Below are 121288 nucleotides of genomic sequence, written 5' to 3'. Positions count from 1 at the left end.
AAATCTGTTTTTGTTTTAATTCTTTGTATCAAAGTAAATAATTCATCTCATAGCTGAAAATAGACAGGATATATTCCTCAATATTTCTCTCCTTGTGAAGCAGACCTTTTTTAATTCAATTTTTCTATTTTGTTTCCACCTTTCTGGAAATGACATGGAATATGGTTCTCTCTGCTCTGGCTCTGAGCCCTGGTATTTTCTCCATAACCCCCAGCAACTTCTTTCCTACATTCTCCCTACCCTTACTCTTTGATTGGTTGGACTAATTTGTCCTTGTGTTATTTTGTGCCATTTGTCGCAGCATTCTTTGGGACCTCTTTCTATGGTGAAGATGATATTTAAGTTTAAGATGCTCTTTTGATGACATGATAAGCCAGATACAATAATAATATATTCCTTTATTCGTCCCACACCTGGGAAATTTACAGTATTACAGCAGCAAAGTGGATAGCAAGAGAGCAAGAGATCATTCATTATAAATAAAAGATATATAAATTGTCATCAGTTTTCTGTGTGTTCTTAGCTGTTATTGTTGACTTGTCCGCTGGGAGCAGTGCTGGTTGTGCAGTCTCACAGCGGCGGGAAGGAAGGACCTCCTATATCTCTCCACGCACTTGGGGTGAAGGAGTCTGTCACTGAAGGAGCTACTCAGTGCAGTGACAGTGTCCTGCATGGGGTGGGAGTCGATGTCCAGCAGGGATGTTAACTTTGCCATCATCCTCCTCTCTCCCACCACCTGCACTGTCGAACGGGCAACCCAGGACAGAGCTGGCCTTCCTGACCAGCTTGTCTAGTCTCTTCCCTTCCGCCGCTGAGATGCTGCTGCTCCAGCAGACTACTCCATAGAAGATGGCTGATGCAACCACCGTGTTGTAGAAGGTCCTCAGGAGTGCCCCTGCACACGAAAGGACCTGAGTCTCCTTAGGATATAAAGTCTGCTCTGGCCCTTTCTGTATAGTGCATCGGTGTTTTCGATCCAGTCCAATTTATTATTGAGGTAGACACCCAGGTACTTATAAGAATCCACCCTCTCGATGTCCATTCCCTGCTGCAGAACTCACGAATCACTGTTCCTTGGGGTTTGTAATAACAAGGTACTGCAGATACTGGTTTATACCAGAGAAAGACACGTATGCCAGAATAATTCAACAGGTCAGGTAGCATCCCTGAAGAACGTGGATAGGCGACGTTTCGGGTTAGAACCCTTCTTCAAACTGATCTGAAGAAGGGTTCCGGCTCAAAATATCACCTGTCCAGGTTCTCCTGGGTTGCTGCCTGATCTGCTGAGTTACTCCAGCATTTTGTGTCTTTCCTTAGGGCTTAATGAAAAAGAGCTTACTTATATTTTACAGTTCCTTTTTCTTGTTTTGGTACCCAAACCAATTGCAGTGGCTTTGGTTACATTTCTAAAGATATTCCTGCAAAGCCTTGAAGGTTTTGAATATCTGTGGTGGAAGGATTTAAATCAACTCACTTAAATGCTGGAATTGGAAGACAATGGAGACAGGGAGTGTGGCCAGGCTGGATGAAGTTAAGGAGAAAAGGATGGCGAAGGGTTTGGCCTGACAAAATAATATAGCGGAATCACAGAGAAGGGGAGCAGTGAGAGAGGATATTGCTGAACTCTCGTCGGAGAGAGGAGGAGAACTTCTTCAAAGTAGACATACCTTGAGGAGATTTTGCAGTGGAACGGACAAAATGTGTAGGAAAGAAGTGCAGATGCTGGTTTAAATCGAAGGTAGACAAAATGCTGGAGTAACTCAGCGGGATGTATGTGTTGCGTGTGTTACGAGTGTACGCCGGAAGCTGCCTTGTACTCCAGAAGGCTTGAGCGACCCCCTGCCTCACGCCCTTTGACCTTATGACCTACTGTGCAAGGGCCCTATTGTTTGAGAATTAAGATGGATGTTTCTTTCATCTGAGTAAAAAAATGGAACATAATAACATAGAAGCAGGAAGAGGAGTGAGCCATATGATGCATTCAGCCTTTTTAGTCTTTTGATATTTTGGCTTAACTTTACCTTCCTGCTTAATTTCCATAACCTTTGTCTACCCTGTCAATTCCCTCCTAACCCGCTGAGTTTCTCCAGCGCCTTGTATTTTGTCTTCAATACTATGTTGTCTGGGTATGACACGCTTTACTGTTTCCTGATTATTGGAGCGGGGACAAAGACAGCTAATAATGTCTGGAAATAAAAAATCGATGGAAATGTGGAATAACAATTAAAAAACGCTGGGAATATTTTGTATGAAGGTCAGCTGCTCACAATATTTCCTCACTTCTGCAGGTGTTCCACGATGATGACAGTGAAGATGAAATGTCTCACTACTACGTCCACCAGGTGACAGTCGGCTCAGCCTGGCGGTGCGGATCGGTCCGGCTCACTCGAGTGCTGCTGTGTGATCACTTGGCGAAGGAAGGTGGCGGTGTGACGGTGCTTTGACCTGGAGATGGCAGCGTTGCAGACTCCAGGTCTGCCGGTGGCGATGTTGCAGGCGGCGGGGCCGACACCAAACAGCGGGATTGCGGGCTCCAGGTCTGCGGACTCCGGGCCTGTAGGCGGCGGTGCTGCAAACTCTGGGCCTTTCGGCGGTGGCGGTGCAGACCAAAGATAGATAGACCACTCGACCCTAAAAACCATAGTATGTCAAGGCGCCATTTTAGTAGGCAGAAGCTTGCAAAAACTTTTTAAAAGAAAAATAGCAAAAATCTGTGAGTTGATAGATGAGATATGTTCTGCATTTTTATGGTATCGTCACACATACTGTTCCCCCAAAACACTGATTACACTGCGAGAGGCATAACGGATGGCGGGTTTTGCCTACTAAAATGGCGGAAGTTACGCTCCTTTGCGTACTACACTTCAGTATACGCGATTTTAACGGAGTGGTCCATCTTGCTCCTCTAGTATCTTTGGTGCAGACTCCGGGCCTGTAGGCGGCGGCGCTGCAAACTCCGGGCCTGTAGGCGGCGGCGTTGTTGCGGGTTCCGTTGCGAAGGGCATGTGTGTTGCGCTCAGCCTGGTTTGCGGGGATGGCAGCGCACGTTGTGTGGAAATACCGGGAGAGCGCGGAGCAAGAGCCGGAGCAATGGGCCACCCTCGGTAGGGGCTAAGACGAGGAGAGGGAGATATTTATTCTCCATCAGAGCCGGGACTGTGACTATCGGAGCAATGGGAGGGGAGGACGGGCAAAGGAAGGGCGGCGGTCGGGCAGCAGAAGGAGAGGAGGCGGCGGGGAGTGAGAACGTTTATGTGCTCACAGTTAGTGTTGCAAAAGAGGGATCCGAGGTGAAGCTGTGGGGAGAGCAGCCTGAGACAAAGGCACGTTTTTATAGCGAGTTCCAAGGCCAGGGTATGTAGTTCAATCTAAAACTGAGGTCTTAAATCTAACTAAATGAAACAGAAGGTTTGAGAAAAGTTAATTTACAAGTCGAAATAAATGCAATATAAATGCAATGCTTGCATTTATTTCGAGAGGAATAGAATATAAAAACGGATGTAACGCTGAGGTTTTATAGGAACGTCTCCCATTCCTTCTCTCCTGAGATGCTGCCTGACCTGCTGAGTTACTCCAGCATTTTGTGAATAAATACCTTCGATTTGTACCAGTATCTGCAGTTATTGTCTTTTATTAGACACTGGTCAGAATGCATTTGGAGTATTGTGAGCAGTTGTGGGCTTGATGTCTGAAGAGGCATGTGCGAACACTGGAGAGGATCCAGAGGAGGTTTACATGAATGATCCCAAGAATGAGTGGGTTAACATATGATGAACATTTGACAGTGCTGGCCCTCTATTCGCTTGATTTTAAAAGGATGAGGAGGGAACTCATTGAAATTTACCGAATAGTGAAAGGGCTGGATAGAGTGGATGTGGAAAGGATGTTTCCACTAGTGGGAGTGTCTCGGACCAGCGGCCACAACGTCAGCATAAAAGGACGTACCTTTAGAAAGGAGATGAGGAGGAATCTTTAGTCAGGGAGTGAATCTATCATATCATATCATATATATACAGCCGGAAACAGGCCTTTTCGGCCCACCAAGTCCGTGCCGCCCAGCGATCCCCGTACATTAACACTATCCTACACCCACTAGGGACAATTTTTACATTTTACCCAGCCAATTAACCTACATACCTGTACGTCTTTGGAGTGTGGGAGGAAACCGAAGATCTCGGAGAAAACCCACGCAGGTCACGGGGAGAACGTACAAACTCCTTACAGTGCAGCACCCGTAGTCAGGATCGAACCCGAGTCTCCGGCACTGCATTCGCTGTAAAGCAGCAACTCTACCGCTGCGCTACCGTGCCGCCCTCTGTGAAAGTCTTTGCCACAGAAGGCTGTGGAGGCCAAGTCAATGGATATTTTTAATGCGGAGATTGATAGATTCTTGATTATTACGGGTTATGGAGAGAAGGCAGGAGAACAGGGTTGAAAGGAAAAGATAGATCAGCTATGATTAAATGGTGGAGTAAACTTGTTGGGCAAAATGGCCTAATTCTACTCCTATAGCTTATGAAATTGGTGGAATATTGGGTTTAGTTTGATCACCCTATTAAGGGAAAGTTGCCATTGAGTTGGAAAGAATGCAGAGAAAGTTTACAAAAATGTTGCGAGGATTCCATGGGAGAGGTTATAGGGAGAGGTTGGCCAGGCTAGGATTTCATTTATGGAACATAGAACTCTACTAGATTCAACATCCTTTGTACATTGGGGTGACCAGAACTGCACACAATACGCCAAATGTGGCTTAACCAAAGGTTAATAATGCTGCATCATGACTTCCAAATTCTTATACTCAATGACTCAACCAATGAAGATAAGCATATTATACATCATTACCATTTTATCTACTTATGTTGCCACTTTAAGGGAACTATGGACTTGGATCCCAAGATCCCTCGTCATCAACTGTATACATTCCCATTGCATTTGACCTCCCAAAATTCCCTTGTATTTGGCCTACAAAGTGCAATGCCTCACACTTGTTCAGATTAAACATCATCTGTCATTTCTCAACCGCTTTCGATAGGTGATCTATATCTGGCTGTATACTTAGCCTTCCTCATTGTCCACCACCCTCTCCTATACTTTGAGTGTAGGAGACTGAGGGTTTATCTTAAACAAGTGTATACAATCATAAGGGGAAATAGGATGAACACACATAGTCTTTCTCTTAGGATAGTGGAATTAAGCACTTTTTAAAAATGACTATTGTTTACAGAAATGTACAGTACCATGTACTCTTCAGTGCAGATTTAGCATTTGGGTCTCTAATTTATTTTCTATTTCTAAAATGTTATTTTTCTTGCAGTTCAGTTTTCCAATGGGAAGCTCACAAATTCAGAAAATGTAGAATTTCAGCTGCATAAAAATATACATAAAAATAACCCCAGGAAGAAGAATCAGCTAATCTTGGTAAGTTTAACGATGGTTGTGCTTTATAATGAATGACAATTAACACTTCTGCTTCCACGGAATGTTGTGTTATTAAAAATGGCATGGTTGATCATTCAGACTGTAATGTCTCAAAATTGTAAGCAGCATTAATACAGTTCTTGAAATTTGTCAAACTTATTTGTTCAGATGATTTATTTTTCATTCCCCTATAGTCTGCGGAAACAGATAGGCTGACATATGTTGGAAATAATTTTGGACCGAGTGCACTCAAGTGTAATTCACTATGCAAGTAAGTGTTTCATCTGATTCAGAATTAGTTGAACATTGTCATCCCAATCCAAAAAGTAGAGATGACTTTTGTACATAGCTACTATTAAAGGGCAGGGTGCGAAATATTAATTGTTTCTCTTTCCACTGATGCTGCCTGACCTGCTGTCTTTTCAGCATTTTTTGTTTAATTAACTAGAATGGTCTCTAATTTCCATTACCTATGTAAATTGGAGCTGAATTTACATCTTGTCTCTGGGTGAACTGAGAGTGTCAGTTTTTAGCTGCAAATGTGGAAATGGGGCTTCACAATAAGTAATGTGATTTTTTTAAATGGGCACTGAAATATTTCTGGTCCCCATAGTCTGTTTATCACTATCCCTCTTCTGCACATAGCTTTGACCCTGAGATTGCCTACTCTAATAAAATAATCTTAAAATTAATGGCAGTTTGTCATGTTTTTGAATGAGGATAATCACAATTTTATACGGAGGTTTGGCAATTGAATAATATTTTTAATTTTACATGGTATGTTTGTATTTTTGTTGTGTTTCCTTTTTGTGTTTCCATTCTCTAACAAACTGAAATATTCTGAGAAATGTGCATCCATGTCCTAGATGAGATATGCATATGTAAAACAGTAATGAGAAAGTGCCTCTCTGTCCCTCAACAGAGAGCCTGCCCACTTGTTCCAGTAAAGATTCAACTCATGTAATGCTAATTGTTCTCAATTGCTGTTCATTTCAAATTTCTGATATCTTTCCACTACTGTACCACAACTGATGGCATTTGAAAACTTGCATAAATAGTTACGTGCAAATTATGAATCCTTTTCTCATAGTTATACAGCTTAAAATGGGCCCCTTGGCCCGCTGCATCCATGCTGACCTTTATGCTCATCTACACTAACCCCATTTGCCTGTGTTAGGACTATATCTTTCTGTGCCATGTCTATTGTAGTATATATCTGACTAAATGTCTCTTAAACATAGTATTTCTGATTCCTTCATGTCTGCTTCCAGATATCAACCATGTGCTGTAATGAAAAAAACTTAAGAACTGCACCAAATGCCCCAGTGCAGCTTAATAAAAGTTATAATGTGATATCTCAGCTGTTATATTCTATGTTCTGAGCTATAAAGAGAAACATGCCATATGGCTTTTTCATCGCCCTATCCACCTGTGTTGTCATTTCAGGCTGTTCATTAACATTCCTTTGCTCCCCACCATTAGATGTAGTTATCCTACTCACATTTGACTTCCCAAAATTCATTACCTAACACTTATCAGGATTAAATCCCATTTGCCAAAACTCAATCCAAGTTTTCAATTGATTTACATCATGCATCATACATCAGCCTGAGACAACATTCAGACTATCCACAGCAGCACCAATTTTCGCATCATCACCAATCATTACTCCTACATTCACAACCAAGTCGCAAAATGAATGCATTATGAATTAGCCATATTGATGGATTCCACCTAATTGCCTGTTTTTTCTCCCTCTGCCATTTTCGCCTGAAAAATGTCAATGACTTGCTGACTTACGAATATTCATAATGGATGAGATTGAGCGATGAAGGTTATTTGACCATTGAGGAAAAGATGAGCATGTCTCAGGCATTATCTGACAACTAAGTGCATGTTTCAAACTCAGGTTGCTAGGGCACGTTACATTGAAGAGGTTCTGAGAGCATTTTTAAAAATTAAGACATGATTATGGCATTGACGGTGTTTATATTCATATACAATTTGCTAAACACCTTTCATTAAGTGCAATTTTTTGTTTCAGGTATTTTGTTGGAGTACTAAATGAAAATACGGGGAAAATGGAAGTGCACAATGCTCAACTGTTTAACATGCAGCCTTTCTTTCCTGGTAAGGTATCCAGTACAATTGTTTTGACCACACTGCGATCAAAATAATTTGTTACAAGATAATTTAAAAATATGGCGGAAATATTCTAGTCAGACAGTATCTTAGGGGGAAACAGTTAATCTTTCAGGTTGACAGTATTTATTCGGTGGGGAACCTTTCAGTTGATTTTGGAAAGGGATGGAGATGGAAAGATGTTGCATCTCCTGCAGTGGCAGGGGAAGGTGTCTGGGGAGGGGGTGGTTTGGGTGTGAAGGGATGAGTTAATCTGGGATCTGCGGAGGGTCAGTCTCTGCGGAAGGCAGAAAGGGGTGGAGATGGGAAGATGTAGCATCTCCTGCGGTTGCAGGGGAAGGTACCTAGGGAGGGGGTGGTTTGGGTGGGAAGGGATGATCTTCCCATCTTGTTTCCCTTCCCCCAGACTCTCAGTCTGAAGAAGGGTCTTGACCCAAAATGTCACCCATTTCTTCTCTCCAGAGATGCTGCCTGTCCCACTGAGTTACTCCAGGACTTTATGTCTATTTGAAAGATTGATGGTGATAGATTTTTCGATGTTCAGGGGATCAAGTGATTTGGGATTAATGTTTCAAAATCGCAGGTCCTGTATTTAAGACCAGGATGAAACGGCATTTTCTTGGATTGTGAGACTTTGGCATTCTCTTCCTTAAAGAGTGGTAGAAGTAAAGGTTTTGGATATTTTTAAGGCAGGGGTAGAACACTCATAAGACCTACTGCTTTCATTGCTTTTCTGCTTTGTGGAATAGCACGAAAGAGTGCAAAGGCGCAATGGATAATGATCCATTGGGATGGAAATGGGATTGGGAAGTGGTTAATGGGGAAAATAGTACCTCTGGCGAGAAATTGAATGTTACAATCAATGTATTGTGAGGGGGTAAAGTTGGAAGAAATGTAACTGGAACAGTTAGCAAAATGAATACATGAATTAAAAAAATGTTGGTTTATATGACTTCAATTGACATGATCATGGAACATCAATCTTTTTGTGGTGACGTGGTAGAAGTAATAAGTAGCAATGAGATTCTCTAAAATGACTAGCCTGTTTACTTATTTTTAAATAACATTAGATTATTGCTATGTTATTGTTCTCATTCTCGTTCCTGGGATCAAATGAGTTGGAGCTGTGCTCAGCTGGCCTGTCACTGAGGCTGCATCTGAAATATTCCTCCTAAAAACAAAACTCTTGATTAGTACATTCCTGATTTTGTTTTACTGCTAACTATTTGCTCTACAATAGCCAGTTGCAATGGTTGATCATGAGTACTTCAACCAATCTGTTGACTACATATGTACATTTTCAGCTTTGGTCAGAGGTGAACATTTGAAGAAGATGGAGATGAAGAGATTGAGGAGAGAAATCTAGGATAGATGATTGGTTGTTAATGTTACGGAAAAGGAGTTCTGGGTGAAGTGTGGGATGCCGAAGAAACCAGAGTTGGGGCGCTGTTAGGAATTTACAAATATTAGAAAAGGACATTGTATTGAGGGCATTTAAACACAGAAATAAGGATTTTAAATTTGAGGTGCTGAAGGATCAGGTGTTCATTGAAATGAGTAGGAATAGGCAAGGAATACAACAAATTTGGGATTTCTTACAATTGGAGCAAGTGACTATTTTATTTTTTGTTTTCTCTTTGCTTTTATTTTTTGTTTTCTCTTTGGCTGCATCCAAGGGTATTTTTTATTGTGGACTGACAAGAAACCAGAGCACGATTATGCCACCATTTGTGTGAATGTTTACTATTAGTCCTGCATTCTCCGTTGTGAAGATGTTCATTGAATCAGAATGACATATCAGTGCTGGTATTTTCTCCTCAGGTGACTCTGTGGCAGAAGGCGATACCAATGAAAAAGAAGCCTCGTATCGAGAGAAGGTAAGAATGTTACGCTTCATTTACAATGAAGGTACTAAGTTATCTGTATCTACGCACTGTACCCATTTGCCAAGGCTGCTTTACCGTCACGTCCCAAACTCATAAACCTCGCATTGCAGTGTTTCCAGGAGGCCTACCAACACATCCACCTCAATCAGTTTTATTAGTGTATAAATAAAATACGTTACTGAAATGTGAAATCCTATAAGTGACACTACATGAAAACTGACCTAACTATATTTAAATCCTTGATTCTCCACCAGCTTTCCTTTACTCTATTTCTCCCAGTCCCACACATTCAAGGACCACTGCATTTTGCCTGGTGAATTGAGAATAAATATTCCCTTCCCCAAGTACTGTACACTCACAGCTGCTATGGAGGGAAGCCACCTTACTGATATGCCCCCAATTTGTACTATGCCTGGACTGTCAATACTGAGCATGCAGAAGAACATTTGGATAAATTATCAGACTGCAGCATTACGACATCCAGTTGCAACCTTGCCTGAGAAGTTGTTCTAAGAGCCTACTGAAGCATTCTTCATAACATGGAATCCTGTCCACAGAATAGCATTACTGTAAAGCAGTCTTGCAATGTTTTGCCTTTTCATAATTAGCGATGATAATTTCAATACTCTCACTGTGAGGATTGACTAATTTTGCACAGATTAGAGATAAAACTATGAACTGTTTGCTACAGTGCCCATTGCATTTGTCAGGACTGGTCTTACTGTCAATCTTCAATTAATCTTACTTTGTAATAATTTGCAGTGCTCTCATGATTCGTTATGGATGAAACAACTGCTACAGCACTTCACAACTCCTACTCTGATCTGTCTTTAATATCTGGTTAGCTGCATTAGTAGTGCAGGCATACTTGACTGGTGATGCTTCGTCTGAATCTCTTAGTACCCTTCAGCTTGATGTGCAGGGTTTTCTCAATATCTTAATAATGCAGACGGCCGCCATAACATCAGGGGAATGTACAATGGCATTAAGAAGGCACTAGGACCAGTCCAGAGCAAGACAGCCCCCCTCAAATCCTCCACTGGGGAAGTAATCACAGACAAATGCCAGCAGATGGAGAGATGGGTGGAACACTACTCCGACCTCTTCGAGAGAGAGAGAGAACACTGTGTCCTCCTCAGCCCTTGACGCCATCGAGTGCCTGCCGACCATGGATGAGTTAGATGGAGAGCCGACGGTGGAAGAGCTCAGCAAGGCCATTGACAGCAAGGCCCCAGGCAGCGACGGGATTCCCCCTGACTTGATCAAGTACTCCAAGACTACCGTACTGCTTCCTTTGCATGATGTCCTCTGCCAGTGCTGGCAAGAAGGAGCTGTGCCGCAGGACATGAGGGATGCCACAATCATTACCTTCTACAAGAACAAGGGCGAGAGAAGCGACTGCACAACTACAGAGGCATCTCCCTCCTCAACATCGTCGGCAAGGTCTTTGCTCGGGTCATCTTGATCCGCCTGCAGAAGCTGGCAGAACGTGCCTACCCAGAGTCACAGTGCCGTTTCCGAGCTGGAAGGTCAACAGTAGACATGGTCTTCTCCCTTCGCCAGCTCCAGAAGAAGTGCAGAGAACAGCGGATGCCCCTGTATATTGCCTTCATTGACCTCACCAAGGCGATCGCAGAGATGGTCAGCAGAGATGGTCTATTCAAGGTTCTCCCTAAGATCGGCTGCCCACCAAAACTGCAGAGCATGATAAAATCCTTCCACATCAACACGAAGGGGACAGTGCAGTTCAATGGCAGTTTCTTGGAGCCCTTTGACATCCGCAGTGGCGTCAAACAAGGCTGCGTCCTCGCTCCCACACTCTTTGGGATTTTCTTCGCTCTGCTCCTGAAACATGCCTTCGGCACCGCAACAGAGGGGATCTACCTGCGTACTAGATCAGACAGCAGGCTCTTCAATCTCACCCCCTCTGAGCCAAGATAAAAGTACGTGAAGCTCTCATCAGAGACATGTTGTTCGCCAATGACGCAGCAGTTGTGTCCCACACCCAGCAGGAACTACAGTCACTGATGGACCGCTTCTATCGGGCTTGCAAGGACTTTGGGCTGACCATCAGCCTGAAGAAGACTAACGTCCTGGGACAGGATACACTGCCTGTCATCACCATCGACGACTATGAACTCGTTGCCTCCATCAGTTCACGTACCTCGGCTCCACTATCACCGACAACCTCTCCTTGGACACAGAGATTGACAAGAGGATCGGGAAGGCAGCTACAACTCTCGCTCGCCTCACAACTCGAGTGTGGACCAATCCAAAGCTGACAGTGAAGACAAAGATAGCAGTCTACATCGCCTGTGACAACAGCACCCTGCTGTACGGCAGTGAGACATGGACTACATATGCCAGACTGGAGAGAAGACTCAACACCTTCCACCGTAGAAGCATCCGCCCTATCCTGGGTATATCCTGGCAAGACAGTGTGTCCAACGCCGAGATTCTGTCTCGCGCTGGCCTTCTGAGTATGTACACGCTACTCAGGCTGCGGTGGCTGGGCCATGTCCACCGCATGGAGGATGGTCATATTCCAAAAGACATCTTCTATGGAGAGCTGACATCTAGGAGGAGAACCATCAGCCACCCCCAGCTACATTACAAGGATGTCTGCAAGAGAGATTTGAGGGCGCTCGACATCGATGTGGAGTCCTGGGAGAGCCTTGCAGCTGACCGTACGAGGTGGAGAGGTACCCTGAACCAACCTCAAAACGGGGGAAGAGAAACTGATTAATGCAGCGGCAGAAAAGCGGGCACGCAGAAAGGAGCGCAGCAACTTCAACAGACCAGAGTCCACACACAAATGTGACCTTTGCGACAGAGACTGTCACTCCCGCATTGGTCTCTTCAGCCACAAGCGACGCTGCTCTAGCCGAGGTGTGGAGCAAGCAGCCAATTAGGATGCATCACCCATGGTCAGCCATGACCGAGGGGGCCTAAGAAGAATAATGCATGAGGCAGTGATCAAGGGTGTTGATTTGCATTCACTTTTCTATTCCACATGGCATTCAATGTTCATGAGACAAGCAAGTGCAATGAAATTTCAACTAATGTAAACAAATGAGAGGAAGAGGAGGCTTGAAGCTTATGAAGCTTAAACAATTGGGAATTAAAATATTAAAATCATTCCATTTTAGTTAAGTTAGTCTATATAAGTCTGTAGTTAATTAGCAATGTTTTGCTATTAAAAGTATTTTAACTGCTTGCTGATTTCCAGGTGGACTCCCTCATTGAGGCCTTTGGTACCATCAAACAGAAACATGCTCTGAACTCTCGCAGGTTGAATCAGGTTGGGAATGAGACCTTGCAGGAAGCTGTGACTAAAGCAGCAGAAAATATCATTGATAAGAAAGGGATATCAGGTAAAGGAGTGAAATTATGTGGAAGTGTCTGCTTTGTAATCATGAAAAGTCTAAGCAGACTCCATGGAATTAAGTTTGCATTTCCAGCAACCTAAATTATTGATCAGAAAAAAAATCTAAAGGGCGGGGCATTGAAGTTTAATGACTATGTGTGGATAAATCGTGCACATATGCATTATAAAACAAATTACCGTGGCAATTTACCAGAGATAAGCTTTTATACTCCATTTGGCTCTGAATCAGCATCGGTGAATGAAGAAATATATTCACCCACTCGCCTTAGGAGGAGCCCTTAAGTGCACTAATGAATCTTTAACAGAGAATTGATATTATTGATCGCCACAGTTGTGGTGTATTATTACTTGTGACCAAATGTTTTTGTCAGGATGCGTCTAATGTAGTGTCCATGTTTTGTTCTTCATGTTCCTACTGAAACCATTCAAACCTCAGCTGATCCTATTATGAGGTCCTTTCAGAGATGTGGGTAGTAAATTAATCAAGCTTTAGATCTTTGTTCCTGAGAAAGGGAGGGTGGGGGGAATAACCTTTTTAAGGCTAGGATAATTGTTGTGAAGGGTGTGAAAAGAACTTGGCTTTAAATGAGATTAATCACCATAAAAAACTATATTAGGCAGCGATATCTTTTGAAACTATGGAATGTTCTGAATTCTACAATAGTCTTCTGTTCACAATTAACCCTTGATTGTCTATTCAATGTTTTGCTAGTTTTAAAGTCCCTGTTGGACTTAATGCAGTGTCTGGTTTTGGTCCCTATCCTGCAGATATGGGCATAAAATACAGTTTAATTGGTTGTCCATTGTAAGCTGGGGAGTAATGGCAGTGCATTAGGGAGGTGGGTGAGGTGTGAGCAGGAGGGGCGGGGTGCATGCGCAAGCAGGAGGGATGGGATGTGGGGGGCAGCTTGAGCTGGGGGGTGGTGTGGTGCACACGTGTTGGAGAGTTGGTGGGCATGTGCGCGAGAGCTGAAATGAAAGGGGGCGTCTCACAAGCTAGAAGGATTGGGAGGGGGTATGACAGCTGGAATGATGGGGAGGGAGATGGGAGTCACGCACGAGTTGGAGGGATGGGGTCACGGGTGTGAGCGCGAGAGCCGGAGGGGTGGAAGGGGAGGGGGGGGGGCAACAGAGGAGCTATCTAAAGTTAGAGAAGTGAATGTTCATACCCCGAGGGTGTAAGCTGCCCAAGCGAAATATGAGGTGCTGTTCCTCCAATTGGGAGTGGGAGGGGGAGTTGAAGTGCTGAGCCACCGGGAGATCGGGTTGGTTAAGGCTGACTGAGCGAAGGTGTTGAGCGAAACGATCGCCGATGTAGAGAAGTTCACATCTGGAACAGCAGATACAATAGATGAGGTTGGAGGAGGTGCAGGTGAACCTCTGCCTCACCTGGAAAGACTGTTTGGGTCCTTGGATGGAGTCGAGAGTCTATACTTATGGCATAGAGTTGTTTGTTATATCTGGTATTATAGAGCAGAAAAGAATGTGTAATCAATGTATGAATTGTGTTGAATAGTGAATTAATGAACAATATGATATTTGTAAGGTCAGTAGATTTTTATTTCATGAAATAATCATTGCGTAAATTTGGCTGCTCTGAAGAATAGTTGTGAGACTTTCTACTGCAGTTTTAATAGTGAATCTCTAAATAACCCAACATATTTTTTAATCTGTAGAAACAAAGAACTGCAGATGCTGGTTAATACACAAAAGGACACAAAGTGCTGGAATAACTCAGCTGGGCAGGCAGCAAGCAGCTCTGCAGAATATGGATAAGTGGTGTTTCGGCACGACCCGAAATATCACTTATACATGTTTTGCAGAGATGCTGCCTGACCAGCTGAGTTACTCCAGCACTTTGTGTCATTTTAAATGTGCGAAGTCCGGTTTTGTGATGTTTGCACTGTCTGCGTGTAGTGAGTATTTCATGTAATGTTCATTGAGCAATTGCACTGCAGCCATTCAGATATCGAAAAGTTGCCCTAGTGGAATTCATAAATCGCTACCAATAGAAATTTGAGATACAGAATTTAAATTTGCTCTTAAGGAATTTGTGTGAACAATAGAAATAAACACTGAACTGTATAAAGCGCACTGAACGAGTTTACCAAGGACAATGATTGCAGACTGCTCGTTCACAGTAAAAGACCAGCTATTTAAGGGATTTGAGGGATGTCCCTATTTAAGGGACAAGGCAATCTATTGATACATGTACAATGATACTTTATCTAACAATGCAACATTCATAGGCAGAAGCCCTTTCTCTCCTACCTATACTATAAACAGAATTCCCTTGCCTGTAGAATGCACATCTGTAGAGGCATCACTATTGAAAGAAAAACTTCCCATTGGAATGCATCTCCACTTACCACATGGGATTGAATGAGGAAAAAGGGATTTGTGTTATAGAAAATTGCAATTAGGACATTTTGTGAAGCCTGATCCAATGATTTGATCCTTTAAGGCCTGATAAGATTTTGAATTTATGAATAAGCAAATCACTGGTATTTCCCCATTTACAACTAATATCCGTCTGAGGTTGTTGTCCTAAAATTGCTATCTTGACTATGGCCTGTATAACATGCTCATGAAATACTTTGCAGAAGCATGAAAGTATGGAATTGTGCTCAACGGTCATTGAGTTACAGAACCCATTGTGGCAAGTAATGAGCTTAAATTCAAAAAAGTGTGGTTGCTATGGGGAATGTTCAAAATTAATCCAACTGGTTTACTAATTCTCAGCTGGGGTGATATTCAATCTGCTTTCCAATATATGTTTGTTTTGGAATAACCTCACCTCAGGGCTAATAGACACAATTGCCATCCAAACTATAGGTCCAAATTAAAGACTATTTTAGTCTTTGAAGGTTGAACTAAGCAAAAAACAATTACAGATTATTTTCATCCTACTGTCAATGGATATCTGTGAGGAAATAATTTCTAATTTTGGTAATTATGGAATGTAGTGGAGCATTGTTTTGATTGTGATATATTTCTGCCATTCTGTTTTCCAAAAGCTTTGGCCAGTGAGGCAACTCAGTTTGAGTCACAGTTTGAGTCGGCCTTCCTTCCACCCTGTCATGCTGATGCAGACAAGCCTGAGAATGTTTACAAGTTTGAGGACAGTATCCTTTACAAAAGTTGAATCTATTCTAAATAGTGCATTCCTCTACACGCATGTAATACAAGCTCAAAGAAATGGTTTAATTTCTCTTTAAGATCTGCAAAGTGTACAATTTTGTTTTATATAATATATTTACACAGAGACCAGATATATTGGCATCAATCCAAGTGTAGTTTAATGCAGATTTTATGTTAATTTCCCAGGTTTTCAATTTTGACCTTTAGAAATTAACATGTGCTTTGCTTTTAAAAAACGTTTTTTTTTACATTGTTGGGATAGCACGGGTGGTAAAGCGGTAGAGTTGCTGCCTTGCAGCACCAGAGACCTGGGTTTGATCCTGACTATGGGTGCTCCCACCTTTGTCTCAATGTGTCCTACAGTTCTGCTCTCACTCATGGTACAAGGATAGTTCCCTGGTCCACACCTGTCAGTCCACCGGCCTCTGGATCTAACCCATCATTCTCCAACATTTCCATCACTTTTATTGTGATCTCACCACCAGTCATATCTTCCCAACCCTTTCCATTTTCTGTAGACACTTGGTTCACTCATCCCTACCCACCCAGCTCACACCCATTCCTTCTTTCCCCACCCCACTCAACAGGAGATGCAACATCTGTCCCCAACATTTGCTTGCTCACTTGCAACTAGTAATCCCAGCATCTCCTGCACCTTTTCAAACCTCTACATTCTGACGCCATCTTGCAACTTTCATTTCTCAAGTCTGCAAATATTTTTGGACTATTGAATATTAGATGTTATAAATTTTCCAGTGAATCAGGTAACTTTACAGAAAGCTTGGGAAACAGTATTCTGGTGAGTTTTTTTAAGAGCATGTTGCATCCTGGGCTCTGGTGATTTTAAAGAGAGCATGGGGAAAGGGGGCCCAGTGGGTTTAAGGGGATGCGGGAAACAAACCTGATCAGTTTAAAGGAAGTGTGTGAAACAGCCCTAGTCAGTTTAAAGAGAGCATAAAAAATGGAGCCCTGGAGGGTGTGGAAATGGGTTAAAAGGAGCATGGGAAATGGAGTCCTTGGTCAGTTTAAAAAGAGAATTAGGCCCTGGTAGTTTAAAGGAAGCATGGGAAATGATTATCTTTAAAATCAGTTTAAAAAGAACACGGGCCCGGGTGTGTTTACATGGAATGTGGGAAACTGCAGCCAGTGAGCCAGACACTGAATGACTAGGATTTTCAAACAATCGTATAGCAAATTATTGGAGGTTTACTGTAATGTGCATACAATTGTACTGCCTTGGTATTGAAAAGTTAAACAGGTTAGATGATTCTAGTTTCTGTAAATTTCATGTGGTTCTCAATTTTCTTCGGTGAGTGGCTCCTTAATTTATGATAAGTCATTTCAACTACTGAGTATCAAGCAATCAAACCATGCTGTGAACCACTAAAGATTAGCACTGCAGAAGATATTTTCAAATTGGCAGAAACTGGCAAGTATGTTTCAATGGCATTCTGTTAGAATGAAGCAGGCAGCCAACTGCAATAGTTGATGTGTATTGTTTAATACTTTTAGCCTTAATTTCCCATTTGAGAAGTGGATTTTATATATTAAAAAAAACATAATCCAGTGTGTACATTCTGTTGTTCATTGGTCCCTAGCTCTTTTCTTTACATACAATAATTTTTTGAAACAAATTGGAGATTGAATTTTGGACTGATAAGATTAATAAGGTTTGCAACATGATACCAAAATAATATAAAGGTTTTATTCTTTGTTTTCAGCTATTCGACCTTTGTTCTGGAATCACTTAAATCAGCACCTCAAGATGAGAAAAGTCGTGATCATCAGATTAACTGCCTATTTTACCTTCAGATTCTGATCAAATTGCACAATTTAAAAAAACATGAATTCAAACACAAAGGTAACACTCTTGGTATCTCTTATTTGTCGACAGTGAACCTGAATATTGACATGTAGCTTTAATCAATGCATGGATTTAGATTTAGGGCTTTGAGAATTGTGCATAACGTCTCTGAAATCTGGGTAGACGCCCATTTCAGATTCAAGCACAGTATTCTTGTTGCTTGCATTGTATGGAAGTACACGTTGGGGATGAGCTGTAACCATTGCTAGAATGTGTGGTGATATGGACATGGTCAGGCTACAGATATAAAATCCCTCCATTCTATCTGTTTGAAATTTCAGAGAAACAGAATAAGCCAGATTGTGCTGACCAGTAAATACTGCGTGAGATTTAGGTCATTGACCTGAAATTTTACAATAGACAATAGACAATAGGTGCAGGAGTAGGCCATTCAGCCCTTCGAGCCAGCACCGCCATTCAATGCGATCATGGCTGATCACTCTCAATCAGTACCCCGTTCCTGCCTTCTCCCCATACCCCCTCACTCCGCTATCCTTAAGAGCTCTATCCAGCTCTCTCTTGAAAGCATCCAACGAACTGGCCGCCACTGCCTTCTGAGGCAGAGAATTCCACACCTTCACCACTCTCTGACTGAAAAAGTTCTTCCTCATCTCCGTTCTAAATGGCCTACCCCTTATTCTTAAACTGTGGCCCCTTGTTCTGGACTCCCCCAACATTGGGAACATGTTTCCTGCCTCTACTGTGTCCAATCCCCTAATTATCTTGTATGCTTCAATAAGATCCCCCCTCATCCTTCTAAAATCTCTTTCTTTCTAAAGGTGGTCTTCTGATTACTACCAGCATTTTCAGTTTTTATTTCTGATTTCTGATTGTTAAATATTCCCTAAAGTGTGTGCATTACCTCAACCCTTCTGCACTAATTTTGTGTATCAGCCTCCTTTGTGGCAAGTTTGTAAGTTACACAAAAATTCATGGTTTTGTAGATAGCTAGGAGGATTGCCTTAGGCTGTGTGTTGATGAACAAGGGGTCTTTGTGATAAAAGTCCATATATTCTTGAAAGTAGCAGTACGTGCAAAGCGGGTGATTAAGAAGACGCGTAGGCTGCCTTCTTCACTAGTGGCATAGAATTTGTGCAAAGTTGCCATGTTACATGAACCATTGGTTAGTCTGCAACTGAAATAGGTGTAGCTTTAGGTTTATTATTGTCACATGTACCAAGATACAGTGAAAAGCTTTGTTTTGTATGCTATCCAATCAGATCAAATATACCATACATGGGTACAATCAGTTCAAACTCAAGTACAATAGATAGAGCAAAGGGAATGAGATTGAGATGCAGAAAAGAGATTTAGAAGAGTAGAGCAATTGTATTGGCTGGTAGTAGATCTTTCTCTGGAAAAAGCACGCAAAGAGCCGCTATATTCCGGTGCTATCTTGCAGACTGGGTGCCATTGTGTGCAGTTCTGGTCGCCACACTGTAGGAAAGATGTGCAGAGGAGATTCACCAGGATATTGCCTTGATTGGACCATTTCAGATATAAGGAGAGATTGGATAGGCTTTGTTTGCTTTCCCTCAAGCAGAGGAGACTGAGAGATAACTTGGTAGAGGAACACAAAATTAGAATGGATCGATAGTGGATAGGAGGAATTTTCATCTCCTGGGGCTCTGTCCCCTGAGGTTCTGTCCCCTGGGACACAAGATGAGCGATTGAAGGTTGAGAGCGTATCTGAGGGGAATTTTTTTCCACCATGGTGTGGATGGAATCTGGAATGTGCTGCCTGAGGAGATGGTGGAGGCAGGGACTCTCACAGCATTTAAGAACCATCTAGACATGTACTTGAAATTGACATGGTATCGAAGGGTATGAATAAATAAGGGTAAAAAGGAATAGCATAGATAAGCACAATAGTTTGCATGGACATTGTGGGTCAAAGGGGTTGTTACCATGTTGTACAACTCTATAACTCAACTAATTGAAAACTTCACGAAAAACCCAAACCTTACCCAAAACCCAAACGCTCACTGATTTCCTCTTCTGCTACTTGAACCCTCAAAATAAATCTCCAATGGGCACATTAAACATGATTTTCCCTTAAAGCAATGTGCAGATTCTGCCTAATGTTATTGGGTTTTTTCCATGTACCATGCTTCTGCAATCCTAGTAATAGGTTATATCACTTTCTGTAACATTGATATCAAGCCAACAAATCTATAGTTGCCTGTGTTCTCTCACCTTTCTGAATCTATTAAGTTATGTTAGCTCCATTTTAATCCAAAAGGATTTTTCAGGAATCTGAGAATTCTGCAAGGTCAAAGCCAGTGTAAGTGCTATCTCTGTATTGCTGCAGCCTTTCTTTAAAAACTAGGATAGAGCCCAATGGGTGCAAGAGATTTCATTGTATTTTTGATTTTCCCCAAAGTGTGACCTAGCACGTCTATAGGGTGAACTATCTATTCCTGACTAAACTTCACATTCATCAATAATTTCAAAACTTTGTTTCAGGTTCCCTTGGGAGTGATGTTGCAGATGTTGTGAAAAACAGTTTGATGAAAAAATTTACAGTGTTAACTTACAACAATGGACGGTAAATATGCATTCAGTATAAAGTCATTCTGAAGGAGAGAGGCATAATTTGCTTTGCATGTAAAGAATGCTCAAGCATCACAAGCTTTTCTAACAGAAATATTGACAGAAATATTTAACGCATTTGTATTCATTTGATACGCTGTTAATTGATCTAAATGTCATCTGGCACATTGACTTTCATCAGTCAGAGTATTGAATATAGAAGTTGGAACGTCATGTTGACGTCATGTATAAGACGGTGGTTAGGCCGCATTTGGAGTAATATGTTCAGTTTTAGGCACCATGTTATAGGAAAAATGTTGAGCTGGAAAGGATACAGAGAAAATTTACAAGAATGTTTTGAGGGCTAGAGGATTTGAGCTATAGCGAGAGGTTGAGTAGTCTGAGTCTCTATTCTTGTATTACTCTGACTCCATCTAAAGTGAATACCATTGTTTTAGAATTGTACAGCATGGAAACAGGTCTTTCAGTCCTCTGTGTCCAATTTTACCTCAAATGCCCACAAACGCCTCCCCTGGTTCACCTGTGCCTTCTATACCAAGGGCAATAGCCAGTTAACCTACACCAGCACACCTTTGGTTAATGGGAGAAATCAAGAGCACTTGGGGGAACCCTTAAGGTCACAGGGAGAACACACAAACTCCACACAGATGACACCCAAGATCAGGATCGATCTAAGGTGTATGCAATTTGTGCAGCAATAGTACTAATTCAATGTTACTAATACTGTTTCATAGTTTTTGATTAAATGCCACATAAAAGAACTTTGAGCAAAATTTTAATGATGAAGTGGTAATAAGATTGATTAAGGGTCAGGAATCACTAGAGACCGAAAGTAAACATTGGTGTTCATCAGGGTCATCCATGCTTGGGTGATTAATCTGGATAGAAAAGATTTAGCTACATTGATAGGAAAGGTTTAGAGGGATATATGGGCCAAATACGGGCAGGTGGGACTAGCGAAGATGGGGCATTCTTGGTCGGCATGGACAGGTTAGGATGAAGGGTCTGTTTCCATGCTGCATGACTCATTGAATATGGCTGCTGTCAGGATTGTAACAAGCATTTGTTTTTTAAATCAATTTAATTCAGCATCAGATTCTGAAAAATTCTGAAAAATAACTGCCAAGAGTCTTTAAATCCTTGCCAGTCACTGCTAGATAACAGAATATTTTCTGTGATATTTATCACGATAAATCATTGCACTCATTTGCCTACATTTTAAATTAAGTATGTTAAACCAACTGCAGTCTCAGATTATTTGCAATTAAGCTACAATCTATTATTCAGCACTATAAAAACTCAGCATGTCGGACAGCATCCGTGGAAAGAGGATCAATTAATTCAGGCTGAAACATTGACTGTTTCACTTTCCACAGATGCTGACTGTCATAGAAAATAGGTGCATGAGGAGGCCATTTGGCCCTTCGAGCCAAATTCATTGTGATCATGGTTGATCATCCACAATCAGTAACCCGTGCCTGCCTTCTCCCCATACCCCTTGATTCCGCTAGCCCCAAGAGCTCTATCTAACTCATTTTTAAATTCATCCAGTGAATAAGCCTTCACTGCCTTCTGTGGCAGAGAATTTCACAAATTCATAACTCTCTGGGTGAAATTGGTTTTTTTTCTCATCTCAGTATTAAATGGCCTCTCCTTTATTCTTAGACTGTGGCCCCTGGTTCTGAACTCCCCCAACATTGGGAACATTTTTCCTGCATCTAGCTTGTCCAGTCCTTTTATAATTTTATGTTTCTATAAGATCTCCTCTCATCCTTCTAAATTCCAGTGAGTACAAGCCCAGTCTTTCCAATCTTTCCCCATATGACAGTCCCGCCATCCTGGGGATTAACCTTGTGAACCTACGCTGCACTCCCTCAATAGCAAGGATGTCCTTCCTCAAATTAGGAGACCAAAACTGCACACAATACTCCAGATGCGGTCTCACCAGGACCCTGTACAACCGCAGAAGGACCTCTTTACCTCTATACTCAAATCCTCTTGTTATGAAGGCTAACATGCCATTAGCTTTCTTCAACGCCTACTGTACCTGCATGTTTACTTTCAGTGACTAGTGTACAAGGACACCCAGGTCTCGTTGCACTTCCCTTTTTCCTAATCTGACACCATTGAGATAATAATCTGCCTCCTTGTTCCTGTCGCCAAAGTGAATAACCTCACATTTATCTACATTATACTACATCTGCCATGCATCTGCCCTCTCACTCAACCTGTCCAAGTCACCCTGCAACCACCTAGCATCCTCTTCACAGTTCACACTGCTACCCAGCTTTGTGTCATCCGCAAATCTGCTCGTGTTACTTTCAATTCCATCATCTAAATTGTTAATATATACAGTGCCTCCAGAATGTTTGTGACAAAGACCCATCATTTATTTATTTGCCTCTGTACTCCACAATTTGAGATTTGTAATAGAAAAAATTACATGTGGTTAAAGTGCATATTGTCAGATTTTATTAAAGGGTAATTTTTATACATTTTGGTTTCACCATGTAGAAATTACAGTTGTCACCCATTTCAGGGCACCATAATTTTTGTGACACAGCAATGTCATGTAAATGAAAGTAGTCATGTTTAGTATTTTGTTGCATCTCCTTTGCATGCAATGACTGCTTGAAGTCTGCGATTCATGAACATCATCAGTTGATGGGTGCCTTCTCTGGTGATGCTCTGCCTGTATTGCAGCCATCTTTAGTTTATTCTTGTTTTGGGGACTAGTCCCCTTCAGTTTCCTCTTCAGCATATAAAAGGCATGCTCAATTGGGTTCAGATTGGGTGATTGACTCAAGAATTGACCATTTTTTAGCTTTGAAAAACTCCTTTGGGATCATTGTCTTGCCGGTCAATGAGTTTTGAGGCATTTGTTTGAACTTGAGCAGATAGGATGTGTCTTTCCACTTCAGAATTCATTATGCTGCTACCATCAGCAGTTGTATCATCATTGAAGATAAGTGAACCAGTACCTTCAGCAGCCCAGACCATAACACCCCCACCACCGTGTTTCACAGATGAGGTGGTATGCTTTGGATCTTGGGCAGTTCCTTCTCTCCTCCATACTTTGCTCTTGCCATCACTCTGATATAAGTTAATCTTCATCTCATCTGTCCATAAGACCTTTTTCCAGAACTGTGGTTGCTCTTTTAAGTACTTCTTGGCAAACTGTAACCTGGCCACCCTATGTTTGCGGTTAACCAGTGGTTTGCATCTTGCAGTGTAGCCTCTGTATTTCTGTTCATGGAGTCTTCTGCGGACAGTGGTCATTGACAAATCCACACCTGACTCCTGAAGAGTGTTTCTAATTTGTCGGACAGGTGTTTGGGGACTTTTCTTTATTATAGAGAGAATTCTTCTGTCATCAGCTGTGGAGGTCTTCCTTGGCCTGGCAGTCCCTTTGCGATTAGTAATCTCACCAGTGCTCTCTTCTTAATGATTTTCCAAACAGTTTATTTTGGTAAGCCAAAGGTTTGGCTGATGTCTCTAACAGTTTTATTCTTGTTTCTCAGTCTCATAATGGCTGCTTTGACTTTCATTGGCACAACCTTGGTTTTATGTTGATAAACAGCAATAAAAGTTTCCAAAGGTGATGGAAAGACTGGAAGAAAGTCGAGGTGCTGAGAGCTCTCTTATACCTGCATTAAGGAGGCAATTAAACACACCTCAGCAATTACAAACACCTGTGAAGTGATGTGTCCCAAACATTATGGTGCCCTGAAATGGGGGGGGGGACTACGTATAAACACAGCTGTAATTTCTACATGGTGAAACCAAAATGTATAAAAATACCCTTTAATAAATTCTGACAATGTGCACTTTTACCACATGTGATTTTATTCAATTACAAATCTCAAATTGTGGAGTACAGAGGCAAATAAATAAATGATGGGTCTTTGTCCCAAACATTATGGAGGGCACTGTATTGTAAATAGTTGTGGCCCCAGCACCGAGACTGTCGTGCTAAATTTTTTCAATGTATTCCAATTTTAATTGTAACAAAGCCGTGATAGGAACGATAGGAAAATGCATCACCGAACCAAAAATATAAATAGATTGTGGAATGACTATTTAGTATTTAAGTGAATTTATACAAATAGACTAGGCACCATATGGCAAGAATTGAGTTTTCCTTTGTGTTGTAATTTCTGGATGAATTGTGGATTACATTGTGTTTTGGTTTGCATCATTTGTAAGATTATTTAGTTATAAATGAATGAGGTCACTGTTGCTGTTTTTGCTGAAGTGATTTTATTTGTTGAATTTTTAAAAAATTCAATCTCTGAAAATTATATCACTACTTAAAATAACATTGGGTTACCTCAAAAGTTTTGTTTAAAAATTGTTATGCTGCTCTTAAAATCCATATATTCAGTCTGAGAAATTTATAGATTGTTAGAGATGGGCACAGAATGTAATGAGCTGCTTAACATACAGCAGATTTGGTAGGTGGGCTTGCGGCAATAATTTTTTTAAAGAAAGTTGCTGCATTGTTTATGTGAAGTTCTGTCCTCAAATCTGAATCTAACTAACCCCTTATTGTCTTTCAGTGTACAAAATATCATACCAATCTCCATGAAAGCTAAGATAGTGGCGTACATTATTGCACTGGCTTTACACATAAACAATTTTCAAACTGACCTTACATATCTGCAGCAAGATTTGAAAATTAGTGAGAACAGGTAAGATTCTTTTCCTTTAAGGGCCTGTCCCACGGGCGATTTTAAGGAGACTGCCAGCAACTAGGCTGGCGCCGAACGTTCGCCGGGGTGTCGCGGGCATGATTGTGAGGAGTCTTCCAAAGATCGTAGTGGATTGTAGTGGTTCTCGGCGTGTCGCCGAGAAGTCAAACGGTTTGAAATCTCTTGGCGACAGCCGGCTTGTCGCCAGGCATTGTAGCTTATTGCGGTCGCTGTCGCCTGCTGTCCCCAGGTTTGATAGGTTCTCTTAAGATACATTTAGAAGCACGTAATATTAAAATAAGTATAGTCATTTCAAAATACCATAAAATGCTTGCGTTTAACCATTTTATTCATCGTCAGGACATTTGACAGGTAGATTGGAGGCGACAGTTTGACGGTCAGGTAAGCGTGGGAATTTTCGCGATGTTTATGGCCATCAGCCATTACATTTAAAGTGGGCTCCAAACCCAGATATTCAACCCAGAAACCAGATATGCATCTCCCTTACATTTACAAAGAATGCCCACACACTTTTCACAAAACTCCACTGAACCACTTTTTAAATTATTTTTTTAAATAGTTATTAGTAAACTGGAAGTAAATCCAGTTTATTCCTTGTTACACTGAAGCTTGGTTTTTAAGTAACCCATACAAGGTGTTATAGTGCAAAACTCTCAAGTACTTACCGACTTGACGCCGGAGAAGCATTGACAGCGTGGGAATTTTCGCGATGTTTCAGAAGACGCTGTGATCTCGACCTGACTCGGCATTGTCGTGGTCATTGTTGTCGGGTGAAAGAAAAGTTCGGCGATCTGCTACGACTTTGACAGTCGCCGGCAGTCGCCAAAAAGATCGCCTAAGTGGGACAGGCCCTTTACTTGTCTTTGTGGTTAATGTTATTTTCAATTTATTACCGTCAAGGGATCAGAGGTATGTGACCTAGGTACTGGTTATTTGGCAATCAGTTTGAAATGTAACCAGTGATAATTTGGCTTCCAGCTTCTCATTTTAACCTAACTAATGGTTAAGTCATAGGTGTGAAGTTGCTTCCATGGAGGCTACGAGCAGATCAGGGTCTGAATATCTTCCAATGAATTACTTGCTTTCTGATTTCCCAGACTTTTTCCACTGCCACTGCCTTAAGTAGTGATAGTATGTGATGGAATACTCTTCTGGGTGAAAATGGTACCACAAAGTTACTCCCTTGATCATGTCAATCACTTCCTTCATCATTGGTGCATTGTAGCAGGCGATTATACCATGAATGCAATGCATTACTGTAACTTGCCAAGGAAGCTTCCAAACATGCATCCTATACCAGACCAGCTTTATGTGCAACCCAGGACATTGGGAACATCACTCTGTTAAGTTCTGTCTGAACCACGCTTCTGATCTATCTGATAAACGTGAGTTTGATTTCTTCATCTTCGGATCAATGATCAACTGTCCAGCATTGAAATGTCTTCAATGCAAGGACTACAGTGGTTCAATAGGTAGTTCACCGTGGATGCTAAATGCTGTTGGAGCCAGTAATTCTGAGATCCTGTGAATGACTAGAAGTACTCCTGAATCAAAACTGTGTACACATCAAATTTTAGCCTTTAAGGTTCCATTATTTCTGTCCATGCAATGCATGAAAGCAAAAGCTCAGACTCTGTTCAGTCTAAATCAACTTGGGAATAGGCAGTCACCCCCTCAAACCTGTTTATTCACAAAATGCTGGAGTAACTCAGCAGGTCAGGCAGCATCTCGGGAGAAGGAATGGGTGACGTTACGGGTCGAGACCCTTCTTCAGACCTCAAACCTGTTTGTCCATTTAATTGGATTGTGGGTATACTGCATTTTCCCACATTTGCCTTTCTTGATGGACAAATGATTGCATTTATTCAATAATCACACAAACCTTTCTGATTAATACGTAGCAAAATAATGTATAAGTAAGCAATACCCTTATTTGTATCATCATGTTTATCACAATGTACAAAACATTTGTTTCTCAATACCTGTTTTGATACTTTACAGAATTTTGGACGTTGCAAGAGCGATGGGTTTAAAAGTTGCAAAGAAAAAAGTGAATATCCATGGTGGCATTGCAGAGAATCATAGAGTAGCTACTCTCTCATTACCACTGGTTGTTCAAAATAAAGTTCATGATAGGAAAAGGAAGAAAATGGCATAAATGGACAACATGATTCAGTTTGAATCTGATGTTGGCAATCTTCAACAAAAAATCTCTATTTTATATGGAAGAATCTAGGTCTTTTTAGTCCAACCGAGATGTACATGGTGAAATACATTGAGTTAACAGTTGACTGTTATGAAGTCCACGTTATTAAAATTACAAAATATATTTAAGCAAATCACATGGTGTTGTTTATTCATTCAGTTGATAAAGACTGGACTTTCTATAATTTGTCAAGAAATGCAACACCATATAAACATGATGTATAGTTCTGCAAAATATTACATTATATTTCTTTAACAATTTAGTCGTAGTTTAACATTAAGACTTTGTATTCAATTAAATTAGATGTTTCATTGACATAAGTTGAAACTTAATATTGTCACGCGTTATCTCACTTTAGAGGATTGAAGGGGTCATTTTGCAGAACTCTCTTGGAGTTTGGATATATTTTGCCAATTTGGGTGGTTGATATGAAAGGTATCACAAATAGAAACTATTATAGTATTTAAATAGAAACAGAAAAACAGGTGAAGGAGTAGGCCATTCAATATGATCATGGCTGATCATCTAAAATCAGTATCCGTTCCTGCTTTTTCTCCATATCCCTTGATTCCTTTAGCCCTAAGAGCTAAATCTAACTCTCTGGAGAAAACATCCAGTGAATTGGCCTCCACTGTCTTCTGTGGCAGAGGATACCAGGATCCAGGGCGTATAAATGATGTTCGGGTGCACAAGTACATCATTATTGTATGGTCTATCAGCTGCACGTTATCATATATAGATTTGTTTAACCTGAGATCATATTCGGCAAAGATGCTGTGGCCCAAAAGGCTTGTTCCTGTGCTGTACAGTCCTTGAAGGTCTCTGTACTGATTAATGACAGATCGATGAAATTATTTAGGTTCTATTCCAGTCTGAGCTTTCAAAAAACTGCTTTATGTGCATGGATATGTTTTGATTGTGACCTTGGGCATTCATTCTGTTTGAACCACATTGCTCTTTAGAATGAAGCAACATCAGAGTAAATGTGGGGGTAATGGCACATGGTACATCATGGATGTGCAAAGAGGAAAAATCAAGCATCAGATGGAAGTAGTGCCTGAAAGATTATTATTTTCCCCTTTGCTCTCAAGGGTGATCATGTACAGCTGAACTCACCAATTTCTATATTGAAGATTGTTGGGGTATTTTAACAGATGGACAATGTGCACAGGTGAGATTACTATGGGGGTGGCAGGGTGCGGTAAAAGTTGAAAGTTATTCTTTGGATATGATATCGGGAACAATTGGATATGATATCTTTCAGTGCAATTATTACATATCAAACTCAACTCTTACAACAGGCATTTTATTGGAAACTCGTAACAATTCCTCTAATGAAAGGTGCATCTCCCTCTGCTTATCAATCAGACGTTGTAATATGCCAATTGGTTCTTAAACAATGTTTAATACCTAATTAATTTTTCATTGAAGTTTAAGATATTGTTAAATATTTCACAAAATATACCAATCTATATTTCTATGATTTTAATGTTATAACAATTTTGTCCCTTTTCTAAACTCCAATAATTGAATGTTATGTATAATTTAGATTATACATGCATGTTTTCATAAGAAGCATTTGTATAACATTAGGTATTTAATAAGATAATTGTTTATTTCAGTTTTTAAAGTGAGTGTGAACAGAATGAGATTGAATATTCTGATTACATCTGTTTATTACCTTGAATTTGTATTCCAAATTAAAAGTGCATTACACTGAGGGAGCAGAAAATATTTTCATTTCAAAATGATGTGTTAGTTTGATTTTGAAGTTGACTAACCATTAGGAGAAGAAACATTTTTGATAATGTATAATCATCTTAGACACAAGACCACAGACTACTACAATCTGGGTTTGCAAGTGAGAAAGCTGGAGTCTGGCCTTATTCTAGTGTGGCACATCATAATGAAAAGCAGATTTTAAATATTTCATGGAGACAAGAAACTGCAGGAATCAGGAATAAAAAACAATCCGCTAGAGGAACACAGCAAGTCAGGTAGCATCTGCAAAGAGGAATAGACAGTCTGAAGAAAGGACTCAACCCAAAAAATCACCTATCCATGTTCTTCAGAGATGCTGCCTGACCTGCTGAGTTACCTCAGCACTCTGTGTCGTTTTGCGTATTAGCCAGCATCTGCCATTCTGTTTCTACAATAGACAATGTTTTGGATCAGGACCACTCATCATACTGAGAGTAGAGAGATAATGCTGGTAGAGGTGAGGGGAAAGGGGTGAAGTAGCAAGTGATTCCCTTTACCTTACATCTATTCCAGTCTGAAAACCCTAAATGTCCATTTCCCTTCACAGATTTGTGGTTTTTAAAAGGTTTTGATTTGATTGGATTTACCCAATGATAGTCTTTGACTCCTGCAGGGCTGACCTTATATAGAACTACAATTAACAATATCCCCCCCTCTGCTTCCAGCATCCTAATTGACCATTTGCTTTGGGAGTACACAGTGGACAATTTGGAAAATTCATTATTTGTTCACTAACTCTTCTTTCAATAGACAATAGGTGCAGGAGTAGGCCATTCAGCCCTTCGAGCCAGCACCGCCATTCAATGCGATCATGTCTGATCACTCTCAATCAGTACCCCGTTCCTGCCTTCTCCCCATACCCCCTCACTCCGCTATCCTTAAGAGCTCTATCCAGCTCTCTCTTGAAAGCATCCAACGAACTGGCCTCCACTGCCTTCTGAGGCAGAGAATTCCACACCTTCACCACTCTCTGACTGAAAAAGTTCTTCCTCATCTCCGTTCTAAATGGCCTACCCCTTATTCTTAAACTGTGGCCCCTTGTTCTGGACTCCCCCAACATTGGGAACATGTTTCCTGCCTCTAATGTGTCCAATCCCCTAATTATCTTATATGTTTCAATAAGATCCCCCCTCATCCTTCTAAATTCCAGTGTATACAAGCCTAATTGCTCCAGCCTTTCAACATACGACAGTCCCGCCATTCCGGGAATTAACCTAGTGAACCCACGCTGCACGCCCTCAATAGCAAGAATATCCTTCCTCAAATTTGGAGACCAAAACTGCACACAGTACTCCAGGTGCGGTCTCACCAGGGCCCGGTACAACTGTAGAAGGACCTCTTTGCTCCTATACTCAACTCCTCTTGTTATGAAGGCCAACTTTCCATTGGCTTTCTTCACTGCCTGCTGTACCTGCATGCTTCCTTTCAGTGACTGATGCACTAGGACACCCAGATCTCGTTGAACATCCCCTCTTCCTAACTTGACACCATTCAGATAATAATCTGCCTTTCTATTCTTACTTCCAAAGTGAATAACCTCACACTTATCTACATTAAACTGCATCTGCCATGCAAAGGCCAACCTTAACGAAATAATGCATAAGTGGCAAAAAAAAAATCCATTGCTGACAGGAGAAATTAAAGATTGTACTGAATTCAGGAAGAGGTTTATAATGTCAAAAATAATGGTAAGCCCAGAGTTTTGGTGCACTTTAGATCTCTCTAAGGAAATAGGAAATAAGAGTAAACTGGCAAGATATATAGAAATTAACTGGTAGAGTTTATATGTATGTAAAAAGGAAAAGATCTACAAGGGCAAATATGATTCCCTGCAAACGGAGATGGGATCTTTTTAGGGCAGAGTGAAAGGAAACAATGAAGGATTAAACAAATGCTTTGTATCTGTGCTGGAGGAACTCAGCAATACAGGCAGCATCTGTGGAGGGAAATGGACAGACATTGTTTCCCGTCGGCGAAGGGTGCCTGGATTGCTTAGTTCCTCCAGCGTGCTGAGTTTCTTGCCCAAGATTAAGATTCCATTATCTGCAGTATCGTCTCCCTCTGCTATGTGTCTTCGCAAAAGATGACAAAACAAACCCTGCGTGATCTTGTAAGTATGAGAAATTGGAAAAGGGTACTAGCTTAATTTTTAGAAAAATTGTGAGCATAAGCGCCAATAATTTCCAACAACACAATGAGCAGGAAAAATGATGAAATCTGTAATGAAAAATATGACAAAATATCTCAAAGAGATTGGATTTTTAAAAATGGAAGATAATTGACTAATCAATGAGGATATGACCAGTAGAATAGATAAGACACCAGTGGGTGTTTGGATCTTAAGATCGTACATGGAAGATTAATCAACAGTGTTAGAGCAAGTTGAGATGTGGTAATATTTTAACAGTGGGTTACTGGACAGAAGGTAAAGAGTAGCAATAAACTGACCTTTCTCAAGTTGATTCTCATTGACTCAGATGGTACATAGAAAATAGAACAGTACAGCACAAGAACTGGCCCTTCAGCCCACAATGCCTGTATTGAACATGATGCCCAAAATCCTCTCTTATCTACTGGTGCATAATCCTTATCCCTCCATATCCATATGCCTTCTAAATGCCACTATCATATCTGCCTCAACCACCAACCCCCCATTTTACTGTATGGAGATGAGAAACTGCAGATGCTGGAATCTGGAGTAAACAATCAGCTGCAGAAACTCGGCAGGTCAGGCAGCATCTGTCAAGGGAAATAGAGTCTGAAGAAGAGTCCTGGCCCGAGATGTCACCTATCGATGTTACTCCAGCACAAAGTTCTTCACTTTGGGTCCTCCAAATAAGAAATGGATGACCAATGATCAATAAAGGACTGTGGACAAGAGACAGATGCTGAAATCTATAGCAAAAGAAAATGCGACAACAACTCGCAGTAAGAACAAGCAGTATCTGTGGGGGCAAAGCAATGTCCCAGATCGAGACACTGCATCAACGGAGTGCAGAGGGAAGGAAACATTACTGGTATAAGGTTTTTATTGCCTACTAAAGCTTGATTTGCGTGATGGACTGTGCTGCATCCTCAATTCTCTGCAATTCCCTGCGGTCTTGGGCACAGCAATTGCCAAACCAAGTTGTGATGCATCCCGATAAGATGCTTTCAACGGTGCTTCAGTTGAAATTGTTAAATCATTGGAGACATGCTGAATTTTCTCCGCCTGTGGTGGAATTAGAGTCAATGTGATTAGACCTGGATAAATTGTTGGTGATATTTAGGCTTAGAACCTTAAAGCTCTCAATCATCTTCATTTCAATGCCGTTGATGCAGATTAGCATATGTCCACCAGTTCACCTCCTTCATTTTGCTGACATCAAGGGAGAGATTGTTAGTTTAACACCATATTACTAAGCTTGCTCCATTCTGTGCTCGGTCACAATTTTGTTCGAGATCCGTCCCATACTATGGTGTCATCTGCAAACTTCGGTATGGAGTTTGGCCATACACAAGTCTACAGATAGTTTAATAAGGGGCTGAGAAAAGAGCCTTGGAGGGCTCCAGTGAGGGAAATTATCGTGGACCATGCAGATTGCAATGCATGGGTCAGGAAACTGAAGATCCAGTTGCAGAATGCCGAGTCCTAGGTCCAGGAGTTTGGTTGGAATTCTGATGCATAGAAATGAAAGGGAGGGGTGAGACAGTCTAGAAGATGATAGGAAGAACTAGATTGGGGGAGGGCAGAGGAAATGATGGACAAGTGTAGCAGGGAGTGCCACGGGCTGGTAGGTGATCTCCATAGCCCACAAACGTCTCCTCCCAATCTGATTTGACCCATCACCCACCTGCTTCTGTCTCACTCCTCGTTCTCTCTTCTATATCCTGGCTATGTTCCCTCTACACTCAGTCCTGATCTGTAACATTGACCATTCCTTTGCCTCCACAGATGTTGCTCGTCCTGTTGTGTTCGTTGCAGCTTATTTTTTGCACTGGTAAAAACTGGCTTTACCTCCTCCTAAATGGCAGAGGCAACCTATGGGGGTGGGGGCGGCTGAGGTGAGTGTTTCCACCAGGAGTTACTTTGGTTAAAAAAAGCCACAATTACACCAGAAAAGCAGCTCAGTCACTGCATACAAAAATAATTCGTGTGAAAACCTTGACTTTAGTCTGTAACCTTTACAATTCGGGAATTCTTTGCAGTAAAAGACTGTTGTAAAAAAATGTTGCACATTTTCAACACGTTAGAAATATTCAGGACACAAAGTGATGGAGTAACTCAGCGGGGTCAGGCAGCATCTCTGGAGAACATGAATAGGTGTTGTTTTGGGTGGGGACCCTTCTTCAGACCGATGGGGGTGGGGGGGTGGATAAGAGAAAGCTGGGAGAGGCCAAAGCGTGGCAGGTAATAGGTGGACAGAAGTGAGAGGGGTTTTGATAGATGATTGGAACAAAGGTCTTAGATTAAAGCAGTAGGTGTGAGACAGGATTGAAGAGTTGCCAACGTGAAGCCTGAGAAGGAAGGAATTCATTGCCACAGAAGGCTGTGGAGGACGTCTGAATATTTTTAAGGCATGGTTTCTTGATTAGTATAGGTGTCAGAGGTTATAGGGAGAAGGCTGGAGAATTGGGTTAGAAGGGAGAGATAGATCAGCCATGATTGAATGGCAGAGTAGACTTGATGGGCGAATAGCCCAATTCTACTCCTACTCCTTTGTGTTTAATAGTATGTGTTAAATGTATGTTTTTAGTGTTCCTTAGCGTGTTTAGAGGGGGTTGGGGGAAACTTTTTCTAATCTCTTACCTCGACAGAGATGCGATTTTTTTTCCGTATTGTATCTCTGTCGGCACTGCGGCCTAACATCGAGGAGTTGGCGGCCTGTGCTGGAGATTGACGAGATCGCCCCTGCGGGGACTTTAACACCGCGGAGCCCGCGATCCCTTTGCCAGGGATCGACCTCGGAGCTCTAACCACGGGTGCTTCTGGACTTTCACATCACGGAGTCCGCGGTCTCTGGTTAGAGACCGACATTGGGAACTCCAATCCGCGGGAGTTTCGACCGCCCTGACGTGGGAGTTCCATCGCCCCAACGTGGGAGCTTTGGTCGCCCGATGCGGAGGCTTCGACCACCGGCTGCGGGAGCTTCGATCGCCCCGACCGATGGTTCGACTGCCCTGACTGCAGGAGAATAAGAGGAAGAAGTTTGGACTTTTTGCCTTCATCACAGTGAGGAATGTGGGAAATCCGCTGTGTAATTGTGTGTCTTGTTGCTTTTTTTCCGCATGGTTGTATGGTAATTCGTACATCATTAATTGGTACATGTGACAATAGTAGTCCTTTTGAATCCTTTCTTTAAAGAAGGAGGGGAAGGGGAGAAATAGGTGTGTCCAGGTGAGATGTGGGAGAGTGTGAGGGGAGAAAGGAGAGGGAGGAGTTGTTAGAGGTTATCTAAAATTGGAAAATTCAATGTTCACACCGTTGAATTGTAAACTATCCAAGCTAAATATGAGGTGCTGTTCCTCCAGTTTGCATGTGGTCTCACTTTAGCAAAGGAGGAAGCCCAGGACAGAAAGGTAAGTATGGGAAGGGGAGTAAGGAAGGATAGCCACGTTTACTAGAGAAAGAGGACATCTTGAGTGTCCTAGAATGGAAAGTCACATCTTAGGAGCAGATGAGGTGGAGATGGAGGGATTGAGAGTAGGGGACAGCATCTTTGCAAGAGGCAGGATTGGAGGAAGTGTAGTCCAGATAACTGGGAGTTGATAAATTAGTGGTAGATGTCAGTCAATCGTCTCTATCTTATGAAGAAGGCAGATCACAAAAGGGGAGAGGGGTGTCAGGGATAGTATCTGATTTGTACCAAAGTTGATTTTAAATCATTAAAGAGATATTCATATCTGGGCTCATGCCAAAGTGCTTATAATTTATCTGCCTGGAATCTAAATGCAAAGATTAAAGTGGCAGCTATGACGACACAAATTGTGCTATAAAATCATAACTTTAATAAAGTTAAATTTATGTTGGAGGGTTGCTCCAAATTAAGTTTAAAGTCAAGTCATGCTTTTTGTTCATTTGATTCTATTATATCCATGAAAAGCTGTGAAGTAGAGAATTAACAAAAAGGAGAGCCACAAATTTGTTCATTACTGAAAATACATTTGATTCAGACCAAGGCTTATTTTGAACCAAAGTTGATTTTAAATTATTAAAGAATAGAACAGAAGATGCTTCCATTGTCATGGCAGCCTCTTTCAACTCTTGCAGCTATTCGAGTTGTCATGGATGCAACTCGTTGATTGGTCTGGGCCATGGAGAGGGGTCGAGTTGATCCATCGACATGCGGCCTTGAAGGGGGGTTGTCCAACTTCCAGACTATGCCTGATCTGCAAGAACTAAGAAAAATACATTCTATTATGGATTTGAATAATAAATATTGTTTACAAGTCACTTATGTCATAGTACATAACTGATATTAAATTCACAATCATTACACCAGCTGCAGAGAAACTGTAATACATCTTAAGGCCTTAATTTCAGAAGCTATTGGTTTGTTTAGCTCCACTGGACAAGGAAGAAACCGTGGCCAGAACCAAATAGAGCACAAATCAGTTTAAAAAAATTGCCTCCCAGCCCAAAATCATAGATGGTAGGAATAAAATTCTGATGCAAGCTTTTCACAAAGCTAAAGCTCTGAAAAGAAGATGCTACCTAATACAACCCAACCAAAAATAATAAACAGATGGGGAATACAACTATACAAATGGAGCCATCTGACCCATCAAAAATGTACCCAAATGAATTTTATGTATGTTAAAAATATAAACAGCTTACCTTTTGCTGCATGTTAAAATTTCATTACTCTGGACAGTACATTCCTCCAAGTTCGCAGATTTTTCTAAAATGGTCTTTCCTATTTTCCCTCTGAAGATCTGATTTTCTTGCACTGATCCTTTAGCTTGGTCCAAGATTGCAATCCCATAGTCGTGAAGAGATTGGATTCTATTCTTTGTCACCTGCAGCAAAGTATATTGAAGTGTTATTTCACACACTTCCCGACCCGAACAAACCATCCCTCTTCTAATCAACCACAAACCCCAGCTACATTTACAAATCTCCCTTGCTCAGTCAATGGCTCTAAATCAATGGCTTCATTCAAGAGTCAAGAGTTTTATTGTCCCGAAATGGAATAATGAAATGCGTACTTGCTGCAGCACAACAGATATGTAAATGGTAAATAGATAAAAAAGTAAATAGACAATATTAATGCAATGTCAAAAATCATGCCTTCAAGTCTATATAGTTCAGAGCCTATTTAGAGGTAGAAATGTTTGGAGGCAGCCTGGTGGTTGTAGAGAAGAGGCTGCTCCTGCTCCTGTATGTTTTCAGGCTCCTATACCTTCCTTCCGATGGCGGGAGTGAAATGAGACCATGGGCAGGGTGGTGTGGGTATAAATCAAATTATGTTTAATCAAACTTAAATTGAGCAAAAACAGTCCCTTTGCACATTTATTTCAAGTATTTATGTTTTGATCCAAGAGCAATTTTACATGAATACAGGTTTGCTGCAATTCAGTTGATGACTTAAGAGCTGTAGAGCCATTCAGCACAGAAACAGACCCCACAACCAAACTCGTCATGCCGCCCAAGATGCTCCATCTAAGCTAGTTCCATTTTTCTGTGTTTGGCCTATATTATTCTAAACCTTTTCTAACCATGTACCTGTCTATATATTTTTAAATGCTGTGATGCACCCTGCTTCAACTACCACCTCTGGCAAATTGTTCTACATACCCACCACCTTAAAAGTTGCCTCTCAGGTTCCTATTACACCCTTCCCCTCTCATGTTAAACCTATGTTCTCCAGTTCTCATTCTCTACCCTGGGTAAAAGACTCTGTACATTCACCTTCTCTATTCCCCTTGATTTTGAACACCAATATAAGATCACGCTTTAGCTTCCTGCACTCCAAAGAATGAAGTCCTAGCTTGCCCAACTTCTCCCTATAGCTTAGGCCCTCGAGTCCAGGCAACATCCTCGTATATCTTCTCCGCATCCTTTCCAACTTAATGACATCCTATAGCAGAACGACAAAAATTGAATACAATACAGGTGCTCCTCAACTTGCAATGGGGTTACATTCCGATAAACCCATCACAAACCAAAAATATCGTATGTCGAAATGCATTTAATACTGACCACATGGCCGGAAGCGAGCTGCCTTTGCCCAGCGTTTGCACCATTGTAAAGTCGAAATATCGTAAGTCGAAGCATCTGTACTCCAAATGCAGCCTCAACAATGCCTTGTACAACTGTAACATAACATCCCAACTTCTATAAATAAAAGATACAAGCACTCTGGCACTTTATATCCTTTTATGTACTCTAAGGATGCTGCCGAACTACTGAGTTACTCCAGCACTTTATGTCCTTTTTTTCAAAAAGACACAAAGTGCTGGAATAACTCAGTGGTTCAGGAAGCATCTGCCTACCTGACCTGCTGAGTTACTAAATGGCCTGTCCCACTTATTTTTTAGGGGACTACAGGCGACTAGGCTGTCGCCACATGGTCGCCGGGGTGTCGCCTGTATGGTCGTGAGTAGTCTCCAAAGAGCCGTAGTGTCTTTCTGGTCGCTGCTGGATTTTCAGAATGTTGAAAATATATCAGCGACAGTGGGTTTGATGCCAATGAGCGTAGCTTGACGTATCCTGACGTAGGTGCTGTCGTAGGTTGTCGCCAGGTGACGTAGGTTGTCGCCGGTGCTGACTTCGGTGAATTCCAAGTGTGGACTTGATCTGATCACCCATCAGTGTAATGTGTCCATAAATTATGTTAGGTTTTGTATGTTTTTGCACTTGTATTCTGTTTAAAGTTTGAATTTTAAAATTTGAAGTTTATTGAGATTTATTGAAGTTTATTACAATATTTTTGTATGCACTGTTGTTTGTTCTTATCAACCCTTAAAAAAAATTTGTTTCAATATCAATAAAGAAAATTCTTGACATTTTGACGGAAAATTGATGTATGAAGTTATTGCCTTTCAGAGTAGTTTCTCATGGCATCACTTTCAAATAGTCATGATGCAGAATGATTGGAAACCTATAGGGAAACTGGGTGAAACGTGAATTGTCTTCAGTTGTCTTCAGTCTTCAGGGTCGTAGCTTGTTGCGGGTGGACATAGGTTGACTTCGGTTGTCGCCTCTGTGGTAGGTTGTCGTAGGTGTCGTTGTAGGTTGTCATAGGTGCGGTCGTGGGTGGACGTTCTACTCGCGACGATTGGGTTGCCAGTTGTTGGTAGCTTGCCGTAGCTTGTCGTCGACCAGGTGGTAGGTTGTTGTAGCTTGCGTAGACATTATCGTAGGGGGGTCCAGTTGCCGTTTTTTCGGCGACCTGATACGACTATGGCAGTCGCCTAAAAACTCGCCTAAGTGGGACAGGCCCTTCAGGCACTTTGTCTCTTTTTTTTGTAAACCAGCCTCTGCAGTTCCTTCTGTCTAGGTACTATACTATACTCAATACCCTGACTGATGAAGTCCAATGTACAAAAAGCCATCTTTACCACTCTTAAGGGCCTGTCCCACTTTAGGCGATTTTAAGGCGACTGCCAGCGACTAGGCTGTCGTCGACATTTCGCCGGGTGTCGCGGGCATGATCGTCAGGAGTCTTCCAAGAATCGTAGTGGATCTCAGCGCGTCGCTGAGAAATCATCCGGAGTGAAATTTCTCGGCGACAGCTGACTTGTCGCCAGGTATCGTTGCTTATTGCGGGCGCTGTCGCCTGCTGTCCCCATGTTTGCTAGGTTCTCTTAGATGCATTTAGAAGCACATTATATTAAAATAAGTAAAGTCATTTCAAAATACCATAAAATGCTTGTGTTTAACCAATTTATTTACCGTCAGGACATTTGACAGGTAGATTGGAGGCGACAGTTTGACAGTCAGGTAAGCGTGGGAATTTCGCGATGTTTATGGCCATCAGCCATTACATTTAAAGTGGGCTCCCAACCCAAATATGCAACCCAGAAACCAGATATGCATCTCCCGTACATTTTCAAAGAATGCCCACACACCTTTCACAAAAATCCACTTAATCACTTTTAAAAGTATTTTTTTTAACACAGCTATTAGTAAACTGGAAGTAAATCCAGTTTATGCCTTGTTAGTGATGATTGTTTTTAAAGTAACCCATACAAGATGTTATAGTTCAAAACTCTCAAGTACTTACCGACTTGTCAGTGATTTCAGCGAAAATTAGGATGCCGGAGAAGCATTGACAGCGTGGGAATTTCACGATGTATCCGAAGACGCTGTAATCTCGACCTGACTTGGCATTGTCCTGGTCATTGTCGTCGGGTAAAAGAAAAGTTTGGCGATCTGCTACGACTTTGACAGTCGCCGACAGTCGCCTTAAAATCTCCTAAAGTGGGACAGGCCGTTTATTTACCTGCAACACCACTTTTAGGAAACTATGTACCTGTACTCCTAGATTCCTCTGTTGTTTAAACATTCTCCAGGACCCAGCCCTGGTTTGACTTCCGAAAGAAAAACTTTGCATATATCTGCATTAAACTCCATTAGCTATTCCATCATTCACTTGCCCAGCTGATCACCATCCTGCCATAATTTTTGATGACCATTTTCACTGTCTATGATACTACATAAAGGATTGTTAAAAAGAAGAATCTGGAGTCTGGGTTGATAGCAAAGAAAAACATCTCCTCTAGCTTAACAATTTCACCCGCTCCTCTCAGGTTTATGGCCATCAGCCATTACATTTAAAGTGGGCTCCCAACCCAAATATGCAACCCAGAAACCAGATATGCATCTCCCGTACATTTTCAAAGAATGCCCACACACCTTTCACAAAAATCCACTTAACCACTTTTAAAAGTATTTTTTTTAACACAGCTATTAGTAAACTGGAAGTAAATCCGGGAGCAGAGCAAGGACGCCCGTTGGCTGAGAAGAAAAGTAAGTGCTAATTTAAGTGAGAAGTCAGGTAAATTGGACAATCAGGCAATTTAATTGGTGATATAAGCAAGACTTGCAAAAGGGTGCAGCCCTGTTCAGGTGCAGCCCAGTGAGAAAAGTGCGAGTCTTTGGCTGCGAGTCTTCGGCGAGGAGGCTGAGGTGAGGAGGATACAATTGTTTAAGCCAGAGCTGGTTATAGGCACAAGGTGATGGCGGAAAAGTTGGCGCAGTGTGTTTCCTGCAGGATGTGGGAAGACAGGGACGTCGCTGGAGCTTCTGGGAGCTACACCTGCAAGAACTGTGTCCAGGTGCAGCTCCTGAAGGGACGTGTGGTGGAGTTGGAGAGGCAGTTGGATGACCTCAGGGCCATCCGGGAATGCGAGAGTTTCCTCGACAGGACCTATTGTGAGGCTGTCACGCCAAGGGTCCAGGTCGAGCGAAGGTGGGAGACTGTTTCAGGGGGGAGTGGACGTGGACGTGGACTACAGGAGACCCCAGTGGCTGTGCCTATTGCAAATAGGTATACCCTCTTGGGAACTGTCGGGGCAGAAGACGTTTCCAGTCCGAGTGGCGGACCTGTTGGCAAGGATACTCGACAGGGGAGACCGAAGTCTGGAAGAGCCGTAGTGGTCGGTGACTCCATAGTCCGAGGGACGGACAGAAGATTCTGTGGCAGCAGGAGGGACTTGAGGATGGTCTGTTGCCTCCCTGGTGCCAGGGTTCAACACATCACGAACCGGCTTCAGAAAATCCTGGTGAGGGAAGGCGATCAACCTGAAGTCGTTGTGCACGTGGGCACGAATGACGTCGGGCGGAAGAGGAAGGAGGTGCTACAGCGGGAGTTTAGAGAGTTGGGAAAAACACTGAGAAGTAGGACGTCGAAGGTGGTTATCTCTGGACTGCTACCGGTACCTCGTGCTGGTGAGGCCAGGAACAGAGAGATAGAGGGTATGAATTTATGGCTGAGGGACTGGTGCAGAGAGCAGGGATTTAGATTTCTGGACCACTGGGATCTCTTCTGGGCTAGGGGTGACTTGTACAAAAGGGACGGGTTGCATCTTAACAGCAGGGGGACAAACATTCTGGCAGGCAGGTTTGCTAGTGTGACACCTGTGGCTTTAAACTAAGTAGTGGGGGGGAGGGGTTAACAAATTGTGAATATGAAGATGAGGTAAAAGGGAATACAGGAGATATTGCAAAAGACTCTCGGAAGAATGGGAACAGAAGTTCTAGAGGGGAAAAGAAATTAAGGGCAGGGCCAATTGTGAACGATGTGAGAGGGGAGGTAAATACAGAAGTTAAAGTGTTGTACTTAAATGCGCGTAGTATAAAAAATAAAGTGGATGAGCTTGAGGCTCAGTTAGTCATGGGCAAGTATGATGTTGTAGGGATCACTGAGACATGGCTACAAGAGGACCAGGGCTGGGAACTGAATATTCAGGGGTACACAACGTATAGAAAAGACAGACAGGCGGGCAGAGGGGGTGGGGTTGCTCTGATGGTAAGGAATGATATTCATTCCCTTGCAAGGGGTGACATAGAATCAGGAGATGTTGAATCAGTATGGATGGAAATGAGAAATTGTAAGGGTAAAAAGACCCTAATGGGAGTTATCTATAGGCCCCCAAACAGTAGCCTCGACATAGGGTGCAAGTTGAATCAGGAGATAAAATTGGCGTGTCAAAAATGTAATGCTACGGTGGTTATGGGAGATTTCAACATGCAGGTAGACTGGGAAAATCAGGTTGGAAATGGACCCCAGGAAAGAGAGTTTGTAGAGTGCCTTCGAGATGGATTCTTAGAACAGCTTGTACTGGAGCCTACCAGGGAGAAGGCAATTCTGGATTTAGTGTTGTGTAATGATCCTGATCTGATAAGGGGACTAGAGGTAAAAGAGCCATTAGGAGGCAGTGATCACAACATGATAAGTTTTACTCTGCAAATGGAAAGGCAGAAGGGAAAATCGGAAGTGTCGGTATTACAGTATAGCAAAGGGGATTACAGAGGCATGAGGCAGGAGCTGGCCAAAATTGATTGGAAGGAGGCCCTAGCAGGGAAGACGGTAGAACAGCAATGGCAGGTATTCCTGGGAATAATGCAGAGGTTGCAGGATCAATTTATTCCAAAGAGGTGGAAAGACTCTAAGGGGAGTAAGAGACACCTGTGGCTGACGAGGGAAGTCAGGGACAGCATAAAAATTAAGGAGAGGAAGTATAACATAGCAAAGAAGAGTGGGAAGACAGAGGATTGGGACTCTTTTAAAGAGCAACAAAAGTTAACTAAAAAGGCAATACGGGGAGAAAAGATGAGGTACGAGGGTAAACTAGCCAATAATATAAAGGAGGATAGCAAAAGTTTTTTTAGGTACGTGAAGAGGAAAAAAATAGTCAAGGCAAATGTGGGTCCCTTGAAGACAGAAGCAGGGGAATTTATTATGGGGAACAAAGAAATGGCAGACGAGTTAAACCGTTACTTTGGATCTGTCTTCACTGAGGAAGATACACACAATCTCCCAAATGTTCTAGGGGCCGGAGAACCTAGGGTGATGGAGGAACTGAAGGAAATCCACATTAGGCAGGAAATGGTTTTGGGTAGACTGATGGGACTGAAGGCTGATAAATCCCCAGGGCCTGATGGTCTGCATCCCAGAGTACTTAAGGAGGTGGCTCTAGAAATAGTGGAAGCATTGGAGATCATTTTTCAATGTTCTATAGATTCAGGATCAGTTCCTGTGGATTGGAGGATAGCAAATGTTATCCCACTTTTTAAGAAAGGAGGGAGAGAGAAAACGGGTAATTATAGACCAGTTAGTCTGACATCAGTGGTGGGGAAGATGCTGGAGTCAATTATAAAAGACGAAATTGCTGAGCATTTGGATAGCAGTAACGGGATCATTCCGAGTCAGCATGGATTTATGAAGGGGAAATCATGCTTGACAAATCTACTGGAATTTTTTGAGGATGTAACTAGGAAAATTGACAAGGGAGAGTCAGTGGATGTGGTGTACCTCGACTTTCAGAAAGCCTTCGACAAGGTCCCACATAGGAGATTAGTGGGCAAAATTAGGGCACATGGTATTGGGGGTAGGGTACTGACATGGATAGAAAATTGGTTGACAGACAGAAAGCAAAGAGTGGGGATAAATGGGTCCCTTTCGGAATGGCAGGCAGTGACCAGTGGGGTACCGCAAGGTTCGGTGCTGGGACCCCAGCTATTTACGATATACATTAATGACTTAGACGAAGGGATTAAAAGTACCATTAGCAAATTTGCAGATGATACTAAGTTGGGGGGTAGTGTGAATTGTGAGGAAGATGCAATAAGGCTGCAGGGTGACTTGGACAGGTTGTGTGAGTGGGCGGATACATGGCAGATGCAGTTTAATGTAGATAAGTGTGAGGTTATTCACTTTGGAAGCAAGAATAGAAAGGCAGATTATTATCTGAATGGTGTCAAGTTAGGAGGAGGGGGAGTTCAACGAGATCTGGGTGTCCTAGTGCATCAGTCAATGAAAGGAAGCATGCAGGTACAGCAGGCAGTGAAGAAAGCCAATGGAATGTTGGCCTTCGTAACAAGAGGAGTTGAGTATAGGAGCAAAGAGGTCCTTCTACAGTTGTACCGGGCCCTGGTGAGACCACACCTGGAGTACTGTGTGCAGTTTTGGTCTCCAAATTTGAGGAAGGATGTTCTTGCTATGGAGGGCGTGCAGCGTAGGTTCACTAGGTTAATTCCCGGAATGGCGGGACTGTCGTATGTTGAAAGGCTGGAGCGATTGGGCTTGTATACACTGGAATTTAGAAGGATGAGGGGGGATCTTATTGAAACATATAAGATAATTAGGGGATTGGACACATTAGAGGCAGATAACATGTTCCCAATGTTGGGGGAGTCCAGAACAAGGGGCCACAGTTTAAGAATAAGGGGTAGGCCATTTAGAACGGAGATGAGGAAGAACTTTTTCAGTCAGAGGGTGGTGAAGGTGTGGAATTCTCTGCCTCAGAAGGCAGTGGAGGCCAGTTCGTTGGATGCTTTCAAGAGAGAGCTGGATAGAGCTCTTAAGGATAGCGGAGTTAGGGGGTATGGGGAGAAGGCAGGAACGGGGTACTGATTGAGAGTGATCAGCCATGATCGCATTGAATGGCGGTGCTGGCTCGAAGGGCTGAATGGCCTACTCCTGCACCTATTGTCTATTGTCTATTGTCTATTGTCATAGCTCAAATCCCATTCCAAGGACGTGCACTTGTTAATCTGACAGCATAGTCAAAAGTATGGATGCGACGTTAAATCGATGGTCTACGTGAAACCATTAAAAAATGAACAGCCAGGTCTCCTGGGTCCTACTGTTCCCTCGGCTAACATTAAAAAATCTGATTCTCTTCATTGATCTATGTGGCTGTTATCTATTTACTACATACTATACTAACTAGACTTCATTAAATACTGTCGATCAGGTTCCAGCATAATTTTCCTTCATTCTGCATCACCAATATTGTTAGCAGCTAGGCTTAATCTCAGATCACTGCAGTTAAAAAAGATACATAGATGACTGTGACTTAAAAACAGTTTTTATTCATGAAAAGGCTTGTTTGTTGTTATTACAAGACTAAAGGCACTGCAATATCCTTTTAATGTACAATACTTCTCAAACCATCCCAAACGCTGGTGTTAGAAAATGTGATATAAAGGACCGTTATGATTGACTTGGGTAAAGTCCCTTGACGTGATCTCCTGGTTACAGCCTTCATTACAGATAAACAAATCACTGGTTGGACCTCTACAATAGCATTTGGAGTCTACCCTGCAGATTGTTAAGCAAGAGGCGTTTCTTTGTTTCAGTCCCCATCTCTGCTCCAAGAATCCAGTCATCTCAATACTCTCAAAATCCATCAGCAGGTGTATGTTTCACAACTTCCCCTCTTGCATATCTTACACAAAATTGCATTTCAGGATACTGCCAATTTCCACAGTGCACTGTTCTTTCCGGATGTGAGGATTTACTCAGTGAGCGATGGTGGGGTCAGGGAAGGGAAGGATTTTGAAAGCTGCTGCCAGTTTTAAAGGACAGCTGTGGCCTTTAGTTTTGCTGTTTATAGCAGCTGTTGCGGTGAGGGCTATTTTCCTTCAGGATGGATGAATCCACTCAACAACACAATGTAGCACGAGAAATACAAGAGACTGCAAATGCTGGAATCTGGAGCAAAGAACAAGTTATTCAGCAGAAGATAGACACAAAATGCTGGAGGAACTCAGCAGGTCAGGCAGCAACTCTGGAGAAAAGGAATAGGTGACGTTTTGGGTCGAGACGCTTCTTCAGACTGAGTCAGGAGAGGGCAACTGTATGAAAAGGTACAGAACAAATCAGAGCAAGCACCGATGACTCAGGAAAGGTGGAGCCATAACGGTCCATTTGTGGCTGTGGAAGAGGTGAGATCAGGGATCGATCCCAACTACGGGTGCTGTCCATATGGAGTTTGTACGTTCTCCCCATGACCTGCATGGTTTTTCTCCAAGATCTTCGGTTTCCACCCACACTCCAAAGACGTACAGTTCTGTGGGTTAATTAGCTTGTTAAATGTAAAAGTTGTCCCTAGTGTGTGTAGGATCATGTTAATATGCAGGGATCACTGGTCGGCACGGACCCGGTGGGCCGAAGGGCCTGTTTCCGTGCTGTATCACTAAACTAAACATCAGTCATGATTGAATGGCACTTGATGGACCGAATGGCCTAATTCTACTCCTATAACTTGTGAACATAATAACAAAGGGATACGAACAGTGAAACCAGCAAGATGACTGGAGGGTGAGGGAGGGACAGAGAGAGGGAATGCAAGGGTTACTTGAAATTATAGAAAAATCAATTTTCATACCGGCTCCAATTTATTCTGTACCTTTTCATACCTCTATTTTCCCTCTCCCCTGACAGTCTGAAGAAGGGTCTTGGAATGTCACATATTCCTTTTCTCCAGAGATGCCGCCTGACCCCTTGCGTTACTGCAGCATTTTGTGTCTTTCTTCAGTATAAACCAGCAACTGAAGTTCTTTCCTACACAAGTTATTCAGCAGGTCAGGCAGTATCTGTAAAGGCAGGGGGATTCAGTGATTCAGGATAGAAAGTGGAGATAATCAGCACAAAGAGATGAGGAAGAGGAATACAGAAGCTGGTGAAACCAGACGAGGAGGGCAGATGGAACCAGGTAGAGGGAGGACAGACTGAAAGTAGTCAGAGCTGAAAGGTGATATGTGGAGACAACAAGGGGTTGTAGTTCCTGGAATCTTATAAGTAAGGAAGGTGACATGGAACCAGATAAGGGCAATAGAACGAGAGTCAGAAGGGATATACAACATGGTGCTCTATGTTGAGGCAGTCTATAATCAGGGTTGGTGAATCTTTCCACTTCAGCCTCCACAAAAATAGACAGTGCAGTGTTCCTCTCACACGCTTGCATTTCATGATGGGATGATTAGATTCCTCATTTTACTAGCAGCACCTAGTAACATCCAGTCAGGTTCTGACCATCAGTTTGTTCCAGAACTTGAAAGTTCATTAACTAGGCTGACACAATGCAGCTCTGAGATTTGCTTCCTGACAGAGGTGTCACCTTTAAAATGCAATGTTAAACATTGTCTGCCACTTCAAGTAAATGAAAAGGATTTGGTGGCACTGTTGGAAACAAATGAGTTCTCCCAGAACATTCTGGCCAATGTTTAATAATTATTACTAAAAGCTGATCCCATGGTCATGCTGCTAGTGAAAATTGGGTTCCTCATTTGGATAAGGCAAAGGAGAAACCCAAGATTCTGTAACTATATATTAAGAGCAAGAGGGCAATTATGGAAAGAACAGCATATATTAACATCAATGTGGTCATCTACATGTGGATCCACAGTAGAGGGGAAGGCCTTAAATGAATACTTCGTGTATGTATTTACCATGGAGAAGGTCATGGAAGCTAGGGAATTCAGGGAAGAGAATAGTGATGCCTTGAAACACATCCACATTGGAAAAATATGCTGGCAGCCATAAAGCGCATACAAGATGAATAGAACCTCAGGATCTGATCAAGTGTATCCTCGAACATTGTGCTAACACAGGGAAGAAATTTCTGGGGACACAAGAAACTGCAGATGCTGAAATCTTGACCAAAACACAAAGTGTTGGAAGAACTCAGCAGTTAGCAGCATCTGTGGGAGGAATGGACAGATGACGTTTTGGGTTGGAACCATTTTTCAGACTGATTGGGGTAGGGGGAGGTCAAAGCCTGGCGAGTGATAGTGGATACAGTTGAGGGGGGTTTGATTGGCAGATGGGTGGAGTATGTGACAGACTAGAGGTGACAAGGAGACAAAGGGATGACGGACAAAGAGAAGAGGAGGAGCAAGATGCAAAGCCAGAGGTATGAATTTGGGTGGATGGAGATGTGGGAAGGAGCTAAAAGGGAAATTGGGGACCCGAGGATGGGAGAAAAACGTACGGAGGAGAAAGGAGCAGGGTGACTGGGGGTGTTGGGAGCATTTATTTTTCCCTCAAATCCCTCTGGTCCTTTCCCCATCTTCGTATACTCATCTCCCATTTCCAAGTTTCCCATTTCCCTTTTATCCCCCCCTCTTTCCCTTTCTCTGGTCCCCCTCCATCTGTCCCTTTACATTTCACTCCTCTCCTTATCTGATACTTCTTTTGCCTCTAGGCTTTGTTACTTACTCCACCCATCTACCAACCAAACCCCCTCACCTACATCTACCGATCATTTGGTAGGCTTTGTCCCACCCTCACCTTTCTCTTAAGCTTTCTCACTGCACTCCAATCAGTCCAAACATGATTTCAGACCTGAAACGCCGCCTGTCCATTCGCTCCACAGATGCTGTCTGACCTACTCAGTTCCTCCAACATCTTATTTTTCTCTCAAGATTTGCTGGGCCTTGTAGAGATGCTTGTTTCATCATTTGCTATAGTTGAGGTACTTGAAGATTGAAGAGAGACAAATCTGTTCCTTTTTTTGTGAAGAAGGATTGGAAGAATAAGCCAGGGAACTACAGGCGAGTCAGCCTAACATCAATGTTAGGAAAGTTACTAGTGGGAATTCTGAGAGACTGGATCTACCTGCCTTTGGAAAGGCAACAATTAATTAGGGTTCGTTAAACTGGAAAAGGTGCAGAAAAGATACACAAAGGTGTAATCTAGGACTGGAGGGTACGAGTTAGAAAGAGAGATCTAGATAAGCTGGGGCATTTTGCCTGGAGTGCGGGAGGTTAAGGGGTGATCTTGTGGAGTTATATAAAATGATGTGAGATATAGATAATGTGAATGGTCACAGTCTTTTCCCCATTGTAGGCGGAGAGTATTAAACAAGGCCATAGGTTTAAGATGAGATGGGAAAGATTTAAAGGTGACCTGTGGGTACATGTGGGTCTTCTCCAGGTGCTCTGATTTCCTCCCACATTCCAAAGATGTGCAGGCTTGTAGGTTAATTGGCTTCTGTAAATTCCCCCTGGTGTGTAGGATGTGTAAATGGGATGACATAGAGCTAGTGTATGGGTGATCATTGGTGGGACTTGGTGGGCTGAAGAGCCTGTTTCCACGCTGTATCTCCAAATGAAACCTTTCCCACATAGAGGGACAACGTTGAGTGTCTCACTGCTATTTTTAAACTGATTTTTATGTAGAGACCAGCAGCTGATGTGAAAAAGAAGTGTGGCAGAAATGTGAAATGAGCTGCCAAAGTGGTAGGGGTAGGTATAACATTTAAGACATTTGGAAAGCACAGAATAGGAATAACTTAGAGGGATCTGGGCCAAACCCAGGCAAATGGGACTAGTTCAGGTAAGCAATTTATTTGGCATTGACTATTTGGATCAAGGGACCTGTTTCTAGATAATATAAGTCTGCATTTCAGAAGTAATTTATGCACCAAAATTTCAAGTATGAGCCAAAATTTTATGTTTGAGTTATGGCATTGTGCAAAATTGATATACTGCAGTCAAAAAAGTTGTGGCTCTTCAAACACAAACATACAATGCAACCAAAGTAAAAAAGCATTAAAAAACAAAAAGATATTCTTGATAACATTGAAGACCAAAAATTACATCTGTACGTATAATATACAATCCATAGAAATGTAATTTCATATGTGCAGCTGGAAATTTTAGAACAGAAAATAATGATTGTGCCCTAATGTAGCAATAAAGATAGTTTGAAGTACAATGGAGCACTCACCTTCATATCTGCATTCTCGAGTAGCTGTAACCCATAGCCATGGTTTCCCAGAATGTCATTCTCCAATACAGATCCTTCTCCCTTTGAGGTGACACCATGGCTGTTGTTGTCATAGATACCATTGCCCCGAAGTTCAACTTTACATCCTGCTTCTACAAGAACTCCACCTACACTGTTGCAGGTGATGCTGTTGTTTGTGATGTGGGTGAATTTACTGCTCTGATAAACTGCAATCCCATTGTCGTGGTTGGCATGGACTACATTGGCTGTAATGTTGAGTGTCTCACTGCTCTTTATGTAGAGACCAGCAGCTGATGTGAAAAAAAGGACAAGAGTCCGCATGTAGAACTGTGTTATATACAAAAAAGAGCAAACACTGAAAATACACAACAGGTTTGCAGCATTTGTAGTTTTTTTCTTTATGAAGCTATATTAGTTACAAGAACAGACTGAAACAGCAAAGAATAACTATAAACACAAGACACTGGAAATGTTGAAACCTTGACCAAAGAACAAAGTACTTAAGGAACTCAGCAGGTCAGAAAATTTGTGGAAGGAAATGAACACACAACCTTTCAGGTCTGGAACCTTCTTCAGATTGATGGTGTAGGTGGAAAAAAAAACCTGGAAAAGCCTGGCAAGTGATAGGTGGATACAGGTGAGCCAGGGGGAGAAGGGGTGGGCCAATGTGTGATGGTGACTACAGCTGGAGGTGAAATGGAAACAAAATGGAGTCAGATAGGAAAAGGGGAGAAGTGAAATATAAATCCAGAGGGACAGATATGGGTGGAAAGGGTCAGAGGAAAAGAATAACTGGACATGCAACTGGTAATTTGTGGGTGTGCCATTTCCAAACGAATTGTTCAAGAAGGCCCACCACTATATTAAAGTGGCAACTGGGGCTTGCTGTTACATTTGGAGTAATCACAAAGGACCAGGAGTATGGTATTAAGACATTTGAGCCCAATCTGTTATTTGGTTAGCCTCAATTCCATTTACTTGCCCTTATATAAATCACTTGCCATCCTCAATCAACAACATTTTACCAATTTCTATAAATTCAATATTTATAGCTCATTGGTAAATTAGTCTGGATTGCTATTTCATTTTTCATTAGAATGACCTGATAATAAAACAAAAGCCCAAAGAACATACTTTTGTTACAAATTAATGGTTGGAGATGTTATTATTCCACAGCAATAAAAAGTGAAATTAATCACGACCTTTGATGTGGGCTACTCACAAACAGTGGCTCAGACAACAATCCATGTCCATAAACACATTATTGAATATGAAGATAGACATAAAAAGTTGGAGTAACTCAGCGGGTCAGGCAGCATCTATGGTGAAAAGGAATAGGTGATGCTGTCCACTACCTGCCTCACCCAAGGATAACTGGATGTTGGACAGCAATCCTTGGCAACTGCTCTGCACCACAACAAAAATGGAAATTAAACCGTAATCCTTTAAATTTCACGTGTGCAATTTTCCATTGCTAACTTGAACACATTTCCTACACTGGGCAATATTCACAAGTAATTAAGGAAGGGGGCAGATGTAGGAGCTTAGAATGCCGTGAGCTCATATCAAAATGAAAATATTGGGGGAAACCAGAACCAGGGGCCACAGTCTAAGAATAAAGGGGAGGCCATTTAAAACTGAGGCGAGAAGAAACGTTTTCACCCAGAGAGTTGTGAATTTGTGGAATTCTCTGCCACAGAAGGCAGTGGAGGCCAATTCACTGGATGAATTTAAAAGGGAGTTGAATAGAGCTCTAGGGGCTAGTGGAATCAAGGGATATGGGGAGAAGGCAGGCACAGGTTACTGATTGTGGATGATCAGCCATGATCACAATGAATGGCGGTGCTGGCTCGAAGGGCCTAATGGTCTCCTCCTGCACATATTTTCTATGTTTCTATGTAAAATAATGGAAACAAAAATTGAGAAAATAAAATAGGTGACTGAGGCAATAAACTCTTTTACACCAAGGGCAGAATTATCCACCACCATTCTGAGGACCATGAGCAGATGATCTTGATTCAGAACTGATTTTTATGAATGGATGAAAATTATTTGGCGTATATTATACAAATTGGTATCCTGGCCCATGCGATGTCATCTTCAAATAAACAATGAGCAAAATGTGTCAATTTTTATCATTACAAAGACATCTCTTCAAATAAAAGGCAAAAAAACATTGAGCTGAGGTTTAATTCTGTATGAGATTGTGCACAAAATTACATAGTTAGAATTTAGGAACATGAGCAGGTTATTTAGGCTAATATCCATGTCCATATTCATGCTGCTGTCAAGCTTTCTCCAACCTAATTTCAAATATCTTTGCATTCCCATCTCTCGTACTCTGTATTTATTTATCCTACTCTTAAAGCCATCTAATGCATTTTCCCTCAACTTTATATACTGAGGCTTTCCAGAGTCTAACACTGTTTCTTGTAATAAAACCATGCAAGCAACATATTTAGATATTTAGATTGTTCCTCTGTCCCTCCCGTCCCCTCCTCATTCCCAGATCTCCCTCTATCTTCCTGTCTCCACCTATATCCTTCCTTTGTCCCGCCCCCCTGACATCAGTCTGAAGAAGGGTCTCGACCCGAAACGTCACCCATTCCTTCTCTCCCGAGATGCTGCCTGACCTGCTGAGTTACTCCAGCATTTTGTGAATAAATACAAGCAAAATATTTGATGATTTCGAATTGTTATTTCGTTTAATTTACATGATATGTGCTCAATCAGCTAAAATGTGATACAATTTTAAAAATCAAACCATCCCACCTAATTCTATGATGTCCAATATTCAAACGTCAAAACCAGTTGATCATAGATCTCTCTAGGAACTATTTGCACAGGTCATCCACTTACCGCCATTGTGATTGATGTTGTTAAATTCAATGAGTGCGACAGTGATTGGCTTGTGTGATGTGTATCGCTCCTCATCACTGTCAAAGTCATTCTCCCAATTGACGATCTCCCATTCATCATTGAAATTCTCATTGCCTCCCTGGTTGTTGAGGTAGTCGTTGGTGTCATCTTTACGACAGAATACGGCCACTCCATAGATGTTGTTGCGGCTGATCTGGTTATTGGCAATATGAGGGAGACTAGAGGACATAACCCACACACCACAGCCTTTGTTACCTGTAGGGATGTACAAGAATTAAATTAAATTCTTATCAGGCAAAGAAAATACAGAATGACTTTGTTCAAAATGCTGTAAAATTTGGATTTTATGCCCACTTTTCTGTCTCCTCCAGGAATTCTTTTTTTCCTGTGTTTCATCTGGCAGTGAATAAGTTTGCAGAGACAGACCTGAATGGTGGCCGATTAGGAGAAGGGGAGATGCAACGAGACCTGGGTGTCGTGGTGCACCAGTCATTGAAAGTAGGCATGCAGGTGCAGCAGGCAGTGAAGAAAGCGAATGGTATGTTGGCATTCATAGCGAGGGGATTTGAGTATAGGAGCAGGGAGGTTCTGCTGCAGTTGTACAGGGCATTGGTGAGACAACGCCTGGAGTATTGCGTACAGTTTTGGTCTCCTAATCTGAGGAAATACATTCTTGCCATAGAGGGAGTACAGAGAAGGTTCACCAGATTGATTCCTGGGATGGCAGGACTTTCATATGAAGAAAGACTGGATAGACTCGGCTTGTACTCGCTGGAATTTAGAAGATTGAGGGGGGATCTTATAGAAACTTACAAAATTCTTAAGGGGTTGGACAGGCTAGATGCAGGAAGATTGTTCCCGATGTTGGGGAAGTCCAGAACAGGGGGTCACAGTTTAAGGATAAGGGGGAAGTCTTTTAGGACCGAGATGAGTAAGTTTTCTTTCACACAGAGTGGTGAATCTGTGGAATTCTCTGCCACAGAAGGTAGTTGAGGCCAGTTCATTGGCTATATTTAAGAGGGAGTTAGATGTGGCCCTTGTGGCTAAAGGGATCAAGGGGTATGGAGAGAAGGCAGGTACGGGATACTGAGTTGGATGATCAGCCATGATCATATTGAATGGCGGTGCAGGCTCGAAGGGCCGAATGGCCTACTCTTGCACCTATTTTCTATGTTTCTATGTAGACCTCACTTGCATCCGCACAAACCTTCCCAACTGCCCTTCTACTGCATCAGCTGCCTTGATACTAACAGGGGGTAAACACATGACGATTCTGGTAGCTGTCATGGAGTGGGGCGAAGGGATTTTAACCCTAACAATTTATTTTAAGTATACCAGCAACTTTACAGGACAACTGAAGTCTGACAGGATGACCGGACATTAAAGGAGACACAGAATTTTGATGACATTAATGATACTGAATCATACAGAGTGCGTATTAAAATTATGGACTAAAAGCATTGCCGTAATGGGTAGATTATTCTGCCACATTAATCTGCAGAATAAACAGATATGAACAAAAATCACGTTCAATGATTGCACTTGCTGATCAAACAGAATTTAGATATACTAGCTTAAACATGTTCAGGTTTAATCCACTATGATTCTCTGAACAAAATCTTTGCTGATCATTGAGATTGATTTCCAACTCTGATCTTGTCCTGGTGCAAAGAAGTTGGTAAGAGAATTGACTCAGAAACCAGGCGTTGCATTTGCGATGCAGGTATGGATTTTGAGCTGAACGCACTGGCTTGTTACATTAAATTGCTGGGATTAATTACATTTATTGAATTTCAGTACATAAAGCAGTGTAATGGCAGAAGATGATGTGATAAGATGGCAATTTCAATTTCACATTAAGTCAGTAAAGCAGCCCATTCATTTGTAAAGAGATTAAAAAACACAAGATTATCTTGAAACACAAGAAACTGCAGTCCTGAGCAAAAAATAATTTTTCTGGAGGAACTCAGCAGGATTTGGGTCTGAATAAGGACCCAACCCGAAACATCACCTGTCCATTCCCTCCACAGATGCTGCCTGACTGAGATTCTCCACTAGTTTATTTTTTGCTCTAGTTTATTTTATTTATTTTAGAGATGCAGGATGGAAACAGGCCCTTCGGCCCAACAAATCCACACTGACCATTGATCATCAGTTCGCACTAGGTTTGCGTTATGCGACTTTCTCATTCATTGACTGCACACCAGGGGCAGGTTTAGAGAAGCCAATTAACCGACAAACCCGCATTTCTGGGATGTGGGAGGAATCCAGAGCACCCAGAGGAAACCTATGCAGTCACAAGAGAAACATGCAAACTCCACACAGACAGCACCTGAGGTCAGGATCGAACCTAGGTCCCTGGTGCCGTGAAACAGCAGCTCCACCAGCTGCTGCATCAAGTTGTTCTTGAACTAGCTGTTGATGTTACCAAATAGGAGACAGGAAAGAAAATGCACTTTGCCCATCTCAGGGCAATAGCTGGAATATCCCCCATGTAACAAAATCTTACAACAACGAAGGTGCATGGTGGAGCAGCGGTAAAGTTGCTGCCTTACAGCGCTAGAGACCTGGGTTCAATCCTGACTACGGAGTTGTCTGTCTGTACGGAGTTTGTATGTTCTCCCCGTGACCTGCGTGGGTTTTCTCCGGGATCTCTGGTTTCCTCCCACACTCTAAAGACATACAGATTCGTAAGCTAATTGGCTTGGTAAAATTGCATTGTTAATGTTCAGGGATCGCTGGTCGGTGCACTCAGTAGGCTGATGGGCCTGTTTCTGTGCTGTATCTCTGAGCTAATCTAAAAGAAGGTATTTAACCTCCTTAGCTCTTTAGAAAATGCAGCACAGAAACAGGTCCTTCGGCCTACCATATCTGTGCTGAACAAAATGCCAAGATAAATTAATTTAATCTGATCTGCCTACACATGATCCATGCTCCTGTACTCCAAGCATATCCATGCAGTATGGAAGAAAAATTACTCTGGGAGAACACAATTACTTAGTGGGTCATGGGCTTGGTCTGTGAGTCAAACTTGATGGGCAATGTTACTTCCCTCTACATTGTAAGAATGTACAGATGGCTCTTGTAAGGAACATTGACACATAACCTATTTGAGCCAAGATGACTGTTTCTGAAAAGAGCTCTGCTTTGCATTCCGTAAACTTGGCTGGTAACCAAAGCTTGATCAGAGACAGAGATTGCAGGAGCAGCTTACAGAAAGTAGATAGAAGGGTTAGGGAAAGAACATCATAGCTTTGAGCCTTTGATATATCATTAATTAAACAGGACATCTCATTTCAATAAAATTTTAAAACTAACAATAAAACCAGTGTAAACCTAGTTTACGGTCAATTGTACAGGCTACAAAAAATTCATGAGATGAAATACAACCCTATACATTCCTTACCATAAATGTTGTTTCCTTCTATCAATCCTTTCCCTCGTTCACCCACGACAACGCCATCTGAATAACCATAGCAGATGAGATTGTTTCTCAGAATGGGATCTGCTCCTCGTCGTATATCTGCACCTCCCCAATGATTTTCACGTATAATATTTTCTAAAATTGAAGTGAAATACATAAAATTACAAGAACTATAAGACTGGTTGAAATAAATGATAAACCATTCTTCAGAAATCATTGTTTGGTAATGGACAATAAGCATTAACTATTTACATCCATCTCTAGCTGTAGGGATTGAGTCTCAGCATTAATTAGTATTGCATTAGCAAATTTAACTGCATATAAAAACAATTTAGGGATGGGATGATACTCAAGATGTATATCAAAATGCAAAGGACGAAACTGCAGTTGCTGGCAACACAGCAAAGATAGACACAAAGTGCTGGAGTAACACAGTGAGACAGGCAGCATCTCTGGAGAGAAGGAATGGGTGACATTTCGCATCGAGACCCTTCTTCAGTGTGAAGAAGAATCTCGACCCGAAACGTCACCCATTCCTTCTCTCCAGAGATGTTGCCAGTACTCCAGCACAGCTCCAGAGATGCTGCCTGTACTCCAGCACAGCTCCAGAGATGCTGCCTGTACTCCAGCACAGCTCCAGAGATGCTGCCTGTCCTCCAGCACAGCTCCAGAGATGCTGCCTGAACTCCAGCACAGCTCCAGAGATGCTGCCTGTACTCTAGCACAGCTCCAGTTACTCCAGCACTTTGTGTCTATCTTCGGAATACCATAATGTATACGGTTGGACTGCATCATTTAAACACCCAAGGTCACATGAGTAACTTTCTGTGGTTCCCAAACTTTCTCTGGTCTTTTCCTGGAGACTGTGACCACTGCGTGGACATGCTTCCATGAGGCCACGGGCATTCTCCCAGAATTCGCAAACTTGGCAGTTTTTAATTGTACACTTTAAAGATGATACCTTAATTTATATGAGTTTTTCAGTATCACTTTGCTCCTTGGATTCTAACTACTTGCATCCTACTAATTTTATGTGATCCATCACTAGTAGCTGAACTTTAAATTACCTTCACCCTAGACCTTGGAAGTCATTCCCAAATTCCCTTCTATCAGTAACCAAGCTTCTCGTTGAATACTACAACTGCATGTATGCCACTGCCATTCCTAACAGTACATTCCATTCACATGTGAAACATGTTTTTTCCTCACTTTTACCAATCATTGTCCTTCTATAACCCTCAACCCTTGACTTCTTCACCAATGGAAATAATTTCTCTCCATCTGCCATTAAAACATTTATGATTTTAAATACCCTTCTAAGATCCCTCACAACATTCTCTGTTACAAGCGTAAAAAACCAAAACCACTTTTAAGAATGGAAAGTATGGAGAGCTGGAAGAAGCCTGGGTAAGCAAACACAGTCCTAATGAATAGGGACTGCAGATGCTGGTTTACACTGAAGATAGACACAAAATGCTGGAGTAACTCAGAGGCAGCATCTCTGGATAGAAGGAATGAGTGACGTTTTGGGTCAAGACAGAAGGATATCGACCCGAAACGTCACTCATTCCTTCTCCAGAGATGCTGTCTGTCTCGCTGAGTTATTCCAGCATTGTGTGTCTATCTACAGCCCTAATGAAATTGGCTTCTGAAAAATGTCTAAACTTTAAATGAAAATAGCTTAAATGAGAATATATTTAATTTCAATATAGTACATTGATTTAGGAATGAATATCGAGTTGTAAGCCACGTTAATCTCTCAGTTTCATATAATGCCAGTAGTACCTGGTTCATTGCAGTAAAAATAGCAAAAGAACCATAATTTCAGGATGCATTATTTAAATATTTACATCTGGTTAAAATGCCCAGTATTTTTTAAGTTGTTTAGCTCCATCTATATACTAAAACTCTCGTTTGTTTGTTTGTTCCTGAACTACAGCCAAAACTGTACAAGATAACGCGACAATTTTAGGCCCACCTTACTCACCGTCGTCCCTTCGATGCTAATGGAAGAAGTTTAATTGAAATCAGTGTTATATTTTTAAAGTTATTCACATTTTAAAGTTTAAAAAACCGCACATGCGCAGTTGGGGCTCCGTTGATCTGGTACTTACGTAAGATGGCTGCCGCATCTGCGCTTGCGCAGAACAAACGCGTCTGCACCTGCGCAGTTGGGGCCCATTGAGCAAGGCTCGGCCGCCTGTCTCTTGGGGGCGGGAGAGCCAGGCCTGGTGCCGGGGGAAACAGCTGGAGCCTGGGCCTGGACGTGACCGGGTAATCACGAGTCTGATGTGGGCCAAGGGGAAAGTCGGCAGCAGCAGCAGCGGCAGTGAGGCCGGGTGGAGGTGGAGGCCGAGGCCTGGTGCTGAGCCTGCCCTCGGTCCCCCCTCCTCTCCCCGACGGCTCAGTGCCTTCCCCACGCCGCCGGGCCGGGAAGTGGGGGGGGGAAAGAGTCCAGCGGCATCGACCCGAGGGCTGTCAGTGGGAGAGGCGCCGCTGTCTACCCACCGCGCTGAACATCCCCACACCAGGACAGGAGGGGGGAGAGGGAGGGGGGGGTTGGGGGGGAGAGGGAGGAGGGGAGAGGGTGGAGGGGAGAGGGAGGAGGGGAGAGGGAGGAGGAGGGGAGGGAGGAGGCGGGGAGGGAGGAGGAGGGGAGAGGGAGGAGGAGGGGAGAGGGAGGAGGAGGGGAGAGGGAGGAGGAGGGGAGAGGGAGGAGGAGGGGAGAGGGAGGGGGAGGGAGGAGGAGAGGGTGCTGCACCAATGCAGGAGAGGTTTGGGCCCAACAGGTCCACTTGGTCTAGTACTGACCTAATATTTGGCCCCTTCCATTTTCATTCACTGCAACACCTGCAGCAAGTCCTTGATAGATGTGATTTCCACTGTAAAGAGAGACATGATCAACGCAGGATTAGGACGTTGCAGAGAGTTTGTGGATGTAGTCTAGCCCATCACACAGACCCCTCTCCACACCACTGAACACATCTACACTATATGCTGCCTTGGAAATGCAGCCAGCATAATCAAAGACTTGTCCCACCCTGGCCATTTCTTCTTCCAGCTCCTGTCAGCCAGAAGTTACAGAAGCTTGAAAGTGCTCACTGCCAGACGCAGGAATAGCTTATTTCTCTATTATTGGGCCTCTGAATGATCCTTCCATGAGCTAAGGTATTGTCCAATTCATCTCTACCTTATTACAGACACTGCACTTTGTCTTTGGAACTGGCGCGCTGTAATGCTGAGAACTATATTCTGCATTCTGTATCTTTCCCTTTGCTCTAACTATTGTACTTTAATTTAATTTGATTGTATTTATGTATAATATTAACTGATTTGATTGGAAAGCATGAAAAGCAAAGCTTTTCACTGTACCTTAGTACACGTGACAATACTACACACAAGTCAAAACCCAAGTGTTACTTTATTTGTTGGTGGAAATGAAAGAGGGAATTATTTTACCTTACCTGCACAATGACCACTGATATATCCCTGGATTCCAGCATTAGACCCTTCTACTCACTCCTTTAGATGTTTGTCCTTTGGTCTTTCTCCTAGACATTTACTCATGCATTTGAAAGACACTGAGCGAGTGACTGAGTGAAGAAATATGCTTCCATTTATAGATCCTTCCCAAAGTCAGAATGCCTCACAGACAATGAAGTACTTCATCCCCAACCCCAAGCGCTGGAAATATGGACTCAACAAATATATTATCTGCTTGAATTTCCAGAATACAGTCACTATCTTCTTCACATTACCTCTCCTGAGGGAGATTCCTTATGACTTAGAATTCAAGGTTATCATCAATATGGCAATTAGTAATGTGTTATTAGCTCAAGTAGTAATTAAATGTTAACTGTTGAAAATATTTTAAATACTCAGTATCTAGGTCAGAACTCAGCTTGGAAAATTCCACTGCATCTTTTCCAAAATACAGCAATGCTTTAAAACACATTTCAGCAAAATTCATTGGAATAGCTGACATCAAGACTTGCAGACTGTGCCACAGGTCTAAATGCACAATGTTTCTTTATTCTCACTGACACTTGAACAGTAGATGGAAAGAAAACAAGAACACATCCTGTGCAGATTACATTTAACTATTCATGATATATGGAAAACAGAGGTAATGCAACTTGCGATCTGTTGGTTCAGTAATTATTCACAAGGAAACATGGCTTTGCTTAAGTGTACACCAGGTCCTAAGCAACAAGATAATATTTGCAAATACCATAAAATTGCTTAAAAGACCAGATCAAACAAGTATCTGTAACACTTACTCAGATGTTACACAGACCAAGAAATCACACCAATGTCCAAGAGACAAGAATAAAAATAAAAGAAGCTGCATAAGAGATACTTTGTTGGAATACTTACCTTACCACTGGGTTTCCATTATATAAAATGTAGATCCCAGCCTCTTTATTTCCATAAATACGATTACTACGAATGATGCCTTTTCCATTCCCAAGCACGACAATCCCAGACCGATGACCACTATGTATCTGGTTGCACTGGACAGCAAATCAAAAAAGGGAGAAAACACCATGATTAGCGTTACTTGAAAAGCATCACTTCTATCTCATTGTGTTGTTTCTTCTAGAAATGCAGACTCCATTTTAGGCTTTGCAAAATATATCTGATGAGGGTAGACACAAAATGCTGGAGTAACTCAGCGGGACAGGGAGCATCTCTGGAGAGAAGGAATGGGTGACGTTTCGGGTCGAGACCCTTCTTCCTTCTCTCCAGAGATGCCGCCTGTCCCGCTGAGTTACTCTAGCATCTTGTGTCTACCTTTGATTTAAACCAGCATCTGCAGTTCTTTCCTACACATATATCTGATGAGGGTCTCCAATAACTTGATGATTAAATGTTCATGCATAATCATTGAAAGTCCTGCTGTCATTATGAGAATGGAGCACATTTCAGACATGTATCAGACAAACAATAATGGAACCATCAAAGGAGGCTCTGCCTCAAAAAGGCAGCCAGCTTCAAAGCCCCACAGCATCCTGGCCACATTAGCATTTCCCTTCTAACAACAGAAAGAAGGTATAGGAGTCTGAAAACATGACCACCAAGTTCACGATTAGGTTGTTCCCAACAACCATCAGGCTCTTGAACATGACACAATGCTAACCTTAACTTTGAACTATGGGCTGTCTTTGGTTGCACTAAGCTCTTCTGTTCTTTTGCACTAGTATTGGGATTATTAATTTACTGTTTTTTATAAATTATATATATTATCTATGTGTATTGTGTTTATAGGCCTGTAATACTGCTGCAAGAATTTCATAGTTCTGTTGTCAGTACATATGACCATTAAATACTCTTGACTCTTGAGAATGGATCTACCTGGACTGTATATTCGATATCCAAAGCAAGCAAATGTTTTTCACATTAGTTGTAAAAGGGTGCCTCAAGACCTTTAAGGTCTATAAGCCTTAATATCCAGGAATTCTTCCAAATATTCTTCAAAATTCAGTTATAGAATTGGATATGCCTGCAATCCAATGTCATCCAACTTTCTGTTTAAGATCAAACACTATTAAAATTGATTCAAGTAAAAAAAATGGTGGAACCAAACAGTCACGCAAAACAAAGCGTTTATTACCAATATCAAAGGGTTGGCCCCTTTTCGGATATCAATGCCAGCCTCTGAATTGGAATGGATATTGTTGTCTGCAATTAATCCTCCTGCCTCCAGTCGTAAAAAGATTCCTGATGCTTTGCATTGACTAATTTCATTCTTTATCATTATAATCTAAGGGTAAAAAGCAGGATTATTAGCTAACCACCGATCTGAACACATTTGACTAATTATACACACAAATTATAACTTTAACAAGCTATTCTGCACTCTGATTAATCTATTAAATTTATGAAAATGTAGCACAAATGGTCAAACTTGGCTATATACCATTCTCACTGTTAAGTCAAAAGACTGGTTTTGTGTGTCAGTGATCAGTGTCTGATTGTGCTGCACTACGGAAAGTGCCATCTTTATCATGAAATATCCAAACCATTTTCAGCCTATGAGAACTCCTGTTCCTCCTATTCCAACATCCTAAACTCTTCCTTCGTAATTTGGGCAGCTGCATCTTCCACTGTCATCTCTTAAGCTCTCACATTCTCTTCCTCCAAACTTGCAACCTCCAAGATCCTCCTCAAAGCCATCTCTCCAGCCAAGCCTTCAGCTACCTATCATAAGTATATATTTGGCTTTGTGGTAGCTTTTATCTGATTATATTCCTGTCAAAAACTTAGAAATGTTTGGGACATTTTGACAATGTTTGGTGCCTTTCATATTCAAACTTGCCAGAAACCCTTCTATGACACTAATTGTGCCATCTACCATTGCCCCATAGCAAACGATATAACCATAGATAAGACACAAAGAGTTCTCCTTTAACACTTAGGCATTTTTCCAACTGCAATACTTGAGCTGCAGAAAGTGACAGTTTAGTGGTGGGACTGGTTCGAGATGCCAAACATAAGAAAAGTACATTGAGTAACAATAAAAGTATATATGACACGAAGGGAAGTTCAAATCAGCTTCAAAAATGCCTCTCCAACCAGGATTATATTTATGTATAATTTTTATATTGAGGGTAATTTTTATCTTTATTGTGCCATGCAAATGTGCTATGGTGCCCTAAAATGAACATCAATGAACAGTAAAAGGCTCTTTTAATGCACACTAATGAGTTAGACACTAATGAGTTAGAGTGCTGAGCACAGTGAATTTTTTTTTACAGCTGATATAAAACTTCAAAATGTGGTCACGGTGAGGCAGATGGTAAATATAGGTTAACAACATTCCAGAGGAGGTAAACATACAAAATGATTATCTGAAGTTACAAGACATTTTGCAGCATTACTGGAAATCTGGAATAAAAAATGATGGCATCCAATTATTTGAAATTATTAAACTATGTTGAGTCTAGCAAGCTGTCAAACAGGCCAAGACATATTGACGGATTAAGCAAACATATGGTATAAAGAAACGCAGCACCGGATAGCGTGAGGTGATGAGTATCAAGACTAATATATTAAAAATATATTATTAAGCAGAGACAATACAAAGAGATAGTACATTTATAAATTGGCACAAGACCAGAGAAGCACTCAAGGACAATTATGCTGAATATTTGGCAGTGGACATGCTAACGAAGTAGCTAATAAAACATATGGAATGCAAGACTTTGACTATAAAAGGTAGGATGTTACGCTAAATCTACATAAGACCCTACATTTAAAAGCCTGCCAAAGCTCTCATGCCTAATCCTATTTTCCAACACCAGTACCAGAGGCACGCAGGTTGTTGCTTTTGAATTACACATTCAAATCTTGCTTAAATGAGAGCAAAAAAAAAACTGCTGGAGGAACTTGGGGAACGATCTCTGCAGAAAGTCATTGCATACAGCACATTTTTCTCCGATATTTTCGCCACCTCCAACGGGATCCCACCATTAGTCACATCTTGCCATCTCCACCCTTTTCTGTTTTCTGCAGACTGTTCCTTCCACATCTCCCTGGTTCACTCATCCCTTCCCACCCAAACCACCCCCTCCCCAGGTACTTTCCCCTGCAACCACAGTCGTCTTGCTAGTTTCACTGTTTGTATCCCTTCATATCACCTCATCCACCGGTAACAATAGAAACATAGAAAATAGGTGCAGGAGTAGGCCATTCGGCCCTTTGAGCCAGCACCGCCATTCAATATGATCATGGCTGATCATCCAAAATCAGTATCCCGTTCTGGCTTTTTCCCCATATCCCTTGATTCCTTTAGCCCTAAGAGCTAATTCTAACTCTCTCTTGAAACCATCCAGTGAATTGGCCTCACTGCCTTCGGTGGCAGAGAATTCCACAGATTCACAACTCTCTGGGTGAAAATGTTTTTCCTCATCTCAGTCCTAAATGGCCTCCCCCTTATTCTTAAACTGTGACCCCTGGTTCTGGACTCCCCCAACATTGGGAACATTTTTTTTGTATCTACCCTGTTCAATCCTCTAAGGATTTTATATGTTTGTAAGTTCCCCTCTCATCCTTCTAAATGAGAAAAGGGTGGAGGCAGTACCAAAGGGTAGAAGTGATAAGTGGAGAAGACAAAAATGTGCAAATGGTGGAATCTGATAAGAAAGGAAAGCAGGGAGTGAAATGTAGAAACCGAGGGAAATATGATGGGTAGAAGGGAATGTGTGGGGGGGAGGGAGGAATCTAGAAGAAAAATGGGGGACCCAGAATAAGGAGAAATGGGTGATGAGTAAATGAGAGTGGGGGGCAAGATGTACCTCAAATTGGAGAATTCAAAGTTCATGCCATTATATTATAGGCCACCCAAGTGGAATATGAGGTGCTGTTCTTTTGTTACCAGTTAACATCAGAATTTTTGGCAGGACATTAAGGGAACACAACTGACCTTCACATAATGTTGGACATTTTCCATCCACCTGATGGAAACTTTGTTAAGATCTCATCTGGAAGAGAGCACCTCCTAAAATGCAGTGTTCATTACTGACAGTAACCCGAGACCACATCCAACTCTTGAGTCAAGCTCACTACCAAGACACATTCTTATTTTATAAATACCCACGTACCTGTTCAATCTAATTCAATGGAAACTGCTGGATGTTAGACATCTTTCTCTTCCTGCTGTAAGATTTTTTAAATCTCTTTATCTGTGTTTCCACATTAAATGAAGGTTTTTTTTTAGTTGCATTCTTGACACTGTATGTTCAGAGAAACCTACTCATTAGATACAGTAAATCTTTCCCAATTGAATTTCAACCTATTCTCAACAACACACAATGTAACAAAAACAATTAGAAGCAAGCACCTAATGGCATGTCTAAATTTTTTCTCTGCAGTATTTTGTGCACAGCCCTGCAAATGAAATCCTTGCTTTAGCATTATTCAAATTTCAATAATTGTAGACCAGGCTTCCCCTCTCATCTACCAAGCTTACCACCCCACCCCCCTCCTCCCCCACACTTTTACTTTCCACTCCTGTTGATATCACCAATGCTGCTGTGAATCTGATTTTCACTATACATCATCTCATCAAAACAAACTCTAGAAACATGTGATCTTCTGGCCTCAATTACAGAAGTACAATAGTACAATCTAAACAAAAGTTAAAGATACTTAAAGGACACTGGCACAATTCAATATGAAAAATTCTTCACTTGCTATTTTTTCAACATTATTCAATTTTTTACCCAGCCAGCTCACATTTGTTTTTCCTTTTGTACACTCATACTATGCAAACTAAAGTTAACCAGTACAACACACTGCCTCCAACATGTTTTCTGTGTCCAATTGTGCAACTGTTTGTTGGGGTTTAAAACAGAAAGGAAATATTAAACAACCATTAACAATAATTAAACAGAGAATATTTATTCAGAGCATGCAATTTTCCCCAGGAATAAAATAGAAGCTAAATTTATGCAGTATATTTTACACTTCAATGCTGTACTGAGGATATGGCACCATATCAATGGCTAATTTTCCAGATATAATGACAAATACAACACGCCTCTTAAGGTGACGTAAACAATCCCAGGGCACTATTCATGGTTCTCAGCAGGATTTAGTGGTAGGATGTTCCCAAACCGGAAACCCTGGATGAACAAGGAGGTACAGAACCTGCTGAGGGCACGCAACATTGCCTTTAAATCTGGTGACACTTCAGCATACAGTGTTGCCAGATCACACCTGAACAAAGGTATTAAAAGGGCCAAAGACACCCATAGGCAACGGGTGGAAGACCACTTCAACACCACGGACACCAGAAGCATGTGGCAGGGTGTCAGGGACATCACTGGCTACAAGAGCAGCCCTGCCTGCCCCCACAGCGATATGGCACTGACCAACGAGCTTAACACCTTCTTTGCCCGCTTTGAAACTGGCAAAACCACCTTGAGTGAAAGAACCCCAGCCGAGGCGGTGGGACAGGTCTTGCAACTGAGCACACAGGAGGTACAACGCGCTCTGCAAAGGGTCAACCCACGCAAGGCTGCAGGACCGGATGGAGTTCAAGGAAGGGTACTGAAGGACTGTGCTGAACAGCTGGCTGAGGTATTCACCAGGATCTTTAACCTGTCATTATCTCTAGCTACGGTCGGTCCCCAAGTGCCTGAAGTCGGCTATCATAGTTCCGGTGCCGAAAAAAGCAAAGATCTCCAACCTGAACGACTACCGCCCGGTTGCCCTAACGCCGATAGTCATGAAGTGCTTTGAGAGGCTGGTCCTCTCACACATCAAATCCAGCATCCCTGACTCACTGGACCCACATCAATTTGCATACAGGGCAAATAGATCCACAGAGGACGCCATCTCTCTGGCTCTTCACACTGTCCTGACTCACCTAGAGAGACAGGGCACGTACGTGAGGATGCTATTCATAGACTATAGCTCCGCCTTCAACACGGTCATCCCCACCAAGCTCATCACCAAACTCCACCAGCTAGGCCTCAGCTCGTCATTATGTGACTGGATCCTGGACTTCCTGCTGGAACGACCGCAGGCAGTGAGAATGGGCCCGCACCTGTCCTCCACTATCACCCTGAGTACCGGCACACCACAGGGCTGTGTTCTGAGCCCCATGCTCTACTCCCTCTTCACACACGACTGTGTTCCTGCATTCGACACCAACACCATTGTCAAGTTTGCAGATGACACAACGGTGATCGGGCTGATCACCAACGGGGATGAAACAAACTATAGAGCGGAGGTGCAGAACCTGGCGGACTGGTGCTCGGATAACAACCTGTCCCTAAATACCACCAAGACCAAGGAGCTGATCATCAACTTCCGTAGGTCACATAACGGGGAATATGCCCCGATCTCTATCAACGGGGACAGTGTGGAGAGAGTGTCCAGCTTCAAGTTTCTGGGCACTCACATTTCGGAGGACCTAACATGGTTCAATAACACTGCTGCGCTGGTCAAGAAGGCACAACAAAGACTGTTCTACTTAAGAACACTGAAAAAGTCTGGTCTACCCCAACAGCTGCTGACGACCTTCTACCGCTGCACCATCGAGAGCATCCTAACGCATGGCATCCCTGTGTGGTACCTCAGCTGCACGGCGGCAGAAAGGAAAGCTCTACAGCGGGTAGTCCATAGAGCTCAGAGGGCCATCGGAACACAGCTACCAGACTTAGAGGGCATCTACAACACACGATGCCTCAAAAAAGCCACCAGCATCCACAAAGATTCTTCACACCCCTGCAACAGTCTGTTCGAACTCCTTCCATCGGGCAGACAATACAAGGCCTTCTACGCCCGCACCTCCAGACTCAGGAACAGCTTCATCCCCAGGGCCATAGCTGCTATGAACCAGTCCTGCTGAGCCGGATGGCCACAACGCATAGATCAACTTGCACTTTACCCTGTCCAAAACTGTTACAACTGTTTCGTTTCGTTGGGTTGCTGCTGTCTAAATTACTTAAATTATTGCATCGTATGGGAGGCGCATTCCCAATCTCGTTGTACCCCTGGGTAAAATGACAATAAAGATATATTGTATTGTATTGTATTGTATTGTATCTATCCTATGGTGCTTCTGGGACATTGGTAGGTAAAAACATGCTGCACACTTATTACCTTACTACAGTCACCACACTTCAACAACAGTATTTTATTGAGCAAAGTGCTTTGGGACACCATGAGGGCAAGAAAGTTTAATCAGTTCTTTTAATTTTTATTTAATCTGTTCATTTAATGTCATTGTAATTGACTATTTTCTCTCTAGAAACTTCCCCCTCCTTAATGAAATCCTGTCCCTCGGTTTTAAATGGCTCTATTATATCAACACTCAACCTGTTCTAAGAAAACCAGTCCTAGCATCTCCTGTTATACAGAACAGAAAGGGTCCTTTGGCTCACCATGTCCACACTGACTCTCTTGTACATTTACACTAATCCCATTTGCCTGCATTAGTCCATATCCTTCCATGCCTTACCTAATCAAGTGCTTGTCTAAAGACCACATCTTCAAGCTGCATGTTCCAGATATCAACCAATCTGTACAAAACAAAACTTACCCTTTAGATCCCCTTTAAAGTTCCTTTCACCTTAAATCCTCTTGATACCCCCAATATGGCTGGGGCATTATGTTTGATCCTCCTACCATATGAAAATGATTTTCACAATCTACTGTAAATATGCCTCATAATTTAATATGCATCTATCATGCCTCCCCCCAGTCTCCTTCACTTCAGAGAAAACAAACCCAGGCTATCCAACTCATAACTAAAGATCTCCAATCCAGGCAACATTATGGTACACTGCACCTTCTCCAGTATATCCACATCCTTTCTATAGCATGGTGACCAGACAGCACACAATATTCCTAGTGAGGTCTAACTAGCGTTTTATAAAATTGCAACATAACACCCCAACCTATGAAGGCAAACATGCCACATGCCTCTTCACACCTCTATCTACCAATGTTGCCACTTTCAGAGAACCATGGACTTGGACCCCCAAGCTCCCTCTGTTCAGCAACATTCTTTAAACATGAGCCATTGACAGTATTTGTATCCCCATTCGACTTCCCAAAATGTATGATCTCACACTTGTCGAGATTAAATTCCATCTGCCAATTTTTTGCCCAACTTTCCAACTGTCCATGTCCTGCTGCGGCCTTCAACAACCTTCACTGTCATCAACACCACTATTTTTTTTATCATCTGTAAGCATACTCATCATTCCCCTTGCATTCACTCCCAAATTGTTAAGATATAACAAACAACATGGATCGCACCACCAATCCCTGCTGCACACCTCTGGTCACAGACTTCCAATCAGAAATGCCCTGTTACCACTACCCTCTGCCTATCACCAATCCAACATTGGATCCAATTTGTTAGCTCACCTTGGATTCCATCTGCCTTAACCTTCTGAATCAGCCTACCATGCAGGAACTTGTCAAAAGCTTTACAGTTGTCTGTTCTGCTTTCATCCATTTCCTTTGCTACGTCCTCAAAAGATGAAATCAGAAAAAAGATGTCCCATGTGAACTATTCCTCATCAGCCCCTCCATTGCCAAATGTACATGAATCCCATCCCTTAGAATGTTCTCCAATAATTTATCTACCATTTATCTACCATCGAAGATAGGCTCACCAGCCTGTAATTAACCTGCTGCCCTTCAAAAATAAAAGCCCCAATTTAGGTGTTTCTAGTCTTCTGTGCCTTGTCAATGGCTAAGAAAGAAGCAAAGATCTCCTCCCTTGCCTCCCCTAACATCCAAGGACAGATCTCATCTGGTCCTGCATACTCATCAACTCTTATGTGTTCCTTGAAAGTTAACACATCCCCTTCTTAACACTGACCTGCTCCAGACTACTAATGTATCCCTCTCTTATCTTACTATGTTTCATGTTCTCCTTGGTGAATATAAATGAGAAGTATTCATTTACTACCTTTTCCACATCCCCAGGCTCCACAAATAGATTGCCCTCTTTGGTTACTAAGGCGATCCACTTTTTCCCTGGCTATGCCCCTACTCCTGATATATTTACAGAATGAGCTTGATTTTCCTTAATCTAACTTGCTAAGGATATTTCATGACCCCTCTTTGCTCCCCTTATTTGTTTCTAAGTTCTCACCAACCCTCTATATACCTCAAGAGACTCGTATGATTCCTGCTGCCTATATCTGTTATGTGCTTAGAGACACTGCAGATGCTGGAATCTTGTTGTACAACGCAAAGTGCTGGAGTAACTCAGTGCGTAAGGCTGCATCTCTGGAGGAGATGGATAAACAACATTTCGAGCTGAGACTATTCTTCAGATTTCCACCCCATCCCTGAAGGGGTGGCACAGTGGCGCAGCTGCTATCTCAGCATGCCTGAGATCCAGGTTCGATCCTGACCTTGGGTACTATGTGTGTCTGTAGTTTACACTTTCTCCCTGTGATCACGTAGGTTTCCTCTGGGTGCTCCAGTTTCCTCCCACATCCCAAAGGTGTGAAGGTTTGCAGGTTAATTGGCATCTGGTGTGTAGGGGGTGGATGTGAAAGTGAGATGACATAGAATTAGTATGAACAGGTGATCGATGTTCAGCATGGACTCAGTGGGCCGAATAATCTGTTTCCATGTTAGATCTTTCAATCAATCGATTGCTAGAACTACCTATATATTGTCTCAAAAAAACTATTGAGTGCCTTTAACAAATTCTGCCCCATCTAAGCCTCTTGCACTAAAGTAACTCCATTCATTATTGGAATAAGTTAAATTCACCACTACATCTCTACTGCTCTCACTCGCATGTTTTCCCTCATTACATAACTCAAGCTGATCTTCCCTAACAATGTTCAACTAAATCCTTGTGGCACTTTTCTAAATGTTTTTAAATACCCTGTATAATTTCCTTGAAGATGTTACTTTAGATTTACACACCCTTATATTGGCCTTATCCATGGCTCTATTAACACAGTTAAGCATTCAATATGATTTTCTTTTGAAACATGTAGCCTGCCATGCTCAAACATTTAAACATCAAACATTAAAATTGGGTTATTTAATTCATATTGTTGATAGAGTGCTTTCTCTTTTCCCCACTGTCCAAGTTTCTTGTATTATTTGTGTACAATTTATCATTAACTGATACTTATACATTCTTATTTTGCACTTATCAATGCAAATGCAGCTTCATCATGTCAAAAGTATCAACATCTTCTCCTGGATCTCCGGGGTATAATATTGCTTACCTACCTGCAGTTCTAACACCAGTAGAAAACCGTGTGTCTTTGTTGTATTACAAACACTTACCAGCCTTATATTCTATCTCTTCCCAGTATAGGCTTAAAGGCTCTGTGTACCTATATTCCTATCTGAAAGGGACAAAATGTTTTAAATGACTTTAGACCAACAGTCTATCAGCCAGGCTGTTAAATTTCTAAACTAATAGATTCATGTGCAGGAGTATCCATGATGTTATACACTGCAAACTTGCCCAGCAGCACCTAAACTCTTCACCCTCAGTTATACCTTTGCATTCTGGATGCCCCGCACAGCATAGCTGAGGTTTCTGAAGACATTGCATTCCAGTCTAGCTTGCCCTTGACTACAAATAAACACACCACCCTTTCCATCCCGAAAAAGGCACTTTTGAATTAAACAGCCCTGCAGGGTGCTGGCAAGAATCTGAGCCTCTTTATCCTTTTGCAATTCCTTCTGCAGAGTGTTTAACTCCAAATCCATTGGCAGAAGGTCAGTTCCCTTCTTCTGAAGTCTAAGTGGATTAGTCCTTGACAACAAGCGACTCAGGCCGTGGGATTGGTAAGAAAGTTTATACACAGATTGCTCATCATCCTCATTCTCACTACTTGTGCTCATTTCAGTGTCACTGTAATCCGTGTCCAATGTTACTCTCTCTCCCTCACAAGGCTTTCTTTTCAGAACATATCCTTCTCTGTTGCAATGGTCATCTTTTGTGTGGGACACCTGGAAGTTTGGAGTGAAGCCAGAGGTTTGCCGTGCACCAGTCATGTTCTCATTCGATTCAAATGCTCCAAACTTGCTCAGTGAACTCTGGCAATGATTTCTGGAGTTGCAAGTACTTGAAAGAGCTTGGCCTGATAAATTCAAAACAGATTTGGATTTGGCAGCCACAGCCAGGTGTTTGCAGGCCCAATTTCTGTCCGTCAGGCCAGAGCCTGCCACGCTCACTGATGTACCCTCACTCCCGACAAACTCTGAGTTTTCAATTAGGCTGAGGGTTACGTTCTGGAAATTGATGCTGGACTGGTTGAAGGTACAAAACTTCACCTGGCAGGTCCCCGGCGCGTGGATATGTACCTGCCCATTCTCCACGTTGCAGTTATCAAGCTGGATATGTCCGGAAAATGTCTGTTGATTAAAAAATGACAAAGTGAGTGTGTGCTTATCAATCTGTTCACATTGAATTACTAAAGTTGCTCTTCTCATTTTTTTTCTGTTCTCAGGATGAGGCAACACAAGGCATTCATTATTGCCCATTTCTGGCTATCCTGAATTAACCACATTAGAAGGTGCTGAAGCCACACTAACAAGTGAAAGGAGTGACATTCTGCCCTTCCAGAAGGGAAACCACTTCTGTTTTGTAGACCAACTGCCACCTTTCATAGTCATTTTCATGGCTTACACACACAAATGACAATGTTTATTGGTGGTATTTGAACTCACCACAGCCACTAAGCTAATAAATCCAGTGCACATACCAACAGAGCCTCAGTTATATTTTATAATTTCCTCAATCACAGCAGTGAACTGCATGTGACAGGAACACCTGTTAGGAATTAGAACATAGAACAGTACAATTCAGAAACAGAGGCTTCAGCCCACACTGTCTGTGCCGAACATGATGCCAAGTTAATATCCTCTGCCTGCATGTGATCCATTCCCTGCATATTCATGTCTCTATCCAAAATACTCTTAACGTCACCATCATATCCACCTCCACCCCTGCCAGAGCATTCCAAACAACTACCAATCTGTGTAAAAATGTTACCCAGTGCCTCTCATTAAGATAGGCGGGACAGTGGTGCAGCAGTAGAGCTGCTGCCTCACAGTACCAAACTCCTCACTTCGATCCTGACCTTGAATGCTGTCTCTATGAAGTTTGCACATTCTCCCCATGAACGCATGGGTTTCCTCCGTGTGCTTCAGTTTCCTTTCACATTCCAAAGATGTGCAGGTTTGTAGGTGAATTAGCCTCTGTAAATTGCCCCTAGTGTGTAGTGGGATAACTAGTGTGAACGTGGTCAGCGTGGACTCGGTGGGCCGAAGGGCCTGTTTGCATGCTGTATCTTTAAACTAAGACTTTCCCCCTCTAACTTTAAAGCTATACCCTCTGGTCTTTCCTGCATCATCTGACTGCAAGCATAACATCTCTCCTTTATCCTTAAGTGGTCCAATCTTCTCCCCAGTTACTCTCTTGTTTTTAATGTGGGTATAAAAAGCCTTGGGGTTTTCTATATGATTTGCCGATGCCATTTCAGCAATTAGGGAAGATATTTTAAAAGTAAAATTCAGTCAATTAATTAATAATCATTAACACTATACATCAAACAAATTCATTACCAATGCATTGCACGGTATTTTGCCTTTTAAGTCGTTACTTCAGATTGTAATATCTACACATATGGTTTGGGGGAAAATTGTCCATTTCTGACCCACGCACTTTACAGATAGTTCGCAGGAGCAGAAGCCTTACTTTTATTTGTTTAAAATTTTCAAAATAGTTTATTCTTGAATATTAATTTCCCCTCAGACAAGATGTTGGGTCTGGACCTGAAATATTAACTTGTACCCTTTGCCTTCACAGATAAGTTCATAAGTTGTAAGAGCAGAATTATCTTTCCCACTCAACCCCATTCTCCTGCCTTCTTCCCATAACCCCCGACACCCGTACTGATCAATAAAAACATGCAAGACTACTTTTGCACAATATGGCATATTATTAATTCAGGCTATGTGAGTTAAGACCATGCCATTGACGCATCCTTCTTTTAATTAGACATAGTGGTTGTAATAGGACCATAGACCATTCAAGCCTTTTCCAACATTAAACATATCAATGATCTAATATCGTAACTCCCTTTGATGCATATCTAAAAATGTAATCAATCCCAGTCTTGAAAATAACATTCAGGAACAACTTTGAAAGAAAAGCAAGTTATATCCTCAAAATATCCAAATAACCTTGAGTATTTGGGTAACTGCATGAAAACCCCCCCAATATATTACCCACACGCTGAAGTTCAGCTAAATATCATGAAAGTAAGCTGATGCATTAAGTTAGCTTTACAATTTGTATCCAGTATCAAGTTAAAATGCTATTAGTGTTTTACGTTACTGAATATTCAGGGTGCAATTGCTTCATACCAAACAGTGAAGACCTGTAACTATTCATAATTTTTTTACTGATTATCAAGAAGCAAACAACAAAATTTGCTGTGAACCAACTTGATTTCATCCTTCAGAATTTGAAGCAAACCATAACCTGGCTCATAAGTGAGGCCTACCTAAACTGCAGTTAAAACCAGAACGTAAAATCTCTGTTGGGGGGAAATGGATGTGGTTCAGCAAAAGAAAAGATAATGCAGAGAGATATACAGTTTATAGGAACCTGAAAACTGTAGCATCCAGGTATAGGAACCTGAAAACTGTAGCATCCAGGTTCAGGAGCAGCGTCTTCCCAACAATCAACAATCAACAGGCTCCATATAAGGTCGGAACTACATAGACTTGGGGGCATTGTTTTTGTCTTTGCACATATACACTGAACTTTATTTTGCTGTTTATTATGGTGTTTACAGAGTACTATGTTTACATATCTGTGTGGAAGGAACTGCAGATGCTGGTTTACAACGAAGACAGACACAAAATGCTAGAGTAACTCAGCGGGTCAGGCAGGATCTCTGGAGAAAAGGAATACATGATGTTTCAAGTCAAAACCTTTCTTCAGACTGAGAGCCAGGGGAGAGAGAAACTAGAGATATCAAAAGGTTCAGAACAAATCAAAGCTGGCACCGTTGACCAAGGAAAGGTGGAGCCCACAATGGTCCATTGTTGGCTGTAGAAGAGGTGATAACTAAGGGATATATGGATACGAACAGTGAACTGGCAGGACATCTAGGGTGGGAGATGGGTGGAGAGAGAAGAATGCGGGGGTTACTTACGATTGGAGAAATCAACGTTCTGAAGAAGGGTCTTGTCCCAAAACGTCACCCATTCCTTCTCTCCAGAGATGCTGCCTGTTCCGCTGTTACTCTAGCATTTTGTGTCTATCAACTTTCCCACCGCTGGGTTGTAAGCTGCCCACGTGGAAATCTCCCAGTTGCCAAACATTTTAACTCCTTTTCCCATTCTGACCTTTCTGTCCTGGGCCTCCTCCACTGTCAACAGTGCGGTCACACGCAAATTGGAGGAACAACACCTCATATTTCACTTGGGCAGCTTACAACCCAGCTTGTTGATTTCTCGAATTTCAAGTAACACCCGCATTCCATCTCTCTCCGCCCCTCCCCCAACCTAGACATCCTGCCAGTTTCACTGTTTGCATCCACATATTCCTTAGTTATCATCTCTTCCACAGCCAACAATTGATCATTGTGGACTCCACCTTTCCTTGATCATTGGTGCCAGCTGTGAATTGCTCTGAACAATTTCATATCTCTAGTTTCCCTTTCCCCTGACTCTGAAGACGGGGTTCGACCGAAAAATTCACCTATTCCTTTTCTCCAGAGATGCTGCCTGACCCGTTGAGTTACTCCAGCATTTTGTGTCTATGTTTACGTCTGTTGTGCTACTGCAAGTAAGAAATTTATTGTTTTGTTTCGGGACATATGACAGTAAAACACTCATGACTCTAATAGATTTTAAACTACCAGTTATAGGTCAGATAGGATAGCCTTCTTTTAGAATTTACAGAATCCTCCTTTAATGGAAAATGTGTAGGATGGAACTGCAGATGCAGGTTTAAACCTCCTTTAATGGATCTGTTTTCAGCTAAGGGTAATTATTAACTATTCTCAAAGATAGTACAATTTATTATTTTTAAAGATAACTGCAGATGCTGCAAATCTAAAAGAAAAGCAGAGAATGCTGGAAATACTTAGCAGGTCAGGCCATGTCTATGGGAAGAGAAACAAAACTAACCTGCTGTTTTTCAAACATTTTCAGCTTTAGTTATAAATAAAAGACCTCTCCTGCCAAGATATTTAAGGATTGGGCATTTTATTAGATCAAATTAAATTTTTACCAGTCTTTCAGCCATAGTCACAAACCCACCTCAAACTGATGGGGCAAGTGTTTTGTCTGCTGGCTGAAAAGATCTTTGTAAATAGAATTGCCCATCTCCAACCAACTCCCAATAGGAAAAGCCAGACAGATAAACTGGGAAATCAGAGTCAAGGGCACAGGATGGCTGATATAGGGAATGAAGGGCATCAGATAGTGCCAGTCAAAAGTTAAGAAAATTCAATGAAATTATTCAAGAGTTTGAAACAGAAAGCATTTCACTGCCAATAGTTAAATCCCAAAATTACTTAAATGTAAAATTCAAAAAAATAAAGAGACATTTCTATACTTCGTAAAGTTTGACTGGTCAATGGAGATTGAACTGTATTGCATTAAACAACTGTATATATTTTGGCAATAGCATCACAACCTATTCCATAGTTAATTGAATTTTTAACTCACGATTTTATGAGGTGAAAAGTTTCTTAATAAAAATATTTGTTTAATCCATGACACACCAAATTGTTCCATCAAGTGTTATACGAAACATCTGAGGAACTAACCACAGCTTACTTAAAGAAAAGCTGGTGTTTTGGAACAATGTTTTCCAAAGTTCAGCATCCTGGGAATTTTCTTACCTCCTTTCTGGATATACTCCATTACCATTGTATCATGCAACAATAAAGAAATAGATCAACCTGATGGAACTTGGCATTTTTTACATTGAGAATTTCTCACATTTCTGCCAGACACTTTAGAATATGTACTCACCTTGTATACAACAGGCGTGAACCATGCTGGCATGAGGACCAAATTGCACAGTCGTGCTGTTAGACAGTGTTGGTCAAAGCTAATAAGGAGTGCCACATCCCCTAACTTTCCAAGTCCAATTATTTCTACAGGGACCTTTAAAATCACCTCATTCTGTTCTTCATATACACCAGGGCAAACAAAAATCTTATCGTACATATTGGCAACAGCTAAGGCACTCCTGAGATTTGGATGTTCGCTTGTAGCCCCGACATATATAGTTTTTCTATCCTTCTTTCGCCGAAATAAATGCAAACAGTTTGAGGATTCCATGTCCTGGGCATTTTTGGTCCAAATTTTAGAAGCTAGATGATGTTGCCTGAAAGCTTCCCGCCAAGATTGCGGTTCCACATCAGGTTGATTTGGCCAGTTTGGATGTTTACATTCATTGCATCCAAGGCACAGTTGTCTCCACCGAGTATTATCCAAGCTGATTATCAGTTCAGACCAAGCCCTGCACACCACACAACAACGACCCAGATCTGGGAGAGGCAAATATGCCAGGATCACACGCCACAACTCCAGTGGGAGACCGCTGATTTCCATAGTCACCTATAAATTAAAGAAATAAATAAGATAATTAAAATTTATTATGGATGAAATATTTTGGTACAGTGTTGCCTGTATTATCACTATAACATTAGTTTAGATCAGGGGCCTCCAAACTTTTCAGCATGAGGGCCACATTATATATTTGGCACATTTTTGCGGGCCGCAGGAAAAAATAAAGAATTGTGAGTTTTATAAATTTAATGAACTCAAAAAAGTTTAGACTAGGTTACGTTACATCAGATTAGGAAAGGTTAAACTACGTTAGATTAGGTTACTTTACATTAGGTTTATATGGCAACAAATAAATAATATTCAGTTAAAAAGAGCTTGAAATATTGGTATATACCGTAGGTATACAATTATTTATAAAACAGAAAAAATACAGTGACCACTACTGGAGGGGAGAGAGGGGTGGGGGGGGGGAAAGAGAGTGGGGGAGGGAAAAGAGAGTGGGGGGGAGAGAGTGGGGGGGGGAGAGAGTCGGGGTAGAGAGCAGCGGGTGAGAGCGGGAGCGCGGGGAGGGGGAGGGTGTCAGAGGGACCGGTGAAGGAGCACCGCCACTGCGGGGTCTGCTCTCTCCCTCTCTCTCTCTCTCCCAGAGCCAGCGAGATCTGCGTCGCTCCTCCACTCTCTTCCCCGGCCCCGTCTCCCTCTAACGCAACGAAATAGGAACAAACACAAGTGTTGTAGTTGTTGTTCAGAAGCCCTGCATCCACGGGGTGAGCGGCCGCGGCGCTCCTTCACCGGACCTTCTGGCTCCCTCCTCCCCCCCGCACTCCCGCTCTCACCCACTGCTCCCTTCCCAAGGAAGTTTCCTGGAGTTTGATGCGCTGCGATCTCTCGCCTTGTCCCGGCTCTGGATCAGTGGCGATCCGCTTGCTGCTGAACCTTCACCGGCAGCTTCTGCCTCCAGTCCCCGCCGCCTAAGAGTTTGCTGCGGGCCGGATATAATCTCGTGGTGGGCCAGATGTGGCCCACGGACCATAGTTTGGAGATCCCTGGTTTAGATAAAAGGTACATAATGGAAACAGGCCCTTCGGCCCACCCAGTTCACGCCTACCATCGATCATCCTTTCATACTAGCTCTATGTTATTCCACTTTTGCTGGCAATTTCTACATACCAAGGGTAATTTACAGAGGCCAATTAACCTACAAACCCGCACGTCTTTGGACTGTGGAAAGAAACCGGAGCACCCGGAGGAAACCCATGCGGTCATAGGATAACGTGCAAACTCCACAAACAGCACCCTAGGTCATGATTGAACCCGGGTCTCTGGTGCTATAGGGCTGCAACTCTACAAGCTGCACTACTGCGCAAGCTTAATGTCAATAAATTATTTTGAGGTGCAGTGAATATTTCAGTGCAGCACAATGTTAACAGCTGAGCAATTTAATTTTCTAACGAACATTCAAATTAGGGGGCAGGAATAAGTCACGCCTGTTCCACCATTTAATACAATCATAGCTTATCTGACTGTAACCTTAACTCTAGGATCTCTTCTACATTGCATTCCCATGCTTATTAAATCAACTCTGCCTTAAAAATATTCAAAAACACTGCCTTTGTTGCCCTTCGAAATGAGTGTCCAAATACTCATTAGTCTCAGAGAAAATATTTTACCTCATCTGTCTTAAATGATTGATCCTTTATTTTTGAAGAGTGAGCCCTAGTTCCATAATCTCCCAGTGAGGAAACATTCTCGATAAATTCACCCTTAAGACAACTCAAGATCCTATCAGTCAAGTCACCGCTCACTCTTGTGAACTTTACAGACCTAGCTGGATATAAACCTAGCTTTTCCCATTTTTCCTCACCATTCCCATACCAGTTTAGTAAACCTCCAAATTACTTCCAGTGCATTAACATCCTTTACTAAATACAGTGCACAGTACTCCAGATGTGGCATCACCAGTGCTGCCCATAACTGAAGAAGCTGATGTTGGTTGAGGGATATATATTACCCTTGGTAGAGAAAAATCCCTTGTGCGTTATCAAACAGCTACAAAACTTTGTCCCGCCCCCACCCCTGACATCAGCCTGAAGGGTCTCGACCAGAAAAGTCAACCATTCCTTCTCTCCAGAGATGCTGCCTGACCCGCTGAGTTACTCCAGCATTTTGTGTCTAGCTACAAAATCTCTTACCTTTGCCTGAACATGCAAGAATTTAACCTCACTCAAAAGGAAAAACCCCTGACAATGCAAATCCCATCTGTGATTCAGTGAATGCCTATCTGGACCGTGTACTTCACACCAAATATAAGAGATTAACTTATCCTTCTGATTCAGAGGCAAGAAAGAAGAAGGACCAAGGTTAATGGAGATAATAAATCTCAGAATGATAACCTTTGTCAGTGCATTGTGTGGCTCCTTATATGCTTTGTCCCTCATGTGTCAGCCACAAAATGTCAAAGTAATTTCAGTACTTGATTGGAATCTTGCATTTAACCAAATTCATAATCAAATGGATGAATTGTTTGAATTGAGAATGTTACAATATATGGACTCACACTTTCTCCTCGGTGCCAAAAATATAATCTGCTTCATTTGGTGCCACGTTTCTAGGCAATAGGTTGTTTGAATCATACAAAAGGTTGATCTATATTTACACTGGTAGGCCAATCCAACACGTTCAAAAATTTCCTTTGATCAATTGAGCGGCAGCCACTGAAAAAATAACAACTATTTTGTCTGCTCATTTCCAATTCAATGATCAAAGTCGTGTCACAAAGCGATTAAGTACAGTGCCCTCCATAATGTTTGGGACAAAGAGCCATCATTTATTTATTTACCTCTGTACTCCACAATTTGAGATTTGTAATAGAAAAAAAATCACACGTGGTTAAAGTGCACATTGTCAGATTTTAATAAATTTGGCTTATTTTGGTTTCACCATGTAGAAATTACAGCAGTGTTTCATTTCAGGGCACCATAATGTTTGGGACACAGCAATGTCATGTAAATGAAAGTAGTCATGTTTTGTATTTTGTTGCATATATACTTTTCATGGACATCACCAGTTGCTGGGTGTCTTCTCTGGTGATGCTCTGGCAGGCCTGTATTGCAGCCATCTTTAGCTTATGCTTGTTTTGGGGGCTAGTCCCCTTCAGTTTTCCCTTCAGCATATAAAAGGCATGCTCAACTGGGTTCAGATCGGGTGATTGACTTGACTACTCAAGAATTTACCATTTTTTAGCTTTGAAAAACTCCTTTGTTGTTTTTGCAGTATGTTTGGGATCATTGTCTTGCTCTAGAATGAACCACTGGCCAATGAGTTTTGAGGCATTTGTTGAACTGGAGCAGATAGGATGTGTCTTTTCCCTTAGAATTCATTATGCTACTACCATCAGCAATTGTATCATCAATGAAGATAAGTGAGCCAGTACCTTCAGCAGCCATACATGCCCAGGCCATAACACCCCCACCACCGTGTTTCACAGATGAGGTGGTATGCTTTGGATCTTGGGCAGTTCCTTCTCTCCTCCATACTTTGCTCTTGCCATCACTCTAATATGTTAATCTTCGTCTCATCTGTCCACAAGACCTTTTTCCAGAATTGTGGTTGCTCTTTTAAGTACTTCTTGGCAAACTGTAATCTGGCCATCCTATTTTTGCAGCTAACCAGTTTTCTGCATCTTGCAGTGTAGCCTCTGTATTTCTGTTCATGAAGTCTTCTGCGGACAGTGATCATTGACAAATCAACACCTGATTCCTGAAGAGTGTTTCTGATCTGTCGGACAGGTGTTTGGGGACTTTTCTTTATGACAGAGAGAATTCTTCTGTCATCAGCTGTGGAGCTCTTCCTTGGTCTGCCAGTCCCTTTGCGATTAATAAGCTCACCAGTGCTCTCCTTCTTCTTAATGATGTTCCAAACAGTTGATTTTGGTAAGCCTAAGGTTTGGCTGATGTCTCTAACAGTTTTATTCTTGTTTCTCAGTCTCATAATGGCTTCTTTGACTTTCATTGGCACAACTTTGGTCCTAATGTTGATAAACAGCAATAAAAGTTTCCAAAGGTGATGGAAAGACTGGAGGAAAGAGTGGGTGCCGAGAGCTCTCTTATACCTGCATTAAGGAGGCAATTAAACACACCTGAGCAATTACAAATGCCTGGGAAGCCATGTGTCCCAAACATTATGGTGCCCTGAAATGGTAGAACTATGTATAAACGCAGCTGTAATTTCTACATGGTGAAACCAAATAGTATAAAAATGTCCTTTAATAAAATCGGACAATGTGCACTTTAACCACATGTGATTTTTTCTATTGCAAATCTCAAATTGTGGAGTACAGAGGCAAAAATAAACTAGCAGTTCAGGCTAAAGAACAACAGAAACTATTTTTAAAAAATCCTTTTTAGAATGTACTTGCACTGGCACGGGACTGTGTCACACGGGACTGTGTCACAGCAGGGAGAACCAACAATTACACAAGGCTTTTCACAACCTCAGCAGGTATTACATAAATGGATGGAAAATCTGACATTAATCGTCCTCCATGATCGGTCCGCAGCCTATGACATGACTAAACATCCAGTCCGTGCCCCCTTTAACGTCCAGTTCCATTGTTATCTATCTATTATAGCCAAAGATTCACCTGCAAAGGCTTCATTATCCAGTACTACACTGCAACATCCAAGGTTCCCAAGGGTCTATTGTTAGCTCTCTATTTACTACCCTCACTTGCTCTCTTTACCTCACTCCAGAACACACAAGATTCCACACATTCAATGACAGCATCACTTCACCAGCCCTCTACCCATCTATTCCAATAATACTGATGAACAAAAACACCTGATTCAATAATAAACCAAATTTAAAATTGGCAACTATCAGTTCAAGGTTCATGATGGTCAGTTCAAATTTCTCTCTGGCCTCTGTTACCTCATCAGCTGAAAATTCTGCATTCATTTAAGTCTATCTTAATAAGCATCTGCAGCTTAAGTCATGATACAAATGGCAGGCCCTGTCATCAGGACACACTTTCTCATCAGTGCCAATAATATAATCTGCTTCATTTGATACCACGATTATAGGCAACAGCTTGTTTGGATCAGAAAAGAGTTGATCTATACTTACACTGTTTCATCAGTACAACACATGGTCAAAAATGTCCGTTGATCCAAACGAGCAGCAGCCACTGAACACATTTGACATTTGCACCCTAAATCTTGTTTTAAATGCTTTTTAAAACTTTTGACCTTATTTTAGTCTCTCCTCATACAGCTGAGTGCAAAATGTGGTTTGCTACCATTTCTGTTACAAATCGTTTGTAAATTTCTTATTAGGATAGTTAAAAGGCATTGGATAAATGCGAGCTAGCTGTTTTATGAGCTGAGAGAACTAGCTGCTCTTCTTTCCTTCCACCTAATGGAGCAGAAGAGCAAGAAGATACAAAAACAACTTTGATTTATTGCCATGGTGATCCTTGTTGATAGCCTGGCAAGATCCTTACAGGACAGAAATTCTTTAATGGGTCCCAAAAGACATTATATAAAGGCCAAAATATTCCACAAAAAATTGAAAACAAATGGTTAAATTTGCTCTTTTGGGAATTGCACCATCACAGAATTTCTGATTCTTTCATTGAATGTGTGGATTCCTGGAAACGTATGCTTTCACAAGACTGCACAGCAGTTAATAGATTTACAATTTAAAGCCTCGTTTCCCCCTGGGCATTGCTGCCAGTGGTAGAGTGATTTAAATTGGACGTGTGTAAGGAGCCAGAAATCGAGGAGCATAGAGATCCTGGAGGGCTGTTGGGCAAGGGGAGGGAAGGATGTGGATGAGGCCAGGAAGGCTAATGGGAAAAATTTTAAGTCAAGATGTTGACTAACCAGGAGCAAGTGCAGATCAGTGAACACATTGGTAATAGGTGGAGTGATGGTAGATGGTGAAGGAGGCAGCCTTGGTTGTGCTCGGAAAAAGAAGCTAAACATGGGAACTGACAGCACCTCTGGCTTAGTCACTATTTAATGTCTTGCCAATTTGTGAACTCAACTATACTTTATAACCCATCTCCATAATCCCTTGATTCCTTAAATCTCCTACAGTTCATTAATCTTATCTTTGGAAACCGAATATCCACATCCGCTGGTGTTGGAGAATTAAAAAATAAGATGTACTCTTTAATTCTGGCTCTCCAGTTAAAGACAACAGAATCCATATGGTCAAGCCATTGAAAATATTACACACTTCACATCTACATACTAAAACTCTAATTTGTTTGTTTGTTCGTTCCTGATCTACAGCCAAAACGGTACACGATAGCGTGACAATTTTAGGCCCACCTTACTCGCCGTCGTCCCTTTGGTACTAATGGAAGAAGTTTCATTGAAATCGGTGTTATATTTTTTAAGTTATTCACATTTTAAAGTTTAAATCTATCTCCCAGGGAGGGAGGGGGGGGGATAAGGGGGGTCGAGGGGGATGGAGAGGGGAAGGGGGACAGGAGGGGAAGGGGGGAGGGAGTGGGGGAGGGGGAGGGGGCAGAGGGGAGGGGGGGGAGGAGAGGGTGCTGCACCAATGCAGGAGAGGTTTGGGCCCAACTGGTCCACTTGGTCTAGTCTTATTTATAAAGCAGCCGCAGTACCATGCTTTTCTAAGATTGAACACACACAGCAGGAATTAATTAATTGCGTCCTTCCTTTGACATGCATTTCTGAACTGCCTGATCTATTTTCATGTTAACTTTCACATTTTGCATATCAGCACACCCAAATGTTAAAAAAAATGTTTTTCCATTCTTCCTATTGAAATTATTAATCTGACATTTCCCAATATTTTACAACATCCATCATCACTTTCCTTTCTCGTTTAAATCGTCATCTCTATACTTTCTTTGCATTCTTTACAAAATTTACTTCCCCATCAAATTTGCAAACAAGATACTCTGTCCGTTCATTTATAGACTATAGGTGGCCCAGGCTCCTTGCTGCATTCATCAAATTCAGCCACAAACTTGACAAACTTCATCCTATTTATTCAGTGTTTTAAATGTTTGATCAGCTCCTCGATTCGTGGCAAAACATCACTTTCAATCTTGTGAACAATTTTTGTGTAACCACTTTTGGTGTGAGACCTTACTAATATATTCTGACAATTCAGATATAATACATCCACTAGTTCCTCCTTATCTGTCTGCCCATTACATTCTCAAAACGTATTGCTTATCAATCCTAATGCACCTCACATAAAACCCCACTGACCTATTCAATAATGGTTTTTTTAAATGCCGTTACCACATCCCTAATATAGCATTTGAGCATTTCCCAACACCTGCCATGTAATAGATCTAGTTTACAGCACTAAGATATAATAATAATATAATAATAATATATTCCTTTATTCGTCCCACACCTGGGAAATTTACAGTGTTACAGCAGCAAAGTGGATAGCAAGAGAGCAAGAGATCATTCATTATAAATAAAAGATACATAAATTGTCATCAACTTTCTGTGTGTTCTTAGCTGTTATTGTTGACTCATCTGCTGGGAGCAGTGCTGGTTGTGCAGTCTCACAGCAGCGGGAAGGAAGGACCTCCTATATCTCTCCTTCACGCACTTGGGGTGAAGGAGTCTGTCACTGAAGGAGCTACTCAGTGCAGTGAAAGTGTCCTGCATGGGGTGGGGGTCGTTGTCCAACAGCGATGTTAGTTTCGCCATCAACCTCCTCTCTCCCACCACCTGCGCTGAGTCGAGGGGGCAACCCAGGACAGAGCTGGCCTTCCTGACCAGCTTGTCGAGTCTCTTCCCTTCCGCCGCTGAGATGCTGCTGCTCCAGCAGACCACTCCATAGAAAATGGCCGATGCCACCACTGTGTTGTAGAAGGTCCTTAGGAGTGCCCCCTGCACTCCAAAGGACCCGAGTCTCCTTAGCAGATAAAGTCTGCTCTGGCCCTTTCTGTATAGCGCATCGGTGTTTTCAGTCCAGTCCAGTTTATTGTTGAGGTAGACCCCCAGGTACTTATAAGAATGCACCCTCTCGATGTCCATTGCCTGGATGTTCACCGGTGTCGGGGGGACCTGGCTGCGCCTGCGGAAATCTACCACCATCTCCCTGGTTTTCCCCGCGTTGATCCGGAGGTAGTTCCGCTGGCACCAATCCACAAACTCTTTGATCAGTTCTCTGTACGCCCTGTCCTCGTCGCCCGTGATGAGGTCGACGATGGCAGAGTCATCAGAGAACTTCTGCAGATAGGAGTCTGCGGAGCTGTGCCTGAAGTCTGCAGTGTACAGGGTGAACAAGAATGGCGCTAACACTGTTCCCTGTCTGAAGAAGGGTCTCGACCCGAAACGTCACCCATTCCCTCTCTCCTAGATGCTGCCTGACCTGCTGAGTAAATTCAGCATTTTGTGATTGGTTCACCTGTACTTGTCGCTATCTGATACTGCATTCGGCATTCAAAATGTGGCCTCGTCAACATTGGAGAAATTAAACAGATTGTTGATGGGTTGGGGAGAAATTACTTTTTGGAGCATCTGCACTCAGTCCCAAGGAGTAACCCTGAACTTTCAGTTGCCTGCCAGTTTAATTCACTGCTCTACTCTGACTTCTGTCTATGTTTAGTTTAGAGATACAGCACGGAAACAGGACCTTCGCCCCACCGAGTCCGCACCAATCTGTGATCCGCGCACACTAACACTATTCTACACACAACCAGGAACAATTTACAATTTTACCAAGCCAATTAACTTATAAACCTGTACATCTATCTATGATCGCCTGCTCTCCTTTACTGTTAAAACAAGGCCCAATGCAAGCTCAAAGAACAACATCTAATTTTTTGGCTGGGCATGTTGAAGCCTACAGGACTCAGTATCAAATTCTCCAACTTTAGAAAACTCGCTCTTTCTTTGTATTTAAATCAAGATTGGCTAAGTTTGCTTGCCATCATTTTTTTTCAATTTTTCTTTCTTGTTTATAGTCTGGTCTGCTGAGTATTATACAGATTATGCAGACATTACAAGGTTAACAACACAGTACACAGACAGCAGAGCTTATCTCCCCTAAACACACACATATTTTCCCTTGGTAGACACAAAATGCTGGAGTAACTCAGCCGGACAGGCAGCAACTCTGGAGAGAAGGAATGGGTGACGTTTCGGGTTGAAACCCTTCTTCAGAATTACTCCGGCATTTTGTGTCTACCTTCGATTTAAACCAGCATCTGCAGTTCTTTCCTACATATTTTCCCTATTTGAGAATTCCCCTTTGTTCCACCAGTTGTCCTCCCCAGACTCTGCTACCTAGACTGACTTGTGTCTCATTTTCAGTCTTGGTGAAGGGCCCAGATCTGAAACTGGTTAACTGGTTCTCTTTACAATCCCACAGATGCTGTCTGACTTTACTGAGCTTTCTAACATTATTTTTGTATTTATTTCACTGTTAACTCTTACACAATGAGCTTTTACTTTCAACTACATTCTGGAAATCTGAGTTTAGCATATCACTGGTTCCCGTGTATCGACAGCACATAACTTCAAAGAATTCAATAATAATTTCCCCCTATCACAAAACCATGTTGAATTTGCTTGACCACCTTGATGTCTTACCTTTAATAATAGCTCCTAGTGTGTGTGTGTGTGTGTGTGTGTGTGTGTGTGTGTGTGTGACGTTGGGATGGGGGTTGTTGAGGAACGCCTCTCAGTTCTAACTTAGTTCAGGTATCATTCTTGTTAATCACTGTGGTCATACTGGTTTATACAAATTTCAGTACATAATAAACAGTGAACAACTTTCCCTAGTGATTTCTACATTGCCTAAAGAGCTGTATGAAAAACAAATCAAAGACACAAAGTATTTAGAAATACAAATAGGTCATTATTGCAATGAGAATTATTGGCCATATCGTTAAATACGCAGCAAGGTGGTACACTGACTTCTTCAAATCAGGACAGGTCGAATTGGTGTTTGGAGTTCATTCACAGCACCTTTACTGTTATTCAGGTCCACCACCGATTTTCCTGAACTGATGGTCCAGCTCCTCCTTTAATCCGGACAGAATTACTGGAGCACACTTGAAATCCCTCCCCCCCCCAGAAGTCCCCCTGAAAATGTGGCGCCTAGGCAGGGTGAGGCGGCCAATCTGGACCTCATCGGGATTTCCGTGATTAGATGTCCGATCGACGGGTTGAATTTGCCCCCTCCGGCCAGGGCTCTGGAACTCCAGCCTGGCCGGAGCTGGCGGATCCGCTCCCATAGCTGACTTCTGTTGCCAGACTCCCAATTGGTGGTTCCAATATGTCCCCTGTGGACGCTGCTCTGAAATTCTGGACCAGCTGGAGCCCACGGATCCGTTTCCAAGGCAGACTTTATGGGCCGGTAACTCGCCCCCCTGGAGGCCTAGACGGACTGTTCTGGTACCGTTCAACTCTCTCGGAGGCCGTGACCCCTGTTGGTCCGGCAAAACGGATAATGCGGCAAGGCTGTGGAACCAAGGGTGCCTGTACTACAATGTTAAAGATATATTTCTTTAAATATCTAAGAAAATGGGGACTCGAGGATACATGATCATGTAATTCAGAACATTCATAAGTGACATGATGTAAGGTACAGTGCATTATTCTAAACTGTAACTATTGTTGCCATCACAATCAACCTTTTACCCTAAAGGAGTTCACAAACTGACAAATTTGTTACTGTTGAGATGATAAAGGTGTTAAAACATTTCCTGCTATAGAGGTTCCACAAGTCCCCTTTTCAAATTGCCTGGCAGAATTACTATTGTAAGTATTTGAATGATATAAATTAGTATTGTTCCGACCACAAAACGAGAGAAAGTAGAACAAAATAAAAGGGTGATTCCAAAGCATCTTTTCTCCCTAGATCTATTCCTTCTCTCTAGAGATGCTGCCCGCTGAGTTACTCCAGCATTTTGTGTCTACCTTTTTTTAAATGTTAAGGTATATGGCCGATCAAACTTTGTGAAACATGTTAAAACCCTGGTAATGTGTACAATCCACAATCTAGAAATAATGACAAGTCCTCAAATTGGATATCAATTAGACTTGTGAATGAGGTTCAATCATGTCAGAGAGCAACTTATGAGATGATGTGGTCTAAATAATGATAGGATTTGATATGATAAATAAGGAGAAATTGATAGTTACCAGCGGGGGCGGATTTAAGCTGATTGGCAAAAAAATTAAAGGGGTCCCAGAAAAACACAAGAAGTTGCGATCTGAAATATTCTACGGAGAGGACAATTGAAGCAATGAGGATCTGGAAACATAGTAGAAGAGAAACATTTACAGGGCTTCGGAGAATGAGATGGCATAGGGTGTGATTCCCTTCAATAACCAGAAACAAAAGAAAAAGAACGACTCCCATGTTATTCCGTTTACGAAAATTGTGAAAAATGAATTTTAATAAAATGCGTGAAACGCAGAGCTGTAATTTGAGTTCAAGTGCGAAAATATACAACGATTCTGCAAAAGAAAGATTTAAAACATTTGAACATATTTGCATCACTTTGAGTATCAGTCGGGGTCTATCCCGAGATAGGTTTGTCCGGCGCCCCACCATCAGACAAGCTACATCGGGGGGAGAAACCAGTTCACCTCGGGGAAGGAATTAACGTTACCGCTCACCTCCTGTCTCCTCAGCGGTGCTGGCAGATGGCGGCTCGAGTCGGCCAACTCTCATTCTCCTCTCGGTCGCGTTGCAGCGCCGGAGGCCTTGCTGCGACGAGCGCGTCGTTCCGCTCCATCGAGACTGAGAAGAGCCTAGCAACAGCCTAGGCCTCGGGCCTCCGCCATGTCCCGCTCCGGGCGCCGCTGCCGCTGCCGCTGCCGCCGCCGGGCGTCCAGCGCCGGGCCCAGCCTGGCAATTACGTAATGCAGCAACCGCACGGTCGCCAGGAGGGCGAGAGATGCAAGCTCCGAACAGCTCTCAATCGGATAACCCTAGTGTCAGACAGTATTGTCACAAATGTAAGATCTTATTACACACACACAAATGCTGGAGCAAACTCAGCCGGACAGATCTTATTAGGGTCATTCAGAAGGGTAGAATAAAGACCAATAAAGTGCCATTTTTTTTGTTGCAGAGAACAAGCAACTCAAATGTACAATGAAAAATAGCACGAACATTTTTATCCAAAGATTGACACAAAAAGCTGGAGTAACTCAACGGGTCAGTCTGCATCTCTGGAGAAAAGGAATAGGTGACGTTTCGGATCGAGACCCTTCCAAAGTATGTGTTTTAATCTATGCGCAACTTAACAATTTTTAGGAAAATTAATGGAACTAAATAATAATTTCCATAGCTTTTCTCCAAGTCGAATCTTAATTAGGATGCCTAAAATTATAAAGTGAAATTTATCAGCACGCGCACACTTCAACAAAGCTAAAAATTTTAATAAATTGGAGATTACTAAACCAGTCTTCAGGACAGTCCACTCTCTTCCACGATTTGAATAACGATTCAAAATGTTCATTGTACTTCATTTCATGTAGGGCTATGCAAGTGAAGTAGTGCATCACTAATTATCTTTCTGTATTCTCATAATAACTGCATTTTAATAGATTTACTGTATCAATAGGAGGTCCACCTGCTGATTTTGTGCACAGCTTCAAATAAAAAGTTCCAACTAAGGAAAATGATTGTCAGAGATCACAATTAAAATTTCATTTAAAATAAATACGTACAGAAAGTGGAACAATTTTTGGATATTTATTATTCAATAAATGCATTTTTTAATTATTTGTGTAATGTTAGGGGCAAAGATGGCATTTATTTCCCATTCTCCACCACCGCTCCACCTGCAACACCTTGGTTCATTCGTCCTTTCCCATGCAAACCACCCCCTCTTCAGGTACTTTCCTCTGCAACTGCAGGAGATGTAACACCTGTTCCTATACCTCTTCCCTCACCTCCATCCAGGGACCCCAGCAGTCCTTCAAGGTGAGACAGGTTCAACTGCACCTCCTCTAACCTCCTCTACTGCATCTAGTGTACACGATGTGGCCTCCTGTACATGCAAGACTCAGTGACCATTTCGCCTAACACTTACGCTTGGTCTACTTACTAAGGCCTACCAGATCACCCCGTTGTTAACCATTTTAACTCCTCTTCCCATTCCCATGCTGGGCTTTCCCTCCTGGACCTCCTCCGTTGCCAGAGCGATACAAAACATAAAGTGGACAATGTGGGAAACTCAGGATCTAATGAGACTAAAGAACTTAAATAGTAATAGAATAATAGTAAAGAAAATTACTGGGAAGGTTCAGTGGACTAAAAGCTGAAAGATGCAAGGGACTTACGTGGCTTCAACCTTGGATCTTAATGGTATGGTATGAAGATGTGTTGGAATGATTATCAATAATTCTTTAAATTTTGGAAACAATCCCTATGTACCACATGCAATATTGCATTCCAAGAAAAAATGAGAGAGAAAAGAAGGGGCTCAGTAGTTGAGAAATTGTTGGATGTTAAGGATGCAGTATCAAATAACTCCGAAAACTTTAATGTGATAAGAGAGAAATGGTTTGTCTTTATGAAAGGTCAATTTTGTTTGGCAATTCCAAAGAGTTTACTAAGGATGTGACTAGCAAGTAATAAAAGTGGAACCAGTAATCTATATGCAACAATATATCTTGATTTTCAAAAGACATTTGATGGGGCAGCACATGAAAGGTAATTTCATAAAATGACTCACAAAATAGGCAATAAATGGATAATTTACAAGATGGCATGGTATCACTAATGTGCGGTCATAGTGAAGCATTCTGCTTTCACCTAAACTATATTATTGATCTGAATGACGAAGTGTAGTATTTCCAGATATGCTGATAGTATAAAGCTAAGTGTGAAAGTGAACTATGAGAAAAACGTTGAAGGCGAGAAATTGGATTGCACCTAAAAATCCCGACGGCTGCTTGGTTGGGATATCTGTGTTAATCTTCAATGCTCCATAACTTAATTAACATGAAGCCCAAGGTATCATTGGAGGTTGGGATATGGATGTATATCTTGGGGTTGGAGTGTAATGGGAAGAGGTGCTGTGGAAGTGTGGAGCATTCAGTTAAGGATGATAAATTATGGGGTGGGTGGAAAGGTTCATGGAAATATTCAGAGACATATTCATGATGACATATTCAGGGACATATTCATGGGACATCAGCACAGAATGAAATGTGGGATGCATCTGACCTCACAAATGATGGACAAGAGCCAAGAGACTCTAATTGTCATATGTTCTGACAATGGAACAATGAAATTCTTACTTGCAGGAACGTCACAGGTGTGTTGACACAATACACATACATGCACAATACACATAGATTATATATAATAAACAAAAATTCAATAAATTAATTACCCCAATACTTAATACAAAAAAACATCTTGGGAAGAAGATGGACTCTTCAGTAACAGCTCAAACGGAAATGCCAGAGCAGACATCAATCCTCCAGTTCAAATATGCATCAACAATAACAAATGAATGGATCCACTTTTGGCATTGGATGCCATTTGGCATAATTGCACTTACCCACCAGCCTAGCACTAAATGAATGTCAAATGCATGAAGACCCAAATCAAAAAACTATTTGGCACACATATTAAAGACCAATGTGTTCTAGCTAGATTTTCGATTTGTCCTATTAAATCATATTGCATGGTGTATAAATCGGGACCTCATATTACACGCTAGGCCACCTGATCTGCACACATAATGAGGCCCAGGCTCTCACAGATGCATGCTCACATAATATCAGGGCCCTTCACATGTACATCCAATGTCAGGGTCTTGCTGGTGCCAGTTAGAGCACTAGAAGGTCTAAAGCACAGCTCATTGTAACATTTCCTAGCTATACCTATAAAAGGTTAGGATAGTGGCAATATTAATGAAATTGTGCTGATGAATAACACTCGCCCTGTTCATTCATCAAGTCAAACGGAAGCACATTTATTTTGATCAATCTTAACTTGCAGATGAACGGTGAGGTATAATGAAAATCTTGCTTGCAGCAGCATCACAGGCACATAGGGGCCACACATTCTCCCCAATTGAGTAGAATGTGGTATTTTTGTGCACATCTTACATCTTCGGGAAGTGGTGTTAGGTAAATTGAATGGATTAAAGGCCGATAAATCCCCAGGGCCAGATAGGCTGCATCCCAGAGTGCTTAAGGAGGTAGCCCCAGAAATAGTGGATGCATTAGTGATAATTTTTCAAAACTCTTTAGATTCTGGAGTAGTTCCTGAGGATTGGAGGGTAGCTAATGTAACCCCACTTTTCAAAAAGGGAGGGAGAGAGAAAACGGGGAATTACAGACCAGTTAGTCTAACATCGGTAGTGGGGAAAATGCTAGAGTCAGTTATTAAAGATGGGATAGCAGCACATTTGGAAAGTGGTGAAATCATTGGACAAAGTCAGTATGGATTTATGAAAGGTAAATAATTTCTGACGAATCTTATAGAATTTTTCGAGGATGTAACTAGTAGAGTGGATAAGGGAGAACCAGTGGATGTGTTATATCTGGACTTCCAGAAGGCTTTCGATAAGGTCCCACATAAGAGATTAGTATGCAAACTTAAAGCACAAGGTATTGTGGGTTCAGTATTGATGTGGATAGAGAACTGGCTGGCAGACAGGAAGTAAAGAGTAGGAATAAACGGGTCCTTTTCAGAATGGCAGGCAGTGACTAGTGGGGTACCGCAAGGCTCAGTGCTGGGACCCCAGCTATTTACAATATATATTAATGATTTGGACGAGGGAATTGAATGCAACATCTCCAAGTTTGCGGATGACACGAAGCTGGGGGGCAGTGTTAGCTGTGAGGAGGATGCTAGGAGGCTGCAACGTGACTTGGATAGGTTAGGTGAGTGGGCAAATGCATGGCAGATGCAGTATAATGTGGATAAATGTGAGGTTATCCACTTTGGTGGCAAGAACAGGAAAGCAGACTATTACCTGAATGGTGGCCGATTAGGAGAAGGGGAGATGCAATGAGACCTGGGTGTCATGGTACACCAGTCATTGAAAGTAGGCATGCAGGTGCAGCAGGCAGTGAAGAAAGCGAATGGTATACAATACAATACAATACAATACAATATATCTTTATTGTCATTGTACCCAGGGGTACAACGAGATTGGGAATGCGCCTCCCATACGATGCAATAATTTAGGTAATTTAGACAGCAGCAACCCAACGAAACGAACAGTTGTAACAGTTTTGGACAGGGTAAAGTGCAAGTTGATCTATGCGTTGTGGCCATCCGGCTCAGCAGGACCGGTTCATAGCAGCTATGGCCCTGGGGATGAAGCTGTTCCTGAGTCTGGAGGTGCGGGCATAGAAGGCCTTGTATCGTCTGCCCGATGGAAGGAGTTCGAACAGACTGTTGCAGGGGTGTGAAGAGTCTTTGTGGATGCTGGTGGCTTTTCTGAGGCATCGTGTGTTGTAGATGCCCTCCAAGTCTGGTAGCTGTGTTCCGATGGTCCTCTGAGCTCTATGGACTACCCGCTGTAGAGCTTTCCTTTCTGCCTCCGTGCAGCTGAGGTACCACACAGGGATTCCATGCGTTAGGATGCTCTCTATGGTGCAGCGGTAGAAGGTCGTCAGCAGCTGTTGGGGTAGACCAGACTTTTTCAGTGTTCTTAAGTAGAACAGTCTTTGTTGTGCCTTCTTGACCAGCGCAGCAGTGTTATTGGACCATGTTAGGTCCTCCGAAATGTGAGTGCCCAGAAACTTGAAGCTGGACACTCTCTCCACACTGACCCCGTTGATAGAGATCGGGGCATATTCCCCGTTATGTGACCTACGGAAGTTGATGATCAGCTCCTTGGTCTTGGTGGTATTTATGGACAGGTTGTTATCCGAGCACCAGTCCGCCAGGTTCTGCACCTCCGCTCTATAGTTTGTTTCATCCCCGTTGGTGATCAGCCCGATCACCGTTGTGTCATCTGCAAACTTGACAATGGTGTTGGTGTCGAATGCAGGAACACAGTCGTGTGTGAAGAGGGAGTAGAGCATGGGGCTCAGAACACAGCCCTGTGGTGTGCCGGTACTCAGGGTGATAGTGGAGGACAGGTGCGGGCCCATTCTCACTGCCTGCGGTCGTTCCAGCAGGAAGTCCAGGATCCAGTCACATAATGACGAGCTAAGGCCTAGCTGGTGGAGTTTGGTGATGAGCTTGGTGGGGATGACCGTGTTGAAGGCGGAGCTATAGTCTATGAATAGCATCCTCACGTACGTGCCCTGTCTCTCTAGGTGAGTCAGGACAGTGTGAAGAGCCAGAGAGATGGCGTCCTCTGTAGATCTATTTGCCCTGTATGCAAATTGATGTGGGTCCAGTGAGTCAGGGATGCTGGATTTGATGTGTGAGAGGACCAGCCTCTCAAAGCACTTCATAACTATCGGCGTTAGGGCAACCGGGCGGTAGTCGTTCAGGTTGGAGATCTTTGCTTTTTTCGGCACCGGAACTATGATAGCCGACTTCAGGCACTTGGGGACTGCTATGTTGGCATTCATAGCGAGGGGATTTGAGTATAGGAGCAGGGAGGTTCTGCTGCAGTTGTACAGGGCATTGGTGAGACCATACCTGGAGTATTGCGTACAGTTTTGGTCTCCTAATCTGAGGAAAGACATTCTTGCCATAGAGGGAGTACAGAGAAGGTTCACCAGATTGATTCCTGGGATGGCTGGACTTTCATATGAAGAAAGACTGGATAGACTCGGCTTGTACTCGCTGGAATTTAGAAGATTGAGGGGGGATCTTATAGAAACTTACAAAATTCTTAAGGGGTTGGACAGGCAGATGCAGGAAGATTGTTCCCGATGTTGGGGAACTCCAGAATAAGGGGTCACAGTTTAAGGATAAGGGGGAAGTCTTTTAGGACCGAGATGAGAGGTTTTTTTCACACAGAGAGTGGTGAATCTGTGGAATTCTCTGCCACAGAAGGTAGTTGAGGCCAGTTCATTGGCTATATTTAAGAGGGAGTTAGATGTGGCCCTTGTGGCTAAAGGGATCAGGGGGTATGGAGAGAAGGCAGGTGCGGGATACTGAGTTGGATAATCAGCCATGATCATATTGAATGGCGGTGCAGGCTCGAAGGGCCGAATGGCCTACTCCTGCACCTATTTTCTATGTTTCCTCAAATGTACAGATATCCTCTTATCAGAACAGTCCCAACTAGATAGAATTAGCTTGTGATTATGTTGTTCTCCCCAATCTTTAATTTATCATCTTAATTGTTTTCTTTGCTTGTTTTCCAACAGACCCCTCAGACTAACTGTCAATGAACTAAACACAGAAAGTCAGCATACAAGAAAAGATGAGGCCTTTTGGTTGCTACTCCTTACACCTTTACTATTTCTTGGCATAGGCATGCAGAAATTCTTCTACAAGGGTTAACAGGTTGGTATTGAGAAACCCTTTCCTCAAGCTGTAGATTCTAAATGATTCTAGGTAGCATAGTCTGTGGCAAAGGGTTTTTCTTTATGCGGAGTGTCATCAATCTTTGAGATCCTCTAATTCATTAGTGTGGGATTGCTTGTTGTTTAATATATTTGAGGTTGAGGTGGTTAGATTTTAGGGTATTGCAGGAATCAAGGGAGATGGGGATCATGCAGGAATATGGGCTTGTGACTAAGGATTAAACATGAAAACAGAGCAGGCCTGATTGAGGAACTATTTAGTCTATTGCTGGTTCCATTTCTTTTGTTAGAAAATATGTTTCCACATAAAATTACAACATAAACTAAACTACATGCAAATTCTTGCTTTGCTTTATATTAATATGTTTGATTTTGATGGGATTTTTCTTGCTGAGCTGTATTGAGTTAATTGTTGATATTGCCACACAGAGGCATTAATTTGGGTCATGTTATTCACACAGAGAGGTGGGTATATGGAAGAGGAAGTGGTAAGAGGTTTAAAAAACCATTTGAACAAGTTCATGGATAGGAAAGACTTATAGGTATATGGGGCACTAGAACAATCTTAGGAAGGTACCTTGGTCAAAATGGGCGTGTTGACCCAAAGGCCTTTTCCATGCTGTGTAAATCTATTTTTTATTATTTCCTTTTTATGATAAACAATACCCTGATCTATTTACATCAGACAGAACATATCAAGTGCAGAGCCTGATGTTCTCTCCATGTATAGACTGCGTGAATCATGAAGCTTGTTGTCTATAAATGCAGCCCTTAAAAGTAAATTCTGACATTGTTATTACTGTTATACCCATTATCACCAATAAAACCGGAAGAGGTGAATTATTGAAAGTCGAAAGAACTGTTATATAGAGTGATTCATTTAGACATGCATTTCAGCTTAATGATTTGCTTGACAAAGGTAACAAAAAAAACACAGATTGAACCTCTTTAGGCATTAAATATAGCAGCAGTTTACAATTGAGCTCAGCAAACAATCAAGTAAACATAAGATGATGACTCAGACATGGTAGAAACTCCTCATTCAAAGACCTGGTAATCTATTAATATCTGATAGCTTATTAGATTATAATATTAATATTTTCCCAGAGTTTGTACTTTGGTGTAATATTCACTGATATCAAATAAAAGAATTATCATAAACAAAATATATCTAAACATATCTGCAAAATCGCAGTCAAAATTGAATATTTTCTACACCTTAAAGGAGGAAGAGTAGTAGAGATGGACAAGCTTCAGGGGGAATTTTCAAAGCTTATGACTAAATAAGCTACCAATGATCGAATGATTAAATCAGAGAAGAAAGAAACCAGAACTGGAAGTGAAAATATCTCAATGGCTTTTAATAATGTGGACGCTGACTTAAAACGGAAAGAGTTTCAAGGCAGAGAATCAATGTACGTCAAAAAGTAAAAATGACATGAGGGAGAATTTGTGTTAATTAAGAAACAGGCAAAATATGTTTTGCTGAATAAAAGTTTTATGTAAGATAGAAGATGGATGGGAAACTTTTGAGGAACATTGTACTAGACAAGCTTATTGATAGCAAAGGATTGGACGAGGATTGGACAAAAATTCTCAGGGCCAAACATGAAAGTTGCAAAATTTCTTGCACGGTTTCAGGCTGCTGCAAAGATCATTGGAACTAAGGAATGGAGTTTATGGAGGGACCAAGAACAACTGTGGAGATCATGGTAACAATGCTAGAAAGGAGGATCAAAACAACTGGAGGAGACATCTAGGCCTCCACAACCTCATCCAGCATTTAATGAGATCATGGCTGCTTTGAGAACTGACTCCTTAAACTATTTTTTCATGATAACATCTTTGGTCAATAAAAATCTATCAATCCTAGATTAAAATTTTCAAATCTAGCATGAATCGCTATTTAAATTAATTGCAAACTTCTACTACTTTTTGCATGTATATTTCTTTCAAAGACCAAGCACTATTATTTATGCTCTTCCACCTGGTGCTTACTGGTGGAAAGTTTCTGTCTAATCAATCTATCAGTTCTCCTTAGTGAACTGAACAATTCACATGAAGATTCTTTTCTAACCTGGATAATACAAATTCATTTTGTGTAATTTAACAGTGAAGTTCAAATGTCATACACGTCATACACCAGTGTTGCATAATGAACAGATTCCTGTGAGATGCCACACCACTTCCCATTTGTTCCAAATGCATTGTGCACATAGAACAATTTTCTAGATTGATCAATAAATTGCTAGAGTTCTGGGCAGCATAGTGTTGCAGCGGTAGAGTTGCTGCTTTACAGCCCAAGAGACCCGGGTTCGATCTTGATTACTTGTGCTATCTGTATGGAGTTTGTGCATTCTCTCTGTGACCGCATGCGTTTGCTCTGGGTGCTCCGATTTCCTCCCACATTCCAAAGACACGTGTTTGTAGGTTAATTGACCTATGTAAAAACATTGTAAATTGGCCCTAGTGAGTAGGATAGTGCTAGTGTACGGGATGATTGCTGGTCGGTATAGAATCAGTGGGCCGAAGGGCCTGTTTCTCCGCTGTATCTCTGAAACTAAAGCTAAAACTGAATTCATTCAATATTGTAGTCACCTTTTTCAGAAAAACGATCTCGACCACTTCACAAACTTCCAAGTCCTTAGCCCCACTTCATTATTGTCATGGTCAGCCAGTTCGTTCATAGTTCCATTCACCATTAGGAAGGCCTCAGGGCCCTTTGGTTCTTCCAAGATCAGAGATCCAACCAGCTCCCACCCACTAACATTGTCCTACACTTGGCAGAAAGTCCTCACTTTTATGCCACTCTTCCATTAACTTTCTTTTGATTCAGTCATACAGCATAGAAATTAGGCTGTCGGCCCAACTTGCCTATGCTGACCAAGGTGCCCCATCTACACTAGTCCCACCTACCTGCATTTGGCGGCGCCTAACGGCAGCGGCTGACTAGCAGTCTGTCCGTCTTTTTTTTGTTGAGTGTCGGTGTTGGGATGATTTTTATATATATTTTTTTGGTTGTGTATGTGTGGGAGGGGGTGGTGGTGTGTGGGGGGTGGGTGTGGGGAACTTTTCTCTTCCTCACGGCGCGGGGTGCGGCTCGGCTGCGGGGCCTAACATCCCCCGGTGCGGCTCGGCCGCTGGACTTTACATCCCGGTGCGGCTTGGCCGCTGGACTTACACCGCCCCGTGCAGCTTGGCTGCGGGGCTTAACACCGCCCGGTGCAGCTCGGCTGCGGGGCTTAACACCGCCCGGTGCAACTCGGCTGCGGGACTTAACACCGCCCGGTGCAACTCGGCTGCGGGACTTAACACCGCCCGGTGCAACTCGGCTGCGGGGCTTAACACCGCCCGGTGCAGCTCGGCTGCGGGGCTTAACACCGCCCGGTGCAGCTCGGCTGCGGGGCTTAACACCGCCCGGTGCAACTCGGCTGCGGGACTTTTCACCGCTGGTGCGGCTCGGCTGCGGGACTTAGCTGCGCAAGGCTTGGTCGCGGGCCTTTCATCGCCCGGTTCGGCCGCGAGACGTTTCAGCGCCCGGTGCGGGGACTGTGCGGGTCAAGTCAAGTCAAGTCAATTTATTTGTATAGCACATTTAAAAACAACCCACGTTGACCAAAGTGCTGCACATCTGACTAGGAAAAAAAAGAAACATACAGTGGCATACATGGGTCGGTCGGGGACGAGCTGTCTGTCCGTGGGCGTGGGGAAGAGAGGGGAAGTTTTGTTGCCTCCATCACAGTGAGGGGGTGTTTCGAGTCACTGTGATGGACGTTTGTGTTGGGGTTATGTGTCTTGTGTTCTTCTTTTTTTCTATGACTGCTATGTAGTTTCGTTCGGTACTTCGGTACCGAACGACAAATAAAGCTCTGTTATACCTGTTATCTGTTATATCCCTCTAAAACTTTCCTGTATATGTACCTGTCCAAATGTTCTTTTAATATTGTTATAATACCTGGCTCAACTTCCTCCTCTGGCAGCTTGTTCCACATATCCATCACCGACTGTGTGAAAAAGTTGCCCCTCAGGTTCCTATTAAATCTTTCTCCTCTCACCTTTTACCTCTGGTTCTTGATTTCCCCTACTCCGAATAAGACGGCGCATATCCCTATCTATTCTTATGACCTTACACACATCTATAGGTTCGCCCCTCATCCTCCTGCACTTCAAGGAATAAAGTCTTAGCTTGCCCAACTTCTCCCTCAAGTCCTGGCAACATCCTCATAAATCTTCTTTGCACTCTTTCTTCAAGTCAAAAGGTGTAGCCAGCGGCCATAGTTATGCATATCATTTTGTTGGCTAGGCTCCACACTTTTTCTTTCAAACATATCCTAGCGACATTCCTCAACTCTTTCTCTACGAGAACAGTGTATGCATTGAGACTGCCTCCTGCATCTATGCAGATCTTTGATTTCATCAATTTCACCACCAACTTCCACTTTACCCTCAAATTCATTTGGACCATTTTTGACGTCTCTCTTCTCTGTCTTGATCTCCGTCTCCATATCAGGCAACAGACTATCCATTGACATCTACTGCAAACCCAGACTCCCACAGCTACCTTGACAGCACCTCCTCCTACCCTACTCTAAAGATGTGGCTTTCCAGTGCAGGACATGAGATATTCTTTCTTCAGTAGACACGATTCCCCCATGCAGTATGAATGGAGCCCTTACCCGTGTCTCCTCCATTCCTATGGTTCTGCTCTTGCCTCCTCTCACCCCCCCCCCCCCCCCCCCAGAACAGGGATAGAGTTCCCCTGGCCCTCATCTTTCAGCCCAGCAATTTTTGCAGTCAACACATTCTCTGACCCATCTTTCAAATTTAAAGTGTTCCCACCCGTTTCGCAGACACCTCTCACTTCACGACTCCTTGGTTTGCTCTTTTCCTTCCACCTTCCCCTTCACAGGCATTACCCCTGCAACCACAAGAAAAGCAATGTACATTCCAACTGCTCCTCCCTGATCTCCATTCAGGGACTCCATCAACTCTTCTACGTGAGGCACGTCCACCAAACATCTAGTGCATTCTGTGACCTCCTCTACATTGGTTAGGCCTAGTGTCGACTAGACAACCATTTTGCCAGACACTTGTGCTCTATCCACTAAGGCCTACTGGAGCTCCTCAGCTTCCTCCAGTACCAGAGTAAGGCCACATGCAAACTTGAAGAACAGTACTGCTTGGGTAGCTTATGTCGATAGCAGGGACATTGAATTCTCCAATTTCAGATAACCTCCTCCCCCACTTCTCATCTACAGAGTTCCTCCATGCATACTCCTCTTTATACTTCCCCGGCTCTTGTCACTTTTTTCCCCCCTTTATCCGCTCATTTTCCACCCATCCCTTCCGAGTCCCATTTCCATCCTTCTCCCCTACTGGTCTCTTCCACCTATTATCCATCCATTTGGTTCCAGATTTCATCCCCCATCATATCAGATTTTACATTTGCACCCCTTTGTCTCCACTTCACCTCTAGCCTTGGTACCTATCTCCATCCATCTGCCCATGATCTCTTCTCATATGAATCCATTGTTGTGATGGATTCATGTGAAATCACAATGATGAATTCATGCGAGAGTCCATGATTCTTGTCAGTTCTTGCCCCAACCCTTCCCTCATCTCGCCCAGCTTTATACTCTATTCTCCATCAGTCTCAAGGGTTCCAACCCAAAACATCAGTGGTCCTTTTCCTTCCATATATGCTGTCTGGCTTGCCAAGCTCTTCCAGCGTGTTTTTGGCTCAGCACATCCTTGCTGCTTCTGATGAGGTAAAAATAATCTATCACGTAATTTCACCCTTAGTTTCTAAATCTATTCCTCCCTCTGTACGTGGCTCGTTATTCTCTTCGTTATTGCTGCAATTTGTGGCTGATCAAATTAAACTTAATAAATATTCATCGCTGAAGTTACAGAAACTATAGGAGGGTATTTTCTGCAATTCCATACAAGAAAGTTGTTTGAACTCTTAGCTTGTCAATGACTGAACAGTGCCCAAGAAGCTTAAGGTATCTAACAAGTTAGTTATTTTAAAACAATTTAACAACTACTTTGTAGCTTTTGCTAATAATATCTACAAATTTTAAATAAATTCAAATTTCAAACTGGCATGATAAAATTTGATCTTGCCAATTTGTATTACTAGTCTATCTCACAATTTGAATATACAAATGTCCTTTTAGTTGCAGATACAACAGTTGCATGCAGCAAGTGTCTTTTCTACCCACTGACTGATATGAAATGTTCTGGTCACCCTCTGCTGTATGATCAAGGAACTGCTTGAGCTGTTTCAGGCTGCTTTGATCCCAACTGCCACAAAAGATATGTTCATCAGGTTTGTTCCATCTGCCCCAATGCACACCTCACTTGGATTTAGTCCTTGTCTGATGAAATGTCTGAATATGCCAAAAAAAAGTGTTCCTTGAAACAGTCCAGCTGGAATTTTATTCATTTGTTTCCTTTGAAAAAACAATATTTTTTTCAACAGAACACAATCCAATTTATATCCTTAGTTTAGGGAAATGCAAAAAAATAACCAACAAATCTAGCATTCCTCACACAAAGACTGCATTAATTTAACTTTTATAGTTATTTAAGGAAGTTGAAGAATTCAACTATTAGCCAAGAATTTAGATACTGCAGATCAAAACAGAAAGGCTGAAAAAAGAAATCTGATTTTAAAAATCTGGTACTTTGCATCAGTGCAAGTAATTTGAGATTTTATAATTTTTAAACAGGTGAAAAATGTGGATTTTCATTTTAAATATAGAAACTTTAGCATGTATTTTTAAAAACATGCAAGTTCAAAGCACATTCACGTTGAAAAAAGCTTAAATTCAACCCAGTTCAGGGACCATCTTCAGGGTAAGACTAAATTCCACATCATTGAAACACTGAATAATTGCTGCAGTGATTCTCAAGAGAGAAAACTCAACTCTTCTTGAAACCAGGTCAAACATAAATCAGGTTCACATTCAGCAAACAATAACCACAAATCATACATAGCAAACAATTATTTTTTTAAAGAGACTTGTTTGCCTTGTAAGTGAATAACTAATATACATCAATACCAAAAAATGTTATCATGTTTGAAAAACAATTGTAAGAGACATTATTTGCAATTAATCCAGTTGTACAAATAGAACAGTTTTAAAATACAAGGGTTGAAAATGTGTCCATTAGTTGAGTATAAAAGATCCATTTGTTATAGTAGCAGCAACATCTTCAATTATCTCTGCACATTTTGTCAGCCTGTCCCAACTCATTCTTATATTAGGTTTCCATCTGCAGCGAAGTTCAAATACTATCCAATTTCTTTAGGATAAAAGGAGCTGGAAAATAATTGACAGGAATTAGTATAGCTTGAAGACTGAAACTAGAGACTCAAATAATATATAGACAAGTACTTTAATTGTCAAAGTACATAAAGCTATGTACCCAATGCAGACAAATGAAATGAGTGTAAATGGATAAAATGGGCAGCATTGATATAGGGCTGAAGTGCTGTACAACTGATGCTAAAAAACATTTTAAAAAAGGAACCCTACAATCAGGTTTGAAGGAGTCTTAGACCTGAAACATTAGTTGTTTCTCTTTCCAGATAGCAGACCTACGATAAGTCAAGTCAAGTCAAGTCAATTTTATTTGTATAGCACATTTAAAAACAACCCACGTTGACCAAAGTGCTGTACATTTGATTAGGTTGGTGAGACCACATTTAGAGTATTGTGTTCATGAGGAATAGATCGGGTAGATGCAGAGTCTTTTGCCCAGAATAGGTGAATCGAGGACCAGAGGACATCAGTTTAAGGTGAAGGGGAAAAGATTTAAAATGAATCAGAGGGGTAACTTTTTTTTTTAACACAAATGTTGGTGGGTGTATGAAACAAGCTGCCAAAGGAGGTAGTTGAGGCTGGGACTATCCCAGCGTTTAAGAAACAGTTGGACAGGTTTGGAGGGATATGGACCAAACGCGGGCAAGTGGGACTCGTGTAGTTGGGACTTGTCGGCCGGCGTGGGCAAGTTGGGCTGAAGGGCCTGTATCACTCTATGATTATCAAGTGTTTTGTTCACAAAATGCTGGAGTAACTCAGCAGGTCAGGCAGCATCTCGGGAGAGGAATGGGTGACGTTTCCGGTCGAGACCCTTCTTCGGACTGGTCAAGTGGACTACATCAAGTGTTTTGTGTATCTACCCAATGACTGAGATTATACAGGAACTGAGCAGGACCGTATGGAAAGAGATAAAAATAAAGAAATCTGGCGCATCATCGTATTGGCAAGGATGGTTTAACCACTACCCTTCACGAGTAAAATAGAAATGCTGAAACATTAAGTAACCCAACTCGCTCCGAGAGGGAGCTCAGTACAATATCTCTCCGGGTCCAATCTCCCCGACATCGATTCCACGAGGTTGTCCCCTTACGGCTGTTGACAGAACCTGAGGCTGAGCACAACCATCCCACCCAGGTCTGACCCCCGGCCGCGCCCCGGGCCGAGCACAGGATTCAATATTTTCACCATCAGTGGTTTATCCTGCACAATCCATTTGCGACGCCAACCCCCGGCCACTTACTCGCCCGCAGGACGGCCACGTAAATGAGGAAATAGCGGAGGGAACGGAGCACGTCGGCCCTCATCGACCTGCGCAGCTCCTCCGGGTCCATCTTGGGTCCCAGCGCCTCCATCCTGAACATGGCGACGACCGGCAGCTCACTGACCTTGCGGCCGCCCCCGCCACGTGACCACGCGGCCAATCAGCGAGGTCCCGCCCGCCGCATCACGTGACCGACGTGGTTTACTGACAATTCCAAGTTCATTCATAAAATTTGCACCAAGTGCAATGGAAATCGAGCACAGGATTCAATATTTTCACCATCAGTGGTTTATCCTGCACAATAGTTGATTGAGATCACAATCCATTTGCTGCATCACGTCCTCACCCTTTCTATTCCGACTCAGAGGGATCCCGTTCCCTTCACCTTCAACTCCACCACTCTCCACATTATTTGCCACAATCCTCAACACATCTAAAGTGATGCCACCCACCAAAGAATCTGTCCCTCTCAGCAATTCAAGGGGACAAATTGTCCCATAATACAGAAACAAGGAACTGCACATGCTGGTTTGCAAAAATAAAGACACAAAGTGCTGGAGTAACTCAACGGGTTAGGCAGCATATTCAATGATTCAATGATAATTAATTGGCACGTACTGAGGTATACTGAAATTCTTCGTTATGCAAACATTCCAGTAAAATCATACGATAGATAAACACAATCATAGTGCAATGATTGTAGTGTAAGAATAGTCAACTTCACTGAGGCAGTACACAAAGAGTGGCCATGTTTCTGGTGCCATTAAGTGCCTTTCAAGTTTCAAAGTTCTTAATAGTACAGAGTCTTAGCTTGGCCTTAAAGACCTGCTGTCCTGGTGACAGCACTGGATCGGTGTTGCAGGGGTTGACCTGCAGCTCTGGAGAACATGGATAGGCGATGTTTCGGTTCAGGACCCTTTTTTCAGATTGATTTAATGGGGGGGGGGGGGGGGGGGGGCGGGGATGGGAAAAAGAAAGGATGGGTAGGACAAAGTGTTGTAGGTAATAGATGAACACAGGTGAGGGGGGTTTTGGTAGGCATATGGTTGGACAAATCACCCCCTCCCTGGGTACAGTACTTTCTCCTTCACCTGTCCCTGTGCCTCCTCCCTCACCTCTATCCAGGGACCCAGCAGTCCTTCCAGGTGCGATAGAGGTTCATGTGCACCTTCTTTCACTTCATCCACTGCATCCAGTGTTTCCAATGTGGCCTCCTGTATATCAGTGAGACCAAGAGTCGAATCTGCAATCGTTTCGTGGAACACTTACACTCAGTCCTCCAAGGCCTACCCGATCATTTTTAACTCCTCTTCCCATTCCCATACTGCCCTTTCTGTCAGGGCCTCTTCCTTTACCAGGGTGAAGCCAACTAGAGGAATAGCACTTCATAATCCTCAGAGGTAGTTTACAATCCAGCGGTATGAACATTGAATTCTCCAATTTTAGATAACTTCTAACAAGATAACCCCTTTCTCTCCCACACCCCCATCACCCCCCTCCCCTGTGCCCCGCCTAGACGTGCACCCACTTCTCTCCACCCTTCTCCCCCTCCTCCACTTCTTCCCCATCACATACATTCCTTCCTCTGGCTTCACAATTTGCATCTCTTTAATCCTTTTGTCTCACACCTTTTTTTTCCATCACTATCCTTTGTTCCAACCATCTTCCTATCAAACCCACTCTCTCACCGGTGCTCCACATTTTACCTGCCAGCTTTGTCCTGCTCCTAGCCTTCTAGCTTTCTTCCCCTCCTCTGCAATCAGTCCAAAGAGGAATGCAACCCAAAACATCACCCATCCACGTTCTGCAGTGATGCTGCATGACCAAGAGTTACTCCAGCATTTTGTGTCATATTTTTGTTCTATAATGCTTTCATTCACTCTTACATCTCAATCAATATTTGTTCCCTTGTGGTATGCAGTCACTGGAGACACAACTCCTATACTTTTAACTGTTTCTGTTGGACAGAGACTCATATATTTCTAACAAGTGCAGGGATTTATTTGAAATTTCAATTTAATTGATTAAATTTGATGTTCAAGAGAAAGAAAGGGTGAAATATCTTCATCAGATCCACAAGAACATAAGAAATCAAAGCAGCAGTCACATGTGTGCCCCCCCCCCCATATGTGTTTCCCCATTAATGAGATGATTCATAACCTCATTGATACTTTCTAACAGTAATTCCACAATATCGGGACTATTTTTTACCTGGGAATATAATGACGCATCTGGTCGATGAGAACACATCCTTGTGGGGAACCGTTGGTGAGAATTAGAGTGGAGGATATTTTATCTCATATTCTCACTGGTTGTGGTTTATGGATCATGAAGTCAAGGATCCAGTGACAGAGGGAGATGCTGACTCCAATGTCCAGCAGTTTGGAAATGAGTTTGGTTGGGATTATGGTGTTGAAAACTCAACTAGATTCAATGAATAGGAGTGTGCCATGGGTGTCCTTTTTATCTAAGTGTTTCAACAATGAGTGTAGAACCGGGAGATGGCATCTGTCATGGACCTTGGGCGAAGTAGACAAACTGCAGTGGATCATGGCTGCCTAGGCGGCTGGAATTAATATGCCCCATGACCAGCCTCTCATAGAATTTCATGGTGGATGCAGGAACAATTGGACAGTAATCATTAAAGGTTCCTTGGTTTTCTTTGAATTGGTAACATTTTGTTGTGCTGAAGTTACCTTTGGCAAAATATCTTACAAAAAGAAAACTGGATATATTTTCTGCAGTGGGCAACAGATCACACCGATTGATTGAAAGATGCAGCATAGAAACAGGCCTTTCGGTTCTCACCAAGTCTACGCTGACCATCGTTCACACTAGTTTCATGTTATCCCACTGTTGCATCCACCCCATTGCCCATTAGGGGCAATTTACAGACATCTATTAACCTACAAACCCACACGTTTTCTGGATGTGGGAGGAAACTGTAGCACACACAGTCGCAGGGAGAATGTGCAAACTCCACACAGACAACACCCGAGGTTAGGATTGCACTCAGGTACCTGCAAGGTAGCAGCTCTACCAGCTGCGTCACCGTGCTGCCCACTGCTTTACAAACTGAGAAGAAAATTCCAGGAAAGACTGGGAGATAACCAACACAATTTCAGAATTTCATCTTTGAGTTTGAACGTGGAACAAGCAGCAGTGAACAAATCCTGTTTTATGCACAAACCAAGGGCTGGTAAAAATGGCATTTGGATATTGCAGCCACAGAAGGGAATGGGGGAAGGAGCTAGAACATTAAAGCCAAGTTCAGGTCACCTCATATTTATTGGTTATGCGTAAATTCACATCTGCATTTGTTACATCGTCAACATAAATCTTCAGAATTGTATGAATATGCATCCGGTCACAGATTAATACAGTTGTTTTTGGTAACACTCTCTGGAGATAAGGGTTCCAAACCTACCTTTTGTTCAAAGCTCTGAGACCAAACACTGCTCAGTCTTCAGTATAAGGAGCGGAATGACATTATGGACCATTGCTGAAGTGGTTAATGTGTTGACCAGATGGCATAGATTTTAACAACACTTCCCCTTCATTTTCTGGATTGCTTCCAGAAGCCAATGAAATATGGAAGGAGATAATAATTACAGAAAGCACTTAGTTTTCCCTGAACTGTAGTAATGTGCAGACACAGTAACCCTTCTATAACCAGTGGATTGTTTCTCTTATTTAGTATCATTAGGGATATGCATGAAATACTTATTTTGGTTTGCTGATTATCGATTGCTTTTGCAGCATTCTTTAATGTGCTTATAATTCCTGGTAAGTGCTGTATTGGAATGAATGTTGGCTTTTGTCAGACTGAATACTCCAACTAAATCTATAAAGTAATAGATAAGATACTTTTTAAAGAAAAATACTCCATACTTGGGACTAGGGTGCTGAGAATAGAGGCATAAAAACATTGGAACCTGTGGAGCATTAGCCCTCAAATGCACATTAGGGACAATTTTGCAGAACTGTATTAATCGTACAAAACTATACGTCTTTGGGATGTGGGAGGAAACTGGAGAACCTGTAGGAAACCCATGTGGTCATAAGGAGAACATGCAAACTCTACACACATACACTACCTGAGGACAGATCGATTCTGGGTTTCGACTGCTGTGAGATAGCAGTTCTAACACTGTGCCCTTTATAAATAAATAAAAAAGTTCAACTATTTTTTAAGTTGAGGAAGTGCTGGACGTTGTTAAGACATGCGGAGATAGATCTCCTGGACCTGATCAGATATATCCTTGAACTCCGTGGGAGGTTAGAGAAGAAATTGCAGAGGTCCTGAGTAAGATATATGAATCATTGATAGACACAGATGAGATGCTGAAAAACTGGAGAGTGGCTAATACTGTATGTCTGTTTAAGAAGTGCTGCAAAGAAAAACCTTGTAAGACCTGTAAGCCTAACATTTAGGATAGGCAAGTAACCGGAGAGGTTTCTGTGGAATAAGATATATATGCATCTGGAAAACAGGAGTTGAATAATGATAGTCAGCATAGTTTTGTGCATGGGAGATAGACACAAAATGCTGGAGTAATTCAGCGGGACAGGCAGCATCTCTGGAGAGAAGGAATGGGCGACATTTCAGGTTGAGACCTTCAGACTGTGTGTGGGAGATTGTTTCTCAAGAATTTGAAATCTTTGAAGAAGTGACCAAGTAGGTTAATGGGGGCAAAGTCATGGACATTATCTATTTGGACATCAGCAAGGTCTTTGATAAGGTTTGACATGGTAGACTCAGAGGGTTCAATCACATGGGATCTCGGGAGAGCTAACGAACGGGATATAGAATTGACTTCATCGTAGGAAGCAGAGGGTGATGGTGGAAGTTTGTTTTTCGGACTGGAAGCCTTTGACTTGTGGTGTGCCTCAGGGATCGGCGCTGGGCCCATTGCTATTTGTTATCTTTACCAATGATTTGGATGAGAATGTACAAGACGCAATTGGTAAGTTTGCAGATGATATTAAATCAGTTGGAATCACAGACAATTAAGATAATTTCCAAGAATTGCAGTGGGATTTTGATCAGCTGGGCAAGTGAGGTGAGGAATGGCAAATGGAGTTTAATTCAGACAAATGTGAAGTGATGCATTTTGAAAACACGAACCAGGGCAGGACCTTCACAGTGAAGTGTAGCGTCCTGGGGAGTGTTTACAGTGGAAGGATCTTGGAGTACAAGTGCATAGTTCCATGCAATTGGCATCACAGGTAAATAGGACGATGAAAAGGGGTTTTGGCATGCTGTCCTTCATCAGTCAGACATTTGAGTATAGACGTTGAGACATTATGTTCTGGTTGTACAAGCCTCACGACTGAGGCTCCACCATACTGGAGTAGGGGGTTCAGTTTTGTTCACCTTGTTGTCGGAAAGATGCCATTAAGCTGGAAAGGTTTCAGAGAAGGTTGAAGAGGATGTTGTCAGTACTCGAGGGCCTGAGCCATATGGAGAGTTTGGGCAGGCTAGGACTTTATTCCTTGAAGCTCAGGAGGCTGAGGGATGATCTTATAGAGTTGTATAAAATCATGAGTGAAATAGGGTGAATGTGCAGTCTTTTCTCTGGGGGAAGAAAATCACTAACTAGATGGCATAGATTTAATGTGAGAGATGAAAAATTTAATAGCAACCTGAGTAGAAACTTCTTCACACAGAGTGTGGAGTATATGAAATGAGCTGTCAGAGGAGGTAGTTAACACAGATACAATAATAACATTTAAAAGACATTTCAACTGGCACATGGATAGGAAAAGTTTAGAGGGATATAGACAAAGTGGAGGTTAATTGGACAAACTTAGATGGGGTATTTTTGTCGGCATGGATGAGTTGGCTCGAAGGGCCTATTTCTACACTGCATGGCTCAATGACTCCATCAGCTAATTTTTTGCAGTCTGTCCACAAAGGTTCACCATTTAACTCAAATTTAATTCTGGTGAATCTGCACTCTAGCTGTGATGAAAGGTACATGTTAATTCCTTCTTTCAGCCAGACACAAGATTGTGAAATGTTAATGGGTTTATTGATTTAACTCGTAATAGTGAGACTTGAATGCTTCCGAATCAAGTGCACTAGAGAGGAAGACATGAAAGAAAGCGCATTGTTGGGAATCAGAATCACTGAAGCCACCAATATAATTGTTCCAGACAACTTGATTATACTTCACTACACTTTAATGAGATCCTATTATGAAACACTGTAGCATTGGTTTGGTATTTGAAGAAGTTTTTAATTTACTCAACATGGTTCAACTGCACACACGGGTATTCTTTGTTTAGAAAAGCAGTGTAAATTATCACCAGACATCTGATTACTGTTCAAGACAAGACCAAAGTAACATAAATCAAACTCTCTTGTGAGTTCTCAAAAAGCTAACATCCAGTTAGTTCTGGGTGTTATTGCCATTCTGACAGTTTACGACCAAATCACAATTGCATGTTACGTTTTTATATCACTTAAAAAGTTCATGCAAAAGCTTCCTGAGCCCCTCTATGTGGAAAAATCACACGTTTGAAAAGTATAATGTTTTTATCAGCATTTGCTAATTGACAATTATGTTTTCCCATTCTGTGCCATTTTGTGTCTCTGGACATTTGACTGTGCACTTCGGGGTGTCTGTCACCCATGAACCCATGATGCAATTTCTATGTCAAACATGCGCAGCATAACATCATCAACCATGCAACAGTCCTTTTGGCATTCTGCAGGAAAAGATGATTCACATTATTCCCACAGCAACTGCCAATTCCCCAAACCCACAGAATCTTTCTGGCACCAAAAGCATGTAGAGGAAGTAAATGACTTGCTTACATCTGTTGGTTCCCCATCCATCACTTCCTCCCAATCCCAGTCCACTGCCTGACACAGGAGCATTGGGTCTGAAGCACCAATCTGCTGCACCCTCCAACCTTCATCATTGATTATGGCAATTCCTAATCTCGTTATTCTTTACCCCTCAATATGTCAGCCCTTAATCTTATTTCCTCTATTCCACCCAATCCACATATTAAATGCCAGCCCTCAATGTCCCTCAACCTTTAAAATACCAATCCCACAGCCATCCCCCCTATCTTATTCACATCATGGGCCATCTCCCAAACCCTCCACCCTCAGAAGCTCGGTGCATGACACATTTTCAGTTTCAAGGTATACAACATCTTAGAACTTGTGTGACGTAGAACTCAAGCATCACATATATCCAAGGTTAAAGGTTCATATCCAAGGAAAGCCAACAACTGAAACAACTATCCTCTTCAGCAGCTTTCCTGACAAAAACACATGCATGCTCACGGAGGTGAACTAACATTTGAACAAAATCCCCATGAGTCTATTGAACCAGTCTGGAGTATAGATCTTGAAGCAGCAGGCGCTCATGCCCTCTGCAGGTATGGACAGCAAGTACAGGTCAGTTTAAAAAGTCATCCCCCAGCAAGGCTTTTGTTAATGTGTGGGGATCGCTGGTCGGAGCGGATTCGATGGGCCGAAGGGCCTGTTCCCACGCTGTTTCTCTAAACTAAACTAAATGAAACTAAGATATTTCAATTATTAGAGACTGCAGAAGTATTACTTAGCAACTCACTTGGTTTAATACAGAAGAGGGAATGAGACTAATGAGCAAAGAAAATGACTTACAAAGCACTGACATCTATGGACAGATACCTGTTTGATCTTCGGCATCAGATAGACACAAAATGCTGGAGTAACTCAGCGGGACAGGCAGCATCTCTGGAGAGAAGGAATGGTGACATTTCAGGTCGAGACCCTTCTTCAGATTGACACTAATCTCAGGCATTAATTGACAGCACTTGGCATTCCTTGGTCATGCATATCATGAGCCACACAGAATACTACACCATCCAATTGATTCCAAATAGTATTCCCAAGATCAACAGTCTTAACCACTGTAATCAAATGGAGCAGATGAGCATAGTGGATGGCATGGACAAGGTGGACTGATAGGACCTGTTTCTGTGCTGTACAATTCTATAACCCTATGATCCTGATTGTGGCACGAGGTGCCTGCATCTTTCTAGTGCTCCCGTAGAACTTAGTAAATTTCAGGCAAATAACTGCACTCACCGCTCGCTGGGAGTTGAAAAGATTCACAACCATCTGAGGGAAGACATTTCTTCTCATCCCAGATTGAAATGAGCGATACTATATCCTGAGACCCTTGTTCTCGAGTCCTCTACTCAGGGAAATATTCTTAATCCATCAAGCCCCCTCAGAGTCTTGGAAATCACCTCTCATTCTTTTAAATGTCAAAGGTTATTGGCTTAACTTGTTCGACTTTCCTTATAACTCTTTATTTTATTGCATTTCTGAGATGCGGGAGCTGCTTATAGGGCCAGAATTTATTACCCATCCCTGATTGTCTTTGGGAAGGCGAGAGTGAGCTACATCTTAAACTGTTGTAGACTGTCTAGTGAAGGTACTTTTGTACTGCTGTTGGGAGGGAGTTCCAGGATTTAGACCCAGCAATGAACAGGACATAAAATTCCATGGTGTAACTGTATGGAAACAGTTTGGCTAAAGCACAGCTGGCTATGCGTATTGGTCCGCAGCTCTACAGATGGCATGTTGTCTGGTCCATAATCTTTGCTGTTTCTTGTGCCTTTAGCTAGTTCTTGATATCACATGGAAATAATCAAGTTGGCTGGAAAATTGACTTCTGTGATGGTGGAGATCTCAGAGAAAGCCAACATGTTTGGTCATTTGGCAGTGCATTCTGGTAATCAAAACAGTAAATCTTCTCTGCTCTGCCTCCAAGCTAAATATATCCATCCAGATCTGAAGTGTTAACTATTTCCCTTTCCATAGCCTGACCTACTCAATGTTTTCGGTTTTTATTTCAGATTTCCAATATCTGTAGTTTAAATACATCTTTAGCAAATCCTTACTTAAATAGGGTGACCAAATTCGTGCTCCACGCATGGTGTTAGTTAAGCCCTGTGGTGTTGTAGCAAGACCTTTCTATACTTAAACTCCATTCCACCGTGCAATTAACACTTGTCCCACCCAGGGCCGTCTTAACGCATGGGCCTGATGGGCACTTGCCCGGGGGCCCACGAGCATAGGGCCCCATGCTGATCTGTGTATGTTAAGTGACTTGCAATAAATAAATACTACTTTAAAAATGTAGGTTCAATAAGTGCTTTTTTCGCAACATTTTCGGTCACTAAGTGCTTCTCACAGCGATCTGTAAGTGCTTTTCGCAACAATGTAGCACCCTAAGTCCATCGCTGAGTGCTTTTTGGTAAGTGCTTTTTGCCGGCACGACAGGGGGGGGCTGGTAGGGAAAGGGGGGTGGGGGAGAGTAATGGTAGGGGCCCCACTACACTGCTTTGCCCGGGGGCCCATAATGCTGTAAAAACGGCCCTGGTCCCACCCCAATCATTCATTCTCCCTGCTGCCATAAGGCAAAAGGCAAAAGGTACAGAAGCTTCAAAGCACCCACCATCAGGAATAGCCTTTTCCCCTCTGTTATTAGGCTTCTGAATGGTCCTTCCATTAGCTAGGGTGTTGGGCCAGTCATCTCTACCCCATTGCAGACATTGGACTTTGTCAATGGAACTGATGCGCTACAATGCTGAGAACAATATTCTGCACTCTGTATGTTCCCCTTTGCTCTATCTATTATATGCAAGTTTGACTTGACTGTATTTATTATCTGATCTGATTGGATACCATGCAAAACAAAGCCTTTCACTGAACTTCGGTACATGTGACAATGATAAATCTAAACATAAAGCACACCCACTATTTGAGTTCCTGATTAGCCTTGGTTTTCAGGACTAACACTTAAAGAATGTGCAGGCTTGGGCGCAAATAAGGGACTGTAGAATAAATGAATGCATAGGGTTCAGAGCAATGGATAGAAATGCAATTTCTATAGAGGGGATACAATAGAAAGGAAGATGGTCAGGCATTTCTACAACCACCTTTGTCAAGAGTGTTTAATTGTCATATGTAGCAGTAACAAAACAATGAAATTCCTTTTGCAGCAGCTCAACAGGCCCATTTATGCAACAACACAAATAAAACATACAATAATCAATGATACAATAAATTAATAATCAGTAATATTAGGTAACTGGACCATAATAGCCCAAAATCTCACAAAGCACTACATCATCATGGACGTCAATGCTCTCAATCCTTTTGAGCTTTTCGTGATTGCATCAATATGCTGGGCTCAGGACAGATCTTCAGAGGTTTGCAGGAACTTGAAGCTGTTGACTCTGTCTTCCATTGACCCATGGATAAAGACAGGTTCATGGATCCCCAGCTTTCCCCTTCTGAAGTCAACAATCAGCTCCTCGGTCTTGCTAATTTTGAAAGCAAGATTATTGTTTTGGAACGATTTCTATCTATTGTCAATCTCCCCCCTGTACTCAAATTTCTCATCTGGTGCAACAATGGTGGTATTGTCAGTGAATTTAAAGATGACGTTGGAGCTCTATCTGGCTATATAGTAATTGATACAGAAAAAGGTGAACAGGGGACTGAGCACATAGCCTGAAAGGTGCTCCTAAATTGATGGTTATCAAAGAGGATGTGTCGTTGCCAATTCGTGCTGATTGTGGTCTGCCGATTAGGAAGTCGAAGATACTTTTTCTGCGAACAAGCAGAAACTCAGTTCTCCGAGTTTAATGATAAGTTTGAAGGGGATGATTGTGTTGAACGCCAAGCTGTAGATGAAGAACAGGTGCCTTACGTACATGTACTTGTTGTTCTAGTGATCCAGTGCAGAGTGGAGAGCCAGTGAGATCATATCCCCTGCTGATCTGTTGTGGTGATAGGTGAATTGTAGTAGGTCCAGGTCTTCACCAAGGAAACAATTGACATGCATCATACCCAACCTCAAAGCATTTCATCACCACACATGTTAGTCGTGAGGCAGGTCACCTTATTCTTCTTGGGTACTGGTGTTATAGATGACCTCTTAAAGCAGGTTAGGATTTCAGACCTTAGAAAGGAGAGTTTAAAATGCCCACAAAAGCCACAGCCAGTTGGTCCAGGCAGCTTATAGGAATGCGACTATGTACCCCATCAAGGCCATTCGGTTTCCAAGGGTTCATCCTCTTAAAGGATCTTCTAACATTGGCCTTTATTGCCTCCTGATACCATTAGGATACTAATAATTTGTTGCATGGGGATGAAGCAAGGGAATCAACTCGAAATAGTTGAAACAAGAAACTGCAGTGCTGGAGTAACTCAAAGAGTCAGGCAATATCCCTGAAGGACACAGATGGATGGTGTTTCAGGTTGGGACCCTTCTTCAGACTGATTATTGTCTTAAGAAGGGTCCCGACCCGAACCTTCACCTATCCTTGTTATCCAGGGATGTTGCCTGACCCTATGAGTTACTCCAGCACTTTGTGTCCTAACTAGAAATAGTTGACCTGCTGGTACGAATGACATTTGTGAGAAATGTGGTAGAGTCCCATAGGCTTAGGGAAGCAATTAAAAAGTATGAGTCCATAGTACTCCCAGTGCCAGATGTCAGGGATTGCAGGAGGAGGAGAATATAGGTTAATATGTGGTCACAGGAGGGTGAGCTTCAGAAACACAAGGACATCCGTCCAGTCCTGAGGCAAGGGAATGCTGTTGCATGGGCAGTGTGGTGTACTGGGGATATCCTCTTGAGTAAATAATGTAGGGCTGTGCATACTGCTGATAATAATCTTCAGGATATATAAAGGGCATCACAATATGTGTTAACTCTCTTACAGACTCTTTATTCCCCAGCTAAGTTCATCTCCAAACTCATGGAACTTTGTGTCACTCCGCTCTGCAACTGGATCCTCGACTTCCTGACCAACAGACCACAATCAGTGAGGATAGGGGACAAATCATCCTCTATGATAATCCTCAACACTGGTGCTCCGAAAGGATGCTTTCTTAGCCCCCTTTATTTCTTACACACCCATGACTGTGAAGCCAAATGCAAATCCAACTCAATTTACAAATTTGCAGACGACATCACTGTAGTGGGCCAGATATTAAATAGTGTAGAGGTAGAGTAAAATAAATGTAGAGTACAGAAAGGAGATTGAGAACCTTGTAACCTGGTTTCAAGAAAACCGTTCTCTCATGTCAGTAAAACAAAGGAGATATGATTGACTTCAGGACGTGAAGTGGTGCACATACATTAACGACACCGAAGTCGAGATGGCTGAAAGCTTCAAGGTCCAAGGAGTAAATATCACCAGCAACTTGTCCTGGACTAGCCAAATCGAAGTAATGGTCAAGAAAGCACACCAATTCCTCGACTTCCTTAGAAGACTTGGGAGCTTTGGCATGTCCCCAACAACTCTCACCAACTCCTACAGATGCACCATAGAAAGCATTTTGTCAGGATGCATCACACTACGATTTGAGAATAGATCCATTCAGGACCAAAAGAAATTGCAGAGAATTATGGACGCAACCCAGACCACCACGCAAACCAACCTCCCTTCCATGGACTCCATGGACACTTCACGCTGCCTCGGCAAGGCCAGCAGCATAATCAAGGATGATCCCTCTTCTCCATTCTCCCATCAGGCAAGAGATACAGAAGTGTGAAAGCGTATAACTTCAGATTCAGGGACAGTTTCTTCCCAGCTGTTATCAGGCAACTGAACCATCCTATCACCAACTAGAGAGTAGTCCCGAGCTACCATTTACCTCATTGGAAACCCACAGACCATTACTGGACTTTATTTTTTACTAAACATTATATCCTCCATTCTGTATTTGTACATAGTGGAATGCTTGATTGTAATCATGTATAGTCTTTCTGCTGACTGGATAGTACGCAACCAAAAAGCTTTTCACTGTACCTCGGTATATGTGAGAATAAACTAAAGACTAAATTAGACAAATAGCAATTAGCATGTGTGTTAATGTTATATAAAAGATTACATCAATGCATCACAAACACATGTAAACTACTCATTTGTTTACACAGAAGTAGAACCAGCAGCATGTTCTCTTCACCTGAGCTGAGACCACCCTCCTTATGGGGAGATTAAATGTTGTTATAGGGGAGATTTGAAACTTAAGAGGTCATGAGAAAGCAGGATGAAACATTAGATACAAAATACACAGATCACCAATTGCATTATTAGTTCAGAAATTGGAGGATCCAGACAGGGGAATGCATTGCAGATTAAGATAGTTTCAAGTTTATCTGAGCAAATACACAGCAAATGGTAAATAATGCTGGTGAAATGCCAGAGTCAACCTACGACTGCACAGGGTTATAAATGAAGTAATGGAAACTGGTACATGCCAGAAATAGGCATAGTATTCCTGGACATTTAGGAAAGAAAAGGTAGGAAATAAGGAGGGGGAAAGGCCAAATTGAAAGAAGAAATTGAGTTGAAAAGGTATCCCACTTTTGTGATTCAAAACAACTGACAGATCAAAAAATACTGAGCAATGGAAAGCTTTTAAAGATGAGATGATCTGACCAGACTAGACACATTTTCAAGGAGGATAGATGGAAGGAACAGCTTCCAAAACTAGATCTTCCCAGTTGACTAAAGCCATTGAGATTAAAATGAAGTGGAAAGTATTGGTTTATGATAATTAAGAAGCTAAATACAAAAATGTCAGAGATGAAAAATGCAAGGAGTGGCAAGGAAAGTGTCTGAGGATAGATGAGTGGATAACAGAGGATACGTAAAAACACTAGAAATACTTCTGGAAGGCTTCTTCTGCCGCTGTTGCCAACCGTATTTTTTCCAGTTGGCCTGTCTTGGACAAGTCCGAGAGGGGGGCTGCCATCGAGGAGAAAAAGTGGGACAAAACGGCGGTAATAGTCAGCCAACTCCAAGGCGGCACATATCTGGGTCTTGTTGGTAGTTCCTGGACATGGAAGTGGCGGTGCCGCGCAGCAGCTGCAGCTCACCTGCAGTCCGTTTGTCTTTTGTGTTTTCTTTAGTTTTTTGTCTTAATTGTAGTGTTTGGATGTGATGTAGTGTGTTTTGTGGTTGTGTGCTATGTGGGGGTGGGGGTTGGGAACTATTAAAAATTCCGTACGGTGTCACATCCAAACGGAGACATGACCTTTTTTCTGGGTCGTGTCTCCGTTCTAGCTGCGGCCTACCATCGGCCAAACACCTGGAGCTGGCGGCTTCCAGCTGGGACCACCTGGGGCTCTGGTTCGCAGAGCCCGCGGACCAGACTGTACTCACCACCTGCAGAGCTGGCTGTCTTCGGAGGCTGTGGTGACGCTGCGAGTGCGGCTGCGACTCACCCTCGGAGGCTTCGGCCGCAGGCCGCGTGGACGTCGGAAGCTTGCAGGTCCCTGGGTGGGGGCCGACCTTGGGAGCTCCAGCAGCGGCAGCATCTTCGCCCGCCCTGAATTGCCCTGAACAGTGGGTCGGCCCACTGCGGACCTTCACCGTCCGGCGCGGCCTGGAATAGGCCACGGGACTTTCTCCGCCCAGCGGGCACTTCAATGTCGGTAACCCCGACCGCCCCGACATGGCAATTTCAACAGCCTGTCCGCGAGAGATGGCAGGGAAGAGAAAGACATTCTGGCCTTCCATCACAGTGAGGAGGTGACTGGAGAGGGGGGGGGGGGGGGGGGTGGAGGATTATGTCCAGCGTGCACTCAAAGGTGGTGGGGCCGTCATGGCAGCCAAAGGGAAGAATTGTGTACTGCCATAAGCCAGAAGTTGAGAAGGCCGTTTTCTGTTTAGCAGAGGATGACAGTGGGATTCGCTAGTACCCTTTTGTTAAGTCTAATGCGGAAATATACAGTGACTTAACTAATCTCTCTGTGAGGTCATCCACTTGGGGCAGAGGATAGCTGTCAAAATGGGAGACGTTGTTGAGACGCCGGTAATCATCACAGAACCTGAATGTGCCATTAGGCTTGGGCTAATTACTACTGGGCTGAGCCAGGGGCAGTATGATTCCTCTATTACATCAAGTGCCCTCATCTGCTCAGCCACCTCCACAATGTCGCACCCACGTGCCTCTGGGATCCTGTCAGGCTACTCCAGGGTTGGTGTGTGTCTCATAGGATATGCCTGCCCAGGGCCCATCATGAAGTCGTCCTTAATCTGGTCCACAACGTCAGCTGGCTGTTGTCGCTGGTGGGAAGAGAGCCAGTCTCGATGGCAATGGACTCTGACCTGTGCATCTTCAGAACTCTCAGCCCATGCTGTGAGAAGGGAAGGGGGGGGAGGGTCAATCCATTTTTTAATGAGATTTACATGATAGATTTATATCTATTCCCTTCCCCAGTGATGTCATACCTTGTAGTTCACTGGCCCAACCGGCACCGTGATGGTGTCCAGAAACTTACACTCGGCATTTGGGATCAGTAACAGGACTCGGTCAACTGGCTGGAACCCAGCCTGGTGACCGAGGCTGCCTTACAGTTCCATTGACCCGGGTTCGATCCTGACTATGGGTGCTGTCTGTATGGAGTTTGTACATTTTCCCCATGACCATGAGGGTTTTCCCCGGATGCTCCGGTTTTCTCACACACTATAAAGACGTTCAGGCTTGTAGGTTAATTAACTTCGGTAAAAATTGAAAAATGTCCCTAACGTGTAGGATAGTGCGAGTGTACGGGGATCACTGGTTGGTGCAGACTCGGTGGACCGAGGGTCTGTTTTCACACTGTACCTCTAAACTCCAATATTTCTGTACAGATTTGGTCATCGTTGTTTGGATTGGGATATGGCACAAGGTTGAGATGCTCTGAAAGGGATCTAACACTGACTATTTATCTTCTTCAGCAGTTTGTTGGAAAATTTCTGTGCTTTATGCCTTTCCATTGCTCCACAGAAAATAAGGTGATGTTTGGTGATCTAACTGTCAGTCATCAGAAAATTTCACATCTTCTTCTGTGAACTGCGGCCCATTATCTGTGATCAGCGCTTCAGGTGTGAAGCGGGGGAATTTGGGGTTGTTCTTAGGGTAGAGAAGGCTGAGAGAAGATTTAGTCCACATTCAAAAATCCTGAAGGATTTTCAAAAAATGGATAAGGAAAAATTGTTTCTGGCAGCAGAAGAGTTGATAATCGGAGGACACAGATTAAAAATAACTGCCAAATTCCAGAGAAGACAAGCAGATGAAAGATTTATGCAGTGAGTTGTGATCTGGAATGCACTGCCTAATATCTTGCCGGAGGAAAATTCAGTTGTGACTTTCAAATGAAAATTGTAAAAATGAAGGGATTATTTGACAGAGTTTTCTTCGAAATCCAGTCCCAACTGCTTGTGATGTGTTAAAATTAAATATTTAGAGGACTTTGCACGTTCTGCAAAACAGGTATACATTTTTACCTGTTTCTTTAGCATCTGTCATTCTTGTAGAAATGTCATGCCATTTGTCCTGACTCCAGCAATTCTTCACCAGAGGTACAAAGAGTCGCTTTCCACAATAAAAGCACTAAAAGTGAAAAAGGCATTAGAAGCATTTAGCTGAAGAGATGTTGTTGCTCACAGTACCACGTCACCAGACAGCACTTTACATAATGGAACAAAAGGTTCTCATAATTGGATCATTTCTCTTTTCTGTCGCTGTGTTGAAAAGCTTTCATTTAAAGGAGTGCTTCTCCATTTCCTCTCAGTCTTCTGTCACTCTACATGCAGTCAAGAAACTGCTGTCTTCAATTCTACAGAGTTTGTTATTTTTTTCTGTTGATAAACAGTGTGTCAGGCCCAAGAATACTTCTGTGACAATTGCTGGGCACATCACTGAAATATATACATTTTCTTTAATTGATAAACTGCCTTGGAAGTTTGAGAAATCACCAAAGTAGTCGGCTCCTGTGCAAGAGTAGTTAGCTCCAGGAGTGAGGATTTGTTGAAATGCTTGCTGACCTTGCAAGGACAAAGATCCCTAAGAGCCAATAATCAGAGCTTCAGCCGTGGAGATTACTCAGCGAAGTACAGCGTACCGTGTTTGACAGCTGGATCTTCTCGGAGCCGATGGAAAGTCAGCCCCTACTTATAGCAGGTGAGACCATTTCATTTTGGTACTAAAGAGTGCAAAACTAAATGTGCTGATAAGGTATTAAGGGCACGAACTGCGAAACTCAGTCAGATATTAGTATTGACTGACTGCTTGATATTGCCAGTAAGGCTTGTGTCCTAAGCTTGAAATATCATTTCTAAATGTATATGTACAATCTTCAAACAATTTTTCAAGGTGATTTTTTTGAATTGTACTGAGCTCTGCTTTGTGCTAACACTTTGAGCTAAAGTTTAATGTCCGTGCTAAATTCATAACGGTTGAAAATCCTTTGATTTCTTTTGCGCACAATGACAGCACAGAGGCATAATTAAAAGGAAACTAAAGATGGCTCAGTTGCATTTTAACGGAGCTTCTGTGTGTCGAACAGAATGTCAGATTTTTGGGTGCTATCAAATTCTGAGAGAGCAGAACGATTGCATGTAAATGGTAATGGAAAATGGTCTGTACTCGTCTTGCTGAACAAGACTAAGTGTTAAGTTCAATGGAAACAATTATTGAAATCAACATTTGAAATGGTAAAAAAATAACATTTGAAGCAATTTAGTATTTTTAAACATTTTATTTCCTTAAAATTGTTAAATATTTTAAATACTTCCATTACCTGTATTAATGAGGGAAACTATCTGGTATTGAATAAATTAACAATTTACACCA

At 42.3% G+C, this 121288-nt stretch overlaps 3 protein-coding genes and 1 long non-coding RNA gene across 5 annotated transcripts; 2 read left to right on the top strand and 2 right to left on the bottom strand.

The window, feature by feature from the left end:
* The first annotated feature begins 2333 nt into the window (after nt 1–2333).
* On the top strand, nt 2334–29026 carry polr1e (RNA polymerase I subunit E). Of its 2 annotated transcripts, none has more exons than XM_078395996.1 (12): nt 2334–2473; nt 5315–5418; nt 5613–5689; nt 7463–7548; nt 9382–9437; nt 12676–12820; nt 15852–15959; nt 17312–17408; nt 17697–17836; nt 20306–20387; nt 24952–25083; nt 27106–29026. In XM_078395996.1, the coding sequence occupies exons 1-12, from the start codon at nt 2452–2454 to the stop codon at nt 27260–27262; spliced, it is 1206 nt and encodes a 401-aa protein (XP_078252122.1). In that variant the 5' UTR covers nt 2334–2451; the 3' UTR covers nt 27263–29026. The 2 variants fall into 2 exon arrangements, with proteins under 2 accessions (XP_078252122.1, XP_078252121.1); XM_078395995.1 differs by lacking the exon at nt 2334–2473 and adding an exon at nt 2775–3104.
* A 1177-nt stretch (nt 29027–30203) lies between these two features.
* fbxo10 (F-box protein 10) lies at nt 30204–88832 on the bottom strand. Its single transcript, XM_078395994.1, has 11 exons — nt 88249–88832; nt 76070–76660; nt 70565–71425; nt 61176–61325; nt 59939–60075; nt 58373–58443; nt 55544–55696; nt 52117–52392; nt 49237–49547; nt 35889–36070; nt 30204–35449 (listed from the first exon to the last, which is right to left on the bottom strand). Exons 2-11 carry the CDS (start codon nt 76652–76654, stop codon nt 35263–35265), a joined length of 2913 nt encoding a protein of 970 aa, XP_078252120.1. The 5' UTR covers nt 76655–76660; nt 88249–88832; the 3' UTR covers nt 30204–35262.
* LOC144591944 (uncharacterized) lies at nt 88190–95238 on the top strand. Its single transcript, XR_013547050.1, has 3 exons — nt 88190–88590; nt 88707–88852; nt 94882–95238. It is a non-coding gene; the product is annotated as an uncharacterized LOC144591944 (long non-coding RNA).
* Nucleotides 95239–101446: 6208 nt separating this feature from the next.
* On the bottom strand, nt 101447–103770 carry tomm5 (translocase of outer mitochondrial membrane 5 homolog (yeast)). The gene is made up of 2 exons (XM_078396931.1): nt 103612–103770; nt 101447–102368 (listed from the first exon to the last, which is right to left on the bottom strand). The coding sequence occupies exons 1-2, from the start codon at nt 103730–103732 to the stop codon at nt 102334–102336; spliced, it is 156 nt and encodes a 51-aa protein (XP_078253057.1). The 5' UTR covers nt 103733–103770; the 3' UTR covers nt 101447–102333.
* Between the last annotated feature and the right edge of the window lie 17518 nt (nt 103771–121288).

Source organism: Rhinoraja longicauda, chromosome 3, assembly GCF_053455715.1.
Source record: "Rhinoraja longicauda isolate Sanriku21f chromosome 3, sRhiLon1.1, whole genome shotgun sequence".
Taxonomy (NCBI): domain Eukaryota; kingdom Metazoa; phylum Chordata; class Chondrichthyes; order Rajiformes; family Arhynchobatidae; genus Rhinoraja; species Rhinoraja longicauda.
The sequence above is the reverse complement of the archived record's forward strand: the minus strand, read 5'-3'. Positions and strand labels throughout refer to the sequence as shown.

What these genes read in the sequence shown, in the direction of transcription:
- polr1e (XM_078395995.1), top strand. Translation starts at nt 3,035, where the DNA reads ATGGCAGCGCACGTTGTGTGGAAATACCGGGAGAGCGCGGAGCAAGAG. An exon ending in GGAGCAATGGGCCACCCTCG is followed by an intron (nt 3,105 to 5,314) that starts GTAGGGGCTAAG and finishes TTTTTCTTGCAG; the next exon opens with TTCAGTTTTCCAATGGGAAG. An exon ending in AAGCCTCGTATCGAGAGAAG is followed by an intron (nt 9,438 to 12,675) that starts GTAAGAATGTTA and finishes GCTGATTTCCAG; the next exon opens with GTGGACTCCCTCATTGAGGC.
- fbxo10 (XM_078395994.1), bottom strand. Translation starts at nt 76,654, where the DNA reads ATGGAAATCAGCGGTCTCCCACTGGAGTTGTGGCGTGTGATCCTGGCA. An exon ending in GGGGCATCCAGAATGCAAAG is followed by an intron (nt 61,326 to 70,564) that starts GTATAACTGAGG and finishes TTTTACCCTTAG; the next exon opens with ATTATAATGATAAAGAATGA. An exon ending in AATGGAAACCCAGTGGTAAG is followed by an intron (nt 58,444 to 59,938) that starts GTAAGTATTCCA and finishes CTCTCTTTACAG; the next exon opens with TGGAAATCACATCTATCAAG.
- tomm5 (XM_078396931.1), bottom strand. Translation starts at nt 103,732, where the DNA reads ATGTTCAGGATGGAGGCGCTGGGACCCAAGATGGACCCGGAGGAGCTG. An exon ending in CGTGGCCGTCCTGCGGGCGA is followed by an intron (nt 102,369 to 103,611) that starts GTAAGTGGCCGG and finishes ATTATTTTCCAG; the next exon opens with CTCCTTTTATCCTAAAGAAA.